Source organism: Lissotriton helveticus, chromosome 8 (assembly GCF_964261635.1).
Source record: "Lissotriton helveticus chromosome 8, aLisHel1.1, whole genome shotgun sequence".
NCBI lineage: Eukaryota > Metazoa > Chordata > Amphibia > Caudata > Salamandridae > Lissotriton > Lissotriton helveticus.
In genome coordinates, this window is record NC_136069.1 from 560395359 (window position 1) to 560539537 (window position 144179).

A 144179-nucleotide genomic window follows, 5' to 3' on the forward strand; every position below is an offset into this window, starting at 1 on the left:
TCGCAACCATCTATGGTTGTTGGCACCCCTGCGGAATATGCACCAGGGAAAATCCACTTCAATGAGGTGCATGAAAGAACACAGCGGCCATTGGGGAGGGCTTTTGTGCTCCTGAAGGCCAGATTCAGATGCCTGGACAAGACTGGGGGAGCCCTCCTCTACTCACCCAGGAAGATATGTCAAATCACCATGGCCTGCTGCATGCTCCATCACATTGCCCTGCGACGGAATATCCCTTATATAGATAAAGACCATTCTGACCCACCGGATGAGGATCCTGAAATGCCAAATGATGATGATTGTGGTAAAAAAGGTAAGGAGCTGACTTGTGTCAAGATCTCATCGACAACTTCATCTCATGGGTGTAAGTATGTTGTGAGATCCCATGACTCTGACTATTAAGCAACTCTTGCTGTAAGGATGTGAGGAGGATGACTATGATAGATACTGGAAATATAAAGCTCTGACAAAATCTGGTGAAGGCTATGACACGTTCACTTTTGTTAGTGTTGCTTTGTTTAGCTTGGAATTTTGTAATGTACTGTGTTCTCTAGAAGTTGACTATGTGAATTGTGTCACATGTATAGCTTCATAGCTAATGTCTGTTTTAGGTACCTTCACCATGGCATCTTCATTTGAACATTTCAGAGTTATGACGTTAGCAGGTATATGATGCTGTTTAGACATATGAATTGGACATGCATTTTTAATGTGAATGTCTGTCACAGACTTTGGATGTACAAAACCTCAACCAAGACAGCTTGCATAGTGATAGGAAGGAAGTTAAGAGTGTTCCATTGGACTTGTCCCTTATGGTGTGGTGGTTCTAATTCTAAATGTGTGTGCTCTAACACAACGTTGTGTTGGGCCCACATAATGCTGTTCTGCCTCAACATTGGCAAAATCTTCATTGTGTATGAACTGCATGTAGCTGTTTATGTGCCCCTCATTGTAGGTCAAAGTACTTGTGGTACATCACTGACATTTATTTGTGACATTCCACCAGATTCAGCAACACTGGATTATAATGACCCTGTGATCAGAAACTGCTGTACTGCCATGTGTCTGTTTATTGGTTTAAATGATGTGGGATTCCTTTTGTGAGGTAGGTGACATGGCTCCAGCTTATGATATAGACCTATTCTGTATGCTGGCTATTCAATAGAAAATTGTTTGATGTGTGCATGTTGTGGAGGTCTGCACCTGAAAATGTTATCACTGATACAGAATATTTGAGCCATGCATGATGTGCTATGTTTCTGACATCATGTCAGCATATGATTGGATCAATGGAATAAACATACTATAATGCTATAAGACCAGGCACTGGTATGTTGGTGTGACTTGGTTGTGATCCAGAGTTATATATTGTGTACATTCAACATATCCATGCTTACACAAGTAGGCATATTGTGGCAGTGTAAAGTTACATCGGAGTATATATACATTGCTGGATGTGAGAGACGCTAGAGGTGGCAATGAGTTTATGACTAGTGTATTTATTACAGTGAACAAGCAGAAAATAAACAATGTGCAAAGCAAAACAGAGAAAACCGAAAGTGAAGAAGTAAGTTATAGTTAATGAAGCCACAGCTGTAAGAGACAAATTCCAAATTACTACTCCCATCAAATATATAAAAGTGTCCAGAAATAGTTAACTAAGTAAGGGCCATATGTATCAACAAACTATTTTGCATTTCCTAAATAGCGAATTTTAAGGAATCGCTCTTTAGGAATTGCAAAATGGTATGTATGAAAAAAATCGCTATTTTTTAGCGATTCCTTAATATTCCTTATTTGCGAATTCACATTTTGTGAATTCGCAATTATGGAATATTTTCCAATGCATTCCTATGGGCCAGGAGGCCCATAGGAATGATTGCGAAATAATTCTCAAATTGCGAATTCGCAATTTGCTAATGGCATTTTGAGAATTATTTCAAGGGTGCAGGGGTGTCTCAAAGACACCCTGCTGCACCCCTGAAATGTACATGTGTGTGCATATGGCGCACATACATGCCCTATGGGGATGTGTGTGCATCACATGCCACCTTAAAAAATGACAAAATATGCATTTTTGGAAGAATTCGCAAGTTACCATCAACTAAAAGTTGGTGGTAATTTGCGAATTCTTAACCATATTTTGCTAGCCAAAAATGCTACATACATAGCAGTAAGGAATCGCAAAATTGCGAATCCCTAAATGCTATGGCAAAATAAGGAATCGCACAACTTTGCAATTCCTTATTTTGGGAATGTTTCATACATCCCAAAACATGCAAAACGGCCGTTTGCGAGTCGCAAAGGCCAAAATTCTGCGAATTTCGGCCTTTGCGAGTCAAAAACGGCTTGATACATATGGCCCTAAATGTGTTAAACGGACTGGAGGAAATTAGGTGTGAGGTTTCTTTCTGGCGGTGGTGTGTGTATTGCTATCGACTCTGCCTGGATTTTTAGGTGGACACCCCCTCTTGCAGCTGGGCTTGCAGCTGCTGAGACAGGGGTGTATGCAGATGTGTCTTCTTGAGACAGGGCTTCATTCCTGCCATAGATGTCGATGTGCCGGATGTAGTTGGACCACAGGAAGGGGTAGATGGTAGTGGAAAAGCCCAGCAGAGGGCAGTGTTGATGTCCTGCAGCACCCCAATGAGGTGGCCCATGTTGGTGTTGTAGGTGGCCAGCTCCTAGTGTATGTCCCTCTGAAGCTGCTTCATCTCCCAGATTTCCGTTAGTACCTGGCCCATCACTCCTTTGGAGTCCTAATAGGCTCCCAAGATGGTGATCTGTGTGTGAGGGGCCCCAGTTGGCTCTCTCAGCGGGCCCACAGTTACCTTCCCATGAACCCTATTTCTAGGGACCTGTGCCCTAGGCCCAGGCTGCACCCTCCCACTGGGTCCTGGTTCCTCAGTGACTGGGTTGGTCATTGTCTCCTTGAGGTACAGGACTGGTTGGCATAAGATGTTAGTGACTGTGATAGGTACACACATTAGGGGGCAGGGGTTGCTAAGTCCTGCAGCTGGGGTGTGAGGTGTTGTTATGGCGACAGTGAGACCCACTGTTTCCGTCGACCCAGGCTGACCAGATGTGCTAGGAAGGTCATCCATGTCCACATCTCCAGGAGTGCTGTCATCACTGAGGGCTTGATCCTGGGGTGAAGTGGGAGTGTGTTTGGTGGCCAAGCTCTGGCCAGGTTCTGTGCTAGATCAACCTGTTGAGAAATAAAGAACATTGTTATTGGTGGAAGTGAGGGATCTACATCCACATCCGTTGTGTCACAGTAATTAGAGACCTAGGAATAAACAAAATTGGTAGATATTACTATTTCTATCTATCTCATGGTATTTAACTTATTTAAAAGACATTTAGAGATATTCAAAGCATGCAATGGAATTGAGCAGCTCTTTAGATGTGCTGATGTTTTGCATTTTGAATTAAGGATTGAACATGACATCTCCCAAACATTTACGCCAACACAGTGTAGAAGTAACATGTGTATTTGACCATTCCAAGGGTTAGTTGTGTACAATACAGGCAAACATACAATTTGTTTGTTTATTTAGCATTAGTCATCCTGTGAGCAAGGCAGAGTCAATGGGTCATCTGCCACTTATATTCAGCTGAGTTACCTTCATGCCTTACATATATCTGATTTGCACACTTGGTATGGTGTCACTCATGCCATCAATAATCTTATTTAGGGAGACCAGGGCAACATCAACTAGGTAGGCATACATGTCTCTGCATAGAGCATTGTATGTGGATTTCTCAGTCAATGAGAAGTGGAAAACAGTCGTATCATAGCTGACAAAGTGAGGGATGGGTAAACACAACATGTTTTCTGTTACAGTAACAGGTTGTCATGGTAGTTGTAGTCATTTATATATCTACTTCTCCACATTTGACAAATGGGTAACTCCATGAGAGGTGAACATCAGTTGTAACATGGCTGACAAGTGAGTATTGGAATACAACACTAATGCATCTTGTTTAGAGTTACAGAATCATGGCCTCATAATAGTTGTAGCCATTTCCATCTCTACTTCCCCGTACTTAACAAATGGTTAGTGTAGGATGCCTGTTGCCAACATGCAGTTGGGCTGGACCATACATTTACATATTAACACATATCATGGGTTGTGGGATTATAATTTAATAGTGATACACTTACAGACAACATTGCAACATGTGGCATGTAATGAAGATTGATACCTGTTATCTTGTATGCAACAGTACACATTGAAACTGGCAATTAAACATCTCTTCTACTTGTTAGGAAAGTAGATAGAGCGCACATTAGCAACATTTGAGATGACAGTATACAGGACATTGAAGAGTTGTGACAGTTAGTGAGGTATGACTTGCCAAGCCCTACTCCCTCAGCTATTCCTGTCAAGATCTCAGAATGCAGGAAGGTGGATGGATCACCACCAATCTTCCGGGCCTCCAGGTGATTCTTAGAGGCCAGAGAATAGACCTTCAACCTCAGGTAATGCCACCTCTTCCTAATTTCCTGCTGAGTGAGCTGGTGGTATCTACTAGGGGTGGGCGGAATTTGCGTAATCGTGTTACGCAAATCTCAGCGAAACGGTAAAAAATCTCCGCGAACATGCAGAAATTCCGCGAACATGCGGAATTTCTTGCTCACAATGCTTTTTTACTGTTTGCAATCGCTGTTTGCATGCTCGCGGGGAAATATCTCGCGAACACGCATTTGAGAGAGCAAACAAGTTGATAGGCAATTTTGCGTTCTCAGCAGAACGCAAAATTACCCACATTCTGCAAATTCCACGAACGGAACGGAATTTACCGCCCTTGCCTAGTATCTACAGCATTCACTTTGTCGACTATCCTGGTCAACATTTCCATTTTCCTACTGAGAGGAGTATGTTGGACTTTGGTTTCAACCAAGTGTAGCTCTACTCTTCTGTTTCAAGTTTATTTATTTATTTGATTTGGTACTCCACTGAGAACCACAAATATTTCATGCATAATAATCCATTATTTACACCATTTTCTTAAAATTGTCATTCTAATGCAAAGTTAAAAATGATTTTGAAAATGTATAAAAATTGTAACAAACAAATTCGTTAGGCGGAGTTTTACATAAAATAATCAGTTCCTTTGCTGAGTTAATTCCACATTTGGTATAAACTGGTTGTAAAAACCTCTTTCTTGCCATTACCACTTTTGCATTTGGGCAAATAAATGTGAAGTGCTCCAAATCCTGCTCCCCTCCTTCACACAAATTACACATAGAGCTTTCTTTTAAGTGCCATTTAGATGTTACGGTTTTTACAGGTAGTATCCCAAATCGAAGCAGAACAATCGATCTCCTGACCCCATGATTTAGATTAAAAGTGATATATTGCTAAGGTTTCTTGAAAACTATAGTTTCAGTAAAATTCTTATATAAAGACAGTTTAGAGCAATACAGAGAGTCAAGGTCGAAACTAAGTCTTGGAGTGAAGTGCTTTAAAAAGAGTTTCAACTGGGCTGGTGTCCAAGCTAATAACAAGTTGATGTTAGTCTCTGATAACTTAAAAGCAGCTAATGCATTTTTTGAGAATACATGTTTGGAGGAGTCGCAGTCAAATGTTTCTTTTTTGAGCAGAGATCGAAGCGTTCCTTCTTCCGCGTGAAGGAGATTATACACCCACCTGATGATATTGGCGATTCCTCGGGAATAGGAACTGGTTAGTGAATACTCAAGGCGGAGAGCTTGTACTGGTACAGCCTGAGACACCTTCGTTAACTTCCGTAGGATTTTTCCTTCTTTTAAATTCAAGAAGCTCCATTGGTTTATTGGAATATATTCCAGAGCATATGACAGTACTTCTGATTTCATCCACCATCACTGAAAACTCAGCCTCTGAAAAGCGTGGATTTGTTGGGGTGTTACATAACTAGAAATTAAATTGGGCGGCAATGACTAACAAAAACACACAGGGATATTCATAAAAAATTCAAATAAAGTTTGTGTAGGTGTTAAATGGGATAGTAAAACAAAAATGGAAGCCTTATATGACGAAATGTGCTGCTCCGTGTTGCTGTGCTGCAGTGTAGAGGCAAAGGATGATGTCCTGGGATGAGGTGTGCTTTATAGTATGATTTGCAGGTGTGTCCAATTGGCCAACGGCCACCAGCTGTGTAGTTTTTCAATCCATCCAATGGGTACTGTTGTGGTGTTTTGCTGCTAGCTTACCTTGATGGTCTGCCATCATGGGGAACCGCCACTAGGGGCCGGCCAGTACAACTTTGCTTTCGTAATCGGTCCGGAGGGAAACCGTGGCCTTGAGTATGCATCGCCAACATTGCCGACCGCTGCGGCCCAGACTGGAACCACTCTGTTGATTCCGTCAGCGGTTTGAGCTGCTTGTTATTAGCCAGCCGAAAGACTGCAACCACAGCGGTACGGCTGTTGGATTATCAAACTCGTAATCAGGCCCTATTTTTAAAACATGACTCTTGTTATAATCATGAGTACTAGTTCCAGATACCTGAATTATAACCAAAGATGTCAAATGGGCAATCTATGAATAATAGTTCAATGCTTTGAGAATTTTGCTATTGATGGTGTTGTCTCTGCTTAATTAACACAATATGGGCCCGTGCATCAAACCAAAAACCGGTCGCAAACGTGCAGATTCGCAGAATTTGCCCCTTTGCGATCGGTATTTTTGCATTTGGGATGCATCAACCCAAATGCAAAAATCGCAACTTAAGGAATCGCAAAAATTGCGATTACTTAAATTGCGATTGCATTTAAGGAATCGCAAATTGCGATTACTTAAATGCAATGCATTAAGCAAAAAATGATTACGATTTCGCTATTAGGAATCACAAATTACCTTCAAACCTAAGTTGAAGGTAATTTGTGATTGCTTTGAAAAATGCAATAAAGTGCATTTTTCAAAGTCACATTTTACACGCACACATGCCCTTGGGCATGTGTGTGCACGACATGTGGAAAAAGGGGAATTTCAGGGGTGCATCAGGGTATCCTTTTTGAAACCTTGCAACCTTCAAATTGCATGTGCACTTTGCAAGTACCTATGGAGTACTCGCAAATTGGGCATGCAATTCCCATTGATTCCTATGGGCGCCTTGGCCCATAGGAATGAATGGGAACCAATTCCTTAATTGCGACTCAAAATTTGCGAGTCCCAATTAAGGAATTTTAAGGAATCACATTTCTTTTATGTGAATCCTACAAGCATTGCATTTTGCAATTTCTAAATAGCGAATCAGTCAAATCCGCTATTTAGAGATCGCAAAATGCGGGATTGATGCATGTGCCCGTATGCTCCATAAATTATCATGCACGTATATTGGTACCAAATTCCAAAACACATCAGGCCTGATTATGAGTTTGGCCGTGCAAGAGCAGACCGCCAGGCTTGTGGCCTGCTCCTGCACCTCCAAACCGTGTGCACACTGCCCGACAGAGTACAAGTTTGGTCGTGTCTGGCAGGCTTTTTTTTTTGGTCCCATGGCAGTGCCTCTGGAAATGAGCACTGCAATGGGAATGCCAAAAACATGTAAAGTCCTTGCTGTGCAGGAATTGAGGGGTATGCACATATGCCCCCCTGCATGCATCCCCATGCAAATAGGCAACAGGGGGACCTGTAGGGTCCCCTTTGTTTCAGTACCGCCAGTCTTTTAATGGAGTAAAGACCTCCATGACTCGCTGGTGGTCCTGAACCTCGTAATATTCATGGCGGTGCTGCAGCGACACTACCAGCATATTGATGAGCCCCTGAGTGCCTCACAACCACCAGGGAACCATTGTGGGGGTGCAATGGTGGTCCGACTACAAAAGTTGTAATTGGGCATTCGGACTGCCAGTGCTATGTTGGCTGAACTTCCATGCCCCTTTCAGTCTGGCAGCCCTTGGCCCACCAGACTCATAATGAGGCCCATTTTCTGTGCAGAGTAACCATGTACAGTGTCATCTTAAAGATTTGGAAATTTCTGGGCAAGAACTATTATGGGGCTCTTAGTGGGAACTACTTTTAATTTTGTTACCCACTTTCTACTAATTCAAGTCAAATTATGCTGCAAAATACTAACTTTAATGTTAAAAGTTGGGACAGAGAAATAAAAAGAAGAAAATTAAAGTTCACTTCCCCAGGGGGTCCCTGTATGGTGGTGGTCTTGAGCCTATGTCATCTTTACGATTTTGTGGACCCCGAGAAAGACATATTTTAGGGCCTCTCTACAGCATACATTTAAACTTTATTACCCACTCCTGCTAATTCAAGCCTACATTATGCCAAATAATGCTTAAATACATGTTACCCATTGAAAGGGTCACAAAACAACTGAAATATGTCTTGCCTGAACACTGGGTAGAGACACAGATTTATAAATAGCAGTAGGTATGGAGGAAGATAGGCTTAGATAGTGAAATAGAATAGACAGAGGTGACATTAAGAGATCGTTATTTCCCAGAAGGACCACTGGAAGGTGAAAGCCCTTAGCAATGCCCCATTGTAACAGTGTATTAAAACCTCACTGCCCATTTAGTGTAGTGTAATACAACTTCTCATTTATGGCAGTCTCCTCAGTGGCTCAGTCATTTGAATTACAGGCGTATTTAGATAAAACATAAAGTAAAATTTTGTAAAGGATTATGGTCTCAAATATTGCTTTCTCCGGACTAACAATCAGGATAAACGTGACAAAGAGTTTCTTTTGCTTTGTTGAGAAATGAAACTATCAATGAAATAACGTAAACTTTCAGATAATACATAAATGCATTACCGTACTTTCCTTTCCTGGTGCTGAAAAGCAATTAATGAAAAGGAATCAAGGGAATAGACAGCTATGAGAGTACAAAGCAGAACAGTATTGAAGCTGCTTTTAGATCCCAGATCAGACACCTTCTAATCTTCATTAGAAAGGCCATAAATTGCATGCTACCAGGTGGAAGGAAGAAAATGCCACTTGGTTGAGTTCTCCATGAGGAGAGTATCAATTGGTATAATCTAGGTGGTCATCACAAACTCCTACTATGCTCTCTTAATGCTGACCATTGTTAGAGAAGCAAGATAAACCTGGCATTGGTAAAGTCCGAACTAAACTCCCCTAAAGGGTCTCAAGGCGATGAGGCCCTCAGGGAGATTAAGTGAGCTATTGCCCAGTGTCACTTGATGCTGAGCTGACCTGCTATCTTCAATGGAACCGTGAGATGCCCGTTCTGGGGTCATCCACCCTGGCAGCTGTGCCACACCTATCCATCAGTAACAAAGTGCACAGAAGTGGTATCGGAAGAAACATCTACCTGTCTAAGAATGTCCTCATGTCAAGCACAAAGCTACATGGCCTTTATGCCCTGCACTGAATCTCCTTCATTGTATAAACTGTACAATAAAGGAAATTCACAAAGTATATTTTGCTATTGATTTAGAACTTTCCTTTAAAGCTCAAAGATATTCCATTACGGTTGAACTTTCAAACATACCTTAGGGCATTCACCCAGTATTTTCTCTGTCATTGCCTGGCCATGTATTTTACAATGTCTTTGGGTGTGTTGCCAAAGTAAAGACATCTCTTAAATTAAAGTTAGTCCAAACAACCTAAGTGGGCATCTTGTAGACACATTTCAGATTGGGGTAGTTGGTCATTTTCTATCAAGTCAGGCATCACTTGACAATCAAACTCCATCCTGGTGTGATGAGCTGTTACTCCATATTTGATACACTTGTCCTTGGAATTTTATTTGAAACTCAACAGAAAGAGTCAAATACCTTTTCTTGTCTCGATGAGTTTTAGAAATGTAGAGCAACTTAGCTCTTCCTTCTGATGTTCAATTCTCAGTATGTTTTAGTGTTAGCATAAAGGAAATGGAAATGAATGATTATTGTTAACCTTTATTTCCAGTCTTATTTTCTATTGCTGATTTCATGTATATTTCTAGCATTTTCGTCAAACTAATGTTGACTGGCAGACTGTATCAGTGCCCCTGTTAACAGAGACATGCACACTAAATTCTAAAATCAAATGCCTTCAGCCATCTAAAAGTTATGATCTGATGCAGAAAATCCTGTGTAGGAATACGGATCTAACTACTATAACGTACTGGTAACACTGGACCATCTACCGCTCTCCCTGACACTTCATGGTGTTACATGGTTCAGGTATAGCCCTTTTCAGCTTACAAATCAAAGACCGGGTGTGGCTTTTGCACCTCCTAAGATGGCTGCCTAGTGGAGAGCCTCTGCCGCACTACGGACCGGTCAATGCATCTTTGTCATTGTTAACGCCACTTGGAAGACATTTTGTACTTGCGGAGGAGGGGGAAAGTAAAGTGATGCTGCAGTGCTCTTTTTATTTTATTTACTTTTGGCTGCTTCCACAGATGCAGCCGCTATTGTGCATGTTGTTTCTCATATGTGATATGGAAATGATCTCTGGGCTGTGCATTGTGGCCAGATAGACACATTTCCTGAAATGTATTCAGACCATGTTTGATGCAGCTTTGTTGCTTTCATTAACATATTGTTTTCTCGTGCCTGTGGAGAGTTGAGGCTATGTTGTCTGGTGGCTGTATAGTTTTGCTGTACATTTATTTTTCCTGATACGATTAGTGAAGCACCTGTGGCAATATAGGCCTTCAACTCTACTTCAATTTGCTACTTCTGACAAGCTGTACTCTTATTTTTATTGGGAAACAATGAAAGCTGCAGTTTATTTTTGCTCCTAAAGGACAATCTTATTCTAGACTGTGGGCTGGTCCTGTTTCAAAGTTATTAACAGTAGACCAACTGAGCTCCCCTTGTGAAATGGCTAATTCCACAACTCCTCGCAATGCCTCTTTACAATCTGCTATCAGCATGGTTTTGTCACCCTCTTCTGCATCCAAAAAGTTAAAGCAAGATCCTCCTTTGCCAGAGAAGTCTGTGTCCTCTATTTCTTTAGAACTTATTTTTGGAAGAAATGCATGCACTGTGTCCTGTTTACGAGGAGACTAATAGCAGGATGCAACATCTGGATGACAAATGGTCATTAATAGAGTGTTGTGTCATCAATAGAGTATTGTGCAACAACAGATTGTGGATTTGCAGGACGAAGCAAACAAAATTCACTCTTGCTCGAGCTCCAAAAACACACAAAGGATTTGGAGAACAGGAATAGGAAGAATAATCTCCACATATATGGCCTTCCTGAATCTTTGGAGAGAGTGAGCCTGTCTTATTTTTTACTTTCTTCCAGTGAAAAATTGGTAGATATGCCTTCGTCAAACTTGCTTAATATTCAGAGAACTCATAGGCTCGGGCCTCGTCCTCCTTTGTCTGTGTCTCCTACCAAATCCAGAAGAGTCATTATACTTGTTTAAAGTTTACTGAGTTATTGACAGTTCTTTCTGTGGCTAAAGCTAAACATCAAGTCACTTGGCTTGGTCAAATAATTTTCCTATCTCAAGTTGTTACCAATGCAACTGCAGCCAGAAGAAAATAATGTCTTAATCCTCAAGGTCTGCTATGTTCTCTCAGTGCCAGATATGGTCTTTTTCATCCCTGCATATTTAAAGTGACATTCAAGAATAATTCTACAATATTTGAAGATTCAGAAGAACATTATACAATGCATACTTTAGTTACCATGGATACTTATGGACCTTCTACGGGTTGACTTTCTTTTCTCTTCCTATTTATGTTCATCATTTTAGGATTTTTAGATGGTTTAAATTGGTGTCTTTGAAGTCTTTCGCATATTTGTTATGTATTTTTTAGAAGTATTTCACTATGTTATAATACTTCTTTTACATTCTCTCTTTATCTTCTTGCAGAATTATCTTATGCATTTGCATTGGTGTGGTCTGTCCTCTTGAGTATTTATGGTTCTGGTATGGCTTGGATTCCCCCCTCTTCTGGGTGTGTCATTGTCTCTTGTGTCGTCATCACCCTGTTTCTTTTCCTTTTTTTACTTATTCAGGCATATTTTTTCAGTCATACATTTTAGATATACACACTCTCTTCTTCTTGCTTTCCATTTCTCTTCTTAACTTTCCTTTTTTGCCTTTCCTAGTTTCCCTTATTTTCAATTTGTTATTCTTCTCCTTTTCCTAGTCCTTCATAATTTCTTTCTTATCTTTCAACTTTTTCTATCATTTCTTTTCCATGTCAACATTCTCAAGCTCTCTACCTGTTACTTACTATCTATAAGTCTGTATAACATCATGGAATATTAAAGGATCTATTAATCCTGTTAAAAGACAAAGGATATTATCCCATTTGGAAAAAAATCCAGTCCTGACCTAGTTCTTCTGCAAGAGACCCACATTACTGAGTTAGACGCTTTACAATTCAAGTGAAGCTTGATGAGGAATATGTTTGTTTCCCCATCATTGAATAAAAAGAATGGTGTTGTTATAGTGTGCAAGAAATCACAAAAACGTACTTTTTCCCACAATAAACAGATGATAGAGGTAAATTGAATTATTGTACTTATCTTATTGATAATGTTCCCCTTTCGGTGTAAATGTGTATGCCTCTACGATCCTTGATCACATTCTTTGGCTTTCTATTGCTAGAACAAGTGCACAATACCATGATTCATATTTTATTTTGGTTGGCGACTGTAACCAAATTATGGATCCTTTTTGTCCCAACTAATGCAGAAACTATTTAATTCGGACATTGCTATAAGGGCCTTGGTAGATTCTTGGAGGCTCTTTAATCCTACTGTACAGGACTACACCTATTACTCATCATCTAATATTACACTTTCATGTTTAGACCACATTTTTCTTTCTAAATCTCTTTTGCAGTATATGCCATTATCATATATTTCCCCAATTAAATGTTTTGATCATGCTATGGTTATTACTAACTTGAATTTGGTTCCTCCTTGCCCCTCTTTGCATAGATGGAGCTTAAATACCTCTCTCTTATGAGATGCTCAATTTTCTAGTTCTCTTGTCTCCTTTACTTCTGAAATCTTTTCATTTAATATTAACACTTCTAATTCTCCTTCCTTCATATCGGATTCGTTTAAAGCATCTGCGCTGGACTTTACTTTAAGTTGTGTTTCGAGGACTAAAATAAGTCATTCTAGGGAACATACTGCCCTGCTCTCTACAATAACATCTTTGGAACAGAAGTACTGGTCTTCTAAGTTGCCATTAGATCTTCATAATTTACTTCAAGCTAAGTTAAAGTCTCCACTCCATTTCTACTAATGAGACAAACTGTATTCTTCTTAGGAAAAATGCATGTTATTATTGTGGGGAAATTAAAGCAGATAATCTCTTAGCAACCTATTTAAAGGTTAGAAAAGAGAGACGAGTTATTGATTCTGTTGCAACCATGCACGGAGGTTCGGTTCCTAATCATAACAAAATTTTAGATTAATTTTTTGAATTCTATAAATCCCTGTATACTCTTGAATCACCGTCTTAGTCCTCCACTATTGTAGATTATTTGGGTCAAATTTCTCATAACATTTTCACAGATTTGGATTGTCAATCCTTAGAAAAGGACTTTACTCCTGAGGACATTTCTCATGTGTTACAAGTGTTACAATTGGGGAAAACTCCGGGGCCTGATGGCTTAATGGTAGAATGTTATCTCTCCTTCCATACTTATTTCGCTTATTCACCCACTTCGTTGATTCGTCTTCTAAGTCCAGTACTTTTCAGGAAGCTATAGTGTGTCTAATTCATAAAGAGGGTAAATATGACTGTAGAAATCATAGACGGATCTCATTGTTAAATGTTGATTATAAGATCTTTGCTAAGCTGCTAGCTCTTCATTTAGAGTCCTTCCTCCCGTATCTTATTGAGAAGAAACAGTCAGGATTTATTAAAGGCAGGCTTATATCTGACAATTCTCATTTACTGCTTAGTATTCTCATTAAAGCCCCTCTGTTTAAATCCTCACTTTTGGCCATAACAATAGATGCTGAGAAGGCCTTTGATAGAATTGGTTTGGAGCTTATGCATCAATCATTAACCTGGCATGGTTTTGGACCTAAATGTATTGCTTTTATTTTATGGCATAGTAAGAAATTGTGGGTAGCGCTCTCATTTTTGCAAAAAAGCTGCTAGAGGAGTTAACACTCCAGACTTTTATTATTACATAGAGCTTTTACTTTGTGACAAGCTGCCCTTTGGATTTCTGAAGCAATTTTCCTCTTTCTCTTTTATGGCTTTATTTTGAAAGAGGTTTCCTTAGGCTCTTCACTTTTAAGGAGGTTGTGTTTATTTTATTCTTCTACAATTCACTCCCTTACTCTCCAGTTTGAAGGATGTATTTCCCTGCTCAAGTTCACCTTTCTTCCAACTCTCTGACTCCTTCCATATTTCTTGGTATAATTCTTTAATTCAGGTTAATAATAGGCCTCTTTTTTAGCATACTTGGATAGACAAGGTTCTTATCTGGGCTCATCAACCCCTTTCTAATAACTCCCCTGTTTCTTTTCCCCAATTTTGTGATACTTATCACTGTCCCAAGTCCTTTTATTTTCATTTTCCATCATTGATAAATGTAGTGCTCGATATATATTTTTCCCTCCACAAAAAGTGATGAACCAGCGGCGCAAAAGTGATGCAAAGGCTCATAAATAAGCCTCAGAGTTTCTTGTAACCAGAGTGCCTTTATTACAAACCAACAATGACTGGTTTCCCCAATGAATACTTTTAAATAAGTCCACAGATTTCTTTTCAGTGGACTTCAATTTCATTTTTTATTCTCTCCTCAGAAGGAAAATCTTTGCATCCAAGTTGCATTACGACTGCACACAGACTAAACTAATGAAATAATGAGTTGTACTGGTGTTGGTTACAAAAGGGTCCTAAAGTCACTGGCACAGTATTTTCTGTTTCCATGGAGAGTTTCAGATTCATTCTCATAAGCTGCAAAGTTGGTTCTCAGAAGGATTGGCAAATATGCAAGCAACTCCTACACTTTTAGGCCTTGTTAACCTTTCTCATGCCTATTTCAATTAAGTCAAAGGGAGTCAACAGCAATGAGTATCATCTAGAGCATAGTATTTTCTAGCTGTAAGTCGTCCCTGTGTAATCACAGATCTAAATCACATGAAGCCGTTCTAATACTATCATCACACTCATAGGAACAGTGAATTCAGTGATGCCTCTAAGTTGTAGAAAACCTACCTTTTGAGCAACGATAATGTAATAGAGAGTGCCTTATATAAGCTGTGGGAACAAGGTGACAACCCAGACCAGGACGATGCTAGCATGCTGGACTAAGCATTTGCAACAAATGCATTTAGAATGTTAAAAACTTGCACAAATATTGTCCCTGGGAATAATAGCACCATTTGCCCAAAGCTCGCAAATGATGTATTTCGTCAATATGGCTTCCGGACATAATGTGATCCAAATCATTTTTAAAGTATTGAATGTTGACTCTGAAAATCATCTTTCTCTGGCTCTATCTTATTAAGACCACAACACCTTTTGTAGACTCCACATTTTCTGTGGGCAATAATTAGAGAACCCAATGCTATTTATGGTGCTCATAGATAGCCTCTATCATTTATTTCAGTTTCGGAAAGTCATAACTCCTTGCTATGATATCACAACAGGTAACAACAGGAATGGTTTCCAACTGTTGTGATGTCATAAGGACTTCTTGGATAGATGGGAGGGCTCTCTGATAGGCTATCAGTGTATCTTTGTGTGTCTGCTTTGACAGAAAGCATAAATCACAGCTGCAGTAAGGTTACGGAAGGCAGGGAAGGTAGTGGTTTTTGGTTAAGACTAGTAGGTAACATATAAATTTTTCACATTTGCGTCAGGGAGGAAAGGACATGTTATGCATAGCACTCCCATTGTCCTCTATCCCTTCACAATAGTTGACGGCAGGGGTAGGAAAGGGAAGGCCATTTTTATTATGCATGATTAGTTAAAACTGTTGCATACATTAAATAATCTTTAAAATCAAAATCCACTATTACAAAAAAATGTGACCTGTTTTTAAAATAATTCACTGTTACAAAAAGATTAACCAGTTTTTAAAATAATCCATGCTGTATCTTACATAAAACTGTACACAAGGCAATTGTCATTTAAACACAGCGCTATTGATCACAACGGCCCCAGCCAGACTCGACAGGATGATCGGGGTAATTACCGATGGGGCACAGTCAATTCTTTGGGCGAGGGGGGTAACCTTTATGGTACTGACCTCATGGTAGCTGGAGATGGAGGCGGATGGTGGGCGGGCCGCCGCCATCTCGGGGCCCTTTTACCTTTGAAGACTGGAGTCTGAATAGCGCTGTGTTGGTGGGGGGGGACGAGGATTCTCTGTCAACAGCAAGGAACAACGAAATCCATTCTGGTGCTTGGTCCTCATAACAGGTCATTCTGGGACCTGTAGTCCAATCAAGTGTTCAAGTCCCTCTCCACTCTGTTATGGTTGCAAAGGAGAAATCTCAGGGTGTTTGTTTGGATCCTGCCTCAGAAACCGTTTGTGATCTAAAGGAATCAGAAGGAACTGAAGGAACTGACAAATGTTATTCTATGTCGGATCATTCTGGGTCACCAGTGGATGAGGGTGCAGAGCTAGAATGGTCGGATTATGACAGTGGATTGAGTGAATGGCATCTGAGTGAGGTGTCAAAGGATGAGGCTTCATTTGGTGGCGCCAGCACAGTTCACAAAGCTACGAAGCTCAAAGTCTAAGGGCCGGTAACAATGAGCAGTGGCCCAGGGTCTTCTACATCAATGCCGTGGGATTACTCTCTATCAGCACAGTTTGGTTCAGTCAATAGGGGCGACTCTATTACTGTCGCAGGAGACAGGATGGGTGCCCCACCAGAGCCTCCAGGGAAAATGACTCTATCCATCATCTATCAAACTATCATGGCCCACCGTGAGGAGACACGACAGGAGAGCGCCCGTACGCAGGGAGCCTGCCGTAGGATGCAAAATTCAATCCGCAGAGTTGCGAATACTTGTTCTAACTTTGCTGCCAGGATTGTTGAAGCTGAGGAGCGAATCTCTAATCTAGAAGATGCAATGGCTGCTCAGAAGGGACTTGCGGATGTAATTAAAGATCAGCGGGAGGATATGGTATGGAAGCTGACCGACCTAGAAAATAGGGCTAGAAGGAACAACTTGAGGATTTTAGGGATTGTTGAAGGCAAGGAAAGTCAAGACGTCAGGCAGTTGGTTGTGGAACTATTTACTGAAGCCTTCTCGGAGGTCACGCAGTGGGACTGGCAGGTGGAAGTTCAACGGGCGCATCGCTTACCGTTTAAGAAGAAGCAGATCTCTGGCTCTTCTGGAGATAAGCCACGAACAATTCTTATTTGCTTAAATAACTTTTTGGCCAGGGAAAACATTTACGATCTTGCCAGACCAGATAGGAAGAGGGCAGGGAAGGTTTGCACATTTTTTGTCAGACCAGACATTTGTCCAGTGACTGTTGAGCGGAGGCAGCAGCTCCGCCAGCTAATTGCTCCATTTCAGGCCAAGGGTGCGCAGGCACTCCTGCTCTTCCCCTCCAAGCTGAAAGTAATCTACCAGGGGCAAACTAAGTATTTTGTTTCCGAGGTCCAGGCGAAGGAGTTCTTGGACTCTATTTAGACAACAATTTGTTTTTGTTGTGAATTAGGGTCGGGGTATCCACTGATGGTGATGTATTATATTGAGGGCAGATCTGATCTCTCTTTCTTTCTTTTACTTTCGGTATCTTCTCGTTTGGTGATCAGTGCGGGCCCTCAGATGTTGTTAGAAGGGGGGGTAGGATCCAGGGGAGAGTGGGGGGTACCAACCTAAACCATCGCAAGGACTTTGGTCCTGTTGCCACATAAGTGGGGTGAGGGGGATGGCTTGGGTTGGGTGGGAGGGTTTCGGGGTGGGCTCAGGGTGAGGGTGTTGGGGGTGGGGGGGTTTGGTGGGTGTGCTGGGTGAGTCTTCTTTTGGTTTTGAGTCCTAGTCGTGGAACTGGTGTTGGCTAGGGTTGTAACAGTTTTTTCTTTCTCATTTTCTGGTTGATGATGATTAAAAATATGTTCTCTATCAGTGGAGAGAAGATATCATTTTTTTAGTGAATGGGGCAGAATAGATTGCAACTTAGTTCATGGAACATCTGTGGGCTGAATGATGGGAAACGCGGGGGCTGCTTTCTAAGATTGTTCAAGCAATGCAGGTTGAAATAATATGTCTGCAAGAGACCCACATACCATGGGGGAAGCTTGAGTCTCTAAAACCTCCTGGTTATGATCTTATAGGTTGTTCCTGCCAGACATCCATGATTGGCTATTCTGCTGAAGAAAGGAGTAGGCTGTTGTAAGAAAGTCAAAGAGGATAAGGATGGCAGGTGGGCGGTTGCTGAAATTGTTATAAACAATAGGTCTTTATATGTGTGCTCGATCTATGGGTCCAATTTAGATGGCCCGGAAGTTATTAGATACCTAAATATCGAATTAGCAGCATGGCCACACCCAATATTTTTTTGTGCGGATGTTAATATTAATTTGCCAAGCCAATTTAATTTAGTAAGTGATCAAAATTACTCTGGCAGGAAATATTGGGTTTTTTAAGGCCCTCCAGACTGTAGTCTTAGAGCATGGTCTGATTGACGCCTGGCACTGTCATAATCAAGACAAAGATGGTTATACATATTATTCTGCCCCTCATAACAAAATGGTCCGCTTAGATTATGTTTTTGTTTCTGATCAGTATGTAGGGGCGGCCACCATTGCTATTCTGCCAAGGATTCTATCAGATCATAATGCATTAGTGTTGGAATGTCCTTGGGAGCGCTCTATTAAACTCCCTAGATCCTGGACATTCGAGAGAAAGCTCCTCTTGGATCAATCATATTGGGAACATATGGATTGTTGGATTACTGAATTCATGAATATCAATAGGGGAACTGCCTCAGACTGTATTGTCTGGGACACATTCAAAGCTGCATTACAGGGCGAGACAAAAATCTTTGCAGCTTATTGTTGGAAGAGCATGCAGGCGCAGATCAAAAGCCGTTTTGAGGAGCTACGGGCGGCAGAATTGGAATTTACACCTAATATTCAGCTCAGTCGGGAGACAGATCAGAGTCAGAGGAAGGTTGCCATATTAAAATATAAAATTTTGGAGTTTTTTGGCCAGGATCTAGCCGCAAAATATTTGAAATTTTGCACGCTAATGTATGAGTTTAGCGAAAATTCTGGCAAAATTCTTGCTAAAAGATTACAACATAAAAGTGTTGCAAATCGTATTGTCCGAGTTTTGGACCAGGAGGGCCGTATTCAGGATACTCCAGTGGGGGTAATGGATGTCTTTAAGAATTTTTATACCTCGCTGTATGCTGAGGACTCTGGTGTTTCTCAAAGTGAGACTTTGGTGGATGACTTTCTCTAGACCTTAGACACTTTGGTGATCACACCAGAGCAGAATGAGGTACTTTCTGCCCCAATTACTTGGGAAGAGGCTGAAGCGGCAATTAAATCTTTGGCCAATGGGAAGGCTGCTGGCCTGGATTCTATTCCTTTAGAATTTTACAAGTCGTTCTCTGCATTGGTCAGCCGGGATATGCTATCAGTGTTTAGGGCCGCACAGGGTGGTGTTATACCTGACTCCTGGCGCCAAACACGGTGGTAATGTTTAAAAAGAAAGGTAAACCTGAGCTAAATCCTTCTTCCTATCGGCCAATTTCACTTATTAATACCAATAGTAAAATATATTCCAGAATCCTATCTACTAGACTTGCTCAGGTCATTGCCCCCCTGGTCTTGCTGCGCTTGCACGGGTTTATCGCGGGGCAGGGATATAGCCGACCATGTCCGTTGAGTCATTGCGCTCCTGGATTGGGCCCAGACCACAGGATCCCCCCTTGGTGTGATCCTGTTGGACACCGAGAAGGCGTTTGACAGGGTCTCCTGGGGGTTCCTGTGGGCTGTGTTGCGCTGGAAGGGCTTTAGCTCCGAGTTCATCCAGGCCCTTCAGTTATTATACATATCTCCAGTCGCTACAATCTGCATTTCAGGGCAAGGGGCAGGGTGCTTTAACATCAGAAGGGGAACCAGACAAGGATCCCCCTGCTCGCCCCTGCTTTTTGCCCTGTATATCGAGCCCTTTCTTAGTGATGGAGTAAGGATTCGCACATAAAGCGACTTGCTTGTATTCAAGAACCTCGAATAACATTATTAATAAGTGACCAACATGTTTGTCCTACTAAACTTACATTTTCGTCTACATACCGGGTGTCAGAGAGAAGCTTGCTTATGTGTTTACTAATACTAATACTCTTGCATCTAAAATGGACGCTGCTATGCGGTAATTTGGACTGCGCATGCGTCGGTCATACCCATGTGATGTGACGTATTCGTTGTCTTGGTGGGAAACTGTTCGCATCTGCGCAATAGAATTAAGATAGCTGCTTTGTGTTCTCACATGCGAGAAGCTTGCACTGCTGCTTTTGCTAAGCTGTCCGTTCTGCTTAATCCTAATGCTATAGTTTATTATAAAGTAATGGGTATAGAGTAGAGATTCATGGTATACAGTGAATTCATTTATTCTGTGTTCTAAAACTGTTTCTTTTCCATTTCATGTTGCACTTCGTAACTTGGCCTGTTGTATTATGCTGTACTCCATCTTGATTGAAACTGCGTCTGCGCGAGATCCGCGAGTCTCCAGAGCAGTGACCTTTGAATCCCGGCCAAGGAGCTGACTGACTGAGAAGATGCTCCTGGGAACCTTACCTAATGAACTTTGGGAAAATACATTGTATTTGTGAATAGAACATCCATTGTTTTGAGAGTTGAAGACTTCATGAGAACCTGAATTTGATGGGCGTGAACATAAATTTGATTAGGAGACGGCAACATTTGAAATATTAGGTGGTGTGATGACCTGTCCTCCTCCTTTGTCCAATCGAAATTGTGGATTCTTACACTTGCAACATTTGGGGGGTGGTACACTGACCTGGAAAATAGTATAACTAGCGTAGGTTTAGCTAGAGAATTTGTCCTACTTGTCCGAATAGCTGACCTGTCACTGACCCAACGCACTCAATAGCTGATCAAGAACAGAGGTGCTGCGAAGCACTCTGTCAGAAGACTCGCCGACCCAATCGGGGATCTGGGACCTGAAGTGATGGCGAAGCACTTTGCTGGGTAATTCAATAACCCAATCGGGGTTTTGACTGATAGCTGCAAAGAGGGAGTAGTGCAGGCATTGCAACTGAACTACGGTGGCTGGTCTCAACTTTCGGTGGTCTGGTTCTGATCCAAATCTGGCTTTCCTGTCCGGATTCTGACCTGCACATGCTGGCCTACTGGTGTTTGCAACTTTCGGGGTTTCTGTCCTTAACTGACCCGTGGCCAGGGTTGGTCTTCACACCGTTCTAGGTAAATATAAATCTGTATGGGACACAAATAGTACATTTGCGTCCTTTTCTTACCCTCCCTGAATGTTGCTAAAGTCATAATTGCATATGTTCCTTTTCTTTCCCCCTCCTTTGTGATAAATAACAAAAGCGTGATTATTGCTATTTAGCATGATCCATTTTCTCCCTCCTTTAGAATTGAAGATAAAGAACTGTTCATGAAATATAGATGTTCCTTTTCTTTACCCTCCCTCTTTAGAAGGTAAAGTGGTTATTCTGAAATATTAGCGTGTTCCATTCCCTTACCTTCCCTATAGCTACATGGTTACTTAATTTTCGTCATTATAATTTGTGTTCCCTCTTTTTACCCACACCTTGAAAACGATTAAACTGTGATTTCTAGCTTGTCCCTTATTTTTCGCATCCTTTAGAAGATATAATTTCAGATCTGATTTCTATAAGTACATTTTAGTATGTTCCTTGTTCTTACCTTCCCTTTAGAATTCTAAATGGTTGGCATAATATATCTTTTGCATAGTTATACACTTTTCATGATTTTGGTTATTGATAGCTTGCTTGCTGTAAACCATTGGCTTATGACTTTTGGTGAAGATTAGATAAAGGTTTTCAAAACTTCACGAGTCTGTTGTTATTATATGAGTGCATATTATTGTATTGCTACCATACCCATTATGCTAAACTCCCTGATCCCATAGGTCCATAGATACCAGTGACAAGGAGTGTAAGTCGCGGGTGTAGGACTTAGGAAGTACAATCTCTGATAGTCAGTGCCCAGGTTACCTGATCTGAGAAATTGTGATTAATGTGTATATGACCCTAGGCAAGTATTGTTGGTAAAATTATAGATGGGTGACCTGCGCGCTCTATCAGTATATTTTCTGGTAGCAGAGGCATGGTCAGGGATTAGTTAAGATAGGTAGGTAGGTAAATTTGCTGCTAAAAAGGAGAATTAAATTGCTGCTAAAGTATTGATCGATCAAATGTAAAATGTTTATTCAAGTATGAAATGTTCTGAAATGTTTAGAAATTTTACTGATTTTATGCTGTGTTGATTATGTATTAACTAAACCCGTTTGTGACTTTTATATGTTTGTCTGGAATCCCCGGGGGCAGAAAAGCGGGTGGTAAAGGGAAGCCACATCGCAGTGAGGTCAGTGGCTCGAGGAAGTTAATGCATGGTTAGGCAGAACCGGAAGCACTATTTAGGGTTTTCTGTATGAATGTATGAATAAAGAATAGCAAAGAGTTCGCTGGCAAAACTTCTATTATGATATCACCTAGTAAGGGTCACACGGAAGGAGTAGCAGGTTCGTCTGAGCTTGATTGTTAGCAAAGGGGTTCGGTAGTGAAACTTTGGCCTTAGTATATATCCCAGAGTGGATGAGTCCGAAGGAGTAGCAGGTTCTCTAATGCTTGTGTGAAGGGTAGGCAGAAGAGATCTATCCGCAGTGTATGAAAAGTGAACGGAAGGGATTTACTTTCAGTGAAATAATTCTTTCCTTTCTAGTCACTCGAGTACAGTGGCGAATGTTTAAAGGTGTAGATTAAACAAAGCACTTGCACTTTAAATTAAATAATTGAATTTTACATTATCTTGTGAAGGAGGGAGTCAGTTGCGGAGCTGCACTGACGTCACTCAGTGCCGCGCTGGTATTGGTCGAGACAGCGGGCGTCTAGCAGAGATAGCATTGTAAAGGAGGGGTGAGTACAGGAGCGTGGGAACTCGTCTCACGAGAAAGGCCGCACACTCATTGGTTGAAAATATTTGAAACCGCATTGTTGGTTGGTTGCAGGAAAATAAAAGACACGCTAGTATTGGAAGTGATTTGTAAACAAAATCAAGTGATCTTGAATTTCGTGAAAATATATGTGGCAATTATATAGTCCAGAAACTCGACCTGATCCGAGATATTTAGGGTTTGCTAGGGAGCAGATGATAAGAGGCAGACCAAGCAATATGTACGGAAGTAAAAGAAAATTGTCACTCGTAGACAGAGTTAAGAATTACTTTAAAAAAGACAAGCCCATTAAAACTAGAGAAGGAGTCATCATTCCACCACCAAACACTCCCGCATCATTTATGATGTTTGATAGAGGCTACCACTCTTGTGTGTGGTTGGAGAATTGGGTGGAATAAACTAAAGATGAAGGAATTTTAGCATTTCCCTTAGAAGGCACATTCAATGGAAGAATTCTGTTCAACCTGAGGACTCGAATGAATGATTTACATCCCAGACCTAGATTAACGCAATATGAGGCTTTAGAGGAATGGGAAATAGAGGCTTTTGAGAGAGACAGGCCCAAAATAGGCAAAGGGTTAAGTACATTTTATCCAAAGGTACAAAAAGAATCCAGAGATCAAAAAATGAAACAGTGGAGACAGAACATGTTAGTGGAAGGGCTATACGCTGTACTAACAATAGGAGAACCCACGGGAGGTAAGAGGACGGAGAAAGCAAAACATTTAATGACAAGTATTGAGTCAGACGATGATTTTTTGGAGGATTTATTAATGGAAGAATCCACCACCTTATAATGAGGAACCCAGAACAGTAAATCCATGAAACCCATTTTTAAAACCTACTTATACTGAAGGACCAAGTATGGTAAATCCAAGTGCCCCATGTTTAAACCCACCCTTGATTCCGCAAATAATACGCGAAACTTCCATTGAAAAAGTACTACAGGACAGAGTACGAGAGGCTTTAATCAAACAAAGAAGTGAGCTGATTCAGAAAATGTCCCAATTAAACACAAGTCCTGAAGCTTTGTCAATCCCAGTAACTATTGGCCCAGTTGTTCCTTTGTACGGGGATAAGCAAGCTAGTCCAAATGCTCCAGTTATAACTACATCAGTAGTGCAGCCGAGAAAAGAGCCCTTGGTAATAGACGACCAGGCAAGCGAATGTGAGTCTGTAATTTCCTTAATGGACTTACCAATAAGGAAACCAGAAGGTAGTTCGATGAGAAAGAACACTCCTTTAAATTAAAGAGAAGTCCAGATAGAGACATCTTCTGGTACCAGAAGTGCCACGGTAGTGACCCCTGAAGAAATAGACAGATGGACCCGAGAAATAGAGAGACCCAAAACCCAGCCAAAGCCATTAGATATATATAAGCTAAGAATCGAATTGGAAGAATTGATGGCTGGGAATGTGGGATTGGACAGACTGAACACTCTTAGTGAAGATGAATTATTATTCAACTGCAAAAGTATTACCCGGAATAGAAGAGTGTACCATGAAAAATTAATGGACACCCCAGCTAGCATGGGAATAGACATTGGTAAATCTAAAGTGTTGCAAAAGCCATATCGAGCAGAATTCTCTGACTAAGATTTAGAAAACATGAACGCGTCAGGAAGAAAGGTGCAGATAAGAGAATTACTAAACCTGTTACAAAAATGGGGAGACTTAGAAAAATGGAAAGCCAGGTGGGCTAAGAAAAAAGAAGAGGCTCGCTCAAAACAAATGACTTCTGAATAGGTCTTAAAAGAAGAAGAAAAGGAGGAAAAATGATATCCTATGCGAGAAGTGCCAGGTGGAGGTTATGTACATGTGCCATGGTCCCGACAGGATATTGTATCCTTTACAAATGACTTCCCAAAATTGTGCGAAAAACCTGTAGACTGGTACAGGCAGGTCAAAATATTTGTGAAAGTTTCAAAATGCCTTCTGAAAGATCTGGGCGGATTTTTTGACATTGTAGGTCCTGTAGATTTGTGGACAGAATGTAAAATTGCGTTGATTGGCCTACTGAGGAATACCCCAGAGACCCAAAGACAGGGGCCCCTTCTGAGGATGTGATGAAGAAATATAATCAGGTGATGCTGTACCTGAAAGGAAAGGTGCCTGCAAAAGAGACTGACTGGACTAGGATAGATAGGACCACTCAGAATCGAGATGAAACTGTTCATTTATACTATGAACGTCTGTTACAGGTGTTCAAGACGTACAGTGCACTAGACAATATCGAAATGAAAGACATGACCCATTTCATTTATCGATTTGTGTTAGGGTTAAGGCCTGAGATCTCACAGTGGATCAAAGACAATAAAATCTGTTGGTAGGCCAAGCCAATTGACGAAGTCCTTAAATATGCTAAGTACTGTGAAGATGAGCTAGAAAATAAACTAAATGAGTTGAAAGAGAAGGGCATGTGGGCACAGGTAAAATTATCAGAGCACCAAGAACAGCAGCTAAGCAAAATGACTAGTAACCAGAATCAGGGCCCTGGAAATGGGGGAAAGCCAAGGGGAAAAATGAGTAGAGAGGAGGCAAAGAAGAAATTCCCCTGCCTCGGGTGCGGAAAGTTGTGACATTGAAAGGACGAGTGTAAGGCTGTGCAGAGTGGTAATGTGCAAATTAATGATTTAAACCCACAGACGCAGAATGAGGTGCCACGGAAGACCCAGCGGCAGGTAAAGCAGAATCAGTTGCCTCATGCACCTATGCCAAATTATAGGAGCAAAGCACAACAGGGTGTAGATACCACAAATTGGGAAGGAAGGGAGAATAGAGATACAGCAACTTCACAATTTCTGTTAAACGACACCTTCCTCTGTGAAGAACCTTACTGTGGGTGCCTGAGGGGGGAAGACGAGGAGTGCGTGCTTGGCGCCTCCTTGCCGGTTGACCACTCAGGGGCATACATTGAAGTAAAGGTTGAAGGAAATGATGTGACCTTTCTGTTGGACACTGGGCTACCCATTCTACTGTGAGAACAGTGGACGTTCCAAACCTACCCCTCTCGGGAGAAGCAATCCAAGTAATGGGTGTTTGTAATAAACAGATTAGTACCCCAGTTACAGAACCCATGGAAGTCAGAATAGGCAATTTTAAAGAAATGCATAGATTTGTTGTCTGTGATTCAAGGCCTGTGAACTTATTAGGATGAGATTTGTTGTGCAAAATGAATTGTACCATCTTTGCACTCCAAATGGTGTTGAAATTCAAACCCCAGATGAAGACGGAATTTACAAATTAATGTTAGCAAGACCAGAGACTGCAATTAAAAAGCTAACAATACAAGATTTACCAGAAGAGCTCCAACAGGCAGTAAAACCGGAGGTATGGGATTTTACTGGAAAAGACGTAGGATTAATGGCAAATGTTGACCCAATTAAAATAGCAATAAAAGAAGATGCAGTTTACCCAAATAGTCGACAGTATAAAATGAGTGCAGAAGTAAATGCAGGGGTTGCTGTCGAAATAAATCGATTGCTGGAAGCAGGTATTTTGCAAGAAGTATTGAGCAGTCCTTGCAATTCTCCCGTAATTGGCATAAAGAAACGGAGTGGTAAGTACAGGGTCGTACAAAACTTGCGCATGGTTAATAAAATTGTTGTTCCTTGCTGTCCAGTTGTGCCAAATCCTCCAGTGATTTTATACCAAATATCGTGGAATGCTGGATGGTTTACTGTCATTGACCTGTGTCATACATTTTTTCGATTCCATTGCATCCAGACAGTAAATTTATTTTCTCATTCAAATTCGACAGTCATGTCTACGTCTGGAATCGTGTTCCTCAGGGGTACACAGAGAGTCCTTCGATTTTTAATCAAATTCTGAAAAAATGCATTGAATCTCTGATATTGCCCGGAAAGTCAGTCCTGGTGCAATACATAGACGAACTCTTGGTAGCGTCTAAAAGCATTACTGAACCAATTAGGTGAAGGAGGACATAAAGTGTCACCATATATATTACAGTTCTGTACTTCATCAGTAAAATATCTCGGCCACCAGATAGAAAGGGGTGTCAGAAAAGTTACCACAGAGAGAATTAGAATAATTCGAAACATGGAGCTGCCCAACACCCAGAAAGAAATCAGAATGTTTCTTGGAGTTGTAGGATACGGCAGGCAGTGGATTGTGGGATTTGCAGTCCTAGCAAGACCATTGATAAAAATGACAAAGAAAGGAGCTAAGGACCCAGTGGAGTGGAATGACGAAAGCATGACTGCTTTTGTAAAATTACGATAATGTCTGTGTACAGCTTCTGCATTAGGAATGCCTGACTGTTCGAAAGAGTTTGCATTGTTTTGTGGCACACGAGACAATTGTGCACTTTCAGTCCTGACCCAAATTCATGGCTTAACAAGACGTCCAGTGGCATATTTTTCTTCCACATTGGACCCAGTGGCAGCTGCATTACCTGGATGCCTGAAAGCAGTAGCTGCAACATGCATGAGTCTTGAGCAGAGCGAATCCATCATTATGGGACATCCTGTAACTGTGTATGTTCCACATGCAGTTGTAATTTTGCTGACAAGAACAAAAACCCAGTATCTCACACCTAGTCGGCTGACTAAGGACAAGAGAATCCTTGTAGGTGCAGGAAACGTAACGATAGCTAGATGTAATATCTTGAATCCAGCTACACTACTTCCAAATTCACTCTCAGCAGAAGTAAAGGGAGAAGTTGAACATGACTGCATTGATCTGACCGAGTATAGTACAAAACCACACCCAGACATAAAAGAAGAGCCCTTAACTAATGCAGAATATGAGCTTTTTGTAGATGGCTCTTGTATGAGACATGAGGAAGGAGGCCTAAGCACTGCTTACTCAGTGTGTACTTTGGGAGGTCCAGTTGAAGCATCCTATTTACCTGGAGTCAAGTCTGCACAAGTAGCTGAATTGGTTGCATTGGCAAGAGCCTGTAAATTTGGAAAGAACTGGAAAGTAACAATATATACTGACAGCCAATATGGTTATGGAGTTGTGCATGACTTTGGCCAATTGTGGATGCAAAGGGAGTTTCTGACTTCTTCGGGTACTCCCATCAGAAATGGAAAATATGTACAAGATTTACTGGAAGCAATCCAGTTACCAAAAGAATTGGCTGTGGTCAAGTGTGCTGCTCACAAATCTGGCAATGACAAAGTGACAGCTGGTAATCGATCTGTTGGCCAGTTAGCCCAACATTGTGCAAGATACAAAATGGCTATTAATAAAAAGGTTGGGATAAACGGAAATAGCTGCCAACTTATGATGTTAGAAGGAATAAACAAGTGGGAAGAAGTGAGAGACTTACAGGACACAGCAGAGCCAAAAGAGAAGGAACATTGGAAGAAATGTAGTTGTCAGAGAAGGGCTGAAGATGGTGTCATTGTTTACCTTGATGGTATGCCTGTGTTACCAGACTGTATGCTTGCTCCTATGGCTAGGTTGATAAATGGAGACACACATTTGGGAAGAGATGCTATGATACGCATATTTAGACAGGCATGGTTCAACTCGAGATTCAGAAACATAGAAGAGGCACTTTGCCAGAGGTGTCTGGTTTGTCAACAATTCAACCCAGGAAAGAAAACAGTAGTGTTGCCAGGGAAAATTGGAAAGGCAGAGGGCCCTTTTATACGATTACAACTTGAAATTCATTCAGTTACCCCCTTGTCGAGGAATGAAATATATACTTGTCATTGTCTGCCTGTTTTCAAAATGGGTGGAAGCCTACCCCACACGCAGGAATGATAGCATCACAGTAGCTAAACTGTTACTTAGGGAGCTTATACCTCGGTACGGTTTTCCAGTTACAATTGAATCAGACAGAGGAAAACATTTCCATAGTGAAAAAATAAATCAAATGTGCGCAGCATTCAAAATTACGCAAAAACTGCACTGTGCATATCGCCCAGAGGCTCCTGGAGTGGTAGAACAATTGAATGGCACAATCAAATCAAGATTGGGAAAAATGTGTGAATCAACCCAAATGGAATGGCCAAATGCTTTGCCCCTTGTTTTGATGGGACTTAGAAGTATTCCAGACCGGAACACAGGCTTGAGTCCCCATGAGATACTGAAGGGAAGAGCAATGCGGCAAGCATGGGTGCTAGGATACAAACTGATAAGCATTTCTGATGATTTGGTGCTAGAATACTGCAAAGAACTGGCTGATCAAGTGCGTTCTATCTCTCACCAGGTTCGGGAAGATGCTGTTGCCAGACCAGCAACTCCAGCACATGACCTGAACCCAGGTGATTGGGTAGTGATAATGAAACATACTCGGAAAACTTGCCTTGCACCACGGTGGGGTAAACCATGACAAGTAATTCTAGTTACCACCACAGCTGTGAAATGTGCAGGAGTGGCACATTGGATCCATGCCAGTCACACGAAGAAAGTGACTGAACCTGAGGAAACTGAGGCTGAAGGTTGTGGAGCTGAAGGGTCTCGAGAACTAGATCCAGAAGTAGCTGTAGAGGAACAACCTAGCTCCAGTCAAGATGATTGGGTCCCAGTAATCGACCTGACTATAGATCCTGTGAGAACAAGAAGACAGACCTATTTAGATAGACAGTGGGAGAGTGAGGACGTGACAGGTGTAGCTGACTGACTGAGAAGATGCTCCTGGGAACCTCACCTAAATTTGAATAGGAGACGTCAACATTTGAAATATTAGGTGGTGTGATGACCTGTCCTCTTCCTTTGTCCAATCGAAATTGGGGATTCTTACACTTGCAACATTTAGGGGGTGGTACACTGACTTGGAAAATAGTATAACTAGCGAAGGTTTAGCTAGAGAATGTGTCCGATTTGTCCGAATAGCTGACCTGTTACTGACCCAACGCACTCAATAGCTGATCGAGAACAGAGGTGCTGCGAAGCACTCTGTCAGAAGACTCGCCGACCCAATCGGGGTTCTGGGACCTGAAGTGCTGGCGAAGCACTTTGCTGGGGAATTCAATACCCCAATCGGGGTTTTGACTGATAGCTGCAGAGAGGGAGTAGCGCAGACGTTGCAACTGAACTGCCGGTGCTGGTCTGAACTTTCGGTGGTCCGGTTCCGATCCAAATCTGGCTTTCCTGTCCTGATTCTGACCTGCACTTGCTGGCCTACTGGCGTTTGCAACTTTTGGGGTTTCTGTCCTTAACTGACCCGTGGCCAGGGTTGGTCTTCACACCGTTCTAGGTAAATATAAATCTGTGTGGTTAACAAATAGTACATTTGCGTCCTTTTCTTACCCTCCCTGAATCTTGCTAAAGTCATAATTGCATATGTTCCTTTTCTTTCCCCCGCCTTTGTGATAAATAACAAAAGCGTGATTATTGCTATTTAGTATGATCCATTTTCTCCCTCCTTTAGAGTTGAAGATAAAGAACTGTTCATGAAATATAGATGTTCCTTTTCTTTACCCTCCCTCTTTAGAAGCTAAAGTTGTTATTCTGAAAAATTAGCGTGTTCCATTTCCTTACCTTCCCTATAGCTACATGGTTACCTCATTTTCGTCATTATAATTTATGTTCCCTCTTTTTAACCCACCCCTTGAAAACGATTAAACTGTGATTTATAGCATGTCCCTAATTTTTTCCATCCTTTGGAAGATGTAATTTCAGATCTGATTTCTATAAGTACATTTTAGTATGTTCCTTGTTCTTACCTTCCCTTTAGAATTCTAAATGGTTGGCATAATATATCCTTTCCATAGTTATACACTTTTCATGATTTTGGTTATTGATTGATAGCTTGCTTGCTGTAAACCTTTGGCTTATGACTTTTGATGAAGATTAGATAATGGTTTTCAAAACTTCACAAGTCTGTGGTTATTTTATGAGTGCATATTATTGTATTGCTACCATACCCATTATGCTAAACTCCCTGATCCCATAGCTCCATAGATACCTGTGACAAGGAGTGTAAGTCGAGGGTGTAGGACTTAGGAAGTACAATATCTGATAGTCAGTGCCCAGGTTACCTGATCTGAGAAATTGTGATTAATGTGTATATGGCCCTAGGTAAGTATTGTTGGTAAAATTATAGATGGGTGAAATGCGCATTAGCATAATTGAAGCGAGCGAAGACATCTGTCCGATTAGGGTTCAGGGGGTAGAGTACAAGACATTGGCTTATGCCTACGACATTGGGATTTTAACTAACGATGTTGGATCTGCCTTCCCTGCTTTAGAGATGCTGGCTGCTCAATTCGGAGCAATTTCCGGATATAAGTTGAATATCACAAAAACCCAGGTCATTCAGTTGGAATCCATGCCCCTTTCTGGTGTGTCTGTTGTAACTGAAGCAACATATCTTGTTTTCAAATTTCTTCTGCAGTTACTGAAATTTCGGATTCAAACTTTCTCTCGGTTGTCGACTCTCCCAACACTAAGTTGGAGAGGCTAGATCATTTGCATCTGTCACTGTATGGTCGTTGCAACGGTTTGAAAATGTTAATCCTTCCAAAGTGTTTATACTTATTTAGGACAATCCCTCTGGTGATTTCACAGACAACGTTGGTTAGGGCTGAGAGGATTTGTCTTCGGTTACTCTGGGGTTATCGCCGGGCACATGGGGGTTGGGCGGTCCCTAATCTTTTATTTTATTATTGGTCTGCCATGCTACAACACTTTGGGTCACCATTGCTGGGTGATAGGGCAGATGTTTCTCTATGTACCAGGCCACCTATATATGAGATAGCCCTGGGGGACGCTGCCAAGGGTGACTTAACGCGGGTTCTCGAGCCGAGTTATTTAAAAAAAACGAGGTTTAAGGTTATCTGGGCCATGTTTTCAGTCTGGCAGAAAATCCGTCTTAGGCTCACTATTTCAAAGGTTAATGTCTATACACCCTTCAACGTTGTTAGTGTGCTGCCATCTATATTTCAGGATTGCGTTATTTTTAAATGGCAGAGTATGGGCTTGAAAGAAATTGGGGATCTGGGTCTTGATGTGCAGCTGGCCTCTTTCTCCTCTCTAAGGGAAAAGTTCCATTTGAATTCCAGCGATTTTTTCAAATATCTTCAGATCAGGAGCTTTTTAGATAAATATTATCATAACACTCCCACTATCTATGATAAGATTGTTCTTATTGAACTTTTTAAAAGGAGGGCCAGAATAGGTGCTATTTATCGATGTCTCTTATCAGACCTTCCTGATGGCTTGGATGTTCAGAATAGTAAGTGGGTGGGGAAACTGGGAATCGCTGGAGTGGATCTGCGACCTGCACTGGAATTAGCTCGCTATGTTCTAGTTTCAGGCAGCTTATGGACTCAAAGCTACATGGCTATGTTTGACTTATATCTCACTCCGGCTAAGATCGCTAAATGGGGGGGGGGGAGAAAGGGTGACTCCTGCTCCAGGTGTAGATTCCAAGCGGCAGACTCAATTCATATGTTCTATTCGTGCCAAAATTTGAGGGACTTTCTAGGGGATATTGAGGTTTTTATCAATGAGGTGCTTAACATCCCGGTGGAGATTTCTCCAGCGTTGGTTATACTGGGGTGTGAATACTCTGGAACTATTGAAAGATCAAGATATATTAGAGCATTTTTGTTTATAGCCATGGCAATGATACAGCTTTGTATAACCTTGCAGTGGCTAGGTTTGGAGGCTTCTACTTTTTTTAATTGAAGAGCTAGGATGCTAGCTTGACATAATCTCGAGTCTTCAGTGTATTTGTTAAGGGGGAATAGAAGGCGTCGGTTGGCCTCTAAGATTTGGGCCCCTTTAGAGCATTGGTCCAAGCTCTGAACAATTTTCTTTTTCTTACTTTTGATATCTAGACCTCTCTCTCAATTATGCTTCTTATTTTTTATAATGGGTATTGATTTAACTTTTTGTATCTTCTCCACTGTCTTTTCTCTTTTTGTTTTTTCTTTTAGATAAATGCTATTGTGTCCTGATTAAGATTTATGTGTTTGTGAATACTGTATTTTGAGAGGTAACGATTCCTAGGCAACTAAGAATCTGTCTGAAGTCAGGTTTAACACAATTGCAATGATAAACAGAAGCTCAGTGTACTGACAGACAAATAAGTTTAAAAAGTTATATCATTTTATTATTGCATGTTTAGAAAAATAAAATCCGAGTAATAAAACATTCACAATGTTAAACACATAGCACAGTGTATCACTAAAATAATTCTTGTATCAAATCAATAATACAAACAAAAGACACAAAAATATCAACATGATGTAATAAAATGCTCCAAGGGTATATAGATCTGAGTAGATAAGATGATAGTCTCTACGCGGGTTTCAGCGTAACCAATGCCTTCTTCAGGAGACCCCACTTGAAATTTCTGTCTGCTAGAAAACATACAAATAACTTGACATTATGCATACAACAAATACAGTACACTGAGTCTGTTAAGAATAAATACATTAGGGTGCATGATACAATTACGTAAGAGTGTTACAAACAAAATTTATACTGAGTTGGCGGCATGTAATAATGAAGCTCAACGATGCAAGTGAGGGACAGAAGATGAAAACCAAAAATGCCAGGAGAAGAAAGGAAGTGACCCAAGAGGGACCCTCGAAATAGTGATGAGGGTTTACAGGACAATTGTGTTGAAGATAAAAAGGTAAAAGAACCAGAAAGTGTCCCGTAATAGAAAACTGGGATCCACGTGACTGAGAAACATGATGCTGAGTTCCACTAATATTAAAGCTAATCAAGGCTTACCTAAAAAATTAGAATGATAAAAGTCACGGGGGCTGGTCCAAGGTCCCTAAATATGGACTGCGGCCGCTGACTGGAATGAACAAATTCCATCACGTGATACACGTTTGGACTCTCCCCCGTGGCTCCATGTTTATAAGCTCCCGCAGCCGTCACTTTCGAGTTTTCATTCTCGGGTAAGGAGTCCATGCAGACATCTACATGCGAGGCCGCCTGTAGGTACATCCCCTGACCCCATTGTCTTATTTGGTTTTATTAGGCTCCATCAGTAGTCTGGTTCATGCTTCAGTTAACATAGCAGCCCATTTGTTGGTTTCCCAATATCTGTAGTCTGATGCCTCTTGATATGTAATTGGGGGCTTAATTTGTGGGGTTAAATGAGTTCCACTTTTGAATTCCTCTTACTGATCGGAAGTTCGACAATGCCATACTTCATTTAGTACCAACTAGTTTCCACAGCTGAGTATGTAACCGTCCAGGAATTCACATACATGGAAAATGATAAGTTAATACAATAGTGAGTTTATACACGGTCACAAATTTATACATATGGAAAGTGACTTTATTTGTTCCTTTTTTATACACATTTTCTTCCTGCATACGCCATTTCTTTTGGCGTTGCCTTATTGTTAGACCTGACATCATTGGCGTGAGTCTACCTTCCATTTTTTAAGAATTGCCTCCTCTGTTTTGATATGTTTTTGCTGGATTTATGGTTTGGGCACTGTGCCACTGCTAATCAGTGCCACAGTGCACGTGCTCCCTTTGTTAATATAATGTACTAATTGGTTATTCCATAATTGGGTTATTCGATTTGTCTGTCAGCCCCTAGGACAGTGCACCATGTGTGCCCAGGGCTTGTAAATCAAATGCTGCTGGTGGGCATACAGCACTGGTTGTGCCACCCACAGAAGCAGCTTGTAAAGTGTGTCTCAGGCCTGCCATTGCAAGGCCTGTGTGCTGTCTAGCACTGCCATGTCGACTTGACCAAGTGCACCCACTTGCCAGTCCCTAAACCTTCCCTTTGCTTCATATTAGACACCCCTATGGTAGGCCCAAGGGCAGGGTGCATTGTAAGTATAAGGTAGAACATGCTCTGATGTGTGTAGCATGTTCTACAAGTGAATTACCGCCATTTTCGTTGGGCAGTTAAGATTATTATATCCTTATAATTCTAACTGACTCAGGGAACATGGTAGAATTGCGAATTTAGTATGCCTGAACTCAGAATAATAAAATACATCTTTTAGTATCGTTTATTTTAATATTCTGTGTTTACAAATACCACTTTTAGAAAGCATGTATTTGCTTGCCTAACCATTTGAGCCTGCCTCTGCTGGGTTGTGTATTCCTTGCCTGGGTTTGTGTTTAACAGGGCTGGGGAATTCCAGGAGACAGGCTGGGGCAGCCCAGTGGTGAATAGAGAGATCTGCATCTAGATGGGAGGCAGGAGTTTTACCTGGGACCTGAATAGGGCTGGGCCTTCCCTCTACAATGCTGGATTCACCCCCTGTGGCTTGTCTGATGTCTCTGCCCTGCACTGTGAAAGGAGAGGAGGAATCATGTCAACAGAGTGCTCCAGAGCTGTATCTTCCCTCCCCTGTGCTAGCTCCACCTCCTGTGGGGCGGCTGTTGGCTCTGCCCTGCACGGTGAAAGTAAGAAGAGAGTCATATAAACAAAGTGCTCAGTAACTGGTTTGGACTAGGCAGAGGGCTCTCTGCCTTCAGAGAACAAAGGATTTTGGGATATAAATATTGGGACCCTGATCCCAAGAAATTAGATCACTTCTGGAACAAGAAACCTTTCTGCCACGGAGAAGAACCAAGGAAGCTGCAGGAGTTTGGACTGCCCCTCTGCCAGTGTGCTGTTTGCTGGGTTGGCCTGCAGTGGTTGCTTCATTGCCAAGGGAAAAGAGAAGAACCTTTGTAAAGGACTTTCATCTACAGAATATTTTCCAAGGGCTTGAACTGTGCTTGTCTCCTGCTGAAGTCTCAGGGACAAAAGACTTCACCTCCAGCTCCCTCCTGAATTTCCTTGCTGGGAATTCTGACTCCAGACACTTGCATGCCGCTGGGAGCTGGAAGCGCGATGCATCGAGTAGAAGTGTGTCGCCGCCGCAGCTGAAATTATTGCAACGCCGGAGAAGCGAGCCTTCGCTGCATCTCCCTGGAAGCGTGTGTGAGTCGTCGCAAGGCTGCCAGGGCGTCATTGCATCGTCATCGCATCGCTGCATCAAGAGCGCCATCTTCTCGCATCGCAACCGGATCTTCTTTTTGCATCAAGGCGCCATCTTGCGCATCGCAACGGGCCCGCAAGCCGAGAATCTACGTATCACCTCCGCACCTGTAAGGCTCACGACGAGTCCACTACTCTGCGCAAGCATTGAGGAAGGACGCAACTGTTCCCCCTGGTCACGGAACCAATGCATTTCCCCTTTTGCGAGCCTTTTGTTCACTTTGCGTTACGCATCCAGGTACTTTGTTGAGAACTTTGTCGCATTTACCAACAACTTGAACTAAGAGACTTTGATCATCTTTTAAGTAATCTTAAGTGTAGTATTGTGGAGTTTTGTTGTTTGTGGTCTTGTGTTTAATTCTATATAAAGAATACTTATTTTTATAAAACCTGTGTTGTGTCCTTCTGTAGTCTTATCACTGTATTACTGTGTATATTCACAAATGCTTAACACATTGCCTCTGAGATAAGCCTGTCTGCTCATGCCAAGCTACCAAGGGGGTGAGCAGGGGTTATTAATGAGTGTAATCCCCTTATCCTGACTTAGAAGAAAGGGTCTCTATTTGGACAAAGGTGAATACCATTGCCAACAAGAGACCCCCAGATCTAACATTGGTGGTCAGCGGTGAGGATTTATACTTTGCATTTGTGTTTCATATACAGTGATTTGTGTACACTACTAGTGAGTGAAGACCAAACGCGACCACATACTTTTTTTTAGAATCCTTTTTCCGTGGACTGTTAGTTTTTCCTGAAAACTCCAAATTCTTACTACCATGAGTAAACCAGCATCTGTTGCATCTATGGATCTTGATTTTGAGGAAGAGAGGTTGGAAACCTACACTGTGAAACAGCTCAAGTATCTCTGCAGGAAATTGAAAGTTGCTACACCAGGCATTTCTAAAAAGGAAGACTACCAAAAGGTGCTGAGGGCCTGGGTAGAAGCCAAAAATGTCCCTGATCTTGTGGTGGAGCCTGTTGGGGATGCCGATGGGCAAATTGATAGGCCAGTGTTTCCAGCCAGGGGAGGGATGCCGTCCCCACCTGGAAGCAGCATCTCTTCCAAAGACCTGTCCACCAGAGAGTTGGAAGACAGGGAGAGAAATAGGGCGCACAAGCTGGAGTTGGCTAAGCTTAAGATAGAGAGTCAGAGGGAAACAGAGAATAACTGGTTGTCTTTGGAAAGGGAGAGAATGAGAATGGAGCATGAGAGAATGTTGAGGGAGTTAGAGGTCAAGGCCAAGGGCTTAGAAATCAATCCCTCTGGTGGCAGCGCACCATCTGTACCTTCAGAAGGCAGGGTACATATTCCCAAGGATGTCATCAAAGATTTTCACAAAGGTGAAGATATTGGTCAGTGGTTTGCAGCCTATGAGATAGCATTGTTGGCCCACCGGGTCCCTGAGAAGGATTGGGGAGAGGGGTCGTGGGGCCGCTTTCTGACTGAGGACAGGGATACTTTGTTAGACCTACCCAGTGAGCATAGGATGTCTTATGACCACATGAAGGAAGCACTGATGACAAGGTATGGGTTAACTCCAGAGCTCTATAGACAGAGGTTCAGGAATTGTAAGAAACTGGAGGGAACCACTTGGGTAGATTATGTGTCTTTCTTTTGCAGAACTATGGATGATTGGGTGACGGGTAGCAATGTTGATAATTTTCAAGCGCTCGTTGACTTGATTGCTAGGGAGCACTTGTCTGCTAATTGTTTTCCAGAGCTACGCCAGCACCTTATTGATTGCAAGTTGACTAACCCTAGAAAACTTGCTGAAGATGCGGACCGCTGGGTCAGTACCAGGGTCCACAAGGGTCTCCGCCAAAGGTGGACAGGGTACCCAGCAGAAGAGTGGGGGGACAAGGGTAAACAGAGGGAGTTCCAAAAAGGTCCTCAAAGTAATTCCCAAGGGAACCAAGAAGAAAAGAAGTCAGGACCCCCAACAGGTAAACCTGTTCACAGGGGGCCTGTTACCTGCTTTCAGTGTAAGCAGGTGTGACACCGTTGGTATGATCCCCAGTGTCCTCAGAAAGGACAGTATGTGCCACCCCGTCAGATGGCCAGTGTAGCCCTGGGTGGGGAGGAGATGGGTGCCCAAGGTGGGTGGGGTCTCGCAGAAATGTCCCTTGTCTCATTAGGAGACTTTGAGATGGTCCCTAAAACCTTGCTGCCTGAGAACACAAAAAGTACAGGTAGTAGGTGACCATCAATGGCAATATGCTCTGAGAGACACAGGAGCAAGTGTGACAGCTGTCAAGTGTCACTTGGTGTCTGAAGAGCAGGTAGCCCCTCATGCATTCATCCCAGTTGTTGCTGCTGACAACACAGAGAGCCTTTGCAAGGTGGCTCACGTTCCCTTTGAGTGAGGGGGTCTCTGGTACTCTTCAAGTAGCTGTGAGGGGGGAACATCCTTTTCAACGCAACTTTTACAACAAAGTACCTTTACGACGCAACCATTACAACACAACTTTTACAACGACTTGAGCTGGGGGGCGCTCTAGGATAGGGAATAGTTTTAATTTACTATCCAACACCTTCCCTACTATCCACGGGGACTGGAGTTTGAATAGTAAATTAAACTATTCACTATCCAGCGCCCCCCAACGCAAGTCGTTTTAACGACTTGCGTTGTAAAACTTGCGTCGTAAAGGCATGCGTTGTAAAAGCATGCGTTGAAATGTCACACATACGCTGTGAGGCCATCCAGGCCTGTGGATTATATGTTAGGCAATGATTTAGAAAGCTCCCTTGGGCTAAGGTGGAGAGGAAGGTGCTTTTAGAGATGTTGGGTCTGACTGAGTGGGCATGTGTGACAACTCGGTCCATGGCAGCTAAGGGTGTTCAAGAGACCCTGGAGCCCGAAAGTCTGGCCCAGGGACCTGCCTTAAAGTGAAGAGGTAGGGGGCGCGGGAAACCAGTCCCCATTGTTCCCACGGTCCAGGAGGAGGCAGACCTTGAGGGGGATGCCCTGGAACCTACCAGGGAGCACGTTTTTGAACTGGGGAACCTACCTGAGCTGGCCCATTGCCAGAAGTGCCCTTCTCTTGTGGGTTTGAGGCAACAGGCCACAAACCAGGCAGCAGGTGATCAGTCTGGATCACATTTGATCTACTGGGAGATTGGTCTCCTGTATAGCGAGCCTAAGGTTGCTGAGCCTGGGTCAGCCCATGTGCTGGTGGTACCCCAGTGCTTTAGAGCTTTCCTAGTGGGTTTGGCTCATGATGTTCCTTTAGCTGGTCATCTGGGGCAGAACAAGACCTTTGAATGCCTTGCCTCCCAATTTTATTGGCCCCAGATGCGGAAAAGTTCAGATACTCTTTGTAGGACCTGCCAACCTTGCCAGGCAAGAGGGAAAAGTGGAAAGAGGCACAAGGCCCCTCTCCAACCTTTCTCTGTAGTCAGTATCCCCTTTGAACAGGTGGGCATTGACATTGTGGGGCCACTGGACCCCAAGACAGCCATGGGCAACAGGTTTATCCTGGTCTTGGTGGACCATGCTACCCGGTACCCGGAAGCCATTCCACTCAGGACGGTAACGGCCCATGGTGGGACGTGCACTGATGGGGATCTTCTCCCATGTGGGGTTCCCCAGAGAGGTTGTGTCTGACCGAGGTACAAACTTCATTTCCAATTATATGAAGTCTCTGTGGAAGGAGTGTGGTGTTACCTACAAGTTCACCACTCCTTACCACCCACAAGGAAATGGGCTGGTTGAAAGATTCAACAGGGACCCTTAAAGGCATGATCATGGGTCTTGAAGAACCAATGAGGCGTAAGTGGGACGTCCTCTTGCCATGCCTCCTGTTTGCCTACCGTGAGGTGCCACAAAAGTCTCTAGGGTTCAGCCCCTTTGAGTTTTTGTATGGTCACCCGGTAAGAGGACCTTTGAGTTTGGTCATGGAAGGCTGGGAGCAATCTCCCAGGAAACCTCCCCAGGATGTATATAGCTACATGCTGGCCTTCAGGAACCAGACTAGGCGTTTCAGGGATATCGCTCAGGCAAATCTGGAAGCCTCACATCTTGTGATCTGGTTTGTTAGTATTATTATTGTGTTCGTACCCTTGTACTATTGATAAGGTGATGACGAACAGAGGATTACGATTGAATCCTTATCTAGACCCCTAAGTTTGTAGTTGTTTGTTGATTCCTATGGGGGATAACACTTAGGCTTGGTCTATAAACATCCCTCTAGCCCTGCAATAGATTGTGTTTTTCAATGTTTAGAGCAGCGTGCAGCTGCGGGCTATTACAGACTGATCCAGAATAATAGCGATCATTTCATTTCTATGAATTAGAAGTGGGTAATATATTAACTTTTGTCTATAGGTTTCTTACACCCTTTTGTCCTCTCCATTGTATAGCTATAATGGCTGAACGCCATGGTTTGGCTTATGATGACGCAATGTATCATTCCATCTTAGACAACATGCCAAGTATTTTAGAAACACTGCCTACACCTACAGTGAATGCAACAGATGACTGGACCAAAGTGTTAGCCTTAAAAAAATCGCACTCTCGGACTCAGACTCATGGGATCATCATGGCAGAGTACATGAGAGCCAGTTGCGCACCTCCCGGGCTTATAGTAACCAATGCTCCACGCTTATTTCTAAGTGACAAACCATTCCTGAAGGACTGGTCAATGATCGCTTGGCGCTGTACCCGAGACTGGCTAATTCTCATTATCAGTACAGCCAAACGGGTATCAGACGCCATTTTAGTAGAGATACAGGTGCTGGAGGGTAAAATTAAGGCCACTATTAGTGCAACTTTTAAAAAAAACAAAGACGAATCAGATAAAGCCAACAAAGAATTTGCTGATTCGATACTTCAGACTAAACTTGAGAAGTTTAAGAAAGACCTGGCCAAGTTTAATTTGGAAACTGTTTATCCCTACACCAGCGATAATTACAAAGCTCCTGATTTCAATAAGAAAGGGAGAGCGTATGGATCCAACTACTCAGGATCAAGTTCAGAGACAGGAAGTGATTCAGAGGGCAGCAATCAACCTTCCAATGCCGGTAACAACCGTGGCAGAGGAGGTAGATCACGGAACTTCAGGGGCCAGTACAACATGCCCGGCCAATCGTGGTGGCCTCCAGGACCCTGGGGCTATCCAGGGAATTTTGCGCCACCGATGGGCCCTTTTCCAGGTTTCCAAAACTTTAATAGCCAGCCTTTTTTAGAGCGTGGCCCCAGACGGTCACGGGGCAAAAGAAGACCGGCACAGGGACAACCTCAGGTCCAATGGGAGGATACAACAGGCCCCCATGCAGGAACTCGGAGCCATACGAGAAGGAATGCTCAAGAACAATAATTGAACCTAAACAGAGCTTGGTGGTCAATCTCAGTTCTAAAACTTTAACAGTCATAGAGGAAGCTGTGCTGAATAAGGGCTTAGGCTTTGTGACTACTGATGAGGGCGATCCATTTGTCCTACAAATGGAATTAGCACAGTTTTTCCGCAAACTGAGGCTCCATTATTTCTTCAAAAACAAGAACTCTGAGGAATCAGAGGAAGAGAAGGTTACTAATACAGGCTTGAGGAACAAATCTACTTTTTCACCTCCCTCACATGCCATACCGACTCAAGTCCTCACTTTCAAACTAGCTGTGAAGAATGATTTAGATCTCATACAGTACAGTTCGAGATCACGGTATAATAATCTCACCACTGCAGAGAGACAGGGTCTGAAAACATTGACTCAAGACGGCACCATAATTGTGAAGCCCGCCGATAAAGGGGGCTCCATTGTGGTCCAAAATGTAGACACCTATAGGGCAGAGTGTCTCCGTCAGTTGAGCAACAGCGATGCCTACCGTCCATTGACTACTGACCCGACTCCTAGACTGACAAGTGAGATTAAAATCCTGGTTGAAGAAGCCTTAGCAGAAGGCTGGATCACCCCCGCAGAGGCATTATTCCTGCAGGCTAAGCATCCCATCATGCCTTATTTTTACACCTTACCTAAGGTGCACAAGCCACAGAGACCGCCTCCAGGGAGGCCCATAATTTCAGGCCAGGGCTCGTTACTTGAACCGCTCTCAGCGTTTGCTGACTACTTTCTCAAACCTCTGGTCAGCAAGATGCCTACTTTTCTTAAGGACACTGCGGATGTCCTAAGAGTGATCCCCGAGATTGTATTTGATCGAGAGGCAGACTATCTTGTCTCTCTGGACGTTGAGTCCCTGTATACCTCCATTCCCCAGGATGCGACCCTGGATACTATCAGGTCCATCCTGGGTGAATCGGAACTGGACTCGATCACTCCAGTACCGTTTATTATGGCTTTGGCTACCATAGCCATGAAAGAAAACTTCTTTATGTTTGAGGACCAGATTTACCACCAAGTCTCTGGGACCAGCATGGGCAGTATTTTTGCCCCTTCGCTGGCGAATTTATATGTCCATCAATTTGAGCAGACCACTGTTCTGCATCCCACCAACCCGTTTTTTTCCATCCATTATTTGGTGGAAAAGATATATTGATGACATTCTGATGGTGTGGAGAGGGACGAGTGAATCAGTCATACAGTTTCATCAATGGCTTAATAGCAAGAACAACTACCTCCGGTTCACGATAGAAATGAGCAAAGACAGACTCCCCTTCTTGGATCTCTCGATCTACAGCACCTCGAGGGGGTTGGAGAGTGAATTGTACAAAAAGCCAATGGCAAGGAATTCATTGCTCCTATATGAAAGTCAACACCCCAAGTCTCTGAGGGATAATCTGCCCTTCGGACAGTTTCTTCGAGTCCATCGGAACTGCTCTACCCCAGAAACTTTTAAACGTCATGCAGAGGAGCTTACTAAACAGTTGAGAGAGAGACACTACCCAAAGAAATTGGTCCAACGTTCGTACAAACGAGCAGCCAACAATCATCGTGATGCGCTGTTGGAACCACGTACAGACAAACCACCACTGGATCGTCTGACTTTAGTGAGCACGTTCAACACTAAATCGAACTATGTTCAAAAAGTGATTAGAAAGCACTGGAGAATTTTGAACAGTGGTAAAGAAAAGATTCCCTTTCCGCTTTTTGCCTTCAAACGCTCAACTAACCTGAGGGATCGTTTGGTACACACACGACCCAAAGCCACACCCAGGAGAGAGCTAGGCACACTATGGGATCTCCCGCCGGTGGTAGGGCACCATCCCTGCGGGGGCTGTTCCATTTGCCCTTTAACAACCAAAATCACGAGCGTGGACATTGGTACGGATAAGCCTTGGGAGTTGCGGCAGTTTACAAACTGCAACAGCACCAACTTGATCTACCTGATCACTTGCACGTGCAATGAAAGATACGTGGGCATGACCACGAGAAAGGTGCGTGTGAGGATGCAGGAACACAAAAGTACTTTCCGCTGCAAGAAAGATATCTCTAAACTTACCAAGCACTTTATCACATGTAATCATGCCGAGACAGACTTTAAATGGCATGTTCTTGAGAAACCACACATTCCACCACATGTGAGTGATGTGTCCAGATATCTTTTCATTCGGGAACAAAAATGGGTGTTCAAATTGGGGACAGACAGACAAGGGCTGAACGATGACATTCCGTGGTTCGCCTTGTCCTGAGCCCTTGATAACTCTACCCATGTATTTATTCAGGATTATGCGTTGGGCATACCCTTGACCAAGCACATTAGGATCTGTCGGTGTACATAACATGATTCATCTTTTGAGCATAGCCCACTACTTATTGATCCTCTCACAAGTACTTCGCTTGGGGTTTAATGCTCTCTACCGGTTATATCCATTTCCAGCGTTTCACGCATGGTAGGGTAGTTTGGTGGTTTATTCAGCATTTTCGGGCACTTGTGACGGCGATCCCCGTTCTCAGGGTAGCTGTTTATAGCGATCGTACCCCTAAAGAATCCTTAAAGGATAGGGGTCCGCTATTTTACGAATACTCTCTGTCCATGCCCGGCATAATCTCGCATGCTGATTTGAGAAACCTCTTTGGAGCTTGGCTTTATGCTCCTATACGCGTCAATACTAATGTTTGACCCAGCAATATACCATCTGACAGTGAGTGCGTTCTGCCACGCTTAAATGGCACTTGATATTCTGTTACATCAAAAGACATATGTGACGATAGTTGGTAGTAATTGCGTCCTGCTGTGGACTTATCATCTCTGCGTGAGTCTGTTTGACCATATAATACATATAAAACTTAAAAAACTACATTTACTAACGACATGACGTCATCCTGTAGTTTTATACCGCCAATACCGAAGGACGGGCGTTGCGAGTGGCCATGGAGGAGTGTGAGAGTTGGCACTTCCGTAAACGGCCGATTTGCAAGTCCCTACACCTCGAGGGAGCAGTATTGTGATTAGGCATGTTTGTTAGGAGTATGGTTCGTGGTATGAGACATTCTGTGAGACACCGCGCCTTGCCTCGCTCCATCAGCAATGCGGAAGTACTCTCCGTAGATAGAACTACAATTATGAATGACGTGACGTCATTCTGTAGTTCAAGACCGGCAATGCACGCGAGAATACGCGCGCGCGGCTGTGATTGTTTGGGTGACAGGGCACTGCCAAAGACTGGTGCATTACCAGCTCCTGAGACCACCAGCGGGCATTACCGAGTAGGTAAGCGGCAGTTGGATATAAATGTTAGATATGTTAGTGATCTTTGGGGTGGCGGCGATCGGGCTAGCCCCGCCCATACCGATATCGATTGGCTGTGTGATGCTAAGATTAACAGTCAAGTAGCTAGAACTCACAGGGGACTGCGCCTCCCCCTGACTCAGTCACGGCCGGAGATACCGACGGACAGGTATGATTACCTGTGTTGCTAGCCTGATTTTAGAGGTTTGCCATTGTGCCAGACATATGTGGTATATAAGAAGCTGTGCAAAGCAGGTTCAGTTTAGCCTGTAGTTGACAGGGAGGTGGATAGAGGGTGGGTGTGAACCTGTTGATGGGTGTTAATCAACTCCATGTACAGAACACCGTGGACTACGTAGATATATACATCGCCAGAGCAGTATCTTGTCTGGGCTTCTGGTCTTTGTATTTTACGCAGTTGGTTTTTGTTATTGTAGAGCGGGGTCTCATATATCCTGAGCCAGGTCCAGGAAGAGGTGAGGTCCACTCCCCGGATACTCTGGGTGAGTAAGCAAGCAGTTACATTTTTTGTGAAACAATTTAATATGTTTTCTACAGACCAGTTTAGCGGATTGTGATTTTCCTGTATGTTTGTCCTCCCTAAACAGTACATACTCAACCAGGTTCCGAAGAGAGGAGGTGACACAGTCGAAGGAACATTATATCCTTTACTGGTTTTCACTTGTGTGTTTTTTCCTAATTTTTCACACGTTATTCACAATCAATGCAGTAGTATTATTATAGAACAGAGACCCTGACGAAAGCCGAAGGAGTTATCCCTTAGTGGCTGAAACATGTTGGTCTCCTCGCAGCTATTTGTTTGGACTGCGATGACGATATTATACTGTTCTGGTTTTTATTAAGGAAGGGGCCAACAATTATTAAATCTTTCTGGGTTGAGTTCCCTATCCTTTTTTAAGATCACCACTTACTTTTTCTGTTTACACTGCACTTCCCATCACATCAACACTATGTGGTAGTACCGAGTGATTGTGGGTCGCTACCCCGCATCTGGTTATCGGGGTATGCCGGTCTCAATGATCTAGAGACACAATACCCGATAAGGACTTCCAAATGATAATATTGATCATTACAAGACTGTTGATGGGAATCCTACACCAGGGGTGACTCACGTTACTGGTTCTTCACATCTTGTGATCTGGTTTGTTAGTATTATTATTGTGTTCGTACCCTTGTACTATTGATAAGGTGATGACGAACAGAGGATTACGATTGAATCCTTATCTAGACCCCTAAGTTTGTAGTTGTTTGTTGATTCCTATGGGGGATAACACTTAGGCTCGGTCTATAAACATCCCTCTAGCCCTGCAATAGATTGTGTTTTTCAAATCTGGAAGCCAGCCAGGAGGAAATGAAGCGGTGGTACAATCAGAATGCCACTCTGATTGAGCTACAACCTGGACAGAAAGTTTGGGTCATGGCCCCTGTGGAGCCTTGAGCGCTCCAGGACAGGTGGACCAGTCCATATGAGGTGGTGGAGCGCAAAAGTGATGTCACTTATCTGGTGAACTTGCGGTCTCCCAGGTACCCCTTGCGGGTCCTGCATGTTAACCGCCTAAAGCCCCACTTAAGAACGTCCGAAGTGGGCATGCTCCTAGCGACAGATGATGGAATGGAGGAGGAGACCGAGCCACTTCCTGACCTCCTGTCTGCAACACAGCAAGATGGGTCAGAGGATGGTGTCAGCCTTTCTGCCACACTGCCCCCTGATCAGTAGCAAGATTGTCGCCAACTGTTGGGGCAATTCTCTGATCTATTTTCCTTGGTTCATGGTGTCTCAGAGTGGTGCGTCCTTGATGTGCACACTGGCGACAGTCCTCCTGTGAAGCACAAGGCTTACAGAGTGACTGACAAGGTTAGGGCTTACATTAAGGAGGAAATCTCCAAGATGTTTGCTTTAGGGGTCATTGAGTCCTCAAACAGTCCTTGGGCCAGCCCAGTGGTCTTGGTCCCAAAGGCTGCCTGGCGGGTGCCACACCTGAACTCCAGTTCTGTGTGGACTACAGAGGACTCAATTCAGTCACCAGGACTGATGCACACCCCATCCCCAGAGCTGATGAGCTCATTGATCGGTTAGGGGCTGCACGGTACCTTAGTAAATTTGATTTGACATCTGGGTACTGGCAGATCGCCTTGACTGATGGGCTAAGGAGAGATCAGCATTCTCCACACCAGATGGGCACTACCAATTCCGGGTTATGCCATTTGGGATGAAGAATGCACCTGCCACCTTTCAGAGGTTGGTCAACCAGGTGTTGGCTGGGCTGGAGGATTTCAATGCCGCCTACCTGGATAACATTGCAGTGTTCAGCGCTGTTAGAACTGGGGGTCTCCAGTTGGCAGAGGTAGGTACCACTGTCCAAATAGGGACCCTTGCTTCTAGTCAGGGTAAGGAGGAAACACTCTTTAGATAACCTCTGCTCACCCCCTTGGTAGCTTGGCACAAGCAGTCAGGCTTATTCAAAGGCAATGTGTAAAGTATTTGTACCAACACTCACAGTAACACAGTGAAAACACCTCAAACTGACTCCACAACAGTTTGGAAAAATAAAGATATTTAATATGAACTACACAAGACTAAAACGACAAAAATCCAACATACACAGTTCAAGAATATGGTTGCAAAAGAGGTCTTAAGGTTCTTAAGGTTAGCGATAAAATTATCCACAGTTGCATCACGTTTTAGCCACAGTACCTTTGTTAGCGATAAAAAGTTCCAAGCACAGAAGCTGTAGCGGTGAAAAACAAGTGATGTGTTGCTCCTGGTACCCTGGGGAGGCGTTAGCGACAGACCCGCTGCAGCAGCGGGCATGTTGCGACGAATCCTGTCTGTATGGGGAGGAAGGCCACTTGTATGGATTCCGGTGCGTAGGTTCTGTAGGAAGTTTTCTCCTGCAAAGGCACGGTGCGATGATTCTCGGGTGTTGCGACGATCTCCGGGGTGACGATGGGCGGTCCAGCAGCGATCTTTCTCTCGCAGCTCCTCAATGCAATGGCTCTGCGACGATTCTCGCAGCGACGTGATGCGATGATTTCACCGAGCGATGACAGGCTCTGCGACGATGTTCGCAGCGGCGGAAATCTTCCCGCTAACGAAAGGTGCGACGTCTTCAGGCAGCGGTGACAGGCGCTTCGGCGATCTCGGTCTTCGTAGCAGCAGGAATTTTCTCGATCGGCCGGGATTGCGATAGATTTTCTGTAGCAAAGTCTTTAAAAGCTTGATTTCCAGCTCCCTAACACAGGTACAACTTCCAGACGGACCACACATGGGTCACACACTCCAGAAAGGACAGAACTCTCTCAGTAGAGTTCAGGGAAGCTAGGGGTGAAGTCCTTTTGTTCCTGGGACTTCATAACAGGGAGCCAACTGACTCTCAGGCCCTTGGAGATTACTTCAACCAATGGGATACAGCACAAAGCAAAGTCCTTCCCCTCACTTTGGCAGCAAAGCAAGAGCAGGTCAGTCCAGCAGAGCAACAGAAGGACAGTCTTCCTTCTTCAGTTTCAGCTTTCTCCTTGGCAGAGGTTCCTTCTTGATTCCAAGATGATCTAATTTTCTGTAGTCAAGGGTCCTGTACTTATACCCCTAAAAGTCTTTGTTCTCTTTGTGCAGGAGGGCTCTGAGCCCGGTCTGAACCAGTTCTGGGTGTTCCTTGAGCACTTTATTTTCCTGGCCTCTCCCTTCCTTTCAGAGAGGGGGGCAGGGTCGTCAGCCGCCCAGCAGGAGGTGGAGCCAGCATTGTGGAGGGAAAGCACAGCGCTGGAGCACTTTGTTGACATGATTCCTTCTCTCCTTTCATAGTGCAGGGCAGAGACATCAGACGTACCACAGGGGGTGGAGCCAGCATTGTGGGGGGCGGGCACAGTCCTATTCAGGTCCCAGGTGCAACTCCTCCCTCCCATCTAGATGCAAATCTCTCTATTCACCGCTGGGTGGACTCATTCTGTCTCCTGGAATCTCCCAGCCCTGTCACTCACAAACCAGACAGTCAATTCACAAACGAGATAAGGCACACAGAAAGGTAAGACAAGAGAACAGCTAATTTCTAAAAGTGCTGTTCTCAAACACAGGATTTAAAAACCACCTTTCCTAAAAGATGTGTTATTTGAATTTGAATTTTGAATCGGATTTCTAAAGCGCGTAGCTACCCGTGGGAGTCCCAGCGATATTACTCATCATGCTAGATCAAGGGGAGGAGGGATGTTCAAGGGAAGAGCCAGGTTTTCAGTAGCCTGCGGAAGACTAATAGGTTTGTTTCCCTTCGGATGTTGAGGGGAAGGGCATTCCATAGCTTTGGGGTGTTGTATAAGAAGAGGCGTCCCCCTGACCGTGCTCTTCTTATTCTCGGAACGCTGACCAGGGAGAGGGTACTTGATCTCAGCTGTCTGTTGGCTTTGAGAGGTTTGATGAGCGGTCTCAGAATGGGGGGGCCTTTGCCGTGAAGGATTTTATGCGAGAGAGTTTTAAAGATAATTCTTTCTTGAATTGGGAGCCAATGTAGTGATGAGAGAGCAGGTTTAACGGAGCATCTGGGCTTTGTCCCAGTGAGGATCCTGGCTGCTGCGTTCTGGACGTGTTGCAGTTTGTTGAGGACCAACTTTGGGGCCCCTAGGTACAGAGCATTTCCATAGTCCAGCCTTGAGATGATTAGGCCCTGAATAAAGAGTTTTCTGGACTGGAGAGGGATTAGAGGGAGGATTTTCCATGCTGTCCGCATGAGACCAAAGCATGTTCCAGCCGTCTTCCTTGCTTGGGCTTTGAAGTTAAGATCTTGGTCAATCCAGATGCCAAGGCTCTTGATTTCTTTTTTAGGGGTGGGGGATATTCCCATGCAGGGTGGCCATGAGAGTGTGGTGGGGAGTTTGCATGGGTCACCAAGTAGTAAGATCTCTGTTTTCTCCCCATTAAGTTTAAGGCGAGAGTCGCTCATCCATTTTGAGATGTTCTGAAGGCAGGTGCCTAAGTTGTCCAAACATTGGGTCGACTGATTTAGAGAGACGACGAGTTGGGTGTCGTCGGCATACATGACTACCTTTATACCAAAAGGTGTCATGATATCTTCCAAAGGGGACATGTACACATTAAAAAGTGTGGGGCTCAGGGAGGAGCCCTGAGGAACACCACATTGCAGGGGTAGTTCTCTGGAATGAGTATGCCCATCAGCCACCTCGAAAGTTCTATGCTCCAAAAAGGATTTGAACCAGGTCAGGTCAGTGGCAGAAACTCCTGCTCTGTTAAGCCGGTGGATGAGGATGGCATAGTCCACCCTGTCGAATGCAGCGCTCAAGTCCAGGAGGAACACTGCCACTGATCCTCCTGCATCCAAGATGGTTCTGGCTTCTTCGATCATGGCTATGAGGGCGGTATCTGTGCCCTGCCCTGGTCTAAACCCTGTCTGGGAGAGACGCAGGAGGTCATTGGACTCCAGAAAGGTGGAAAGTTGTTGGTTAACAATCTTTTCAGCCACCTTGCTGATACCGGGGAGAAGTGAGATCAGTCTATAATTGGCCAGATCTAATGGGTCAAGATGGGTTTTTTTCAGCAGCGCTTTGATTGTGGCCCTTTTCCAATTAGGGGGGACCGTGCCTTGGTTGAGGGAGGAATTGATTAGATAAGTGAAGAGGGGAGTCACAGTGGGGGCTACTAGTTTTAGTTTGTTCATAGGGGCAGGGTCTGTCGGTGCTCCGCTCTTAACTGAGTTTAGAGTGGCTAGGAACACTTCCGTAGTTACCTGGGACAAAGAGTCAAGGCAGGGGGCATCGGATGCGATAGGGGAAGATGACAGGTCAGGGAGGATATTGAGGGTGGGGAGGGTTTTTAAGATGTTGTTAATTTTAGCGGAGAAGAACTCAGCTAACTGATTACATCTGGAGCCTGAGGGATCATCAATAGGCTGTGGTTCAGGAACTTTCAATAGTAAGCGGATGATACGGTAAGTTTCTTTAGAGGAGTAGGCTGCAGCTTGTATTTTTTCTTCGAAAAAAGCAGCTTGGGTGTTTTTTATGCTGGCTTTGTAGCGCTTTATGGCTGCTTTGTATTCTCCTTTACTCTTTGCGGCTCAGTCTTTTCTCCATAGGCGTTCAAGCTTTTTACAGTTTTTCCTTAGTTGGCGCAGCTCGGGAGTGAACCAGGGAGATTTAAATGTTACTTTCTTACTGGGGAGGGGCTTATTATGCAGGACTGAATCAAGAGATTCTTCGATCCAAGTGCGGAGTTGTTGATCCGCTGAGGCCTGGTCTGACTCAAGGATTGGAGCAGTGGCTGAAAGTTTGCAAGTCCAAGCTACTGTGTTAAGTTTAAGCATGGACGGGATGGAGCTTGGGGGGGTGGGTCTATCCGGGGTTTCGATGGAAATTTGATACTTGAAGGAAATTATATAGTGGTCCAACCAGGGGATGGGAAGGGACTCTTCTGCAATCAATTCGGGAACATTCGAAAAGATAGGATCCAGAAGGTGGCCCTTAATGTGAGTGGGCTGATGATTTTTCAAGTGAAGGTTATAGGAAGATAGGTCTGCCTTAAGGTCTTCCGCTGCTTTGTCTGACAGGTCGTCAAAGTGGATATTTAAGTCTCACAGTATGGTGAAATTGGGAGCTGAGCAGACGTAGGAGGTGGTAGCATCCACTAGTGAATTGCAGAACTGTCCTTGTGGTCCTGGAGGACGATAAACCAGGATACCTGAGAATGTTTTTAATGGGGAAACACGGATAGAAAAATGTATATTTTCACAGTCCTGAATCGGGCTGTCCAGAAAACGGCAGGACAGATGATTTTTGTAAATGATTGCGACTCTGCCTCCTATCCCAGAGAGTCTATCGTGGCGTTTGATTAAATAATCTGGAGGCAGTGTTTGGACTATGTCAGGGTCGGATGCTGGGGTAAGCTACGTTTCTGTGAGGAACAACACCTCTAGTTTTGCCTCCTGTAGGAGCAGATTGATTTCTGTGCTATGTTTGGGTAAGGACCTGCAGTTGAGTAATGCCATCTTGGTCCAGTGCTTCTTTGGTGAGGTGGAAGCTTTTAGGCTATATGGACAGTGAAGGCATCTCGTTTGTCGTTCTTCTAAGGAGATCGTGTGAGGACAGCGTGTGGAAATGGTATTCCTAAGCTGAAGAAGAGTTTCTTGTGTATAGGTGATGGGGGGCGGGATTGATGGTATATGGGGCATAGGCCCATAGCCCTGACTGGCTATTAAATTCGGAGTTCAGGGATACCAGACTTGTATGTCCTATCTTGCTCCTATGGGAAGATATGCTGGTAGCCACTGTAGCCAGCATTCCCCATGATAGCCTATGGGCAAGATAGCCTTACAATAGTGAAAAACGAAAATGGCTGTAGTTCACTACCAGAGCATATCAACTGCACCAGTACATGCTCTACCTTTCACATACACTGCACCCTGCCCAAGGGGGTATCTTGGGCCTTCCATAGGGGTGACCAATGTGCACAGAAAGGGAAGGGTTATGCCTGGTCAGTGGGGACACTGACCAGGAGGACATGGCAGTTCACAGACTACACACAGGCACTGCGGTGGCAGGCCTGAGAGACCATTTTAGGGCTACTCATGTGGGTGGCACAACCAGTGCTGCAAACCCACTGGTAGCATTTGTATCACCAGCCCTGGCACACTCAGTGCACTTTACTAGGGACTTCTGGGGGATACAAATATGCCAATCATGGATAACCAATTACTATAACAATTTACACAGAGAGCATATGCACTTTAGCACTGATCAGCAGTGGTAAAGCACGCAGTGTCCTATTACCAACAGCAAAATGTCAGGAAAAATAAGGGAGGAAGAAGCAAAAAGTTTGGGGATAACCCTGCAAAAAGGGCCAGTTCCAACAAGCGCCAGTTGGGAAGAACACTTGCAGCACCTCTAGGAAGTGTTGATAGCACTGCGAAAGGCAGGCCTCACGATCAAAGCAAGTAAGTGCCATATCGGGCAGGGCTCCATTGTGTACTTGGGTTGTAGGGGCGCCAGATGGCGCCCCTACAACCCAAGATTGATACAATTCTGGCATGGGAACCCCCAAGGACTCAGACACCAGATGGGAGCCTTTTTAGGATGCACGAGGTACTACAGGAGGTTTGTCAACGGGTATTGCTACATTGTTGCACCCTTGACTGAGCTGACTTCCAGGAAGCAGCCCAAGAAAGTGAACTGGACTGACACCTGTCAGAAGGCTTTTGACGCCCTGAAAACTGCCATGTGCACAGCATCAGTGCTTCAGGCACCCAACTTCTCAAAAGAATTCATTGTTCAGACAGACGCTTCAGAGCATTGTGTGGGGGCTGTTCTATCACAGATTATTGAAGAGGGCCTAGACCAACCTGTAGCCTTCATCAGTAGGACGTTACTTCCACGGGAACAGAGGTGGAGTGCAATTGAGCATGAGGCATTTGCTGTGGTCTGGGCACAGAAGAAGTTGAGACCATACTTGTTTTTGGATTCACTTCCGAGTTCAGACCGACCACAGGCCCCTCAGATGGCTGATGCAGATGAGGGGTGAAAACCCAAAGTTGTTGAGGTGGTCCATTTTCCTACAGGGCATGGACTTTACGGTGGAACACCACCCTGGTACAGAACACGCCAACGCTGATGGTCTGTCAAGATGTTTCTGCCTTAGTGAAGAGAACTCCCAAGGGGAAGGGTAGTTCTCCCCACATATTAGACCTGACATCATTGGCGTGAGTCTCCCTTCCATATTTGATGGATTGCCTCCTCTGTTTTGATATGTTTTTGCTGAATTTATGCTTTGGGCACTGTGCCACTGCTAATCAGTGCCACAGTGCACGTGCTCCCTATGTTAAATTAATGTACTATTTGGTTATTCCATAATTGGGTTTTTTGATTTGATGCACCCCGCACTGAAAGCCCCAACAGTCTTTCTTCGGCCTGTGGGTACTAGAGGATACCTACCCCATGGCAAGCAATGGTAACTTTGGATTCTTTTGGGTGTACTTTGAACATATGGGGTCACAGGGGTAAATATCAAATTCCTCTCACTTGCCATGTTGGGATAGAATGTGGCCTAACGGCTAGGGCGGTCGACCTCAGAGGTGGGTAACCAGGTTCAAGTCTCGGCAGGGATTCTCTACATTCTGTGATTCTGGGCCAATCACTTAATATCCCCGTGCCTAACATTAATGAATGTGTCCATCTGTAACATAACTGGTGCTCATGTAAAGCACTCTGATACCTTTGGGTCTAGTTTGTGCTACATACAACTCCACACAAAAAAAAGTTGTGAATGTCTACACAGTTTGGGCTCTGGGTCAGATAGCAAGCAGGGAATCCTACTAAACCCCACTGAACCCTGAGGCATTTATGAAAACTAGACTACCTGGTGAGTCCAGGGTGGCATGACATGCAAGGACCCTGCTACGTTTTCCTACCCAGAATGCCCTGCAAACTCAAATGTTCGCCAAAACACATTTGTCCCTCACATTTTGTGAGAGAAATGTCCTGAATCTGTGGGGATACACATAATTCCTAAAACCTAGTGTTGCCCCACTTTTTTCCTATAAATAGGCTTAACTGTGATGTGCCGCAAATATTAAAAATGGGTTCAGCACTGAGGCAGAAAAAGCCTCAGCAGCTAAGAGGTTAAAGTGACAAAAAGATTGGGAGAGCAAACAAGTGTCATTTGAATAGAGGCAGCTGTCCTCAACTTACGCTTTGTAATTGATACTAAATAGTTTCAGCAGTTTGTATTATTTTCATGGATTTATTTTTAAGCACATCATACAGTAGTAAGCCCCTATTACCTCTGGCTCTTTCCTGCTAGTTTGCAATGAATCAGATTTGTGGCTTTTCACAAAGCCATTTGCAACTTATAATGTCCATTTTGGATTTATTTTGCTCAGTCTGTACACTCCCAACCTTTTTGCCTTACTCTTCCATTTTTCGGACCTTGGTTTTGCTGACATTACTACTCTGTGCACTTTACCACTGCTCACCAGTGCTAAAGTGCATGTGCTCACTCCTTTGTACATGGTAGTTTAGGCTTATCCCCAATTGGAAAGTTTGATTTACATATAAGCCACTAGTAAAGTGGTATTACCTGTACCTAGCAACTGAAAAATTAAATGCTACTGGTGGGCCTGCAGCACTGATTCTCCCACTCCTTAAGTAGTCCTTTAAACATGACTCAGGACTGCCATTGCAAAGCTTGCATGTGCACTTTAAAGTGCCACTTCAATCTTACAAAATAAAGTTATTGCCAGGCCCAAACCTTCCTCTTTAAAACATATATGTTACTCCTAGGGTAAGCCCTGGACAGCCTAGGGGACAGAGTGCAATGCACAACAAACAGCAGGACATGTACTTTACTGTCCTGGTAGTTAAAAACTCTCAAATTCGTTTTTCACTTCTGCAAAGCCTATCCCTCTTGTAGGATAACATTGGGTTTGCATTATCAACTTTTATAAGTGAGTACAACTTCCAAATGGGAAGGGATAACCAGTTAATTTTTGTTGCCTCTGAAATCTCATTTTAAAATCCTAACGTCTTGGCATTTTCTTGCCTTTGCCATTTAGTGCATGCAGCCTGTATCTGGTCACATGACCGTTGTTGTTGGGAGTTAGACTTTGTGTATTCATCCTGGACAGCCACACACAATGGGGCTTAGGTGTGACTGAATGGGGCATCATTTGGCCTGATGGCATAAACTGGGCACAACATCACTTACAAGTGAGTAGGATGTGCCCTGTCTCCACACAGAGGGCTTAATGACCCTGCATTGTCACTTCAGCCAGCTTGAAGCCAGGGCAGGTGAGGCAGAGCAATCCATTCACATTAAAGCCGCTGCCTAAAAACTTCTCCCACCTTCCAGAATTAGGGCACGAGTGTAAAAACGAAGGACCTCAGACACCACCACTTCAGTAAACTTCTGGACCTGTGGATACTCAGCCAGGAAGAAGGACGGTTGTGCTGCTACAAGGTTGGCAGTCTGCTGGACTGCTGTTCTAAAATGAACTGCTATCATGCTGTGCTGACCTGTTCCCTGCTGCCCTCTTGCCTGGGGCAGAAGAACTGGACCTGCAATCCAGGACCCCAGAGTGACTCAAATGGCTAGTCTGCTGGACTCCTGATTTAAGTATCAGGTACTTAAAAGGCTCCCCGACAGCTTCTGGACTTATCTTCAGCAAGTGCCTGACACCCAAGGGGTGCCCTTCAGGTCCTGGATCTTTGGTATGGCTGTTGAACTCTTACATTTAACCTTTTTGGGCCCTTCACATCCGCAAACATACCTATGTACACCAAAATACAGCATGGGTCACTGCAAGTCCATCTGTTCGGACCACTACATCGTCAACCCAATGGGGATCACTGACGCGGAGCGCCAGCCTGCCCGTCCCCAGTGCCGGGCCTGCTCTTCATGCCATGTTGACTGCAGACACAGAAGCTCTCCTTGCTCCCTGCAACCCTCTCCAATGCAAACGGGCTCTTGGCACAAAACGTGAGAAGGTAACCCTTAAGCAGGACTAATTTGGGATTGTATCTACATTGCGATCACCTCCATTTTTTGGTTTGACCCAGTACAGCGCGACAAGATACCCGCAGATGGCACTTTATGCTTTTTGGCATTATTTTTCAGTTTGTTCTTTAAACATTCATAACTCTGTTTTTACTGAATGAATTGTTGTCATTTTGGTCCAGTTTTATTCACTAAATGTTGCTCTACTTTATGTGTGGTCCTTTCACTGTTTCACTGTATGTAGTTTTGCACAAATACTTTACACTTTGTCTCTAAATTAAACCTGGCTGCTCCGTGTTAAGTTTCAAGGGGGTTGAGCACAGGGTAATTTGGGGGTTGCGTGTGCCATACCCTGACTAGGATTGTGATTGCTTCTTGACTAGAGCTCACACCCCGGTCAACCAATAACCCCATATCTAACACTATTGCTTTGCAATTACAAAATCCTTTCCACATGTAGGCCATTGTCGCCAAAAATCGTATTCTCTTACTTCTAACAAGCCCTCTTGTTGCAATCTAGTTTGAAATTGTTATTTTCATTACTGGCACAAATGCTTACAAATTGCATAGATATTTGAAATTGGTGTAAACGTATTATAAGTGGTGGGATAGCTAAAGAGAACATTTCGAAATTCTTCTGTGATTTAATTTATTTTTATTTTAGATAATGAAAATATATCTCCATAAACTGAACTGCCTACAATCTTGCAAATAGTCACTATCATTCTGTCCCATACATTCAACACAATGCAGACATGGCTACCGACTCGGGTTACTGACGGACCCCCATTTTCAAACCTCTCTTGTTATAGAAAATGTCACCATTTATCAAGCAAGTTTCGTAGGTTGTATTTTTGACACAGAGCAGCAAGAATCTGGCTCTACCTTCATCACCATACAAATAACTTGACTGATTGATTGAACCCAATTTAGGCTGCCTGTGAAAAAGAAGGACAAGTAAAGCTCTACTAGCAGGCCTGCCTGGTCTCACTCTGTGCGTCAGAATCGACCTGTCTGGTATTTTTTCAGGCTTGCAAATCCATGTGTGAAGGATTAGAATTGAAAACTTCATAGAGATTGATGGATTGCTAACACTACAGAAAACGGTAAAACAAAGAGTAATTTTGCCAATACAGCAGAATGTACTGGGTGCTAAGAAAGGCCATATTATTTAACCCCATAATTGGACAGCGCATGTCTCCCACCTCTTTTATCGAAACAGTTTATGAGTATTTTTTCAAGTCAATTCTACGAAAAACTCTACTGAGAGACAAATATACCTGAAAAAAAATGTTGTTTCAAACTTTTAAATGTTTTCTATTACTCTTTCTGCTTTCTCATTCTGCACATTTATGCTCACGATTGCGAGTGCAACTATGGGGCAGATTTACAAGGAACTGACGCATCTGCATAGATGCGTCTGTTTCCTTGTGCCAGGGCCAAATGTCCCTGTGCTACCATGGATGCGCTGTATTTACAATACAGTGCTCCATGGCACAAGCCTTAACAGATGCGTCAGAAATACTGACGCATCTGTTGGCACAAAAGTGTTGCATCGCTGGAGTTGCTCATGAAAGTGACGTAACAACCAGCAATGTGCCGCAACAGATAGATGAGTCCCATACAAAAAGCCCTGCGTCATTCATTCCTTTTGCCTGGTCTACGCAGGTGTAGGAATTTTGATGCAGTAAAGGCGTAGAGTGACGCAGTGACATGTAAATTTCACTGCACCAGTTCTACATGGCTTTTTCCATGGGAACGCCTAACTTGCATACATTTTACCTGGTGCAGGTATAATGTGAAGCAGGGCTTTACAACGTGACACATCTCCCTAGACTCGTCACATTGTGAATTAGCCACATTATTTGCGCCGCCGTTGCTTAAAAAAAAGTGATACAATGGCGGTGCAAGGAGGCACAAGGGGCTTGTTAATCTGCCCCTCTGTCCGATCCCCTACCAACCTAGAATTTAGTTTGTGCCTGACCCTCTCTACTGTGCTCTGAAAAATCTACATTTTTGTGCATACGCTGTTTATACATCCTGGCTTTGCAGGACAGTACTTGTCCCTGAAACACTGATTACATGCTTCCCACATCATAAATATTGGGGAAGTGTTTTCATTGGTTTAAAAAAAGGCCCAAATAAGATGTCCTATTTCTTTAAACCATGTTTGGTCCGCCCGGAGATGCTTATCAAACTATCATTTGGATATGTTTTCCCGAGGTGCTCCTAGCACTGCTAGAAGAGAGACTACAGAGTGATCTGAGAAGGAATTAGGTAGTATCTCTGTCCTTCCTCTCTCTAATAATTTATTAACAAGATAGACATTTGAAGTGAGAGGAAGAATAACAAGTAAACTGGGAAAAACCTGGATGATCTAAAAATCATGGATCTATTAAGGTGAAGTCCTCCTTTATTAAATGTATTCATTTTGTAGTTTGGGGTTTTAATTGCTGCTTGGTTTTAGTGGAAGTTTCCAACACTAGAACTTGTATATAAATAAAATCGCTCCATATGATTAGCGATCCTTCCAAGTTTATAAATTGATCATAAATTTGCTCAAACGCCTCAGTCTCAACAAAAATGGGGCTATAATAACTAAAATAATTGATAATCACCTCTGCAACCTTAACCTTAATCCATATAGATCTACTGTGCCTATCCCGGGTTACTTCCTTAACTTCTTAATCTACCGTATTTGAGAATAAAATTCCCATTCCCCTCACTGCCATATTTGCTGAGGCACAATAAGCCTGTGAGTACTTCTTCAGTCGAAATAATTTGGGGGTGATAGACCTAAACTGGGTTTCCTGCAAAAAGATTGCCTGGGGGAAAAGGAGACAAGCCATTACAAGAGCGTCAATTTCCTTCTCCCACCTAAGAGAGTGATCCTCCAAAATCAAGCCTATCTTCTCGCTCTCCTTGATTTGCTCTGGAATTTGGTTTGATGCACAATTCCCTCAATCTTATCCAGCCTTCGATGGACTGTGGCAATTTCCTGCACCTGGGAGGTTTTACATCCTCTGATTTCAGCTAAGATGGTTTAAAAATATTGCTGAAACTGATATCTTGAGGGCAGACTAGGATTGACCAGAAAGGATCTTTGTAGCACCTAATGCATTACTGATGTGATTAGATAGCTTTCATCCCGGAGATGCGTCCACACTTGTAGACATTTCCTGGCAAGTCTTATAAGGAGTTGAATTTCCAGTCACTTGAGGTAATGAATCCAGAGTTTTCAACTACTCTTCTAATCACGGGCAATGCAATATGCAATAATGGGAAGTGGTCCTTTGTAACTTATACTGCACCAGCCTCTGCTTCTATAGATGCTGTTACTTGTTCTGAATCTTATGACAATGCAGTCATATTCTCCAAGCCTACTTTTTTTTTATATAAATAGCGGGTAGTCCCTATGCTCTTTGCCAACCTCTTTCATACATTTCCTTCCCCCCACCTTTTCTGGGTGTATCAGTTTGACAGGATATTTCCCCAATTCACTACTATCCTGTTAGGGAGTTAAAACCATGTTCTCCATGCCAGAAGCAACAGTGCCTGAAGGAGGTGTGGTCATCACAGGGGAGGTTAATGTAGCTGAGCACTGGATATACCAGCTCCATAGAACTGCCTGGTCAGTTGCCTTTATTTAAAAGATTATTTTCCCTTCTGTCTGCAAGATTGCACATTTGCGCTGATTCCTTTTTGCTTTTTAATTTATTGCTGTGGTATTTGTAACTGTATCACCTGTTCTCTGCAAGTTCATCTGTCACATACTCCTTGTATTAAAAGTTAGAGGGTTAAAAGTGGGTTAAAAGTGCCCCTTTACCTCAGAGAGGCACGGGTCAGCCCCACACCTTGTCCCTCACTCCGACACATGCCACCATTAAAGGGTCTTCTCAAGCACACCGGGTTGCTTTGTCTCTGCTGCACCCTTCTGAACTGAGGCATCATACTGGTCTCAGTGAACCAAAATTTCTTTTGGTGCAGGACTATGGGAAGACTACTGCTGTATCTCAAGCCTCCCCACATCTGTTTCAGCGTCCCTGACCCGTAAGCCGTATTGAATGCTCTGGACATCTAGAGAGGGGGGTGTAGCCGAAGAGCGCTCAACAGTGAGTCATGCGGACTGCTTCCTCACAGCTGTCCTCAAGTAATCAAAGGCCTGAGCCCAGCTCATCAACCCATTGAAGAGGACCCTGGTAGACACGCCCCAGTGCAGTTGTATGTGTATATTATCACAATGACAACCCTGTCTATGCCCACGGGGAACAGGGTCACTGGAATTTTATGTAAACAGAGTATTCATGGATTGACACTGGAAAGGGGTAAGCAATATTGGGCTTGCATGAAATGCACCCGGACAGACAGGGGCATGGTGGCATGACGGTCACCTGACATCATGCGTGGATCTTATGTTATAATTGGAAGAGGCACTTAGGAATATATATAGTGATATATGCATTGCATTTTTCAGAACCACACACAAGCTGACTGACGCATGCCATGTGGAATTGGTGGCTTTATTGACATTCCCAAAATCTAGTGGTTAAATACCACAGTGGATTTTTGAGACACTTCCCTGGATTGTATCACAGACTGGTCTCAGTGAACCAAAATTTCTTTTGGTGCAGGACTATGGGAAGACTACTGCTGTATGATACCATTGTATGACAAGTTATGGCAACTTGTTGACATAAATCTAATATATAAACTTTGTACATTGAGTGGACATAGATTGACAGTTGGTCTGGGCTCTGTATCCCCTTTCCTTGCAGGTATTAAGGCCGACAACTATTGTCCTGAGGAAACCCCGGGATTCATTATGGGTCGAAACGTTGACATTGTTTCACTTGGTTACTTCTCAAATAATAGGGCTACAAGTTACAATGCCATATGCACATGTGTGGTCTTTGTAAATATCCGTAACCGAGGTTATTTTTGCATTGCGTCTCATTTGTGTATACTTTGTATTTGTTCACACACTGGATCACAGCGTCTTCTGCACTTTTGTTAGTAATTGTATCAGTATCTGCACATTTATCGAAAAATAATACAAGAAATAATCGGAGAAACACTTTGTCAATAATTTGTGACCAATTATTTTATTATTCTTTTGTAGGAAGTACTACCAAAGTGAGTATGTACCACTTGGTCCTTTTGGGGAAACATATTGAATGGTGGCATCACCAAAGAGTAGGGGGTTTATTTCTGGGAAAGAGACCCCAATGAGTTTTTAAACATGGCCCTGGCTCTCTAACAGCAGTTTGTTTTGAGTGAAGAAAACCCCAGCCCTTGTCAGTGCATGCTTGAAACAGGGTGGGAAATCAATGGACCTTATAGTTGGAGTTTGGATTTACAGGCAGAAACAGGGAATACATGTGGTCTGTAGTACACAACTGGCTTTTGCTTAGATCTGAGCAACAGAGACCTGGATTAGCAGATCCAAATGGAGCCAGCATGGCTCCTTTCCACACACACCCATGTATGAAAGAACTTGGAACCTAGTTTCCCTTACACGCTTATTACAAGAGGTCCACTGGATTGAACAGAGAAAGGGTCAAATATCGGGAGAAGTCTTGGCATGACACAGTGACTACAGTTTGTTTACCCTCATGGAAATCAGGGTTTGAGTGACTGTTCAAAATTATATGTCACTAAGGGCCAGATGAGGTAAAATAGAAATATTGAATTCTTAATACCGAATTTTACCGAATCAGTATTAAGAAATTGGTATTTCCGATGTAGATAAAAAATCGGAAACAAATACCGAACCGGTAATAATTGGTAAAATTTACCGATTCCTTAATACCGATCAGTATTACCGATTCCTAAATACCATATCGCTAAATACCGAATCGGTAATTAAAAAAACAGCAATTGAAGATTCAGCCAATCCTGTGCATCCACATCACCTCCCAACCAGGAAGTGGCCACACCCATGCAGCTGCACTGAATCAGAATCTGCTGGAGAGGCAGGGAGTGCAGAGGAGAACAGAGGAGCAACTGAAAGAACATTTCCTGATACAAACTGCAGAATGGCCAAAAAGGAGTGTGAAAATGATGGTGCAGAAAGGAAAAGAAAAATCTAATTTAGTGAAAGGGAGCTGGAGGTCCTGATTGACGAGCTGGCAAGAGAACACACAAAGCTGTTTGGGAAACAGTCACTGCAAGTGCCAGAAACCCAGAAGAGAAAAAGATGGATTGGAACATGTAAATGCCATTGGAGTGACCCACTGTGAAATAGACATACTCAAGAAAAGGTGGTACGACGTCAGGAGCCTGGCAAAGAAGAAGATGGCCAAAAGGAAAAAACGAGCCAGCCTGACAGGTGGCGGAAGAAATAGAGCAGTTGCAGTGACTGCATTGGAACTGCTGAGTGTCAGCTGGATCGGGGATGCAGACAGCTCAGCCAGAGCTGGCAACAAACAAGGTAAGATGCATGCACACCAAGCTGCGCCCCCCCACTCCTTGACCCCATTCCCCAATGAAGCAGTGTGAATCCCACTACAGTACATGTTTTAGTAAACTCCAGCAATGCATTATGGGAGATGTAGTCAGTGTAACACTTATCATAACAGTCATCCCACTGAACACAAAGGCATGTGCCACACATCAGTGATAAGCAAGCAGAGGACAGTCAGATAGATTGGCAGATATGAAAATCTATTTTTTCAAAATGCTGCCAGACAAGTGAGCTAATGTACAATTTGTCTCCACATTCTAGACATTGCGCAGGTCTGCACATGTCAAGGCAGGAAAGGCACCCCGGAGGGAGAAAACAGAGGAGGCCATTTCAACTGCAGGTCACACCACACCAACACCAACGGCATCAAAACCACCACCGGCATCAACACCACCACTGGCATCAACACCACCACCTGCAACAACACCACCACCAGCTTCAACACCACCACCTGCAACAACAATACCACCACCTGCATCACCAGCAGCATCACCATCGCCATTACCAAGACCCAGGAGGCATGCAGTTGCCAGACTCCAAGAGATGGAGTTGTGCATGGAAGACTGCAGGGGTAGAGAACAGTCAACGGTGCCAGTGGATGGCAATAATGCAGGATCACAGTCCCCCACAGAGTAATCACACACAGGTGCCAGACGCCGCAGGGCTAGGGAACCCAGTCCAACTTTGCAGGGCGAGGAGCATGGTGTGTTTGCAGGCCTGGAGGTGAACATGTTAAAGGTCCAGCGCCTGCAAGGGAAAGCAATCCAATCAGTTCAGCGGCAGATGAGACACGTGACAGCAAACATGCAGAATATAGAGAAGGGCATCTGCTCAATGAACACAACACTGGCTGAGGGCATGAGGGACATGGCTGAGGGCATGAGGGACATGTCCCAGTCAGTTAAGCTTGGTGAGGACAGGATGGCGCGGTGCAGGGAGAGGCAGAAAATGGAGAATTATACCAAGGCGGGGAACCGCCTCTCCACTGCCACTTCTCTGCTCTGCAGGCACTCCATGGCCATGCAGGAAGGGATGGCACACTGCAGCCATGATGTGTAGAGTGGGATTGTGACAGTGACCACTGCACTGGAAGTGCTCCTAAATAATCAGGCTGCCAATACGGGTGCAGGTGATGTGGGGGACAGTGAGGAGAGAACAAGTCACAGCAGTGTAATGCCCCCTCCCCCCGTTACTGAGTCCAGGAGGAGCAGCAGACGTCAAGGTGCTGGCACTGGATTGATTGCCAGTGATGACATTCTGCAAAGGGAATGCAGCAATGTTGTGCGTGACCGCAGGAGGTAATGCACGCCACACTTAGTCTAGTTAACTGGGTGACTTAACCCACATTCATCACAGTGGAGGGGAGAGGGTCAATACCTTAGTTCCACCACCCCAAACCCCCTAGTAAAGTATACACAGACCTTGGGAGGTGGGGAACAACAAACACTCAGACGCTTAGACAAGGCTTAAAGAAAAATAAAATTATTTAGAAATACTGCCCTCACTCACACACAATGTGTGTGACATGCTTCATCATCGGGTCTGCTTACAATACGCCCCCGCGTAGCCATGCAGGGCGCGGAGCATAGGGAGTGGAAACAGAAAAACACTACTACTCAAAAAAATAATAATAAACAAACATTAACAGACAACATATAAGTGACATACAGTGATCACAAATAAGGTTTGTCCGTCCGGACTGGGTGAGTGATAGACTAACGGTGCAGTTAGATAGTGCTCATTAAAACTGGCTCATGGGTACCCATAAGTGCTTTATTCAAGGGTCCCAAGGTCAGGGTTAAAATTAGTGTGAAGGATGTATACGTGTTTCGGCAGACAGTCAAGACCCAGAAAACACAAATCCTTATACTGCTGTGGTCAACATGTTTCGACCGTTACTCAGTGCCCCAGATTTATGGGTCAGGCCGGTCTTCGTCAGGACAGTCTAACTGTCCCAGTCCTTATATCCCTCTTACCTTAATCTGACAAAGGATGGAGGAGCCCACGTGGAGGGTATTTCCACACCCGTGGATCGTTTTTAGGATTCTATTGTTTCTTAAGGCTCGAAACGGCGCCGGCAGGTGGAGCTCCAAAGAACACAACTGTTCCGAAGGATCGCTCCCGCACCAGTCGTGCCCGCAAAGCAGAAACGCCGGGACATCTTTGTAGGGTGTTTACAAATAGGACTGCCATGTTGGGCCCTTAATGTGGTGGCGTAGTGCCAATATATTAAACTATGTCATTCAAATACAACAACTGGCTGTGTCTCATTACTTACTCAAAAATAGTTGCTTGTGATCTCAGCCTGTTTTTGTCTCTCATCTGGTGCTGGCACCACTCCTGCTGCGTTGGGCTCTGGCTATGCAAATTCATCATCATCATCATCCTCAGAGTCAGTTAATTCAACTGCTGTACATTTCTTAGTGGCAAGATTATGCTGTATAGCACAAGTTGCGATGATCTTGCAGCAGATGATGGGTATGTACTGACTTGCGCCTCCGCTTTTGTGGAAGCAAGTATTGAGCCTACTTTTCAGTGCTCCACAATGTTGCGTGTTGATTTGTGCGCCACATTGTATCGTCTCTCACTTGGGGTTGATGGGTTTAGGTAAGGAGTGAGGATGAATGACCACACAGCAGATACGCTATCACCTAGGTGGGGAAGACAGTGCCATTAATAACAGTTACCAACACATTAATCTGCAGTATACATCAGGGTGTGTCGCAGTGATTTACCTAGCAGGTATCCTTCTCTAAATTCTCCAGCAGCCAGGCGTGTGTAGATCCCACTGTTCTGGAAAATGTATGAGTCGTGGCTGATCCCTGGAAATTTGGCCACGATTTCGGTGATTACGTTGACTGCATCGCAGATTACCTGCACATTAATGGAGTGGGTGGATTTTCTGTTTCGGTAGATGTACTCAATAGCTGCAGGTGGGCATATTGGTATGTGTGTCCCATCAATGCACCCTATAACATGCGAGAACTGTACCTTTTGGTAAAAGTCTGTCTTGGTTTTCTGGAGTTCCACCTGTGTTGTTGGGAAGCTTATGTAGTGATACATTCTCTGCATCATGGCATCCAGGAACTTGTTAAAGAAACGGGACAGGCAACTCTGTGACACACCACCTACCGCAGCTATCACCCCCTGGTAACTACCAGATGCAAGTAGGTGTAGGCTACAGAGCACCTGCACATGTGGTGGTATAGCATGCACCCTTGCTGTTGGATGCTCCAGGAGTAGGTGCAGGTCCCTTATCAGGCCCAGGATGGTTTGGGGGTGTAGCCTGTAACTTTCATGGATCTCTGCTTAGTCAGTTGAATGAGTGTGATGCGCTGCTTCCATCTCCAGATCCTAATTCCTGCTGCCTGTAGCCGTGGCCGTCTTGCATAGAGGGCCGCCATAGTGATCACACTGTTGTATTTTGGGGCTGTTTAAATACAGTGCACCTGATTAACTCCTGCTTTGAATCAGTAGTAATTACCGACTCTTAAATACCGAATTTGTGGAAATTCGGTATTCCCGAATTTTTCTACAGCTCTTTTCTCGTTTTTACTGTTTCTTATTTACCGATTCTGTATTTGGGGGTTTGGTAACTCTGAATCGGTAAATTAGGAATCAGTAATAAGAATCGATAATTACGGATTCCTTATTACCGATTCCTTTTCTACATTGGGGATTGCTAAATACTAGTCAGTAACGCTGAAGTCTACAGATTTTTGGTAGTACTGAGCGGTATTTAGCTACCTACATCTGGCCCCAAATAAGGCTCACGTAGCTCTGGAATCGATCAAGCAGGTGCTCACTACAATAATGCTGTCTGTAGGAGTCATGCAGCCAAATATTGCGGATACCCATGCTGAAATAAAGTCAACATGGGCTGATATCATAAGGATCTCAGGAGACCCTGAGAAAGATGGAGGAGATCATATTCATCAAGCTGGCACATTTCTCTGAAGACACTAAACTGAGAAGTAGAAAGCTCTTGGTTCTTAGCCCTCAACTTTGAACGTTTTTCATTCGTTATGACTTACTGGAACTGGCAACTATGCTAATCACAGTTTTTAAAAAAAAACATGGAGTGCTTTGAACCAGAGGACATGAAGAGGCTCCTACATGGTTTTGAGTCTTGCTGCTGTAAAATCTACACAGTCTTCTGCCCGTCCAATTCCTGACAGCCAATAGACCAGTTGTCTCACCTTTTTGACTCAATGGGGGAATGGGACAGTTTATAATTTTTTACACACAGTTTAGCAGCAACACATTTAGTTGATGGTACAAAGGACAAAGACAGGGATTACTCTAGGTTTCCTCACAAATGTTTAATGCCAGGTAAATAGCAGAGGCCCTAAAATAACATGTCTAGAAGGGGGCATTCATGGTCCCCGTGTGATGAGAGTATCAGAAGAACACACTTGGTTTCAGAAGAACACTCTTGGTTCCCGGAGAGAGATAGAGAAGGTTAACATACTTTCCAATTCGACAGCGTGTACTCACAAGGAAATACGAAGTGGACACTACAGGCGGGTTTGATTCCCCAGAGGTACCTTTGGTTGGAGTACCCTTAAGAATTTCCAGTCCCTGTTGTCCGGGGCATCTGTATGTGCAGTTGCACCCTGTAATCCTGCCCTTTGTCCTGAGGAAGCCCATAGAAGCGAGTGGCTGAAATGCGACCGCGACTGCGTCAAAATTATTTGGGGAAGGAGTTCGTTTGAAATTTCAAATTGGTTCATATTCCAACATAAGCGCCTTTATAAATAATTTCTGAGGGTGATTCACCTCTGGCGCGATTTAGGACTACCTAGAAGTGTAGCACTTTGACTTAAGAGTGCACATGTTGTCATTGTATAGTATTTTGTGTTTTTTGTAGGGCTTAATTGTTGTGTACTAGTTTTTGTAGATATTGTATATGTGATGTATATATTGCATATTGTATTATATGTAGAGATGAATATAATTGAAGGCATTTTCATTTGTTTGTATAATCTTTTTTTGATATTATGCAGTTTATGCCCCACCTTATCTTGAGATACATGCATATGTGATTGTAATTTGTGAATTCATTTTTCTAAAAATTTATTTTGATACATCAGGGTTTTTAGTTTATCCCTGTATGCAAATAAATATTTGAATTGATCCCTCTGTACTGCTTTGTATTTTTCACATCTTTTTGATGTTTGTGCTCATGTATATGAAGGTAATTTAGGCATGCCCCCTATTTTTTCCTAGTAGAACTATGTTTGAAGCGCTTACTTTCTGGGATCCTTTTCTCTTTCTCCTCCCAGACCTAGTGCCTACTCCAGAAGAACATAGAAGTATGCACTAAAGAAACTGGTACAACCACCATCTCTTTCTATTTTGGGGCTTCCATATATTTCTAAAGGCCCTGCAGCTTATTGTTGCCACATGTATGGTACAGATTGCAGCCAGCTGCCCAGGGGGTCCTGGGATCCACCTGTTCTTTGCATACTCCCTGATGGGCTGTGTATGTAAAAGTTATCCTGTCCACCTAAGGATGCTGAGGTTGTTATTAAATTATTTTCAGTACAAGAGCTGGATCCAGTAGAAAGGTACTTGAGCATTGTACTTGCTGTTTAATGTTAAGACGGATTTGCTCTTTCTTGTAGATTCTTTGCAATTCTGATTCATTATACTTTGGACTAATCTTATTGTTGGTTATCCATATTCAAATTAGACCAGCTCTTCTCTTTCCCCTCAGTTACCCTTTCTCTACTTTCAACAGTGGACCTGACGAAAGCCATGCCACCGTTCTGGGTCTTTTTTGGCTGAAACATGTGGACTAGAGTGTGTCTACCATATGCAGTTATTTTTTCAAACTGCAATATGCTTTGTTTTTAATTCTGGCACCAGTAGCGAAGTAATGAAGGTTTTGTTGCTCCTGATAGCTAGTTTTAATTCCCTTCACATAATCACTATTGTTGTTTTTTGCGCTGTGCCCATCACTCCGATAGAAAGTTATCTTCAGGATTTAGTATATCCCCTTTAGGATTAAAACATCCCTGAGCTCCTCCCTCATAGTGAGGGGTTGTAGCCCTTGAAGGGGCTAGGGGTCCCCGTCAAGAGGAGAATCCCAGATGATGAAGATGCCACCTTGGTGGGTGTAGGGAATACATCCTTAATATAGGACTCCTACTTCAGTCTTAATATGCCCCCTAATGTGCTCCAGGTGGCTAAATGGCCTCCAGGAGCAAAACGAGATGAAGGGCATTGAGATCGGCCTACCGAGGCCTGAAAGACAGAGCCCGGAAGATAGTCAACCTATGAACTTTAAAGAGACCGACGAAGAAGCGTGTGGTGCTCCGCCACTGGTCTCCGATGTCTTCCGGCTCGGCCAGGTCCCAGGGACTGTGCCCAGTTGAAGCAAAGTCGGGATGCATATCAAGTCACCTGTGAAGGTGCCTCGAAGGTGAGGTTGGGAACCGTTGTCTTGCCACCCTCCCATGAAGGTGCCCCAGCAGCCCAAGTTCCCATCCTTTGGCACTGACAAAGATGGAGTTGCGAAGCACCATTGCACCCGCCATGAAGGTTCCCCAGGGACCCAGGGTCCTATCACTGGGGCCAGAGAAGATGAAGGAGAGCACCATCGCACCCCCTGTGAAGGTACCCCAGGGGCCCAGGGGCCCAGGATCCCATCCCTGGGCCCAGTTGGCCGGAGCGAAGAGAGAAGTGCCATCTTACTCCCCCGCGACTGGAGCGAGGAGGAGGGAGTACCATCGCACTCCTCGCACCACAGGAAGCCTGCCTGCAGCACCAGCATCTGCGTGCAGCAGTGGGCCAACCAGATTGAAGGTCTGGCACCCACCTCAGCACATGAAGGTGCTGGCCAGGCAGGTAACCAGCGGAAGCGGCCAGGGCTGGGCTCCTCAAGCTGCCCTTAAGATGCCAGAGGCCATGGGGTGCCCTGGGTGGTACCAGGCACTCTGAGAAAAACTGAAATGCCTCAAAAGACAGGCAGGAAAATCACTACGGCTCTCCCCAGAGTAGTAAGGAGCCACTGCTCAAGTACGCTCGCTCCAGACAGAGTGCCCCATAATGCCCTGCTGGGCCGGGCCTGTTTCCAGAAGAAAACTGCTCAAGTGTAGCATGTGGTGACTCCAGGAGGAAAGAATCACTGCCAAAGTGAAGCAACTGTGCGGGGTGGCTGCCAGAGCAGTGCTGACTTCCTCCAAAAGAATCAGAAAGTCCCCACCACAAGTTTCTGGGGACCAGAAAAGAATAACCCCTCAAGGGTTTCGCGGATTTATCAAACTCCCCTGGTGATGAAATGTTTTTTCTACAGCGTGGAGGATCTCTTTTTCCAGGGACAATGATTATGATTGCACTGCCTGAGGCCACATATCGTCTATTGAGAGATCTCATGCGGTGAGTCACCTTTAAAGGGTGGAAGGTGGTAAATGCATAGGTGTGAAATTACAAAAGTGATGCATAGGCGACAGGCTTTAGAATGTAATTTCCTAATGCAGCTCATATTCCTCATGTTTTAATGTAGTTTCTCTATGTGGTAAGCACCTTTTTGGAGTGCAGGGGTTATAAATGCACAGCATTGCCATGATCCCTTTGGGGCACTTTAGGGACTGTGATTGAATTGCATTACTCATGTTATCAGTTATGATTAAAATACCATGCCCTAAAGTCATGCTTAGATATTTATTCTTGCTTTAGTTGCGCGACTGGTATGCCACTGAGATTGGAGTTTGTATACTTCATGGTCAGAGTTTGATGCTCCTGGTAAGGGTAATTTGTAATTATTGCATGTGTTCCCATTATGAAATGCTTGTTAAAATAATGCGGTGGGCAGCCACTCGCTAGTGCCAGTGGTAAGGGCCCTCACGCCAAGTTATGATCAACCCTTGGCCTTTAGGGGCAAGATAATGTTAACACATGTGAGTGGTGGTACTAGACCCCTTCCTGTTGGAGGGTAGGCATGTTTACGCAAGGCCATCAAGAAGTGTTTCCATCAGTTTATGGATAGTTGTTAATATTTGCCTAGTATTGAGTAGTCTGTGTAATAAATGTACCTTTCCTTTGGCTAAGGAAAAGCACAGACTGGACAGTCATTTCTTGAGTTCTGTTATTGCCTATCTATAAATGGTGATTGCTAGCCCACACCACCTCCCTTGAGTAGGTCTTGTGACTGCTCTGCAGCGCTACCCTATGAGAGTCAAAAACTACAATGGGGTGTTTGGTTCACAGTGGAGAACAAGTGTAGTCCCATTACTTCTGCATGCCACACAATTAATCCCTTGTTTTCCAACAAGTAGGATTATTTTTTATGTAAAATACCTAGGGCATCCCCATATATGTTTAGGGTGGTATATTGCAACAAACCGCATTTTTGCATTTTGTTTCGTGGAAATTGGTGAAGTATGGTAGTTCTATGCACTTTGGTAATAATATTGCTGCAATGTAGAAACTAAGACTGCACTTCAGAAGCAGCCGGTGGAAGGAGTTCCGTGGAGCGGGGGAGGGACAGGGTGTGGGCTAGTAAACACCGGAATATGGATGAACGGAGGTAAGTAAATATTTAAATAAATAAAACGAATTTCGTTGGGCGCGCTTCATCACAAAATGTGATGTATGACGTGCAATGAAATGTATTTTATTCATTTAAATGTTTACTTACCTCCGCTCATCCATATTCCATATTCCATACCCCTCACTCTGCCACGCCCCCGCCACGCCTCACCGCCACACAGAACTCCCTCCACGGGTCGCTACTGCTGCACTTAAGGTAATCTTATTATCAATGATTAGTACTGTATATTCCTGCTTAATTGTATTAATGCACTTTCATAATTTTAATAATATTGTAGTTAAAACAGTTGGATTATATAATGGGATAAACTGCTCTCTGATCAACATTATGCTATATGTTTTATAATTGCACTTTAACCATTGATATGGTTTAGATGCTGCTATTTCGAAAACTAAGCTTCTATTTACTGTGATGGTATAGTTTTGCTCTCTTTGCCACTGGATTCAAGCTCGTCTGGCTGATGAGGGTTGTTTCCCCGAAAACAGTCCCAGAATGCTTGTTTCTGGTCCAGGCAGGACCTGGCTTGGCTGTTCGGGCTGGACTGTTCCCATGAGACACTGGGCCAAAACTTGTATATGGCTGGGTTCACGAAGTGAACTAAAGCATGATGATGGATTTAACTCAGATCTGTGACAGGAGATGAGTGTCTGAAAAGTGTCAGCGCTCTGTCCATCATCTCCTCGTGTTTATTTTTTTGTAATGTCAAAAGTTTGACGAATTCAGTTTGAGATTGTTGTACGTGACATGAATTTGATTCATTCATCAGGTATGAATAATACTTTTTGTATCATCATTCTAAAATAAAAAATAGCTGACCTCTGGTCTCTAGCCACTGCCAGTGACCGAGGTGAGCATTCAGCTGGATAGTGAAGAGGTTTCCCAAGCGAAGGTCATCTTCCACACAGACTTTCAGGTGGAAGTCAAGAAATTGAGGCTTACACCCTGCTCATCCCTGGATTTCAGGAGCACAGGAGCAGTCACTGCAAAATCTATGTGAATCAGGCCCTTTATATTTAAAGAGCCTAAGAGAGAGCGACCCATCATTCCGTGATCCTGATGCAGCCAAAGCAACGACTGGGCTTGTGAGAATTATTTAATTTCTCTGTCAAAATCTTGTTGCCTTCATCCTCCACAGCTAGTTCGCAGACATCTCTGATAAGAAGGCCAACAATATTTTCAAGCACATTTCTGCATGCATCTCAGTAAACACTTCCAAATGTTGCGGCAGTTTACATCTCTAAATAACTTTTTCCCAAAACTCATGGTATAGAATTTCATTTAGGCAGTTATGAACAACTGTCAGCATTAATCTGGTTAAACTCTCCTTCTGAGCCACTTCCTCACGCTGATGGACTGTTTGCACAGTTGACAAGATACACAATATTTGCTGTAATCAACTTGCAAGGAAAGTCGCTCATTAAATGTAATAAGTATTCAAATGGAAAAAGGGATGATGAATGCATAATGAATCTAAGATGGGCTTAATGCATAATTAACTACACATGCTTCACACCCTTCAAAATCTAAGGCACTGCTCAACATGATGTACTTACAAACTATCTGCATCTTTTATTTACGAATACAGTCCATCAGGTGAGGCAGTTTTTGACGGGAGAAATTCTAACTTTTCTTGTTTGCAAGCAATCTGGAGAAGCAATTTTTCAATAAAATCGAATCAGGCATGCTTATTGCTAACCATATGCCGCTAAAGTTTGTAACACGTTTATAAAACTGCCTATTTACATGGTTGATATTTTAAGATGTCCTGTGCGAACATTCAAATGTCAGGATATTCGGGAAGAAAATGACGGTGCATTAATTACTATACTATTTCTGGGTATTCGTTTTTTTATCGCTGTTACCCTATTTTCACAACAAACAGACAACTTAATTACATACATTACTAAATAAATCGCATATGATTTAAACAGAGCAGTTGCAACAAGAATGCCTCAGTCATCTTCCGTAAGAATAAATTAATCAGAGAATTATAACGTGAATCAATGAAAAAGGCTTCAATAATGCATGCTAATTTTGCATGCACATAAATGGAATAATTGCCTCTGAATAATCAATTTACCATCAGTCCTTCTGTGTTGCCAGTTAGTCAGTTTCATATGTTTGGCCTGCCTTAAAGAAGACTAGACAGCAATAAGATTCCTTATGCATTTCGGACAAGGCACGGTTCAGAGAGACCATAAGTATAGATGAATGCATGTGTCTCATTCACCATTCCTTATCCATGACATAAGACAATATCATTATGCACATTGCACCTGCACAGGACATTTATGAAAGCTTGCAAACTTAAAAAGCATAGTTGCAAATAGTGGCAGTTGCCTTGCTGGGACTAGAGGCCGAGACCCAACACTAACCTAGCTTTCACTCTTAAGCATTCAATCTAATTGTTGTAGGTATATTCGAACTGTGACCTTGGTTACAGGTTTTGTGATGCGGTGGAACACGAGTGGGGACTGAGGCTTTATTACTATATTTACATTTTCTTAAATAATGTTTTATGTATTGGTGTCTGAAATGTCTACATTTAAATGGTTATTTATACATAAAATTTTCTATTTATCGATTTTTTTAACATTTTTAGCATATTATTTATATAAATGTGGGTGCAGTGGTTTCAATTATAGAATCGTGTGCCTCTCCCTTCTGACCGAATGTTTTTGGAGGAGTACGGAAGTGCTAGAGGGAAGCCCCCAGTTTGGCAGTCGGGATGAGGAACGAAGATGACTGCAGAGGGAGACTAGGGTCCAGCAGCGGGGCGGTTTTCGCGACTGCCAGCGCGTGATCCATGTTTCCCCAGCAAGAAATGCCTTGCACAGGAGACTGGAGCTATCTGGTGACTTGGCATCGTGGACGCCTATGCAGATTAAGGGTGGGCGGCCAGCTATGCTCCGTGCACGGAGTGCACGGAGTGCCGTCTCCTACGCATTTTGCGTAGCGGACGTAGCCAGGCGGCACTACGCGCGCTCCGCAGACGGTGCGTAGCCGGCCGCCACGCGCCTCCCTCCCGCCCTCCCTAAATACATAAATAAATGAATAAAAAGCTTTTAAAAACACTTACCTTGTCTGCCGCGTCCCCGGGGCTCCCTCTCGCCGTCCCGCGATGCGCGCCACCATTTCGGATCCTAATGCGCATGCGCGGGCGGCCGCGCATGCGCATTTCTCGTGAGGAATGCGCATGCGCGGCCGCCCGCGCATGCGAATTAGGATCCGATTCGGTGGCGGCGCGAATCGCGGGACGGCGAGAGGGAGCCCCGGGGACGCGGCAGACAAGGTAAGTGTTTTTAAAAGCTTTTTATTCATTTATTTATGTATTTAGTGAGGGCGGGAGGGAGGCGGGCGGCGCGGAGTGGGGCTACGCGGAGTGCGTGGGTGGGCGTAGTTGTGCGCCCACTTCACGTAGCTCCGCGGAGCCCCACTCCGCCCACTACGCCCAGGGTTAATGCAGATGCAGTGAGGTCAGTCTGGCGTAATCATTGGCTCATGGGTCCCCTGCAACCCCGAGATTGTGCTTCATGAACATTTCATGTAATGCTGTTTGTTTAATATGACATTGAGACATGTGGCTTGGATCTGGTTACCAGCACCGTGACTCTGATCTGCACCGAACATTTATTTTTGAGCTTTTGCAAATATATAAAGACCATCCAGAGGCATTATGGGATTGGTAGTTTCATGTGGTTCCAAGCATATGTTTGGGAATCGGTAATCAAGTCGAGAATTCACACTTTCTTTGCGCAATTTGACCCTGGGGTACAGCTACTATAATATTGTCCCCGTGCCTCTTGGTATTTGGTTCTGTGTGGGATCGTGATATCCACATCACAGCGAAAACCTGCTCTGATGTTGCAGCATTGGCAGGCGCGGTGCGTCCATTGGGGCGTGGGGGCGTAGCCCCCCCGCCCGCAGCTGCCCGCAGGGGACGCCGAGGGAGAACTGACAATGCATGCCAGTCAGCATGACGTCAGACCGCCCACCCCGTACAGAGTCTGAAGGGGGTGGGCGGTCTGGCGTCATGTTGACTGACATGACATGGGGCAGGAGGCAGCGAGTGCGCATGAGTGGGGCCGGAGGGCAAATTTTCGCACTGTGCCCACTCATGCGCACTTGTGTTTCTACTTGTTAGCGCATGCCCATTAGGAGTCCCTTGGTCTCCGAATGGGCAGGCAGCGGGCGAGGAGTAACCGTGCCCTCAGAGCCAGGATTGGCTTAGGGGTTGCCACTCCAGTGCTGCTGTTTCTGTTTGAAGACGAGGCGCCAACGGGACCAGGAGCAGAGGCGGTCAGGTAAGTTTTGTAAATTTTATTCTCCCTCGGCACCTCCCCCCGCGCCCGAGTACTGCGAGGCGTGACTGCCTGTCACAAAACGTTCACCTGTATTGTTAATGTTTCCCTATACCGCCGTAGTTAGATGTAGTTCGATATCCCCCATTCGACAGCCAAAAGCGCTACACGCTGCAACAGGCGCATTGACCCACGGTTCTATTCTGGCTGCTGCTGCTGCATCTAAACCCACTTTCCTTGGCAAGAGAGCAGTTTTACAAATTCGCAAATAGATCATTCTGCCACCATTTGCCGCGCATTTCAGTTGAATTACTTTTGAGCGTATCCCCCCCTCCCCCCCTCCCCCCGTGAGCCAGGACTTGTAGGTGCGATTGTGGGTGTGTGCAAACTAAGCTGTAGCGCCTCCAGGCACTAACTATCAGACTCAAGCACTTTTGACGTGCCTGCTGCTGTCTACGTGCCAGTCAGGAGGCATTTAAACCGCTGCACAACATTAGGCGAGCAACATGTTGCAGAGCTGTGTGCAAGCAGTGGCACAGAAGTATAGAGGGCATCATTTTGTTATAAGTGTGCGTTGTGATTGGTTTAATGCGTCTCCGGTGCATGCATAACAATCATTCATTCGTGTCGGAGGGGCACAGAAGACAGTGAGCCCTGAAAGCGAATCAGAATTGAATATAAACTCTGAGAGAAACTGGGAGCATCAGGGAACAAATATTAATCATTCACCACTACAACGAAGGTTATCATTTTTAATTATTAAGGAATACGCCTATGGAGCATAGATTGTTGGAAGGGGTGTGATATGCGCAGTTTTTAGAAACACATCTTTTAAACTACATGTCGTTTTGAGAGTTACCCTGGGTAATTTATATAGATGAATATTGATCTTCTTGAAGCAAATCTAATTTCAGCTGATCGCTTTTAAATTTTAAAAATGTAATTCGGTCTGTTTGTTTTGGTTTTCTTGTCTTGGCTCTAAAAGACGTTGGTTGACTGATGTCAGTCCTTGGGGGCGCACACACGGCCAGGGGCAATTGCTGAACGTCTTTGCATGCAGTGACGAACAGCCTACAATAACACCAGAGTCTGTGGGGAGGTTGCTTGCATTCTCGGGTCTGTGCTGAGCACCCCCAGCTGCTCAGAGGCCCTAGCAGACGTGGTGCTATCGACTGTAGTCTGTCAGCAGGCAATGTCAGGCCTAGACAGGCTGTAACAAATGAAAAATATTGAGTGCAATGCAGTGAAGGGTGAGTGATGTCTGTGTGAGTGCAGGGTAAGCAGTGTGCCTGTGTGAGTCCAGGGTGAGTGATGTCTGTGTGAGTCCTGGGTGAGTGATGTCTGTGTGAGTGCAGGGTGAGCAGTGTGCCTGTGTGAGTCCTGGGTGAGTGATGTCTGTGTGAGTGCAGGTTGAGCAGTGTGCCTGTGTGAGTCCAGAGTGAGTGATGTAGATGGGTGAATGCTGGCTTAGTGATGTGTCAGGGAAGGGTGAGTAATGGGTCTATGAGTGCAGGGTGACTGTGCCTATGTGAATGCAGGGAGCGAGATGTATCTGTGCAAGTACAAAGAGACTTGTCTGGCTACTCCCAGAGATGTATTGGCCAAGCCACCTCTTTGAATGCACCATTTGCCCGCTCTTTTTTCAAAATCTTCTCGTGCGAGAACCCCCCGAACCCACCATAGGTGGTTGGGCCTTGCTCGCTCGCCACAGTGTAGTATTTACGCCACACCACTTTCAAATGTCACCAGCCGCCCCAGAGCATTGGTCAGAGGTTACAATGGCAGCAGTTCGGGTGATCATTCGGGGACAAAATCTACATTTTACTTAGCGATTCCTGTGACATTGAGCAGCAGTTTCTTTTTAATATCATCAACTTCATTGACTTTTTAAGGCATTATACCATGATATGTTTGGTGCCAATATACATTCCCACGATGGCGGATCATTTATATACAGTTTGAATGCTATATCATTTGCTCGTGGAATGTTTAATACTGGCAGATTGTGTCAGTAAGCATATGCAGTGTGCATTTTATCAATTATTATAACATGGTTTCCCTGATACATTGCTGACTTTCAGCTCTAGTGAGCATTTTTGAAGCAGCATAAGGCTCAAATGATAGTTACACATTTTTTAGTATGTTTTCTATGTCCACCGAGTGACCGTGTGGGAAGGGCTATATATTATGTCAGCATAATGGCGCCAACCAGATTGACGAAGGCTTCTAGTAAGCCGAAATGTGTCTCTTTTACCTCTGGCATTGTAGGAGACCTGATTTAATAAACAGATGGTGTAGCTTGACTGCCTCGAGTACGTGCCTTCTTCCATGGATGCCTCTGTGGGAGCTGGTTACCCACACACACACATATATATATAGCATTTTTTGTAACGTAACATTGTTTACTTGAAATGTTATGTTATCATTTACTATATATCTTTTCTTTTAAACCAAACATTTGGGAAAATGCATTAACTAAGATACTCTTCGAGTTTCTGTTTCTGCTGAGATAAAATGCATTGCTTTTAAAGGGATCTCCGTGTGATGTTTGTAAACATGGAGATCTTTCTTCCCTTTCCATGATAATACAACAGTATATATACATGAGTGAAAAAATACTGGTCATGTGACCAAGAGCCCGTGAGCTCGAAACGCGTCGTTTATGCCCAAATAAACAACCTTCTGAAGTACCTGATGGTGTGGCTTGTCATCCTTGATCGAAAACGAGAGGATTCTTTGGATGTTCGTGAGCGGTGGCGCCCGCTCGAGTGACCAGCCCCTACCCGCTTGGAAGGGTGAGGAATAGCGCAAAATCTTCATTTTTGACGTGGAGTCAATATCCTCGCCCGCCGGCTGCACTGAGAACTGAAACCCGCTGGGAGAAGACACAACGCGAGTATTTGCACTTAAGACGCCGGGGAGCCGCCGTGGTAACGTGGAGCCGCAGAACCGTGGTGTCAATCACGGAGCGGATTGCACTGACCGCGGGGAAAGCGGTACGAGGCAAAGTGCAGTAGACACAGCGGAGACGGCAGCCAGGGTACGCGAGACAACAATTGTCAGACGCGCATTCAGGCACTGGAACGGTCGGAGGACCGAATTGCATTGTGGGCGATGGAGTACCTTAAGGGGCGGGAAGCCTCTGCAGGAAATGTGTTTAAAAAACAAAAGGGACCCGATGGAAACACAACAGCCGGGTCAGCAGAAACCACTCCCCCTGGCGTGGTTACATTGAAACAAAAAGGATTCACCCTGGAACGTCTAAGAAAGAAAGAACTGAGCCGATGGTGGGAAGCCACATCCCTACAAAACTACATAGAAGTGGATCGTGTCCCCCGTGGCTTGCGTATCTTCATTGTTCCTACCCTGAACAAACCAAAACCGGAAGTATTAAAAGCATGGCGAGAGAACACTAATGCCTGCTCCAAAACGATGATGCAGATCTTGGTTAAAAATGCCTGGGAGGAACATGAGGACCTAGTGAAAGAAATACAAACACTCTTAGATGAGCTAGCCACTGAGAAGGAACAAACAGAGGTATCAAAGATGTTAAAGAATGTGGATGAAAAAATAAACAAATTTGAGAAGGATCTTATTGCAAGGAAGCAACGCAAATTTGAACGCGATGAGAGAGACTACAAGCTTGGAAGAATTTTAACATTCGCAAAGAAATTTGACAAAGCACGTTCAACCCTATTAAGGGACAAGTCATTGGGAATGGCGGATAAAGATCGGTGGCAATCTAGGACCAGCCTGAGCTCCGAAGCAAGCTTAACCGATGCCAATACAGCAGAAAATTTAGGGGTAACGGTTTTTTCCGACGAACTGCTCCTGGTAACAGAGGCCAACGAACAATCTATACGGGGAAGAACCCGTTATCAAGGCCGAGGAGGCAAAGTAAAAGCAAAAAGCGGCGGCAGCGACGCAACAACCTCAGGAACTACTGGTGTGGGAAACAAAGGCCAGACACAGAAGGGCAAATAATGGATGAACAGACTCCAGAACTTACGGTAATGAACCTGTCTAATAGACCCTTAACTGAAGATGAAGAAAAAGTTCTTAAACTTGGTTTAACATTTTGTCCTGATCTGAATTTTGATTATACTCAAACACGTATTGATATGTATATGTTTGTGAGAAAGCTCAAATTGCATAAAATACACACTCACAAAAAGATTAACACGGAACTACCCAACGTTGCCACTGATTCCCCTGACAATATCAGAAATCTGCATGATGCTTTAGTCTCCTTGCATGAAGAAGGTATGGTTGATCTAACTCAATCTCAGGTCCCTACCACACAAGAGGTTGTAGATAATATCCCCGTACTTATTGATACATCTAGTGATATTGAACCTAATTCTTACACTGTGACCACGCCCTTCAAACCCAAATCCAGATACAGACCCCAGCTACCTAGAGACAATATAGATGTATTCCATGATCTTGTAAATAATGACATGTTGAAACTATTGAATAGACCTCAGGAAAGACAGAACCTAACAGCGGGGATGAGGTTGGCACTTAATCAGCTTAAGGATGACGACTCGATCATCATAAAACCCTCCGACAAGGGAGGAAATGTAGTTTTGTGGGACAAGAAACTGTATATCAGTGAAGCGATGAGACAACTGTCTGACACCACATGCTACACAAAGGTAGATCACTCCTATCTGGGCAAACTACTAAATAGGGTTCACCAAAACATTCGAGAGTGGGAAAAAATGAAATTACTCAGTTGGGATGAGACTAAATTCCTCATCAATGAGAATCCCACCACCCCCACATTCTACCTACTCCCTAAAGTGCACAAGAATCAGACCCAACCCCCAGGAAGGCCTATTGTATCTTCTATAAACAGCCTTTTAGAGAACATCTCACACTATGTCGATCATTTTTTAAAATGTTATGTCAAAGACCTAACTTCACATCTAGAAGATACTAAAGACTTTTTGCAAAAAGTTGAGAATTTAAATTGGGAGGCACATTTTTGGCTAGTATGTCTAGATGTTGAAAGTTTATACACCTCTATTCGACACAGAGATGGTCTGAAGGCCTGTGAATACTTTCTGAAGACAAGGAGCAGACATTTGGAAGCACATTCTAAAATGCTGCTTCAAATGATTGAACTGTGCCTAGATGAAAATGTCTTCCTCTTCAATGGGTCTCTATACAAACAAATCCAGGGGACTTCTATGGGCACCTGCTTTGCCCCCAGCTACGCCAATCTCTTGGTGGGCTGGTGGGAGGAGCAGGTGCTCAGGAACGACGAACTGGAACATTGGACCAAATGCGTAAATGTCTGGCTCCGCTACATAGATGATGTCTTTTTTGTGTGGGAGGGGAGCGAGAGAGACTTAATTGATTTTGTAGGAGCACTTAATACGAACAACCTGAATCTAAGATTTACTATGCAGCATAGTCAACAGACGATCGATTTCCTAGATATCAGACTAGTGATTAAGAACAAAACGATCGAAACAGAAATCTTTAGAAAAACAACAGCAGGGAACTCAATGCTCCATTCGAATAGCTGCCACCCTCCTAGCTTTAGGTGGGCAATCCCCTTTGGCGAGTTTTTACGCGCCAGGAGGAACTGCAGCACCGAAGAGAAGTACCAGGAACACAAGAAAATAATGCATGACAGGTTCAAAGTGAGAGGTTACCACGCCAATATGTTGAAAAAAGGCGAAGATAGAGTAGCCCTCATCCAGAGAAACGAGGCATTATTTAAAGACTCCAGAGCCAGTCCCCACAACGCAAAAGCCCCTATAAGACTGATAACCACCTACAATACCCAGTCCTCAGCTTTCAGCCAGATCATAAGGAAAAGATGGGACATCCTCTTACAAGACACGGTACTAAAAGAAAGGCTAGATCCACATCCCTCTATCACCTATAGGAGAGGAAAGTCTATCAAAGATTTAATAGTACAGAGTCACCTAGAAAGAAAGAAGACCTGGCTGTCAGCAAAAGGTGGGTTCTTCAAGTGTGGGAAGTGCAAGGCCTGCAGCCACAGCTCTAACGTAAGGGAGGTCGAGCTCAAAAGAATAAAAAGGAAATGGAAAATAACTAAAAACATCCAGTGTACCACTGACCATGTCATTTATGTTGTGACCTGCCCTTGCGGCAAATGGTACATAGACTCAACCACTTTCCCCGTGAAAAAGCGAATTTTGGAGCACTGGCGTGCAATCACCAACAAGGACTTTGCATACAGTACGGCCAAACACTTCCACCAATACCATGATGGAGATTGGACCAAGGCGAAATTTTTCGCACTGGATTCTATCCCCAAACATATCAGAGGAGGGGATCGTCTGACAGCGTTACGCAGAGCAGAGTCCAAATTCATTTTACAGGCAGGGTGTATCTTTCCTTTTGGGATGAATATTGACGAAGAAATGTATGTACATTTATAAACTACTGTTCGGCAGGCTTCCCAGCCTCCCTCTTAAGGTACTCTGATTTCATGACATATCTCTTTAATTATGTCTTTTTAACCGATATTGTTTGTTTTTCAGTATTTGTTTGGTTCCTTGCTGAATATAGGTTTTATTATCTTTAAAAATTCTAAACAGGTTGTAAGTTTGGAAAGTTATGACTTCGTGAAGATCGCTATGCTGTCTCTTAAATGTAAATGTACAGTTGATTTCAATGTACTAATATGTTCTGTTTTCACTTTTTCCTCTCCCTAGAGTATAAGACCTCGTCTTGATATGAAGCGACAAACCACTGATAGAAAGTATTGCTATGAGCACCACTGCTTCACTTGGATATAGATACAACTATGAGCACGAGGTCCTTCTCCCATTTCTCCTTCTAGGGAAGGGTAGAGTTAAATCACCTTTGTTTTCACTATATGACATTGTTGACTAGACATAGAACATAGCTCCTTTTTTCACTTACTTTAACATGAATGAAATGAGATTGGAATACACCAGATTTTGTCACAGAGGGTACTATACCCAAATGATCTTAGTCTTTTTAGATATATTTACATCCTCTCTCTAACTATAATTTTTTCATCCCTCCCTGTTTAATTTCTCCTAGCTTTATAACCTGTTCTTTTTTGTAAACATACCATGGGTACTACACCCTTAATGAGCATTTTTTGTAACGTAACATTGTTTACTTGAAATGTTATGTTATCATTTACTATATATCTTTTCTTTTAAACCAAACATTTGGGAAAATGCATTAACTAAGATACTCTTCGAGTTTCTGTTTCTGCTGAGATAAAATGCATTGCTTTTAAAGGGATCTCCGTGTGATGTTTGTAAACATGGAGATCTTTCTTCCCTTTCCATGATAATACAACAGTATATATACATGAGTGAAAAAATACTGGTCATGTGACCAAGAGCCCGTGAGCTCGAAACGCGTCGTTTATGCCCAAATAAACAACCTTCTGAAGTACCTGATGGTGTGGCTTGTCATCCTTGATCGAAAACGAGAGGATTCTTTGGATATATATATATATATATATATTCACTGAAAAAACCATAGGTTATAGACCATATATAGTTAGGAATTAGCATTTAAAAAACCTTATTTTACTCACACAAAACCATTGAAATTCCAGTGATGTCATCAGTGATGTCACTGACCATGTCATGAATGATGTAATATGTGACATCATCAGCAGTGGATTGCAAGTGCGCGATATATAGTTAGTGCAACTAACTATATATGGAATTTCAATGGTTTTGTGTGAGTAAAATAAGGTTTTTTAAATGCTAATTCCTAACTATATATGGTCTATAACCTATGGTTTTTTCAGTGAATTTTCAAGGTTTTGTAAATGCTAATTCCTAACTATATATGGTCTATAACCTATGGTTTTTTCAGTGAATTTCATTGGTTTTTTAACAGCTAATATCTGTAGCTGTAAAATGTATTCTTCTTTAAATCCAAAAATATATTTTATATGTTTATTAATAATTTTTTTTTTTTATATATTTTTTTCTTCGTTCCCGCTTTGCGAATCGGGAAGCTTCCCGTTAGCTGACCTTGATGCCGCGAAATAGACTGCGAGCCGGTAAACGTTCCTTTACCGCAACTGCCGAGTTAGAAAACAACATCGTGACGCCTCCCGTCCGCATGACGTTTCGCGTTGTCGCGTGATACGTTAGCGAACTGGTACGCTTACCGAGGCGCAAAGCGCAGGTTTCTGGAAGCAAACCGGGAGGCCCTGCAAAGCGCGTAACGTAAACACAGCAGGTCATGTGACTTGGTAATAACACTTTTCATTGGTTCATTTCACTTTTGGTTTCCTAATGATGTAAGACTAGGTCATATAATCTAAAAAGAACACTTTTCATTGGTTGAGAACTATTGTTTTTCCCAAATGATGAAAACCCCTCCTTCTTTCCTCACTCTGACTTTCATCTTTGTGAGAGAAAGACCCTTTGTTACCAGTGAGCAATGGCTTCATTAGTAGCTTCAGCTGGTGCTTCCCCACCACCTCCACCACATCCAAGGAAGAGAGGACCACCTGCTGAAGTTATAATTCAGCAAGAAGAGGAAGAAGAGGAACAGGAGGAAGAGCACGAAGAGAGGCACTTTTTGCCTGAGGAGCTCAGGACGTCTCACCGGAAAGAAAACTTCATTTGGCAATTTTTTTAAATTCCCAAAGGTCAGAAAAAAGTAAATGCAAGATACGTAACTTGCCTTATATGTCAAGATAGACTGTCCAGAGGGACCGACAAAAAATACAGTTTCGGAAACTACACAATGCATCGCCATATGACTAGGTGGCATCCTAACAACTACAGTGCTGCACAGTTTCGTAACGACCTAGATAATCTCCCTATTATGGCCTGAAGATCTGTTGTACCGGAAGTAACGGGACCAGAGGGCAGGGAGATGGTGCCAAATATACAAACGAGATTTCGTGAAGTAAAACAAGTCTGCGTACATTGCAGTGGATTCATTTGCTACGGAGAAAGTAGCATCACTCTGATCAACAGAGCTATTGACTATCATATGCAAGTTTGTACAAAACGCCCCAAATAATAAATTCTTTTTTTTTTTTTTGTTGCTCCTGTTGAGCCCTTTACAATGAATCGTTTTCGTTGCCCCCTCCGAAAAAAAAACCCAAAAAATATAAAACTGTTCAGAAAAATTCAAAAAAAGTAAAAAAATGTTCAGAAAAATAATAAAAAAAATATAAAACAACAAAAACAATAAAAAAAAAAGTTCTTTTCAGAACTACCTCCCCGTTATTAAAAAATTGGTACAATATTTGGAACTGTGCCAACCTCTATTTCTCTTAGTTCGCTTCCCAGTTTGCTCGCCGGTACGCGAACCGGAAGCGAACCAAAAATTTTTTTTTTTAAAAAGAACAGTAAGTATAAGGGAAGGAAACAGACAGTTATGTTAAAAGAAAGACAGCTATAGGGGAGTAAACTAGAGATACTATTACCCGTAATCCACTGCTGATGATGTCACATATTACATCATTCATGACATGCTCAGTGACATCATCAGCAGAGGATTGCGGGTAACAGTATCCCTAGTTTATTCCCTATAGCTGTCTTTCTTTTAACATAACTGTCTGTTTCCTTCCCTTATACTTACTGTTCTTTTAAAAAAAAAAAATTTAGATCAGTCAGAAACAGTGAAAGTAATGAAATATAAAAGACTACGTAGAATATGAGCACTGTATGCAACAACTTTGACACTTACAGAAGCCTCACCTTCTCCATGCCTCCTACACAGTTCTACATGTACATCATAAATGCAAACAGAACAGAATTAATTATACATGTTAAATGGTTTATTTTTGCTGTTCTCAGAATGTATCAAATTTCACTAAAACAGTGACTTGAAGGTATTCATCATATAACAGCGGGGGGAAAAAACACAATCAAAATGATTGTGTTTAAAAAACCCATACAACATAACAAATCAGAATTCAGAACTCCTTAAAGTTAACTTACTTTCCATGATGGCCAAGGATGTCCTATGAACAGCTTACACTCTGTTGTGCTGTTATTACTTTCAACCCGCCACTTTCTGAAAGAAAACCTCCATCGTTTTCAAAAACATGTTACATACAATAAATGACTTCTCGCTCTCTACCACACGTTTCCACAAGGCCAAATCGTGTCTGAGCCATTTATAACTCTTAGAATTCTTTTAAGCCAATCCCGTCATGTTGTATTTCCGCAACTTTCACAATTAAAATGTTGAAGATCATTTTCACAATCCTGGACTACTAATATCTTCCCCTTCTTGCTCAATCATGTTCTACATTTCCTATCACACTGATACTGCTTACTATGAAGCAGACTTACACTACCTTTATGACTAGTACAATTATTTAATTCTCTACATCACTTTTAATCACAAAGCAATGTAAAACAGTAGACAGCATTGCAGACTTACATTCCCTCTACTCCATGTTTTGATTGGCTGCTTCAATTAGCTTATAAAAAGAAACAGTTTTTCTGAACTCATTCAAAGTGCACGTATTTCTCCATGATGTCCAGTGTTATGGTAAGAAGTTATGTCTCTGTACTACACTTATCCTCAAGGCCAAATCGTGTAGGAGCCATTAGAACTTCTTGAAATTCCTCAGAGCACATCCCGAGATTCTTTCCCTAAAATTTTGGTTTTAAAAACACCAGGTAAGAGTTTTTAAGGTCATACGGCAATTTTTTTTTGAAAATTAAAACAGAATCATTGCAGAATGACCAGCCATTTCTACACTTTAAATAAGCTGTATAATGTCCTGATGTTATTGAAGGACCATCATGATATATAATTGCTACAGTTACAAAAGTCCTTCCTGATATTGACAACTGTGAAGCCACAAAATTTTTAATTAAAGTTGTCAATTTTGTTCCATCAGGCCTACATCGTTGGAACATTAAAATGACATACTGGCCATATGTTCGTATAAATAATGTGGACATCATTTCAGATTTACATTGGCTACACTCCATGTTGTGATCAGCTGCTTTTACTAGCTTATTAAAAGAGACTGATTTACTGTCTGGCAAAGTTAAATATATAAATCTTTCTGAGTCTACACTAGTAGTACTTGATACCCTATAGTTCTCGCAGTCATGCTGCCATTGATAAGAAAGCCCAAACAGGTGATCTACATCTACACCTTCATCATGCAATACATCAAGCATATACATTAAAAACTCCTGACAATCTTGCTGACTATTTTGAGAGAATTGTGTTTGGCCTGAACATCTGTCTAACAGATTTCGAATTTCAGACACACTTTCTATGTTTGTTCTATCAGTGCTACATTTCTCTAACACAGAATTTAACAAACTGCAAAATCTTTGATCAGAATTGACCACAATCTCTTCTTTTACATTTTCTAGAGAAAACAAAACATTAACCACTACATTAGCATAGCAGTTGACACCAGAACTGTTTTCAAATTGAAAACCAACAACATCTTCAACAGAATCCTTTTTGTTTCTGCTTATAATTTCAGGTTCATCGACTTTTCGTCTTTTTGCTACAACCTCCCCAGTATTGGTCACATTTCTTCGTTTCCGGCCTACCACACGTTTCTCAAACAAAGGATACTGAGGCAAATGTGGCGCATACTCTCTTCTTAACCTATTGTATTCCTTAACACAATCTAGATCCGCACAAATGTTTGTGACATCACACTCAATCAAGTACAATCCCGATAAAGTTCTAACTCGTGACAATGCCACATATGCCATACCCTCCTTGAACACAGAACTGCCAATATTCACCAATGCACAGTCTACACTTAAACCTTGCGATTTATGGATTGTCACCGCATATGCCAAGCAAACAGGAAACTGCTTACGACGAACATATAAGTCTTTTACAAGCAAAAATCTAGCAGAACAACGACCAATTAGCTGTACTTCCTCAATGCCATCAAATTTAATTTTTAAAAATGTAATTCCATCTCTATTTCTGTATTTCACAAAATCAACAACATTACCCATTGATCCATTTACCAGACCTCTTTCAACATGTAAATTCCTTCTTAAAATTATACGGCAGTTCAAGCACACATTCAGAGTCTTTTCAAAACCCGCAGTTTTAGATATACTCTTCTCTAATGAATCCAATTTTGTTTTCAGATTCTCAGACAAAATAATTGTTGATCCCATATGCTCTACTCTGTCAATAGCTTCCAGTTTCACAATCTCTTGCTTTTCTAAATGCAACATTTTATTGTTGAATTTGGCACATTCTGCAAGAGTTGGCATCAAACATATTCCAGATTTTTTCTCAGTAATTTTCTGAAAAATATTCTCAGGCACAACATCTTCGTCTGGATATAAATTTGTCAGTAATCGTGCATGTAAAGCTTCTTTCCCATGCTCGGTCACTTTTCCAATTCTAACATCTTGTAGAATAGTCTTGTAAACTTCATCCTTTGCCTGACGCATATTTTCATGCAGTTCAGCATAATTGAAGTTTAACCATATATTGACGTTGCCAATGCTCCCTAAGCACTTCCTGGTATCTTCATGCGTGAGCATTTTGAACACAGGTTGCCCTTTCACTGGTGTCAGCTGCAGAAGATCTCCGAAAACAATGATGTGTTTGCCACCAAATAACACATCATACTCTGTTTTGAGAACTTCTTGCATTCTCAAATGCACAAAGGCAAGCATGACATTGGAAACCATGCTTACTTCGTCAATGATAAGAAGTTTCATTTTCCTCAAGACTCTTGAAACTTCAAAGCAAGCATCTCCAGATAGCTTGTGATATTCTAATTTGTTGTCATGCTCCACTGGCAGCATCAGTAAACGATGTAAAGTAATCCCTTTAATGTTATGTGCTGCCAGTCCAGTTGGAGCGGTGACAACACAAGACAGCGATGACTCTGTCCTTTCCTGCAAATAACATGAAATTGCTTTAATAAGGAAACTTTTTCCAGTTCCCGCTTCTCCACTCACGTACAGTCGGACAGGCTTCAACGACGTACATGAGCACTCTTTCTTGTCATGACTTAATCCATGATCAATTTGCATGGTAAGTTCGTCATATATTTTCCTCTGCTCAACGTTGAGTTGTCTTTCCAACTCTTCTAAGTTAACCGCATCCTCCTGAGCATGTGCCATGGCTCTTTCCACTTCATTCATAGCAGTGGCAGCTTCATTTTCGATAAGAGGTCCTCCTAGTGGATCCTGACTCAATGAAGCAGAACTCTGACTGTCCTGAGAACTGTCTCTGGCAATCTCGGCTGCAATCGTTGCTTCCTGCTCAATTTCCACATTCAACATTTCTACATATTTGGGAAAAGCAGGACATTCTATGGTCTCCTTGGCAGCATTGAATGAGTCTTCGTAACAAAGGAAATCTCCAAGCAGTTCCTCTTCTGCACGCCAAGGCTTAAAAAGTTGCAAAAGTGCTAAATAGAAAAACTCCTTTTTTTCAGGAGATTCGCCACTCAATTTTCGATGGTTTATCAAGTGGCATTTTCTTTGCTTGACCAGACATCCCTCACTTCCTATTACAGCATACACTCCTTTCTCAGTATCTTCTTTGATGTTCCTCTTGAATATGTAATTTTGCAGAACCTCATACAGACAAACATTCTCGAGGTGACTGCTTCGATTTGGATAATATGTATCCAACATGTTGCTCTTCAAAATGTCGGTACTGTTTGGCTCCTTTTCCGCCAAATACTCAATTTCCCGCACAGGTTTGAGAACTCGATTACGCGTTGCAGCAAGACCAACACTCGCCCAAACGATACTCCTGGACTTGGCATAGAGACTTGCTGAAGACAACCGGTCAGAACATTCGTAAGCTCCAATTTCTCGATGCGACAACATCTTCAGACTGAAACTGTACAACTTCTTGCTGAGGCTCTTTTCATGGGAAATATCCTCCCACATATCCTTCAATTCTGTCTTCTCTTTTTTGGTGATGTAAGATGTCACATACCGAGCCACAGCCATACAGTTATCAGCCACAAACTGTATATCCATGTTAGCATTCCACATGGACAAAATCACCGGGTTGTAGTCGTTGATGTACTTAGACTCTTCGTTCCTCTTCAAATTGTATGTGTTTTTAGGTGATTTCTTCATCACATTATGTCGCAGCGAAGACATCAAACTGTTCACTCTTCCGTTAGAAATCACCGGTCGTGGAAAGCCGAAACGACATTTGGTGTAGAACTTGTCTTTGTTCCGGAATTTACGACGACAGTACTTTCCACATCGATGGCTTTGGAAACGTAGAACTTTTTCTCTTAGGCTTTTTTTCTCCTTTGCGTTTGGAACAGCACACGTAGAATACTGTTCTATGAAACTCATCACTGAGTCTTCTGCATCCGTTCCAAATTTAGGTGCATCCTTGATCCACAGCAACATATGTATATGAGGAGCACCTCTTGCTTGGTACTCCTTCCTCCAGAAGAAATCCAACACCTCTCCAAGAGGTGGATTCTTCTTATTCATGATAAAAGACATCATACCTTCAAATCTATGATTGAAGTACCTACATACATTGACTGGATCCAAAGAGCACAGTTCTCCGGGTGTCTTGAATTCGATGTTTTCTACGTTAGCATTTGCCTCTCGTAGAAATTCAAGTAAGTCTTCCCAGCCATACTCAGCACAGCTCAAAGTGAGGAACCATGTGGGAGTTCCTAAGTTCCTCAGCATACATTTTAAATCACCATGACGACGGTACCAGTACTCATTAGTACCACGCTGACACGCCATGAGATTAATTAGGTGAGAATCCAAAATACTGTCTTGGACATTGACTTTATCCATAAAGTCACTTGCCGAGATGTTTTGCATGTGTATACCACTTTTCAAGATGTGGTTCACTGCATATGACAGTGCAGACAGATCGCTTTCAAACAGGAGATGAAACAAATAAGGAATGCATTGTCGAAACCTAGGATCTCCTGCATACAATCGCAAAGTCCGGTATTCAGAAGCAGGAATTTGATGAGGTCGCTCATCATATCTTCCTCCCTGACCTGTTGGAAAAAGCTGTGGGAAACACCGAGCTTCCAAACTTTCCTCCCAAACACTAATGGGACTCCCTTTCGCTTGTTTCATTTGAAACAACTCAATAGCATTCCCCATGACTTCCTTGGAATGCAAAGGATGAACACTATAATGTTCATATATTTCTTCACTAGTACAGGGTTCTACTTTCTCAATTTGACCAGCACACAAATCGCTATCCTCTTCCTCACTTACTTCCTCTTCTGCAACATATACATTTTTATAGTATTTATTATATTTTTTCAAATACAATGTTGCCCTTTTGACTTTCCTAACATCTACTAAATCTTGCCATATTTTCTTATTCTTTGTCGGAACCCCATTAACTAAGATAACAAGAGGTTCCTCTTCCACTTTTTCTACTCCAATTGTGTTAATGTTTTTCTTCAAATCTAGAGGCAAATAAACAACTCTTCCCTTTAATCCTCTCTGTAAATCTGATGGAGGCAATTTCCCTGTCTTTGGCTCCATTCTTACAATAGCCTGAAAGGGATGGATACTTTGAATCAAAATAGATTCATAAGTATTTAAATCCTTCAATTCAGAAGGAATCTCAACCAATTCCAGATTATTATGAACTGCTCTAGCAGGCATCTGGTTTTGATTTAATTTGTTACAACAATAAGTACACACACGTTGATCCAATCCCAAATCAAAACAATTTTCTACCATCAAGTATGTTGTAAAATCCTTCCATTCACTATTATTTTCCCTTTCACTTTTTCCATATAAATCCACTAACTTAGTCTGATTCTTATAATAAGTGCGTCGACAACACACACAAGTGAAATTTGGCCTCTCACTTGATTTCACCTCAAACGTCGCAATTTCCCTCTGGAAATTATCTGTACTGGAAACCTGTACACTATCTTCCACATTACTCTCTTCTTCTTGGTCAATTTCAACATTCTCCTCTTTACTTCCAAAGTAACGAAACTCAATTTCTTCACATATATTCTTCACATCTATTTCAGAACCATGCAAAAGAGCAGCGCATAATTGTTTAAGCATAATTGCTGGACTCTTAGCATAATACAACATTCTAACTAATTTCCTCACTTTATTATGATGCACTGCTAGCATCCTGAAATGATGAAAAACACTCTGGCATACTCTCCTGGAAAGACAAGCCAGTGAATGACCATGCAAACCTATCACTTCTCTCACTCTGCAAGGATCTAATTCTTGCAACAACTTCATTTTCTGCTTCAAACTTTTCTTATTAAATGACCGTATAAAATCACAAAGCAAATTGATGGAATCCTGTCGTACACTGCAAATACTACTACACTTCCAGGTGTACACAGGACCCTTAGGACGTCTCCCTAAAACCTCATTACCTAACACCTCTTCTATCTCTGTTGTCACAAGTTTTTCTTTTTCAACTGGACAACCATCTTTCACTTCATAAGCTCGACCACTGGTGTCAACTGCATGCACCAAATCATTATCCTGGAAATAACTCTGCTCATTAAAAAATGCCTCAGAGCTTGAACTATGCATCCATTCTCCAGAAAAAACTTCACAAAAATTACTACGATTAACTATTCTCTTCCATCTACTATTTCTTTTGAAATCATAAATTGCCTTGTTTAGCTTCCTAATTCTATTTATTGTCAAAATAAATAACTTACGTTTAATTTCAAATGCCTGATCAATAACTTTCTCAACTATTTTTTTTCGTCTTATAAAAAACCACTTTCTGTTGACCTTTCTTAATATTTTTTAACAAATTGCCAATTATCCTGTTGCGGAACATTCGTTTACGAATGTCCCTAAACTGTTGTTTCCTTCTACTTTCATGCATAGAGTTATCTCTTACTCTAGCAGTAACATTTTTCATTGGCCTTTCCTTACCGTTTGAATTGCTTCTCCTTTTCTGGACCGAAACATTTTCTGTAGTAATATTTTTTTTACTACAGATATTTCTTATGAATGTTTTTGTACTCTTACCCGGTGCTTTCTTGGTGACTTGACAAATCTTTTTGTTAGAGGACTGCTGCTTTTTTTCATTCACCTGCTGTCTTTGACGTTTTGCAGCCTTTCTCACTCTTTCTTTGCTTGGCATCCTAAAATCTTGAAATAATCTGCAGTTGAATCTGTGGTAAAATATAATAAAAAATGTTATTAACCACTATTACCCAACAGTAAATTAATAACAGTCATCAAAAACTTAACACATTACTTAACATTTTTACATAGAACATTTTTTTGTACATGGCAAATTTAGAATACAGAAATAGCAGAAAAGAAATGGAATTTATATTCATTTTACCTGTGCTGTTTTATATATGAATCTGATCTAATTTTATGACCATATTTTAATATTTTATTGAAGACACTACACATAACCTGTTTTTGAAGGTGTCTTTATTTTTAAATTAAACGGTTTAAATATTTACTTTTTATTTATTATAAATTTATAAAATAAATGTTTATAGTTCCATAGGCTCAAGCACGTCAGCTTCCCATCCTATGTCATACAATTCTGACAAATTTGCATCCTCATCACGTTCTTCTTCATCCTCAGGATTGAAATCATCCAAGGGATCAACATACACTGATGTTTCAATTACGAGTTCAATGATGAGGTCGAAATCAACTGATTGCTGATTGTCGCTCATGTTGATGTTGTCTTTATCTTTAAAGAAAGATAACAACAATGAGATGTTGCAGAGTAAGAGACAAATCTCAGAGATTATAATAGTAAAATTGTTTAACAAGAGTAACATTTTGCAGCTATTATTTGACCATGTCCAACGATGCTGAGAGGAGGTGAAGCCTATCTCCAATTTTTCACTGAACAGGACTCATCTCTTCTTAACCTTGGATAAACCTCACCGACTCTGTGTCCCCTGCACATAATTAAATGTAAAGGGGCAGATTTATATTAACTAGCACATCCCCAGGGATGTACCAGTTAACGTGCACCGCTGCTCTGCCACCCACGGTGTGCCGCATTTACAATCAGATAGGACAAAGCTGCATCAAAACCCTGCGCCTGCTTGAAGCAGGCATAGATCTTGACGCAGGTAGGCTGAAAGCTAAAGCAACAACTAAGTGTCGTGTGCAGAAGTTGCAAAAAAGGAAAAATGGCGTTTAAACCAGTAATGAGCCCATGCTAACTTAACACAGTGTAAAGATATCCAGGATCTACATCAGTTTGGGGTTCACGAACCTGGCAGGTACAAGGCACTGAGGCTTTGCACCGTGCATGTCTCATCCCAAATCATATGTTGTTTGTGAATGAAACAATTTCCCAGACCAAATGCTTTGGATTGGCTACTTCTAAAAAATTAAACACCCCTACTATCCCGGAGTTAGAGGAATATGATGGTTGGAGTAATTTTACTCGGTTGTCCATTAAAGATTTACAGGCCCTACTCCGTAATTCTTCCTTTAACATTTCCAGTATAAATCCAAAAGGTTGGCTGCTTTGGCAACGTGCCTTATCCACGGTTTAATAACGCTGCCTTTTGCTTTATATAAGTTTTCAAATTGTATGAAATATATACCAATAGGTCATTATGAACCTTTAGGTAGTGGTTTTCTTCATGAGGTCTGGTCGCTTCCATACACATACAGATGTTTCAAAGATGATCAAGAAGTTTATCTGAATGGAGAGGAATGCACTAAGACGCCAGATCATTCACTAATGTGTAGGCACATACAGTTACACGGTTCATGCAACAAACACCGACCAAATATGGCTTGCGTGTTGCAAGGCACGCCAGTTCCTGCTATCATCCCCACATTCAAGTTGTTGGAAAATGGTAGTTATTTGATGCTCAATAATGAAGATTGTTCTGGGTTAATTAAAAGTATTCCTTTTATCGTAACAGTAAGTGAACGGGTTATTTGCTGCAGAAATGTTCTATTTCCTCCCACACATGAACATAGGGAGTTTTCAATCTGGCCACAAATACCAACCTTGGGAGCAGATTTCAACGGCATGACAAGAATAAGAGCTCTTTTGTCTCAGAGAGAGGTGGCCTTGAGTTCGGCCCGTGAAACTTTCGTGCTTCACATAGCGAACACCCGTACAGAGGTGCAGACCCTTTTAAATACTGATTCGCCTTTGCATTTCAGCGACATGGTTCGGACTATCTTTAACGCGTCCTCCACAAAGGGCCTGGCGCACTTTTTTAAAGTTGTTACCAGTGGTCTCGTGACTTCATTTGAGAAAATATTTGGAGTCATCCCTGCTTTCTTTCATTCTATTTTTTCCACTGTGCTTGGTGGATTCCCATTTTTACTTGCATTACCAGCGGACGCTCCTGTGCTTTTTTACATTTTTAAATATGGATGTCCCTCCTGTGCAAGCTCCCGCCCTGCAGCTGCTGACGCTGTTCCGCAATCGCATGCTTGAATATTATGGCACAATGCCGTTGGCGATATTAAGCACGGCATATGGATTATCTTTTCGATTCTCCTACTTCACCTGGGTCCAGCCTGTATTTCACTGCCTGACCTGTGATTTCGATTGGGCCATTGATTTGTGTCTCTGCGGACCGGTTTCTCCTGACGTCGACTTTAATCAGCTGATGAGTCCTATCATTACTCACGAGTTGGTTTGTCCTGGCGAAAGGATTATGGCTGTGGCATTGATGCATGGACTAATTGGTCCCTGGAATTTACTGGCGGCAACACAGTCTTTCTTGGAACAGAGCTTTCTTGAAAACCCACCGAGCTGTCCTCTGATGGTGATAGAGGATCCGGTGCTGGGAGAGCACGTATGTTCTTTTCCGCTTTTAAATTGGATGGCTGAACTCTTTTCGGATGAAGACGGTGACTTCCTATTAGAGGCTGTTGCAGCTTATTTTGCATACACAGTTATGTCATAGACCTTTTTCATGTTTGATATGCTGAGTACTAGCATTTCATTGACAATTCATTGACTTATTTGTCCAGTTTTTATTATTTAGCTTGCCTATTGGCTTAAGCCTCGATAAAGTAGTTGGCTGTTTTATTTTTCTTTAGCATTACATTTTCCTAGTTTTTAATGTTTTACCTTGCGGACCGTCCACATATAAAGTTGCAATCTGCTCTCATGAGATGGCACTTCTATTATCTTATTCAGTTCGTTTCCGGATCATGGGGAGGTGTCATCTAGATCCTGGATATCTTTACACCGTGTTAAGTTAGCATGGGCTCATTACCGGTTTAAACGCCATTTTTCCTTTTTTGCAACTTCTGCACACGACACTTAGTTGTTGCTTTAGCTTTCAACCTAATAGTTCATCGTGATTTACATGAGAATAATATGTTATTGCTCTACTATCTGCTTTACTTGTTAAACTATATCTGTACAGCGAGTGCTGAAGTTTCAAGAACAACACGATACAGAATTGTTATGAGGTCTGATCTCCACAACTTCATACTCATAACATAAGTGCAGCTTCTGCCAATTCTGGGCATGAGGCGGGTTTTATATTGCTTTGACGAACACACATACACAACACTTGATGCGGTTCACATGAAGAGAGAGCTGGTGTATGCTGATGTGATTCCTTCAAATCTAAGACACTAAAGTATGGGCACGCCCTAAACCAACACAAAGAGACCTTCTTAGCAAATAATATAATATGTGTATTAGGGAGGGTGAGATATAAGCAGCCGCGGGCCGTGGAGGGAGTTACGGTGGGGCAGGGAGGCGGGGAGGGAGAGGGTCAGGGTGGAGCCCTCTCCACCCTGCCCCTCCCCCTCCCCGCCTCCCTGCCCCACCGTAACTCCCTCCACGGCCCGCGGCTGCTTATAAGTGTTGCTAACTCTTATTCATTTACAGCATGTTAACATACTGTCACCATTCGCTTTTTATGTACTAGTAACTATGCTGGTAATTTTGCTACTGATAATATGTGTACTTGTATTATCTAAGATACTACGCCTGAGAAGACGGCATTAGTAAATAAACATTTCAAATACACATGTGTTCTTCTTAACTCCATGTTCTGGTTTCTAAGAAATATATAATGACCGAGTGTTCATGAGTTCCACGTATCCTGAGGTACTATAAGTTCATATTCTGGATTGTCTAAACATTGAGAGTTTGTTATATCCAATGTGACACTGTACCTAGCTTGCTAAGGGGTTTTTGATTACTAAGGTGAGTTTTGGGACACCCTAATTCGCCGAGGTTCCAATCCTCTGTCCACAGTTCTGTGTGAGAACAGAAACCCTGCGACAGGGGCACCCCTGAGCCTTGCTGGAGCTTCATCACACTTGCGATACAACTCCAGCAATGCGCCACCTTTACGGCACAGATACGTCACGCATCTGTGCTGTTTTTGCCCCATGATGCGCCGCATTGTAAATGCAGCACACCATAGGTGGCGGAACAGCGGCACAGAATGACTAACACATCCCTGGTGATGCGCCAGTCATCATAAATCTATCCCTATGCTTCTTATCTTGTTAGAGATGAACCGCCATATGTATCATCAAAGTTTTTTGCATTTCCTAAATAGCGAACTTTAAGGAATAAATAGCGATTATTTACCATTCCTAGTTTGCGATGAGCTATTTGCTAATTACAAATTACCCATTCATTTCCATGCAGCAGGAGGCCCATAGGAATGAAGGTGCAATTTGCGATTAGCAATTACCTCATCGCAAATTATGAATTTTTCCGAGGGTGCAGGGGTGTCTCAAGAACACCCTGCTGCACCCCTGAAAAAGAAATTTGGGGGCATATGGCGCACATAAATTTTGAAAACATTCCTTTACCTCAAAAACGATTTTCAACTCATAATTTGAAAACACTGCACATGGGGAAATGACTTAAAATGTCCTTAAGACACATAAAAGCGTTTTTTGATTGCCTTGGCAGCATGTTTCAGTCACCTTTAACATGCCTATGTAACGCAAACATTCAAAATCTAAATTTGCCATGCACAGGTGGGAGCATATTTACAAGCAATTTGCTCCACAGACAAACTTCTTACATTGAAATGGGAAAAATAACATCAGAGACTCTCAATTACCTTATAAAGAAGCAGACACCATTATGTCCTTGTCATCAATATTAAAACCATTGCTTTTCCTCAAAAACGATTTACAAGTCATAATTTGAAAACACTCCACAGCTCCTATGCACATAAAAACCCTGTCAGTACTAATACTTCACATTTTCTCCAATTACAATTTCTCAAAGAAACAAAATCTATTTGTAAAACACTTGAGACAAACCAACATTTGAAAAACACAACTTTCTTCATAATTTTCTCCTTAAAGCACACTATTTTCTATCTAAATTAAAGAAATCTTTTCTCACCTTAGCAAATACTTTGAGTTTCAAAACAGTCTCAGAAACACACCAATTTGTCTTCAGCAGAGCAAAAGGTATGCACTCCAGAGTCTGCAGCTATCAAAAGCACAGAAATTCTGTAATTCTTCACACATATCTCTCATGTCACCCAATCAAAACTCTTCCCTCACTTTTTTTCAAATCAAAACCCTTCCCCCCTCTGCCCCCTCTCTGCTTTTTCTGCATAGCAACCACCTCTTGCAAGACCTCTGGTGTTTCCAAGTTCACACAACAATGTTGCAATTGAACTCTGAACTCTCAGTGCACCTGCATATCCAGTGCAATCTTTCATTTAATGATTTTTTCTTCGCCACTCAAAATACATCTTTCAACGAACTCATCCATGCACCCTAACTTTCTGTTTTCAGCAATCAAAATCCACCAATCACTCTTACTGCTTCATTAACACAGAAACTCCTCAGTTTTTTTCATTTTACACTCTCATTTTTTCAACTGCCATTTCATTGCCACACTTCATCTCACTGCAGGAGAACCTTCTCTCGCCATGTTTTCTGTCTGGATTGTTGGACATAGTTACATCTATTGGGCTCAGAGGTACGCTGAAAACAGGAATTTACCTAACCTCAATTTACAAGATGTGGAAATTAAGTGGTTTGGCCACAGAGGATTAAAATGTCACCAATTGATACCATTGGTGAAAACCTTTATGCATTTGCCAAAACCTGACCTGTTAATTGTGCACTGTGGAGGTAATGATTTGGGCACTTTGACTGGGGTAGGTCTGGAAATGCTTTTAAAGGACACCTTTGAGCAATTGATGGCACTTTTTCCTCAGACTGCCTTGGTATATTCAAATATATGCCAAAGACAAAAATGGAGGTGGTCGAACCAATTTTGTCCACAAATTGAGAAATCGAGGAAGCATGTAAACAAATCTGTTTCAGCTTACATGAGAGACCATGGAATGGGCTCCCTGTACAACAATAACTTGCGTTACTACATGCAAGATATCTACAGAGGAGATGGAGTTCACTTCTCAGATGAGGGCAACAGAATTTTCACTCTGAATTTAAGACTGTGCATTGGTACCTACTTATAAGTACCTAAATGTACCATAAACCCAAAAGCTCTTCTCAGAGCTACCCTACATCTGATCACTCACAATTATTATTTTACTCTAACTTTTTTCACTAATTTTCAAGAAAGTACGCTCCCCAGAACGCTTCCCGGTTCGCGAACCGGGCGCACTCCACGCAAAAAACAAAAAAAACGATATATATTTTTTTTTGCCCTGCGAGACCCTTTTAAAGCCTCCACATCAAACCTAGAGGGTCAGGGAGGATCTACTATGCCCCCTTATGGTCATTTGCCCCTTCGGTTTGGCCTCCGCTTGTCTCTCGATCCTACCGAGAGACAAGATGGCGGCCGCTACGGACTGTTTGGAATGTTTACAGACGCCGGAGAACCAATCAGCTTCGCTTCACAAAGCTCCGTACCGCGTAAAGTCCGCGAACCGGAGCGCTGCCCGGTCCGCTGTTACAGATATATATCTTTTTTTGAACGTTAATTTCTCAAAATCCACTGAAGCACATATATTGAGACCTACAAAAGGCACATCGGGCTACCAGTCCCTACAATTTTGCCAAGTTTCGTGCAAATCCATTCAGCCGTTCGGGCTAAAAGTGAGGCCAACCGCCCTATGGAAAACTCAATGTTAAAAACACGTTTTGGGACCCCCCTTTTTTCTCGGCCCCCCCTTGACGAACCCCCCCCACATTTTCAGGGGCTGCTCAGAGACAAAATGTGCCATTTTCCTGAAAATTTCAGCCAATTCCGTCCACAAACGCCAAAGTTATTAGACATAGAATTTTCAAAAATCCCATAGAGAAAAAATCCTAACTATATATACCTACTGGCGACCGCCAGTAGGTAATATATATATATATATTCACAGAAAAAACCATAGGTTATAGACCATATATAGTTAGGAATTAGCATTTACAAAACCTTGAAAATTCACTGAAAAAACCATAGGTTATAGACCATATATAGTTAGGAATTAGCATTTAGAAAACCTTATTTTACTCACACAAAACCATTGAAATTCCATATATAGTTAGTTGCACTAACTATATATCGCGCACCCGCAATCCACTGCTGATGATGTCACATATTACATCATTCATGACATGGTCAGTGACATCACTGATGACATCACTGATGACATCTCAAATGACATCACTGATGATATCTCATTTGACATCAATGGTCACATCAATGATGATATCATTAATGTGACAATACAATGCATCTCCTCACACTTTAATATAACCTCTGTTACACCCAGTGTTAAATACAGAGTATAATTTTTGAAACCATTGACACACCAATACTAGTTACTACATACGCACTCACTGATTCCTACGTCTACACACACATTCACTCATTCACCCATACAATCATTCATACATACAATCACTCATCTTTACAACACTATCATATGCACTCATACACCTATACAGACACTCACACTCTGCCACTCATCCATGGAGTTACTCACACACCTAGTCAGTCCTGTAAAGAATCAATCACACTTCCATTTTCTAATCTATACAGTTAAACATAGAGCACCTTACGTTTTCAACCATATACTAACACATACTTAGTCTCTTATACAATCATTGATACAAGTACACATTGATCTGCACAGAGTCACACACCTCCCAGCCAGCCACACACACACTCAGTCTCCCATGCAAATACTTGGGCAATCAATCAATAACCCATATAGTTACTCATATAGCTACTGATCAACACATGCTGCAGTTTACAGAACAACAGACATAATGATGCACAAATTAAGACAGTTTAGTCACTAACCCATGCACTCAGTGAGACACATTTAATCACTCACTCATACATTCAGTCATGCACCTACTAAATCCTTCGTCCAGACACTTATACTTCCACTCATTCTTCAATATGTAAGACATATTTTAACTTTACAGAAACACACAGTCACTGGATGTTGTCATCAGTGATGTCATCCGTGATGTAATTTGAGATGTCATCAGTGATGTCATCAGTGATGTCACTGACCATGTCATGAATGATGTAATATGTGACATCATCAGCAGTGGATTGCGGGTGCGCGATATATAGTTAGTGCAACTAACTATATATGGAATTTCAATGGTTTTGTGTGAGTAAAATAAGGTTTTCTAAATGCTAATTCCTAACTATATATGGTCTATAACCTATGGTTTTTTCAGTGAATTTTCAAGGTTTTGTAAATGCTAATTCCTAACTATATATGGTCTATAACCTATGGTTTTTTCTGTGAATTTCATTGGTTTTTTAACAGCTAATATCTGTAGCTGTAAAATGTATTCTTCTTTAAATCCCAAAATATATTTTATATGTTTATGAATAATTTTTTTTTTAAATATTTTTTTTTCTTCGTTCTCGCTTCGCGAATCGGGAAGCTTCCCGTTAGCTGACCTTGATGCCGCGAAATAGACCGCTAGCCGGTAAACGTTTCTTTACCGCAAGTGCCGCGTTAGAAAACAACATCGTGACGCCTCCCGTCCGCATGACGTTTCACGTTGTCGCGTGATACGTCATATGACGTGCTACGTTAGCGAACTGGTACGCGAAGCGAGTCGCAAAGCGCAGGTTTCTGGAAGCAAACCGGGAGGCCCTGCAAAGCGCTTAACGTAAACACAGCAAGTCATGTGACTTGGTAATAACACTTTTCATTGGTTCATTTCACTTTTGGTTTCCTAATGATGTAAGACTAGGTCATATAATCTAAAATGAACACTTTTGATTGGTTGAGAACTCTTGTTTTTCCCAAATGATGAAAATCCCTCCTTCTTTCCTCACTCTGACTTTCATCATTGTGAGAGAAAGACCCTTTGTGATCACTGAGCAATGGCTTCTTTAGTAGCTTCAGCTGGTGCTTCCCACCACCTCCACCACATCCAAGGAAGAGTGGACCACCTGCTCAAGTTGTAATTCAACAAGAAGAAGAAGAAGAGGAACAGGAGGACGAGCACGAAGAGAGGCAGTTTTTGCCTGAGCAGCCCAAGACGTCTCACCGGAAAGAAAACTTCATTTGGCAATTTTTTAAAATTCCCAAAGGTCAGAAAAAAGTAAATGCAAGATACGTAACTTGCCTTATATGTCAAGATAGACTGTCCAGAGGGACCGACAAAAAATACAGTTTCGGAAACTACACAATGCATCGCCATATGACTAGGTGGCATCCTAACAACTACAGTGCTGCACAGTTTCGGAACGACCTAGATAATCTCCCTATTATGGCCAGAAGATCTGTTGTACCGGAAGTAACGGGACCAGAGGGCAGGGAGATGGTGCCAAATATACAAATGAGATTTGGTGATGTAAAACACATCTGCGCATTTTGCGATGGATTCATTTCCTACGGAGAAAAAAGCATCACTCTAATCAACAGAGCTATTGACTATCATATGCAAGTTTGTCCGAAACACCCAAAATAATAAATACTTCTTTTTTTTGTTTTGTTGCTCCTGTTGAGCCCTTTACAATGAATCGTTTTCATTGCCCCCTCCAAGAAAAACCCAAAAAAATATAAAACTGTTCCGAAAAATTCAAAAACAGTAAAAAAATGTTCAGAAAAATAAAAAAAAAAGTTCTTTTCAGAACTACCTCCCCGTTATTAAAAAATTGGTACAATATTTGGAACTGTGCCAACCTCTATTTCTCTTAGTTCGCTTCCTAGTTCGCTCGCCGGTACGCGAACCGGAAGCGAACCAAAAACAGTAAGTATAAGGGAAGGAAACAGACACTTATGTTAAAAGAAACACAGCTATAAGGGAGTAAACTAGAGATACCATTACCCGTAATCCACTGCTGATGATGTCACATATTACATCATTCATGACATGCTCAGTGACATCATCAGCAGAGGATTGCGGGTTTTTTGGCAACATGCCTTATCCACGGTTTAATAACGCTGCCTTTTGCTTTATATAAGTTTTCAAATTGTATGAAATATATACCAATAGGTCGTTATGAACCTTTAGGTAGTGCATTTCTTCATGAGGTCTGGTCGCTTCCATACACATACAGATGTTTCAAAGATGATCAAGAAGTTTATCTGAATGGAGAGGAATGCACTGAGACGCCAGATCATTCACTAATGTGTAGGCACATACAGTTACACGGTTCATGCAACAAACACCGACCAAATATGGCTTGCGTGTTGCAAGGCACGCCAGTTCCTGCTATCATCCCCACGTTCAAGTTGTTGGAAAATGGTAGTTATTTGATGCTCAATAATGAAGATTGTTCTGAGTTAATTAAAAGTATTCCTTTTATCGTAACAGTAAGTGAACGGGTTATTTGCTGCAGAAATGTTCTATTTCCTCCCACACATGAACATAGGGAGTTTTCAATCTGGCCACAAATACCAACCTTGGGACACGTTTCAACGGCATGGCAAGAATAAGAGCTCTTTTGTCTCAGAGAGAGGTGGCCTTGAGTTCGGCCCGTGAAACTTTCGTACTTCACATAGCGAACACCCATACAGAGGTGCACACCCTTTTCAATTAAGATTTGCCTTTCAATTTCAGCAACATGTTTCCGACTATCTTTAACGCATCCTCCACAAAGTCCCTGGCACACTTTTTTAAAGTTGTTACCAGTGGTCTCGTGACTTCATTTGAGAAAATCTTTGGAGTCATCCCTGCTTCCTTTCATTGTATTTTCTGCACTCTGGTTCGTAGATTGGCATTTTTACTTGCATTACCAGCGGACGCTCTTGTGCTTTTTTACATTTTTAAATATGGATGTCCCTCCTATGCAACCTCCGACCCTGCAGCTGCTGACACTGTTCCGCAATCGCATGCTAGAATATTATGGCACAATGCCGTTGGCGATATTAAGCACGGCATATGGATTATCTTTTCGGTTCTCCTACTTCACCTGTGTCCAGCCTGTATTTCACTGCCTGACCTGTGATTTCGATTGGGCCATTGATTTGTGTCTCTGCGGACCGGTTTCTCCTGACGTCGACTTTAATCAGCTGATGACTCCTATCATTACTCACGAGTTGGTTTGTCCTGGCGAAAGGATTATGGCTGTGGCATTGATGCATGGACTACTTGGTCCCTGGAATTTACTGGCGGCAGCACAGTCTTTCTTGGAACAGAGCTTTCTTGAAAACCCACCGAGCTGTCCTCTAATGGTGATAGAGGATCCGGTGCTGGGAGAGCACGTATGTTCTTTTCCGCTTTTAAATTGGATGGCTGAACTGTTTTCGGATGAAGACGGTGACTTCCTATTGGAGGCTGTTGCAGCTTATTTTGCATACACAGTTATGTCATAGACCTTTTTCATGTTTGATATGCTGAGTACTAGCATTTCATTGACAATTCATTGACTTATTTGTCAAGTTTTTATTATTTACCTTGCCTATTGGCTTAAGACTCGATAAAGTACTTGGCTGTTTTATTTTTCTTTAGCATTAAATTTTCCTAGTTTTTAATGCTTTACCTTGCGGACCGTCCACATATAAACTTGCAATCTGCTCTCATGAGATGGCACTTCTATTATCTTATTCAGTTCGTTTCCGGATCATGAGGAGGTGTCATCTAGGTCCTGGATATCTTTACACCGTGTTAAGTTAGCATGGGCTCATTACCGGTTTAAACGCCATTTTTCCTTTTTTGCAACTTCTGCACACGACACTTAGTTGTTGCTTTAGCTTTCCACCTAGTAGTTCATCGTGGTTTACATGAGAATAATATGTTATTGGTCTACTATCTGCTTTACTTGTTAAACTATATCTGTACAGCGAGTGCTAAAGTTTCAAGAACAACACGATACAGAATTGTTATGAGGTCTGATCTCCACGACTTCATACTCATAACATAAGTGCAACTTCTGCCAATTCTGGGCATGAGGCGGGTTTTATATTGCTTTGCCGAACACACATACACAACAGTTGATGCGGTTCACATGAAGAGAGAGCTGGTGTATGCTGATGTGATTCCTTCAAATCTAAGACACTAAAGTATGGGCACGCCCTAAACCAACACAAAGAGACCTTCTTAGCAAATAATATAATATGTGTATTAGGGAGGGTGAGATATAAGCAGCCGCGGGCCGTGGAGGGAGTTACGATGGGGCAGGGAGGCGGGGAGGGGGAGAAGCAGGGTGGAGCCCTCTCTACCTTGCCCCTCCCCCTCCCCGCCTCCCTGCCCCACCGTAACTCCCTCCACGGCCCGCGGCTGCTTATAAGTGTTGCTAACTCTTATTCATTTACAGCATGTTAACATACTGTCACCATTCGCTTTTTATGTACTAGTAACTATGCTGGTAATTTTGCTACTGATAATATGTGTACTTGTATTCTCCACCCTGCTTCTCCCCCTCCCCGCCTCCCTGCCTCACCGTAACTCCCTCCACGGCCCGCGGCTGCTTATAAGTGTTGCTAACTCTTATTCATTTACAGCATGTTAACATACTATCACCATTCACTTTTTATGTACTAGTAACTATGCTGGTAATTTTGCTACTGATAATATGTGTACTTTTATTATCTAAGGTACTACGCCTGAGAAGACGGCATTAGTAAATAAACATTTCAAATACACATCTGTTCTTCTTAACTCCATGTTCTGGTTTCTAAGAAATCTATAACGACCGACTGTTCATGAGTTCCACGTATCCTGAGGTACTATAAGTTCATATTCTGGATTGTCTAAACATTGAGAGTTTGTTATATCCAATGTGACACTGTACCTAGCTTGCTAAGGAGTTTTTGATTACTAACGTGAGTTTTGGGACACCCTAATTCGCCGAGGTTCCAATCCTCTGTCCACAGTTCTGTGGGAGAACAGAAACCCTGCGACAGGGGCACCCCCGACCCTTGCTGGAGCTTCATCACACTTGCGATACAACTCCAGCAATGCGCCACCTTTACGGCACAGATACATCACGCATCTGTGCTGTTTTTGCCCCATGATGCGCCGCATTGTAAATGCAGCACACCATAGGTGACGGAACAGCGGCACAGAATGACTAACACATCCCTGGTGATGCGCCAGTCATCATAAATGTATCCCTATGCTTCTTATCTTGTTAGAGATGAACCGCCATATGTATCATCAAAGTTATTTGCATTTCCTAAATAGCGAACTTTAAGGAATAAATAGCGATTCTTTACCATTCCTAGTTTGCGATGAGCTATTTGCTAATTAGCCGAATGTAGCCCAATGAAGCCCAATGTAGCCCAATGTAGCCCAAAGATGGCCGCCAGACACACAAAAAAACAAATGTAGCCCAAATATCAGCCAGATGTAGCCCAACTATAGCCCAGTGACAGAATGACCAATCAGCTTCGCAAACCTCCGTTACGCGAAGCGGAGCGCTGTTACAGATATATATCTTTTTTTGAACGTTAATTTCTCAAAATCCACTGGAGCACATATATTGAGACCTAGCAAAGGCACATCGGGCTACCAGTCCCTAATATTTTGCCAAGTTTCGTGCAAATCCATTCAGCCGTTCAATTATTATTATTATTATTTTTTTTTGCCCCGCGGGGCCCTTTTAAAACCTCCACATCAAACCTAGGGGGTCAGCGAGGATCTACTATGCCCCCTTATAGTTATTTCCCCCTTTGTTTTGACCTCCTCTTGTCTCTCGATCCTACCGAGAGACAAGATGGCGGCCGCTACGGACTGTTTGGAATGTTGACAGACGCCGGAGAACCAATCAGCTTCGCTTCACAAAGCTCCGTTGCGCGAAAAGTCCGCGAACCAGTGCGCTGCCCGGTCCGCTGTTACAGATATATATCTTTTTTTAAACGTTAATTTCTCAAAATCCACTGGAGCACATATATTGAGACCTACAAAAGGCACATCGGGCTACCAGTCCCTACAATTTTGCCAAGTTTCGTGCAAATCCATTCAGCCGTTCGGGCTAAAAGTGAGGCCAACCGCCCTATGGAAAACTCAATGTTAAAAACACGTTTTGGGACCCCCCTTTTTTCTCGGCCCCCACTGGACGAACCCCCCCCCCAAATTTTCAAGGGCTGCTCAGAAACAAAATGTGCCATTTTCCTGAAAATTTCAGCCAATTCCGTCCACAAACGCCAAAGTTATTAGACATAGAATTTTCAAAAAACCCATAGAGAAAAAATCCTAACTATATATACCTACTGGCGACCGCCAGTAGGTAATATATATAAATATATATATATATATATATATATATATATATATATATATATATATATATATATATATATATATATATGTGTATATATATATATATATATATATATATATATATATATATATATATATATATATATATATATATATATATATATATATATATATATATATATATATATATATATATATATATTACCTACAGGCGGTCGCCAGTAGGTAGTTATAGTTAGGATTGGCTACCATAGGAAATCTGCAACATTCTATTGGTAATAACTCTGGCGCCGGTTGAGGAATTTGCGTGTAATTTTCCAAAATTTTGGCCAGCTCCGCTCCGCTCTTTCCCTGGAAGTTTTGGGGGGATTCGTGGAGTGGGGGCTGAGAAAATAGGGGGGTCCCAAAACGTGTTTCCCCCATGTTAATTTCCATAGGACGGTCTGACAAGTCTACAGCCCGAACCGCTGAACGGAATTAAGCCAAACTTGGCAACATTGTATGGACTGGTACGCAGATGTGCCTTTGCTATATTTGGTGAAAATTGCTCCAGTGTTTTTTTTGAAAATTAACTTAAAAAACACATATATATCTATAGGCGCGCTCCGAGCGCTCACAGGTGCGCGTACCGGGGAGCGCACCCGGCACGCTACGGGAGTGCGCGAGCGGAAAGCTGATTGGCTGTCGGGTGTCTGTCAACATTCTAAACAGTCCGGAGAGTCCGCCATCTTGTGTCTCAGTAGAATCGAGACACAAGAGGTGAAAACAAAAGGGGGAAATAATTAAAACGGGGAAGAGTAGACACCCCCTGACCCTCTAGGTTTTCTGAGGGGGGCCTAGAAGGACCCTGAAGGGCAAAAAAACGTTTTTTATTTTTTATTTTCGTGGGGTAAGCGCTGGGTGCGTTCCCAGGAGCGGGCTCCAGTACGCGCACCCTGAGCGCACCACAGGGAAAAACAGTGTAAACAATTATAGTACAAAAATAATTTAGAGTGCTTAGAGGTAGGGTAGCTCTGAAAAGAGCTGTTGTGTTATGTGGGTGTTTTTTGTACCTACTAGTAGGTACCAATGCAGAGTCTTATATTTAAGAGGAAAACTCTATGCCCCTCATCTGTAAAATGCACACCATCTCTCCTATAGATGCCTTGCATGTTGTAATTCAAGTTGTTGTGGTATATACTACCCATTCCATAGTCTCTCATGTAAGCGGAAACAGATTTATTTACATGTTTCCTTGCTGTCTCAATCTGTGGACAAAATTGGTTGGACCAGTTCCATTTTTGCCTTTGGCATATATTAGAAAATACCAAGGCAGTTTTTGGAAAAAGTGACATCAATTGCCCAAAGATGTCCTTCAAAAGCATTTCCAGACCTACCCCAGTCAAAGTGCCCAAGTCATTGCCACCACAGTGCACAATTATAAGGTCAGGGCATGGTAAATGCATAAAGGATTTTACCAATGGTATCAATTGGTGACTTCTCAGTCCTCTCTGTCCAATCCATACAATGTCTACATTTAGTAAATCAAGGATGTAATTACCTCTGTTAGCTGCGTATTTTTGACTCCCGTGGACATAGCTATGACCCACAAACCAGATTTTTGGCATCTTAAAGGTAGATGTGCTTCTAGTCAGATGAGGTGTGGAAATGAAATGGCAGTTTGATTATGAAAAAAAGTGTTTTAGAATCAGTGCAGTTGAATAACCAGAAATGATTGGAGCTTTCTTAAAAATCTCCACTGAAAATTAGGGTGCATGCTTTTTTTTTTGTAAGAAGTCATTTCAATGGTTGAGAAAAAGTCATTTAAACAAACATTGCATTTCATTAGCTAGTAGATTGAGAGGTCAAACAGCCTTGATGGATTTTTTTGCAACATAGTATGATGAACTTGTGAACTGTGTGCTGGTTTAAGAGGGAGTTACCATGGTTACTTGGTGAATGAGCACTGGGGGGATGGGTGAATGTTATGTGAGTTTCAAAGTCTTGAAATGTACAACCAATTCAAATGTGCAGTTTGGTTTTGAATTTGTGTGGGAACATTTTTCATTGGTTAGGTACAAGAATATGGCTCTGAAATGAGAAAGAATCTATGCCATTATTCTCTGGCTCAAGTGAAGAAAGCATTATTCAGAGATTCTCCTTAAAAATATATGTTGACTGTGACTGACACTGTTTTACATCTTCCAAAGCATTTTTAAAGGTGAGTAATGATTGTTTTAGGAAAGATAGAGAGCATAAAGATTTTTGACAAGTATCACAGTGAGTGTCTGTGTGAATTAAGGAATTATATTTTTACCCTTTTCCATAATGTTAGCTGTGTGTTTATAAGGTAGACTTCTTTTTAAATTGTTTTTTATGCTTGGATTCAATGCTGGTTTAGAAATTGTGTAATGGTTTCATTGGACTTGTAAATATGCTCCTTTTTTTGAAGTGCCTTGTGCAACCTTTAACATGGGTGGAAGCAGTGAATGTATGGAGAGGGATAGGAATAGTAGATAGAAAACCATATGAAATGGTGTGGGAGATGCATAAAGTATTTCAGTAATGGTATCAATTGAGATGGAATATAAGATAAAGAGGGGCATATTTACAAGACTTTTGCGCAATGTTTGACATTAAAGCTGATACAGAGATAGTGTATTGGTTTGATTGGCATATTTACAAGCCGCGTGCGCAATGTTTAACATTAAAACTGATACAGAGATAGTGTATTGGTTTGATTGGCATATTTACAAGCCGCGTGCGCAATGTTTGACATTAAAGCTGATACAGAGATAGTGTATTGGTTTCATTGGCATATTTACAAGCCGCGTGCGCAATGTTTGACATTAAAGCTGATACAGAGATAGTGTATTGGTTTCATTGGCATATTTACAAGCCGCGTGCGCAATGTTTGACATTAAAGCTGATACAGAGATAGTGTATTGGTTTCATTGGCATATTTACAAGCCGCGTGCGCAATGTTTGACATTAAAGCTGATACAAAGATAGTGTATTGGTTTCATTGGCATATTTACAAGCCGCGTGCGCAATGTTTGACATTAAAGCTGATACAGAGATAGTGTATTGGTTTCATTGGCATATTTACAAGCCGCGTGCGCAATGTTTGACATTAAAGCTGATACAGAGATAGTGTATTGGTTTCATTGGCATATTTACAAGCCGCGTGCGCAATGTTTGACATTAAAGCTGATACAGAGATAGTGTATTGGTTTCATTGGCATATTTACAAGCCGCGTGCGCAATGTTTCACAATAAAGCTGATACAGAGATAGTGTATTCGTTTCATTGGCATATTTACAAGCCGCGTGCGCAATGTTTGACATTAAAGCTGATACAAAGATAGTGTAAAGGTTTCATTGGCTACCTGTATATAAACAAGAGATAACATGAATTAGTAAATTATATCTAACATTGCGCAAGCGGCTTGTAAATATGCCAATGAAACCTTTACACTATCTCTGGACCAGCATTAATGTCAAACATTCAGAATTTATGGCAAATGTGTGACACATCTGAATGCCTTCTTGATGGAACCAAAGTAAACAAGCATTGAAAATGCAATAGATCTCGCCCTCGGTGTCACACATACTGTTGGCAGTGACAGACATGGTACATTATATCTAAAATCCAATTAATCTGCCTAAGATCACACTGTGAGTGAAGCTTGATATAATGAGCAACTAGAGTGCTAACATTCTAAATGTATGGCCAATGTGTGACACATCTGACTGCTTTCTTGATGGAACCAAGGTAAACAAGCATTGAAAATGCAATAGATTTGGTGTGATCTTAGGCACATGTCCACGATATTACATGTAATCTACCATCTCTGTCTCTGCAAGCAGTATGTGTGTCTCTGCACTAATTATTTCTCTGTATCTACAGGCCAAAAACAGGCCACCTATATATAAACAAGATATAACATTAATTAGTAAATTGTTTTTGACACAAAGCAAAGCCTTTTGTTGTATACTAGTGTTTATATTGTTTACTTATTGTAATTGTTATGTAATATGTTTGTAATGGTCTATACTATGTTATTTTTTGTTTACCACAGATTATAATCATCTATACAAACAAACAAAAAGATGCCTTCTAAAACAAGAAGAGAAAAAATTTATAAAAGAAAATTAAGGTCTAAGGAAAAAGAAAATCAAGAACCAACCAAAATAAAATCTTCAGAGAAAAAGAAAAATGCTCCTGGTAAGCAAAGTAAAAATTTTCTCAGGAAGTTATTGAAATGTCAAGAATTATTTTATTTTTTTTAACAAAGAAAAATGAAACACCTGTAATTTCAAAAAAGACAGGATGTCCTTCTAAAAATGTTAGACGTGTAAGACGATATCTTGCAAAGCAATAGAAGAAGCAAACAACTTACTGAAATTCGTAGACGAATTTTTTACAACAGAATTGTATTAAATTTATTAAAAAATGTAAAGAGGTATAAAAAAGACCGCTTTTTACAAGAAAAAAAAACATAGTTAAGATTGTGGATGAAGCATTTAAAGTGAAAAATAAATTGTTTAATTTAGTAATGAATAGAATTCGTACACTTGATAAGGTAATCAATGTGTTCAAAACAAAATGTAAGTGGAGGAGAGTAATTAATCTAACTAATTTCTGTGATGTTTTTTCTGGAGAATGGAAGCATAGTTCAAGTTCTGAGCCATTTTTTAATGAAGAAAGTTACTTTCAGGATAATGATTTGATGCATGCAGTTGACACCAGTGGTCGAGCATATGAGGTGAAGGACGGTTGTCCGGTTGAAAAAGAAGAGATTGTGCCTAGAAATACAGAAAAGGTGTTACCTGATGAAGTTTTAGGGAGATGTCCTAAGGCTCCAGTGTATACATGGAATTGTAGTAGTATTTGTAGTATCCGACAGGAATCAATTGATTTGTTTCACACTTTCTTATGGACATATATTAAGAAAAGTAAGAAACAAAAAATGAAAATTTTACAGGAGTTAGATCCTTGTAGAGTGAGAGAAAAAACAGGTTTGCAAGGGCATTCACTGGCTTGTCTTTCAAGAAAAGTATGTCAAAGTGTTTTTCACCATTTTAGGATGTTAGCAGTGCATCATAATAAAGTGAGAAAATTAGTGGGAAGGTTGTATTATGCAAAAAGTCCAGCACTTAAACTAAAACAGTTAAACAGTGCTCTTTTGCATGGAACAGAATTAGATGTCAAAAACATTTGTGATGAAATTGAGTTTTGTTACTTTGGTGAAAAAGAGGTCAGTGCAGAAATTGATACAGTAATAGAATGTAATGTAGAAGAGAATGTAGAGATTTTAAGTACAGAAATATTTGAAACTGAAATTATAAAGTTTAAGGTCAATTCAAGTGAAAGGCCTAATTTTTCTTGTGTTTGTTGTCGACTAACTCATTATAAGCATGAGACTAGAGTAGTTGGTTTATATGTAAAAAGCGAAAAGATAAATAATAATGAGTGGAAGGATTTGCAACTTTTTGTTGGTTGAAAATTGTTTTGATTTGGGCTCTGATCAACGTATTTGTACATATTGCTAATAATAAATTAAATGAAAACAGAATGCTTGCTAGAGCTTTTCATAATAATATGGAGTTGGTAGACATTCCTTCTGAATTGATGTACTTAAATACCTATGAGTTTATTCTGATTCAATGTGTACATCCTTTACAGGCTATTGTTCGCATGGAGCCTAATACAGGGAGGATTAAAGGGAAGAGTTGGTTATTTGCCTCTAGATTTTAAGAAAAATATTGATACAATTGGTGTCGAAAAAGTAGAAGAGGAACCTCTGGTTATTCTAGTTAATGGTGTGCCAACAAAAAGTAAGATAATCTGGCAAGAATTAGTAGATGTTAGGAAAGTCTAAAAGGCAACGTTGTATTTGGTAAAAAATAATCAGTACTATAAAAATGTGTATGTGGGAGAAGAGGAAACAACTGTACAAGACAACACTGATGTCTCTGCTGGGCAAATAGAAAAAGTTGATGTCTCTAGAAGTGCAGAAATTTATGAACATTATAGTGTTCATCCATTGCATTCCAAAGAAGTAATGGGGAATGCTATTGACTTGTTTCAGATTAAAAAAGCCGAAGGAAGTCCCATTAGTGTATGGGAAGAAAGTTTGGAAGCTCGTTGTTTTCTACAGTTATTTCCAACAGGTGAAGGTGGACGATATGACGACCGACCTGTTCAAATTCCTGCATCTGAATACCGGACTTCAAGATTATATGCAGAAGATCCAAGGTTTCATCAATGCATTTCATATTTGTTCCATCTACTGTTTGAGAGTGACTTGTCTGGACTTTCTTATGCAGTGAACCATATATTGAAAAATGGAACACATCTACAAAATGTTTCGGCAAGGGATTCTATGGATAAAGTGAAACTGATAGACAGTGTTTTAGAATCTCAGCTAATTAATCTCGTGGCATGTCAGCATGGTACTAACGAGTATTGGTACCGTCGTCATGGGGAATTGAAATGTATGCTAAGAAACTTAGAAACTCCTACATGGTTCCTCACTCTTAGCTGTGCTGAGTATGCATGGGAAGATTTACTTGAATTTCTACGAGAGGCAAATAAAAATATTGAATAGAAGACACCTGGAGAACTGTGCTCTTTGGATCCAGTTAATGTATGCAGGTATTTCAATCATAGGTTTGAAGCTATGATGTCTTTTATTACAAACAATAAAAATCCTCCGCTCGGAGAGGTGTTGGATTTCTTTTGGAAAAAGGAGTATCAAGCAAGAGGTGCTTCTCATATACATATGCTGCTATGGATTAAAGATGCACCTAAATTTGGAACAGATTCAGATGAGAAAGTGATGAGTTTTATTGAGCAGTATTCTACATGTGCTATTCCGAAAAATACAGAAGAAAACAATTTAAGACAGCAAGTTTTACGCTTTCAAAGCCATCGTTGTGGGAAATACTGTCGTCGAAAATACAAATCCAAGGACAAGTTCTACACGAAATGTCGTTTTGCATTTCCACGTCCAGTAACATTGAAAGGAAGAGTCAACAATTTTATGTCTTCTCTGGGACATACTGTGACAAGGAAATCACCCAAAAATACATACAACCTAAGAAGAAATGAGGAATTCAAATTCATAAATGACTACAACCCAGTCATTTTGTCCATGTGGAATGCTACCATGGATATTCAATATGTGGCTGACAACTCTATTGCTGTGGCTCGATATGTGACGTCTTACATCACAAAATCAGAAAAGACGGAACTGAAGGAAATGTGGGAGGAAATTTCACATGAAAAGAGTCTAAGCAAGAAATTATACAGTTACAGTCTGAAGATGTTGTCACATTGAGGAATTGGAGCATATGAATGTTCTGATCGGTTGTCATCAGCAAGTCTATATGCCAAATCTAGAACAATCATTTGGGTGAGTCTAGGTCTTGCTGCAACACAAAACCGAGTTTTGAAATCTGTACAAGAAATAGAGTATTTGGCGGAGAAAGAACCGGACAGTACAGATATTTTTAAAACAAACATGTTGGATACATACTATCCAAATAGAAGTACTCACCTTGAGAACGCTTGTCTCTATGAAGTTCTGCAAACGTATATTTTTAAAAAGAACGTCACAGAAGACATCATTAAAGGTGTATATGCTGTAATTGGTTGTGAAGGCTGTCTAGTGAAACAAAGAAAAGGCCATTTGATTAATCATCGAAAATTGAGTTGTGATTCTCCAGACAAAAGAGAATTTTATTACTTAGATCTTTTGCAACTCTTTAAGCCTTGGCGTAGAGAAGAGGAACTACTTGGAGATTTTCTTACTTATGAAGATTTGTTCAATGCAACCAAGGATACGATAGAATGTCCTGTTTTTTCAAATTATCTGCAAATGTTGAACGAGGAAATTCAGCAAGAAGCTACAATTGCAGCAGAGATTGCTAGAGATAGTTCTCAAGATAAGTCAGAGTTCTGCTTCATTGAGTCAGGATCCACTAGGAGGACCAATTATACAAAATGAAGCTGCCACTGCCATAGATGAAGTTGAAAGAGCCATGGAACAAGCTCAGGATGATGGAGTTGACTTAGAAGATTTAGAAAAAGAACTAAACGTTTAGCAGAGACAAATATATGACAAAGTCACAGAACACATTGAGCATGGTTTATCTCATGAGAAAAAAGAGTGCTCATGTACATCATTTGTACCTGTCCGACTATATGTGAGTGGAGAAGCAGGAACTGGGAAAAGTTTCTTGATTAAAGTGATTGCAACATATTTGTAGAAAACAACGGAGTCATCGCTCTCTTGTGTTGTGACTGCTCCAACTGGGTTGGCAGCGCACAACATTAAAGGGATTACTTTACATCGCTTATTGATGCTGCCAGTGGAGCATGATAACAAATTACAATACCACAAGCTATCTGGAGAAGCTTGTTGTGAAGTTTCAAGAGTCCTTAAGAAAATGAAACTTCTTATCATTGATGAAGTAAGCATGGTATTAAATGTAATGCTTGCTTTTGTGCATTTAAGAATGCAAGACATTCTTAAAACAGACTATGATGTGTTATTTGGAGGCAAACACATCATTGTTTTTGGAGATCTACTGCAACTAACTCCAGTAAAAGGACAGCCAGTGTTTAAAATGCTTATGCATGAAGATACAAGGAAGTGCTTAGGAAGCATTGGAAATGTTAAAATATGGTTAAATTTCAAATATGCAGAACTGCTTCAAAATATGCGACAGGCAAAGGATGAAGATTATAAAAATATTCTACAAGATGTAAGAATTGGAAAACTAACTGAGCATGGCAAAGAAGCTTTACATGGACGATTAATTTCAAATTTGTTTCCAAATGAAAATATTCTCCCAGAGAATATTTTTAAGAAAATTCCTGAAAACAAATCTGTCATATGTTTGATGCCAACTCTGCAAGAATGTTCAACCTTCAACAGCAAAATGAAGAGATTGTGAAACTGGAAGCTATTGATAAAATAGAACATGAAGGAGCAACTATTGTTTTGTCTGATAAGTTGAAATCAAAATTGGATTCTTTAGAGAAGACAATATCTAAAACTGCTGGTATGGAAAAGACTCTGTATGCATCTTTAAATTGTAGTATCATTTTACAACGTAATTTACATGTGGAAAGAGGTTTAGTAAATGGAGCAATGGGTCATGTTGTGGATTGTGTGAATTACCGAAATAGAGATGGAATTGAATTTATAAAAATTTAATTTGATGGTATTGAAGAAGTACAACAAATCAGTCGTTGTTGTGCCCGATTTTTGCTTGTGAAAGATTTATATGTCCGCAGAAAACAGTTTCCTGTTTCTTTGGCATATGCAGTGACTATTCATAAATCTCAAGGTTTAAGTGTAGATACTGCGTTGGTGAATATTGGAAGTTCTGTGTTCAAGGAGGGTATGGCATATGTTGCTTTATCTCGAGTCAGAACTTTATCAGGATTATACTTGATTGATTTTGATGAGACAAAGATTAATGCAGATCTAAATTGTGTAAAAGAATATAATAGGATAAGAAGAGAGTATGCTCCAAATTTACCTCAATATCCTCTGTTTGAAAAGCGCGTGGTAGACCGAAAAAGAAGAAATGTGAAAAATTGGAGTGAAGTTGTAGCAAAAAGAAAAAAGGTAGATGAACCAGTAATTGTAAGCAAAAACGAAAAGGATTCAGTTAAAGATGCTGTTGGATTTCAGTTAGAAAATAGTTCTGGTGTCAACTCCTATGCTAATGTTGTGGTTAGTGTTGTTTTCTTTCTCCAAACTGTACAAGAACAGATTTCTGAAAATCGTGATCAAACACTTTGTTGTGTATTAAATTCTGTATTTGAGAAATGTAGCAGTGATAGAACAAAAATACAAAGTGTTTCTGAAATTCAAAAGGTTTTAGACATATGTTCTGGTCTAAATCAATTTACACAGACTATTCAGCAAGATTGTCAGGAATTTCTAATGTATATGCTTGTTGTTTTGCAAGATGAAGGTGTAGATGTAGAAAATCTTTTTGGCCTTTCTTATAAATGGCAACATGAGTGCGACAATTGCTCCTTTTAAAGTAGTCCTACAGTAGAAACTGAAAGATTTATATATTTGACTTTACCAGACTGCAAATCAGTGTCTTTTAATAATCTAGTTAGAGAAGCAAATCAAAACATGGTCTGTACTCAATGTAAATCTGAAATGCTATCAACTTTATTTTTACGAACATATTGGCAGTATGTTATTTTAATGTTCCAACGATGTAGAACTGATGGAACTAAATTGACAACATTAATAAACAAAATTGTGGCTTCTCAGTTATCAATTTCAGGAAGAACCTTTACAACTGCGGCAATTATTTACCATGATGGTCCTTCAACAACATCAGGACATTACACATGTTATTTAAAATGTCAAAAAGGCTGGAAGCTGTGTAATGATACTCAATTGACTTTGAAACAACGTTTGCCTTCTGACTTACAAAATTCTTACCTAGTGTTCTTACAACCGAAATTTTAGGGAAGGTAATTGGCCTATGAAGATTGCAGCAGTTAATATAACTTAGTTTACTCTTCAAAATTACTTTCTGAATGAGAGTGATGAACATAATAATAAACATGTCGTTCTCATAGAGATAGAATATGTATATCATATAGTGTGTGCTGTGAGTATTATAGAAATTATTTATAAAAAGTAAGCTAGAGGTGGAAATTAAATTCTTGTTTCATAATGGAAAAGATGTTGGAGCTTTTCTTTCAGAAAGTCGGGTAAATTAGAAATTACGAATACTCTGGACTAATTTCCAAAGAAAAGTACTTTCCATATACTATTTGGCCTCGTGGAAAAGTGGATGGATCAAAAGTGAGATAAAATGTTTTTTCAAAATTTTGCAATATTTAAAAATAGTATTTATGGGTTTTGTAAACACAATCGTTTTGATTGTGTTTTTTTTGCCCGCTGTTATATGATGAGTTCTATTGAAGTCACTGTTTTATGTGAAATTCAATATATTCTGAGAACAGCAAAAATAAACCATATAACATGTTGTTGAAATTATTTTGTATTTGCTATTAATAAATATATATTATTTTCCCATTCTCTCATGCTCACTTACCTATTTCCACCCTCTAATACTCCTCTTAACTCACCCTCACTGGCCTTTTTTCACTCTCCCTCACCTCCCTTCCCTTATTGCACTTTGCTCACTTATTCTCATTAACCACTACTTCACTGCCCTTTACCTCTCTCCCATTCATTACTTTTTAGCTGTCAGTCACTCTACTTCACTCCCTTCCCCTTGTTTTCTTTCTTTGTTTCCTCAATAATTCCCCTTCTCTCACTCACCTTATTATACTTCACTCACTCCTTCTCTCACTTCCGCTGTCCTTTCACATCCTCAATTCCTTTCCCTCACTCCCTGTGTCTTAGCTTCAGTCTCTCGATCCTCTTACTCTCTCACTCCTCTGCCGTCATCCTTACTCCCTAAAACTCACCCACACTCCCTTACTTATCTTTGTTTGCTCTGTTACTCAGTTTCTTTCTGCCAGTGTTTCCTTCACTACCTCTATGTTCTCACTCTTTCACTTCCTTTGTCTCAAGCTCATTTGCTTTTATCCTCTTTTTATTTTCCTTTTTTATCAACCTCGCTCTCCTGTACTCACCCTCCCTCATTCTTGTTCCCTTACTTCAGTTCGTTCAGTTATCCTCAATCATCATCTTTAACTACCCTTCTTCTTTCTTTCATCATGTACTCACCTTTTCCTAGTCCCTTTGCTTCACTTTTCTTCCCTTTCTTCCCTTCCTTTGCTCTCTCAGTCATTCTCCTTCCCTTACTCACCTTACTGCCCTTTACTCACTGTTTGTCTTACTCCCTCTATCATATTTTTACTTGTGTTCCCTCACTCCCTCTCTGTTGCCTTCACTCACATTGTATACTCACTGTCTTACAAGTCTACATTCACCTTCACTGAAATTCCATGCCTCATTGTCATTAATTCACTGTTATTCACTCCTGCTTCTCTGTTACTCACTCCCCTTTCTTTTCTCCCCTTTCTGCCTTTATTTTTCGTAATGCATATTTATTTAGGATGTTACTCATCTTCAGTTTATTTCTCTCTCCTGCTCTTGTTCACTGTCACTGAATGTATCTATGTCATTATCCTTTTAGTAATTAGCTGCCTCTCTATTTCTTTTTAACTCTCTCTGACCTTCACCATTCCTTTGTTTTTCGTTCTGACTACTTCACTTCTACTTTTTCTCTTACAAACCTTTTATGACTTTTAACCTTTTATGACTTTTAATGTCTTACTTTGTCTCTTGTAATGTAAAATATATATTATAAATATTCTAACTTGTTTTTCTCTTTCACAGATATAAATTTTAATGGAATTATGAAATTAAGTTTACATTAGATATAAGGTAAGTTTGATGTACAAAATTTATTTTCTCTATATTCTTTTCCTTAACCTCACTACTCTTCTTTGATGCTCCCACACCTCTGTTCCCTTATTGCGCTTGCCTCACTTACTCTGAATCCCCACGTTTACTCCCCTTTTTCACACACTTCTCTTACACTCACCTTCTTTCAGACCTTCTCCTTTACTTTCTTTCATCTCTCTTCTCTTACTTCATTGTTTTACTCTTTTCCTTTTCTTTACTCTCCTTACTCCACTTCACTTACTGCTTCTCTTTCTCTCTTTGTCCTCTAACTTCCTAACTCCCCTTCCCTCAATCTCTTTCTGTTAGCCTTATTCTCTCCATCCCCTTAGTCTCTCACTCCTCTTCTGTCACGCTCACTGCCTATAACTCAGCCATACTCCCACATTCACCTTCTTTCAGACCTTCTCCTTTACTTTCCTTCCTCTCACTTCCCTTCCTTTACTCCTTCACTCTTTTCCCTTCCCTTACTCTCCTTACTCCACTTCACTAATTCCTTCTCTTACTCCCTCTGTCGTCTTACTTCTACACTCCCTTTCCCTCACTCTCTCTCTGTTACCCACATTCTCTCTGTCCTCTTAGTCTCTCACTCCTCTTCTGTCACGCTCACTCCCTATAACTCAGCCATACTCCCACACTCACCTTCTTTCAGACCTTCTCCTTCACTTTCCTTCCTCTCACTTCTCTTTCTTTACACCTTCACTGTTTCTCTTCCCTTACTCTCCTTACTCCACTTCACTATTTCCTTCTCTTACTCCCTCTGTCCTCTTACTTCTACACTCCTCTTACCTCATTTTGTCTCTGTTAGCCTCATTCTCTCTGACCCCTTAGTCTGTCACTCCTCTTCTGTCACACTCACTCCCTATTACACAGCCACACTCCCTCACTTATGTTTCTTTCCTCTCTCAGTCAGGGCCTTATTTATGAGAAATGACGCATCACTGCGTGAAAGCAGCGATGCATCACTTCTCAGTGCGCTCTCCTTGCGACATTCCTGATTCGTTATATTTAATGTATGACGCATTATGTCGCAAGGAGTTACAGATACGTCAGTATTTCTGACGAATCTGTAAGCGCAAAAGTGATGCATTGCTGGAGTGTGTCACAAAAGTGACGCAACTCCAGCAATGCATCCTTTCACATGGGGCCAGCCCCATGAGAAAGGGCCTGCATCAGTCTTACGCCTGCTGTGAGGCAGGCGCAAGATTTTGAAGCAACGGTGTCCTGAAAGTGACGCAGGAAATCTCATAGATTTCTCTGCGTCACTTCTACGACCCTTTCTTGCGTCAATACGCCCCCTTTGCATACATTACACCTGGCGCAGGTATAATGTGGCACAGGGGTTTACAAAGTGATGCATCTACCTAGATGCGTCACTTTGTAAATATGACTCAACAAGATAAATTTTTTACAGCACTGGTGCGTCACAAAAAGTGACGCACCGGCGGCGTAAATGTGACGCATGGCCTCATAAATGAGGCCTTCAGTCTTCTACTCATGCGTCATATTTAATGTATTACGCATTATGTCGCAAGGAGTTACAGATACGTTAGTATTTCTGACGTATCTGTAAGCGCAAAAGTGATGCATTGCTGGAGTGTGTCTCAAAAGTGATGCAACTCCAGCAATGCATCCTTTCACATGGGGCCAGCCCCATGTGAATGGGCCTACGTCACTCGTACGCCTGCTGTGAGGCAGGCGCAAGATTTTGACACAACGGTGTCCTAAAAGTGACGCAGTGAAATCTCATAGATTTCACTGCGTCACTTCTACAACCCTTTCTTGCGTCAATATGCCCCCTTTGCATACATTGCACCTGGCGCAGGTATAATGTGGCACAGGGGTTTACAAAGTGACGCATCTACCTAGATGCGTCACTTTGTAAATATGACTTATCAAGGTGCATTTTTTACAGCACTGGTGCGTCACAAAAAGTGACGCACCGGCGGCGTAAAAGTGATGCATGGCCTCATAAATGAGGCCTTCAGTCTTCTACTCATGCGTCATATTTAATGTATGACGTATTATGTCGCAAGGAGTTACAGATACGTCAGTATTTCTGACGTATCTGTAAGCGCAAAAGTGATGCATTGCTGGAGTGTGTCACAAAAGTGACGCAACTCCAGCAATGCATCCTTTCACATTGGGCCAGCCCCATGTGAAAGGGCCTGCGTCAGTCTTACGCCGCTGTGAGGCAGGCGCAATATTTTGACGCAACGGTGTCCTAAAAGTGACGCAGTGAAATCTCATAGATTTCACTGCGTCACTTCTACGACCCTTCCTTGCGTCAATACGCCCCCTTTGCATACATTACTCCTGGCGCAGGTATAATGTGGCGCAGGGGTTTAAAAAGTGACGCATCTACCTAGATGCGTCACTTTGTAAATATGACTCAACAAGGTGCATTTTTTACATCACTCGTGCGTCACAAAAAGTGACGCACCGGCGTCGTAAAAGTGACACATGGCCTCATAAATGAGGTCTTCAGTCTTCTACTTTTACTTTTTCTTTCACTTTCACTTTCTCTGTCTCTTCACTGCCTTACTCACCTTGTCTCACACTCACTTGTCTTTATCCAGTCTGTATCTCCACTCTTTCCTAAACGTCACTGCTCTTTTCTTACCCTTCCACACCCCCGTTCCTTTACTACATTTTCTTCACTTATCCTCATTCCCCATGTTCACTCTCCTTCTCCTCACTCTCCTTCCCCACACACACCTTCTTTCAGTCCCCCTAATTCACTTCCCTTCCCCTCTCGTCCCTTTCTTTGCTTTCTCACTCATTTTCCTCTCCTCTCTCACTGCACCCCACTTCAGTTACTTTTTTTCATTTTTTTAAGAATACAGCTCTTTGATGAGAATTGGAGGTAGTTCTGAAAATAACTTTTTTTTCTTCTTTTTTCCTTTTTTTTTAACAAAAACAAAAACAGGGAATGGGAAACTGCTCAACAGGAGCAAAAAAAAATAATCAAAATTAGGGCTGGTGACGGCACCGGTGGTTCTCTAATGCTCGAACCATGAGCATAACACTTTGTTCCCCATAACAATGTAGCTGATCACATTGTCTGCATTTAATTGTGGCTTCATTAAAAGCAGGCTGAATATTAGGGATCAGCTTTTCTGGTCGCCCCCTCACCGATGCAGTTGCTCCTCCACTTCCTTGTTGGGTCTCCTCGGGAAAGTACAGTATGGCAGATCTTACACTCCACCTTTGGAGCATTTACTTTCTTACGTTCCTCAGGTATATCAAGGAATTTCCAGATAAAATGCTCCTTAACTCTAGGCTGAGGAACCTCTTCACCTATAAATCCATCTGTGCCATCACTGCTGCTGGATGCTCTGGCAGCCATGATAATCCAACAAAGATTAAGCAGCAAAAAGACAGGTCTTGCAGTCACAAAAGTGTAAGAAGAAGTGAAGGAAATGGGTGGGGATTTCATTCTTTGTAAAAAAAACTGTTAGAAACCAATGAAAAGTGTTATTTTAAGGTCACATGACTTGACACGCCTACGCTGAGCGCACCGGAGCGCTTACGCGGCACGCCTGAGTGACGTTTTGGTAGCTTTACGGAAATGCAAAATCATTTTCATTTCGTAAATCAAAAATACTGCTTTTATAAGTATGGTACTGAATGTCTTGCATTATTATTTACTTTTCATACATATTTTTTTTACGAATGCAGAAATAGCGCTCTCGCTGCGCTCTCGGGAGAGCTTACCGGTGCGCGCACCCTGAGCGCTCCAAGACAAAATGGTACGGGTAAGCTTACCAGTGCGCGCACCCTGAGCGCACCAGGAAAAAATGATTAAAAAAAATATACATTGAACAAATATTTTTTTTTTTACAAAAAATATAATTAATACTTATAAAATACAGCTAATAAAAAAAAATCGTAGGTTACAAAGTCGATATACAAAGGAATTAGCTTTTTAAAAAACAATGAAATTCACTGAAAAAACCATAGGTTTCACAATCGTTATAGTTAGGAATTAGCTTTTAAAAAACCTTTGAAATTCACAAAAAAAAACATTGGTTTCACAATCGTTATAGTTAGGAATTAGCATTTAAAAAACCTTTGAAATTCACTGAAAAACCATAGGTTTCACACTCATTATAGTTAGGAATTAGCATTTAAAAAACCTTTCAAATTCACTTAAAAAACCATAGGTTTCACACCAGTTATAGTTAGCTAAACATTTTACTCTTACAAAACCATTGAAATTCCCACGTTATAGTTAGTTGGACTCACTATAACTCGCGCGCCCGCCCGTGAAACCTATGGTTTTTTCAGTGAATGTATATATATATATATATATATATATATATATATATATATATATATATATATATATATATATATATATATATATATATATATATATATATATTACCTACTGGCGGTCGCCAGTAGGTATATATAGTTAGGATTTTTTCTCTATGGGATTTTTGAAAATTCTATGTCTAATAACTTTGGCGTTTGTGGACGGAATTGGCTGAAATTTTCAGGAAAATTGCACATTTTGTTTCTGAGCAGCCCCTGAAAATTTTGGGGGGGTTCGTCAAGGGGGGGCTGAGAAAAAAGGGGGGTCCCAAAACGCGTTTTTCCCATGTTAATTTCCATAGGGCGGTTGGTCTCACTTTTAGCCCGAACGGCTCAATGGATTTGCACGAAACTTGGCAAAATTGTAGGGACTGGTAGCCCGATGTGCCTTTTGTAGGTCTCAATATATGTGCTCCAGTGGATTTTGAGAAATTAACGTTTAAAAAAAGATATATATCTGTAACAGCGGACCGGGCAGCGCTCCAGGACGCGTACTTTTCGCGCAACGGAGCTTTGTGAAGCGAAGCTGATTGGTTCTCCGGCATCTGTCAACATTCCAAACAGTCCGTAGCGGCCGCCATCTTGTCTCTCGGTAGGATCGAGAGACAAGAGGAGGCCAAAGCGAAGGGGAAAATGACCATAAGGGGGCATAGTACATTGTCGCTGACCCCCTAGGTTTGATGTGGAGGTTTTAAAAGGGCCCCGCGGGGCAAAAAAAAATAAAATAATAATAATCGAACGGCTGAATGGATTTGCACGAAACTTGGCAAAATTGTAGGGACTGGTAGCCCGATGTGCCTTTGCTAGGTCTCAATATATGTGCTCCAGTGGATTTTGAGAAATTAACGTTCAAAAAAAGATATATATCTGTAACAGCGCTCCGCTTCGCGTACTTTTCGCGTTACGGAGGTTTGCGAAGCTGATTGGTTTTTCGGTGTCTGTAAACATTCCAAACAGTCCGTAGCGGCCGCCATCTTGTCTCTCGGTAGGATCGAGAGACAAGAGGAGGCCAAAGCGAAGGGGCAAATGACCATAAGGCGGCATAGTAGATCGTCCGTGACCCCCTAGGTTTGATGTGGAGGCTTTGAAAGGGTCTCGCAGGGCAAAAAAAAAATATACCGTTTTTTTAGTTTTTTTGCGTGGAGTGCGCCCGGTTCCCGAACCGGGAAGCGTTCTGGGGAGCGTACTTTCTTGAAAATTAGTGAAAAAAGTTAGAGTAAAATAATAATTGTGAGTGATCAGATGTAGGGTAGCTCTGAGAAGAGCTTTTGGGTTTATGGTACATTTAGGTACTTATAAGTAGGTACCAATGCACAGTCTTAAATTCAGAGTGAAAACTCTGTTGCCCTCATCTGAGAAGTGAACTCCATCTCCTCTGTAGATATCTTGCATGTAGTAACGCAAGTTATTGTTGTACAGGGAGCCCATTCCATGGTCTCTCATGTAAGCTGAAACAGATTTGTTTACATGCTTCCTCGATTTCTCAATTTGTGGACAAAATTGGTTCGACCACCTCCATTTCTGTCTTTGGCATATATTTGAATATACCAAGGCAGTCTGAGGAAAAAGTGCCATCAATTGCTCAAAGGTGTCCTTTAAAAGCATTTCCAGACCTACCCCAGTCAAAGTGCCCAAATCATTACCTCCACAGTGCACAATTAACAGGTCAGGTTTTGGCAAATGCATAAAGGTTTTCACCAATGGTATCAATTGGTGACATTTTAATCCTCTGTGGCCAAACCACTTAATTTCCACATCTTGTAAATTGAGGTTAGGTAAATTCCTGTTTTCAGCGTACCTTTGAGCCCAATAGATGTAACTATGTCCAACAATCCAGACAGAAAACATGGTGAGAGAAGGTTCTGCTGCAGTCAGATGAAGTGTGGCAATGAAATGGCAGTTGAAAAAATGAGAGTGTAAAATGAAAAAAACTGAGGAGTTTCTGTGTTAATGAAGCAGTAAGAGTGATTGGTGGATTTTGATTGCTGAAAACAGAAAGTTAGTGTGCATGGATGAGTTAGTTGAAAGATGTATTTTGAGTGGCGAAGAAAAAATCATTAAATGAAAGAATGCTCTGGATATGCAGGTGCACTGAGAGTTCAGAGTTCAATTGCAACATTGTTGTGTGAGAGGTCTTGCAAGAGGTGGTTGCTATGCAGAAAAAGCAGAGAGGGGGCAGAGGGGGGAAGGGTTTTGCTTTGAAAAAAAGTGAGGGAAGAGTTTTGATTGGGTGACATGAGAGATATGTGTGAGGAATTACAGCATTTCTGTGCTTTTGATAGCTGCAGACTCTGGAGTGCATACCTTTTGCTCTGCTGAAGACAAATTGGTGTGTTTCTGAGACTGTTTTGAAACTCAAAGTATTTGCTAAGGTGAGAAAAGATTTCTTTAATTTAGATAGAAAATAGTGTGCTTTAAGGAGAAAATTATGAAGAAAGTTGTGTTTTTCAAATGTTGCTTTGTCTCAAGTGTTTCACAAATAGATTTTGTTTCTTTGAGAAATTGTAATTGGAGAAAATGTGAAGTATTAGTACTGACAGGGCTTTTATGTGCATAGGAGCTGTGGAGTGTTTTCAAATTATGACTTGTAAATCGTTTTTGAGAAAAAGCAATGGTTTTAATATTGATGAGAAGGACATAATGGTGTCTGCTTCTTTATAAGGTAATTGAGAGTCTCTGATGTTATTTTTCCCATTTCAATGTAAGAAGTTTGTCTGTGGAGCAAATTGCTTGTAAATATGCTCCCACCTGTGCATGGCAAATTTAGATTTTGAATCTTTCCGTTACATAGGCATGTTAAAGGTGACTGAAACATGCTGCAAAGGCAATCAAAAAATGCTTTTATGTGTCTTATGGACATTTTAAGTCATTTCCCCATGTGCAGTGTTTTCAAATTATGAGTTGAAAATCGTTTTTGAGGTAAAGGAATGTTTTCAAAATTTATGTGCGCCATATGACCCCAAATTTCTTTTTCAGGGGTGCAGCAGGGTGTTCTTGAGACACCCCTGCACCGTCGGAAAAATTCGTAATTTGCGATGAGGTAATTGCTAATCGCAAATTGCACCTTCATTACTATGGGCCTCCTGCTGCATGGAAATGAATGGGTAATTTGTAATTAGCAAATAGGTCATCGCAAACTAGGAATGGTAAAGAATCGCTATTTATTCCTTAAAGTTCGCTATTTAGGAAATGCAAAAAACTTTGATGATACATATGGCGGTTCATCTCTAACAAGATAAGAAGCATAGGGATAGATTTATGATGACTGGCGCATCACCAGGGATGTGTTAGTCATTCTGTGCCGCTGTTCCGTCACCTATGGTGTGCTGCATTTACAATGCGGCGCATCATGGGGCAAAAACAGCACAGATGCGTGACGTATTTGTGCCGTAAAGTTGGCGCATTGCTGGAGTTGTATCGCAAGTGTGATGAAGCTCCAGTAAGGCTGAGGGGTGCCCCTGTCGCAGGGTTTCTGTTCTCACACAGAACTGTGGACAGAGGATTGGAACCTCGGCGAATTAGGGTGTCCCAAAACTCACCTTAGTAATCAAAACCCCTTAGCAAGCTAGGTACAGTGTCACATTGGATATAACAAACGCTCAATGTTTAGACAATCCAGAATATGAACTTATAGTACCTCAGGATACGTGGAACTCATGAACAGTCGGCCGTTATATATTTCTTAGAAACCAGAACATGGAGTTAAGAAGAACACATGTGTATTTGAAATGTTTATTTACTAATGCCGTCTTCTCAGGCGTAGTATCTTAGATTATACAAGTACACATATTATCAGTAGCAAAATTACCAGCATAGTCAGTAGTACATAAAAAGCGAATGGTGACAGTATGTTAACATGCTGTAAATGAATAAGAGTTAGCAACACTTATAAGCAGCCGCGGGCCGTGGAGGGAGTTACGGTGGGGCAGGGAGGCGGGGAGGGGGAGGGGCAGGGTGGAGAGGGCTCCACCCTGCCCCTCCCCCTCCCCGCCTCCCTGCCCCACCGTAACTCCCTCCACGGCCCGCGGCTGCTTATATCTCACCCTCCCTAATACACATAATATATTATTTGCTAAGAAGGTCTCTTTGTGTTGGTTTAGGGCGTGCCGATACTTTAGTGTCTTAGATTTGAAGGAATCACATCAGCATACACCAGCTCTCTCTTCATGTGAACCGCATCAAGTGTTGTGTATGTGTGTTCGGCAAAGCAATATAAAACCCGCCTCATGCCCAGAATTGGGAGAAGCTGCACTTATGTTATGAGTATGAAGTCGTGGAGATCAGACCTCATAACAATTCTGTATCGTGTTGTTCTTGAAACTTCAGCACTCGCTGTACAGATATAGTTTAAGAAGTAAAGCAGATAGTAGAGCAATAACATATTATTCTCATGTAAATCACGATGAACTATTAGGTTGAAAGCTAAAGCAACAACTAAGTGTCGTGTGCAGAAGTTGCAAAAAAGGAAAACATGGCGTTTAAACCGGTAATGAGTCCATGCTAACTTAACACGGTGTAAAGATATCCAGGACCTAGATGACACCTCCCCATGATCCGGAAACGAACTGAATAAGATAATAGAAGTGCCATCTCATGAGAGCAGATTGCAACTTTATATGTGGACGGTCCGCAAGGTAAAACATTAAAAACTAGGAAAATTTAATGCTAAAGAAAAATAAAACAGCCAAGTACTTTATCAAGTCTTAAGCCAATAGGCAAGCTAAATAATAAAAACTTGACAAATAAGTCAATGAATTGTCAATGAAATGCTAGTACTCAGCATATCAAACATGAAAAAGGTCTATGACATAACTGTGTATGCAAAATAAGCTGCAACAGCCTCCAATAGGAAGTCACCGTCTTCATCCGAAAAGAGTTCAGCCATCCAATTTAAAAGCGGAAAAGAACATAAGTGCTCTCCCAGCACCGGATCCTCTATCAACATCAGAGGACAGCTCGGTGGGTTTTCAAGAAAGCTCTGTTCCAAGAAAGACTGTGTTGCCGCCAGTAAATTCCAGGGACCAATTAGTCCATGCATCAATGCCACAGCCATAATCCTTTCGCCAGGACAAACCAACTTGTGAGTAATGATAGGAGTCATCAGCTGATTAAAGTCGACGTTAGGAGAAACCGGTCCGCAGAGACACAAATCAATGGCCCAATCGAAATCACAGGTCAGGCAGTGAAATACAGGCTGGACACAGGTGAAGTAGGAGAATCGAAAAGATAATCCATATGCCGTGCTTAATATCGCCAACGGCATTGTGCCATAATATTCTAGCATGCGATTGCGGAACAGTGTCAGCAGCTGCAGGGCGGGAGCTTGCACAGGAGGGACATCCATATTTAAAAATGTAAAAAAGCACAAGAGCGTCCGCTGGTAATGCAAGTAAAAATGGGAATCCACGAAGCAGAGTGGAAAAAATAGAATGAAAGAAAGCAGGGATGACTCCAAAGATTTTCTCAAATGAAGTCACGAGACCAGAACAACTTTAAAAAAGTGCGCCAGGCCCTTTGTGGAGGACGCGTTAGAGATAGTCCGAACCATCTTGCTGAAATGGAAAGGCGAATCTGTATTTAAAAGGGTCTGCACCTCTGTACGGGTGTTCGCTATGTGAAGCACGAAAGTTTCACGGGCCAAACTCAAGGCCACCTCTCTCTGAGACAAAAGAGCTCTTATTCTTGCCATGCCGTTGAAATGTGCTCCCAAGGTTGGTATTTGTGGCCAGATTGAAAACTCCCTATGTTCATGTGTGGGAGGAAATAGAACATTTCTGCAGCAAATAACCCGTTCATTTACTGTTACGATAAAATGAATACTTTTAATTAACCCAGAACAATCTTCATTATTGAGCATCAAATAACTACCATTTTCCAAGAACTTGAACGTGGGGATGATAGCAGGAACTGGTGTGCCTTGCAACACGCAAGCCATATTTGGTCGGTGTTTGTTGCATGAACCGTGTAACTGTATGTGCCTACACATTAGTGAATGATCTGGCGTCTCAGTGCATTCCTCTCCATTCAGATAAAGTTCTTGATCATCTTTGAAAATCTGTATGTGTATGGAAGCGACCAGACCTCATGAAGAAAACCACTACCTAAAGGTTAATAACGACCTATTGGTATATATTTCATACAATTTGAAAACTTATATAAAGCAAAAGGCAGCATTATTAAACCGTGGATAAGGCACGTTGCCAAAGCAGTCAACCTTTTGGATTTATACTGGAAATGTTAAAGGAAGAATTACGGAGTAGGGCCTGTAAATCTTTAATGGACAACGAGTAAAATTACTCCAACCATCATATTCCTCTAACTCCGGGATAGTAGGGGTGTTTAATTTTTTAGAAGTAGCCAATCCAAAGCATTTGGTCTGGGAAATTGTTTCATTCACAAACAACATATGATTTGGGATGAGACATGCACGGTGGAAAGCCTCAGTGCCTTGTACCTGCCAGGTTCGTGAACCCCAAACTGATGTAGATCCTGGATATTTTTACTCTGTGTTACGTTAGCATGGTCTCATTACTGGTTTAAACGCCATTTTTCCTTTTTTGTAACTTCTGCACACGACACTTAGTTGTTGCTTTAGCTTTCAGCCTACCTGCGTCAAGATCTATGCCTGCTTCAAGCAGGCGCAGGGTTTTGATGCAGCTTTGTCCTATCTGATTGTAAATGCGGCACACCGTGGGTGGCAGAGCAGCGGTGCACGTTAACTGGTGCATCCCTGGGGATGTGCTAGTTAATATAAATCTGCCCCTTTACATTTAATTATGTGCAGGGGACACAGAGTAGGTGAGGTTTATCCAAGGTTAAGAAGAGATGAGTCCTGTTCAGTGAAAAATTGGAGATAGGCTTCAGTATATTATATACTTAAGTAGTGTGTTAAGTTTTTGATGACTGTTATTAATTTACTGTTGGGTAATAGTGGTTAATAACATTTATTATTATATTTTACCACAGATTCAACTGCAGATTATTTCAAGATTTTAGGATGCCTAGCAAAGAAAGAGTGAGAAAGGCTGCAAAACGTCAAAGACAGCAGGACCATGGAATAATGCAGCAGTCCTCTAACAAAAAGATTTGTCAAGTCACCAAGAAAGCAACGGGTAAGAGTCCAAAAACAGTCATAAGAAATATGTGTAGTAAAAAAAATATTACTACAGAAAATGTTTCAGTCCAGAAAAAGAGAAACAATTCAAATGGTAAGGAAAGGCCAATGAGAAATGTTACTGCTAGAGTAAGAGATAACTCTATGCATGAAAGTAGAAGGAAACAACAGTTTAGGGATATTCGTAAACGAATGTTCCGCAACAGGATAATTGGGAATTTGTTAAAAAATATTAAGAAAGGTCAACAGAAAGTGGTTTTTTATAAGAGAAAAAAAATAGTTGAGAAAGTTATTGATCAGGCATTTGAAATTAAACGTAAGTTATTTATTTTGACAATCAATAGAATTAGGAAGCTAAACAAGGTAATTTATGATTTCAAAAGAAATAGTAGATGGAAGAGAATAGTTAATCGTAGTAATTTTTGTGAAGTTTTTTCTGGAGAATGGATGCATAGTTCAAGCTCTGAGGCATTTTTTAATGAGGAGAGTTATTTCCAGGATAATGATTTGGTGCATGCAGTTGACACCAGTGGTCGAGCTTATGAAGTGAAAGATGGTTGTCCAGTTGAAAAAGAAAAAGTTGTGAGAACAGAGATAGAAGAGGTGTTAGGTAATGAGGTTTTAGGGAGACGTCCTAAGGGTCCTGTGTACACCTGGAAGTGTAGTAGTATTTGCAGTGTACGACAGGATTCCATCAATTTGCTTTGTGATTTTATACGGTCATTTAATAAGAAAAGTTTGAAGCAGAAAATGAAGTTGTTGCAAGAATTAGATCCTTGCAGAGTGAGAGAAGTGATAGGTTTGCATGGTCATTCACTGGCTTGTCTTTCCAGGAGAGTATGCCAGAGTGTTTTTCATCATTTCAGGATGCTAGCAGTGCATCATAATAAACTGAGGAAATTAGTTAGAATGTTGTATTATGCTAAGAGTCCAGCAATTATGCTTAAACAATTATGCGCTGCTCTTTTGCATGGTTCTGAAATAGATGTGAAGAATATATGTGAAGAAATTGAGTTTTGTTACTTTGGAAGTAAAGAGGAGAATGTTGAAATTGACCAAGAAGAAGAGAGTAATGTGGAAGATAGTGTACAGGTTTCCAGTACAGATAATTTCCAGAGGGAAATTGCGACGTTTGAGGTGAAATCAAGTGAGAGGCCAAATTTCACTTGTGTGTGTTGTCGACGCACTTATTATAAGAATCAGACTAAGTTAGTGGATTTATATGGAAAAAGTGAAAGGGAAAATAATAGTGAATGGAAGGATTTTACAACATACTTGATGGTAGAAAATTGTTTTGATTTGGGATTGGATCAACGTGTGTGTACTTATTGTTGTAACAAATTAAATCAAAACCAGATGCCTGCTAGAGCAGTTCATAATAATCTGGAATTGGTTGAGATTCCTTCTGAATTGAAGGAGTTAAATACTTATGAATCTATTTTGATTCAAAGTATCCATCCCTTTCAGGCTATTGTAAGAATGGAGCCAAAGACAGGGAAATTGCCTCCATCAGATTTACAGAGAGGATTAAAGGGAAGAGTTGTTTATTTGCCTCTAGATTTGAAGAAAAACATTAACATAATTGGAGTAGAAAAAGTGGAAGAGGAACCTCTTGTTATCTTAGTTAATGGGGTTCCGACAAAGAATAAGAAAATATGGCAAGATTTAGTAGATGTTAGGAAAGTCAAAATGGCAACATTGTATTTGAAAAAAAATAATAAATACTATAAAAATGTATATGTTGCAGAAGAGGAAGTAAGTGAGGAAGAGGATAGCGATTTGTGTGCTGGTCAAATTGAGAAAGTAGAACCCTGTACTAGTGAAGAAATATATGAACATTATAGTGTTCATCCTTTGCATTCCAAGGAAGTCATGGGGAATGCTATTGAGTTGTTTCAAATGAAACAAGCGAAAGGGAGTCCCATTAGTGTTTGGGAGGAAAGTTTGGAAGCTCGGTGTTTCCCACAGCTTTTTCCAACAGGTCAGGGAGGAAGATATGATGAGCGACCTCATCAAATTCCTGCTTCTGAATACCGGACTTTGCGATTGTATGCAGGAGATCCTAGGTTTCGACAATGCATTACTTATTTGTTTCATCTCCTGTTTGAAAGCGATCTGTCTGGACTGTCATATGCAGTGAACCACATCTTGAAAAGTGGTATACACATGCAAAACATCTCGGCAAGTGACTTTATGGATAAAGTCAATGTCCAAGACAGTATTTTGGATTCTCACCTGATTAATCTCATGGCGTGTCAGCGTGGTACTAATGAGTACTGGTACCGTCGTCATGGTGATTTAAAATGTATGCTGAGGAACTTAGGAACTCCCACATGGTTCCTCACTTTGAGCTGTGCTGAGTATGGCTGGGAAGACTTACTTGAATTTCTACGAGAGGCAAATGCTAACGTAGAAAACATCGAATTCAAGACACCCGGAGAACTGTGCTCTTTGGATCCAGTCAATGTATGTAGGTACTTCAATCATAGATTTGAAGGTATGATGTCTTTCATCATGAATAAGAAGAATCCACCTCTTGGAGAGGTGTTGGATTTCTTCTGGAGGAAGGAGTACCAAGCAAGAGGTGCTCCTCATATACATATGTTGCTGTGGATCAAGGATGCACCTAAATTTGGAACGGATGCAGACGACTCAGTGATGAGTTTCATAGAACAGTATTCTACGTGTGCTGTTCCAAACGCAAAGGAGAAAAAAAGCCTAAGAGAAAAAGTTCTACGTTTCCAAAGCCATCGATGTGGAAAGTACTGTCGTCGTAAATTCCGGAACAAAGACAAGTTCTACACCAAATGTCGTTTCGGCTTTCCACGATCGGTGATTTCTAAAGGAAGAGTGAACAGTTTGATGTCTTCGCTGCGATGTGATGAAGAAATCACCTAAAAACACATACAATTTGAAGAGGAACGAAGAGTCTAAGTACATCAATGACTATAACCCGGTGATTTTGTCCATGTGGAATGCTAACATGGATATACAGTTTGTGGCTGATAACTGTATGGCTGTGGCTCGGTATGTGACATCTTACATCACCAAAAAAGAGAAGACAGAATTGAAGGATATGTGGGAGGACATTTCCCATGAAAAGAGCCTCAGCAAGATGTTGTCGCATCGAGAAATCGGAGCTTACGAATGTTCTGACCGGTTGTCTTCAGCAAGTCTCTATGCCAAGTCCAGGAGTATCGTTTGGGCGAGTGTTGGTCTTGCTGCAACGCGTAATCGAGTTCTGAAACCTGTGCGGGAAATTGAGTATTTGGCAGAAAAGGAGCCAAACAGTACCGACATTTTGAAGAGCAACATGTTGGATACATATTATCCAAATCGAAGCAGTCACCTCGAGAATGTTTGTCTGTATGAGGTTCTGCAAAATTACATATTCAAGAGGAACATCAAAGAAGATACTGAGAAAGGAGTGTATGCTGTAATAGGAAGTGAGGGATGTCTGGTCAAGCAAAGAAAATGCCACTTGATAAACCATCGAAAATTGAGTGGCGAATCTCCTGAAAAAAAGGAGTTTTTCTATTTAGCACTTTTGCAACTTTTTAAGCCTTGGCGTGCAGAAGAGGAACTGCTTGGAGATTTCCTTTGTTACGAAGACTCATTCAATGCTGCCAAGGAGACCATAGAATGTCCTGCTTTTCCCAAATATGTAGAAATGTTGAATGTGGAAATTGAGCAGGAAGCAACGATTGCAGCCGAGATTGCCAGAGACAGTTCTCAGGACAGTCAGAGTTCTGCTTCATTGAGTCAGGATCCACTAGGAGGACCTCTTATCGAAAATGAAGCTGCCACTGCTATGAATGAAGTGGAAAGAGCCATGGCACATGCTCAGGAGGATGCGGTTAACTTAGAAGAGTTGGAAAGACAACTCAACGTTGAGCAGAGGAAAATATATGACGAACTTACCATGCAAATTGATCATGGATTAAGTCATGACAAGAAAGAGTGCTCATGTACGTCGTTGAAGCCTGTCCGACTGTACGTGAGTGGAGAAGCGGGAACTGGAAAAAGTTTCCTTATTAAAGCAATTTCATGTTATTTGCAGGAAAGGACAGAGTCATCGCTGTCTTGTGTTGTCACCGCTCCAACTGGACTGGCAGCACATAACATTAAAGGGATTACTTTACATCGTTTACTGATGCTGCCAGTGGAGCATGACAACAAATTAGAATATCACAAGCTATCTGTGCCAAATTCAACAACAAAATGTTGCATTTAGAAAAGCGAGAGATTGTGAAATTGGAAGCTATTGACAGAGTAGAGCATATGGGATCAACAATTATTTTGTCTGAGAATCTGAAAACAAAATTGGATTCATTAGAGAAGAGTATATCTAAAACTGCGGGTTTTGAAAAGACTCTGAATGTGTGCTTGAACTGCCGTATAATTTTAAGAAGGAATTTACATGTTGAAAGAGGTCTGGTAAATGGATCAATGGGTAATGTTGTTGATTTTGTGAAATACAGAAATAGAGATGGAATTGAATTTTTAAAAATTTAATTTGATGGCATTGAGGAAGTACAGCTAATTGCTCGTTGTTCTGCTAGATTTTTGCTTGTAAAAGACTTATATGTTCGTCGTAAGCAGTTTCCTGTTTGCTTGGCATATGCGGTGACAATCCATAAATCGCAAGGTTTAAGTGTAGACTGTGCATTGGTGAATATTGGCAGTTCTGTGTTGAAGGAGGGTATGGCATATGTGGCATTGTCACGAGTTAGGACTTTATCGGGATTGTACTTGATTGAGTGTGATGTCACAAACATTTGTGCGAATCTAGATTGTGTTAAGGAATACAATAGGTTGAGAAGAGAGTATGCGCCACATTTGCCTCAGTATCCTTTGTTTGAGAAACGTGTGGTAGGCCGGAAACGAAGAAATGTGACCAATACTGGGGAGGTTGTAGCAAAAAGACGAAAAGTCGATGAACCTGAAATTATAAGCAGAAACAAAAAGGATTCTGTTGAAGATGTTGTTGGTTTTCAATTTGAAAACAGTTCTGGTGTCAACTGCTATGCTAATGTAGTGGTTAATGTTTTGTTTTCTCTAGAAAATGTAAAAGAAGAGATTGTGGTCAATTCTGATCAAAGATTTTGCAGTTTGTTAAATTCTGTGTTAGAGAAATGTAGCACTGATAGAACAAACATAGAAAGTGTGTCTGAAATTCGAAATCTGTTAGACAGATGTTCAGGCCAAACACAATTCTCTCAAAATAGTCAGCAAGATTGTCAGGAGTTTTTAATGTATATGCTTGATGTATTGCATGATGAAGGTGTAGATGTAGATCACCTGTTTGGGCTTTCTTATCAATGGCAGCATGACTGCGAGAACTGTAGGGTATCAAGTACTACTAGTGTAGACTCAGAAAGATTTATATATTTAACTTTGCCAGACAGTAAATCAGTCTCTTTTAATAAGCTAGTAAAAGCAGCTGATCACAATATGGAGTGTAGGCAATGTAAATCTGAAATGATGTCCACATTATTTATACGAACATATGGCCAGTATGTCATTTTAATGTTCCAACGATGTAGGCCTGATGGAACAAAATTGACAACTTTAATTAAAAATGTTGTGGCTTCACAGTTGTCAATATCAGGAAGGACTTTTGTAACTGTAGCAATTATATATCATGATGGTCCTTCAATAACATCAGGACATTATACAGCTTATTTAAAGTGTAGAAATGGCTGGTCATTCTGCAATTATTCTGTTTTCATTTTCAAAAAAAAATTGCCATATGACCTTAAAAACTCTTACCTGGTGTTTTTAAAACCAAAATTTTAGGGAAAGAATCTCGGGATGTGCTCTGAGGAATTTCAAGAAGTTCTCATGGCTCCTACACTATTTGGCCTTGAGGATAAGTGTAGTACAGAGACATAACTTTTTACCATAACACTGGACGTCATTGAGAAATACGTGCACTTTGAATGAGTTCAGAAAAACTATTTCTTTTTATAAGCTAATTGAAGCAGCCAATCAAAACATGGAGTAGAGGGAATGTAAGTCTGCAATGCTGTCTACTGTTTTACATTGCTTTGTGATTAAAAGTGATGTAGAGAATTAAATAATTGTACTAGTCATAAAGGTAGTGTACGTCTGCTTCATAGTAAGCAGTATCAGTGTGATAGGAAATGTAGAACATGATTGAGCAAGAAGGGGAAGATATTACTAGTCCAGGATTGTGTAAATGATCTTCAACATTTTAATTCTGAAAGTTGCGGAAATGCGAAAAGACGGGATTGGCTTACAAGAAATCCAAGAGTTATAAATGGCTTTGACAAGATTTGGCCTTGTGGAAACTTGTGGTAGAGAGCAAGAAGTCATTTATTGTATGTAACATGTTTTTGAAAACGATGGAGGTTTTCTTTCAGAAAGTGGCGGGTTGAAAGTAATAACAGCACAACAGAGTGTAAGCTGTTCATAGGACATCCTTGGCCGTCATGGAAAGTAAGTTAACTTTAAGGAGTTCTGAATTCTGATTTGTTATGTTGTATGGGTTTTTTAAACACAATCATTTTGATTGTGTTTTTTTTCCCCGCTGTTATATGATGAATACCTTCAAGTCACTGTTTTTAGTGAAATTTGATACATTCTGAGAACAGCAAAAATAAACCATTTAACATGTATAATTAATTCTGTTCTGTTTGCATTTATGATGTACATGTAGAACTCTGTAGGAGGCATGGAGAAGGTGAGGCTTCTGTAAGTGTCAAAGTTGTTGCATACAGTGAACACATTCACACATCGGTCCACTCTTCCTTGGATGTGGTGGAGGTGGTGGGGAAGCACCAGCTGAAGCTACTAAAGAAGCCATTGCTCACTGGTAACAAAGGGTCTTTCTCTCACAATGATGAAAGTCAGAGTGAGGAAAGAAAGAGGGATTTTCATCATTTGGGAAAAACAATAGTTCTCAACCAATGAAAAGTGTTCATTTTAGATTATATGACCTAGTCTTACATCATTAGGAAACCAAAAGTGAAATGAACCAATGAAAAGTGTTATTACCAAGTCACATGACCTGCTGTGTTTATGTTACACGCTTTGCAGGGCCTTCCGGTTTGCTTCCAGAAACCTTTGCTTTGCGACTCGGTAAGCGTACCAGTTCGCTAACGTAGTACGTCATATGACGTATCACGCGACAACGCGAAACGTCATGCGGACGGGAGGCGTCACGATGTTGTTTTCTAACGCGGCAGTTGCGGTAAAGAAACGTTTACTGGCTCGCGGTCTATTTCGCGGCATCAAGGTCAGCTAACGGGAAGCTTCCCGATTCGCGAAGTGGGAACGAAGAAAAATTTTTTTTTAAAAAAAAAGTTATTAATAAACATATAAAATATATTTTGGGATTTAAAGAAGAATACATTTTACAGCTACAGATATTTGCTATTAAAAAACCATTGAAATTGTCATCATTGATGTCATCAGTGATGTCACTGACCATGTCATGAATGATGTAATATGTGACATCATCAGCAGTGGATTGCGGGTGCGCGATATATAGTTAGTGCAACTAACTATATATGGAATTTCAATGGTTTTGTGTGAGTAAAATAAGGTTTTTTAAATGCTAATTCCTAACTATATATGGTCTATAACCTATGGTTTTTTCAGTGAATTTTCAAGGTTTTGTAAATGCTAATTCCTAACTATATATAATCTATAACCTATGGTTTTTTCAGTGAATATATATATATATATATATGAACGCTCCCTTTACACCACAAGACGAGTCACTCTAAAAGCGGGTGCTTTTAAGCCGCGGTGGTGTCCGCGGTCAATATGCAAGCTCCGAATTCCCAAAGTTGCCCAGCTGGGTTTCAGGAAAGCAGCACTCTCAAGCACGGCAGTAGGTTTTAGCAGGGGGTTTATTAATTCAGAATAGACGCGTTTCGGGAGAACACTCCGTTAGTCGGTGTTCACATCAGAGAAACTGAATACAGCGCCATTATCTATGTTTGTCACAACATTCAACATAGACAACGGACTAGCCCATAAGCGTCTCATCATGCGCCATCTTTGAATGTGCAAATACAAGGGCAGCATAACATTGCAAACAAATTGATTACACCATAAATCTTGCCGTGTATCGGCATAATCGTCATCTAGATAATCACCCACATATTAAACATATTTGGAAACAATTTACATCCAAACGTTGTGGCTAAAATGACAGAACACAACTCCCGCCCCTTAGTCAAATCACATATTATGCACAAAAACATAGGGCAAATCTTGCCGTGGATCGGCAATAGCAGCCCCTTAGGACTACTAAAATGAAGGTGTAACAACTTTTAATGCATCAAAACTCAGAGCGATTGTCGCTAAATTTGTCATCTCCAGATCTAAACCCAAAGTCTCCAAAAATTCATTTAATCTCAAACACATATTTTCACTTTGTTTCATTGTCAAAGTACCATGATCTATCTCATCAACCCAAGTGTGAGGCCAGTTCATCTCCCATATTCAAACCTTTGGGGGCCCTAGTCTCTAAATCTATAATATATCGGGACTCAAGTCTCCTTAGTGCGAGCAATCTACTGCCCCCTCTCGGATTTTCTTCGACTTGATCCAGACAGAAGTACCTCAGACGGTTCCTGTCGCTATTGTGTCTGATGGAAAAATGACGGGCCACCGGATAGGAAAAGTCCTTATTGGTGATGGCCCGCATATGTTCCAGCACCCTCAACTTAACAGGATTGATGGTACTGCCTACATACCTTAACATGCAAGGGCATAATAGGCAGTAGACTGCGTGGTCAGTATGGCAGGACATAAATTTACTGATCTTCCTTCCTTCTTTACAACCCGGGACCTCATACTGCGGTGGATTCAATTGACATCTTCTCTGATGCGGTCATCAGGGATCTGATGGCCATGAGAACTACACATAGCAAACAGAGAACAGAATTCAATACCACCAAGGAACAAAAACTAGCCATCAAGACCTTAATGAAAGACAAGACCATTGTGTGTAAACCCTCGGACAAGGGAGGCAACATCGTCATCATGTCCAGGCCAAAATATGTAGCAGAGGCGATGCGTCAATTACAGGACGTTTCATGCTATGCCCAAATAAAGAAACAAGATTATCTTGCAAGTATCAATGATCTTCATGTTTTGCTTAAGAAATGGCTTGACAAGAAGATGCTAGATCTGGATGAATATCTTTTTCTAAAGACCACCAATCCTACCCTACCTTGTTTCTATCATTTACCCAAGGTGCATAAAGACATCATTGACCCCCCGGGGAGACCTATCATCTCCTCTGTGGGAGGATTGACGGAGAATCTCTCTAAATTTTTAGACCACCATCTGTTCAGTTTTGTATTGTCTCTAAGTTCGTATATCAGAGACACTACAGACTTTATAGAGAAGGTGGAACTATTGGACTGGCTACCATCCTATGTATTGATTACCCTGGATATAACAAGTTTATATACCTGTATAGATCATGACCAGGGCCTACACGCGGTGGAGTATTTCCTTAATAAGAGAGAACTTAAGTATGCAATGCACAACAAGATGCTTTTAGAATTAATTGCATTTTGCTTACATAATAATATCTTTCTCTTTCAAGATACTATGTATCGTCAATTGTCTGGTACGGCCATGGGCTCCTGCTTCGCTCCCAGCTACGCAAATTTATTCGTGGGCTGGTGGGAGGAGCAGGTAGCCTGGGCCCCCAGGCTTTCCACCTGGAACACCAAGGTGGTGTTATGGAGCAGGTACATTGATGACCTGTTCCTGGTGTGGAACGGATCCATTGAAAAAGCTAACCAATACATACAAATTCTCAATGACAATGACCATCATCTGAGATTCACAGGTGAAATTAGTAAGGTAAAGGTCCATTATTTGGACGTGGAAGTGAGTATCAGTAATGGACACATTTGCACGCAACTGTACCGCAAACCTACTGCTATAACAGCGTGTTACACGCTTTTAGCAGCCATCCCCGCAAACTTATTAATAACATTCCGTACGGGGAATTTTTGCGGCTCAAACGCAATTGCAGTCAGAATGAACATTTTGAGAAGGCAGCCAAGGAATGTACAGAGAGATTCGTGATGAGGGGATACAATCCCCAGCTTCTGAGAGAGACTCTGAATAAAGTCAGAGATGTACCTCGCACTAGTCTTTTTGTTAAGAAACATAGCCGGACCACTGAAGGAAAATTCCGCATGATAACACCTTATGCTGCGGATTCCCACAAATTATGATCAATCCTGTCCAAACATTGGCACATTTTAAAATCAGACCAAATTATTGGGTCTGATATGCCTGACACCCCTCTTATAACATACAGAAAGGCGAGATCACTGCGTGACCAGGTAGTCCATAGTTTTTTACAACCAACTGTAAAACAAAGGGGCACATTGAAGGATGCGAAAGGCTTTTTTCCCTGCGGGAAATGCAAGGCCTGTTCAGCAAGTAAAAGAACATTGAGTTATGAGGTCCCGGGTTGTAAAGAAGGAAGGAAGATCAGTAAATTGATGTCCTGCCATACTGACCACGCAGTCTACTGCCTATTATGCCCTTGCATGTTAAGGTATGTAGGCAGTACCATCAATCCTGTTAAGTTGAGGGTGCTGGAACATATGCGGGCCATCACCAATAAGGACTCTTCCTATCCGGTGGCCCGTCATTTTTCCATCAGACTCAATAGCGACAGGAACCTTCTGAGGTACTTCTGTCTGGATCAAGTCGAAGAAAATCCGAGAGGGGGCAATAGATTGCTCGCACTAAGGAGACTTGAGTCCCGATATATTATAGATTTAGAGACTAGGGCCCCCAAAGGTTTGAATATGGGAGAAGAACTGGCCTCACACTTGGGTTGATGAGATAGATCATGGTACTTTGACAATGAAACAAAGTGAAAATATGTGTTTGAGATTAAATTAATTTTTGGAGACTTTGGGTTTAGATCTGGAGATGACAAATTTAGCGACAATCGCTCTGAGTTTTGATGCATTAAAAGTTGTTACACCTTCATTTTAGCAGTCCTAAGGGGCTGCTATTGCCGATCCACGGCAAGATTTGCCCTATGTTTTCGTGCATAATATGTGATTTGACTAAGGGACGGGAGTTGTGTTCTGTCATTCTAGCCACAACGTTTGGATGTAAATTGTTTCCAAATATGTTTAATATGTGGGTGATTATCTAGATGACGATTATGCCGATACACGGCGAGATTTATGGTGTAATCAATTTGTTTGCAATGTTATGCTGCCCTTGTATTTGCACATTCAAAGATGGCGCATGATGAGACGCTTATGGGCTAGTCCGTTGTCTATGTTGAATGTTGTGACAAACATAGATAATGGCGCTGTATTCAGTTTCTCTGATGTGAATACCGACGAAGGGAGTGTTCTCCCGAAACGCGTCTATTCTGAATTAATAAACCGCCTGCTAAAACCTACTGCCGTGCTTGAGAGTGCTGCTTTCCTGAAACCCGGCTGGGCAACTTTGGGAATTCGGAGCTTGCATATATATATATATATATATATATGTGTGAGCAAAAACAATAAATTACGCTGCACTCTTCCTGAACGATTTCAAAGCAGGTTTATTGACCCATTTTCTTCTCCCACTCCTATGCGTTTCGAACTTTACAGTTCCTGTTCACGGTAGCATTACAAGTCCTTCATTGATTTCTCAACATTTATACTGAGACTCCACTGTTGCCATTAGGAGGCATTGTGGGCTTTGTAGTTTTCAGTTTGTTTCACAAATTATCTATGGCGCTGCCTGTCAGTTTAACGCTTTTCCTGCCACTGATCATTGCTGAAAATGAATACCTAAGTGGTATATCGGCTAGTGCTACGGTGATTGCAACAGGGTGTTTAAGTTGCACAAGCCACTAGCTGTGTTGAGCAGGTAGATAGCCTGCCAATATAAGGCTGAGTGCCTGAACCCGCATTTATGTGGATTAAGTTAAATTTGTGTGAGCTAAGTGCTCATTGCAATGATTCTGGGTGTGTACTTGACATGTTCACTTCAAGGCATAGTCCATAGATGCAAAAATAACTACTAATAAACATATGAGATATGATCATACCTCCCATTCCTTATAATAAATTCAATATTTTGCATTTCAATTGAAGTATTTACAATATATTGAAAAGTCTCTACGAGTCAAAGTCTCAGAGTTTACGGCAAAGTCAAGGATTGTTACATATTTACATTGTAGTAGATGGAAGTTGATATTTTTTCTATATATGTTTATGTATATAGAGAGTCTCATAAGTGCACATGCATTTCCTCGTCCCCATTCAAACCTCTTGGAACATTTGTTTTGAAGCGGATAATTAGTTTTGATTCGAGGCGTCTCAATTTTTGGAGCCTGTTACCTCCTCTTTCATGTTCCATCACCATGGCAATGCCCGAGTATTTGAAGTTTTGCCATGTTTTGTTTTTGTGGCTGATTATGTGTTTGGCTATAGCATATATCTTTATTTTGGATCGTTCTAATATGTTTCAGTATTCTTTTTTTTAGAGCACAGATGGTTGATCCAATATAGCGTTTACCACATTCACATTCAATTAAGTACACTACAAAGTGTGATTCACATGTAATTTTGGTTGTTACTTCAAAGGTATTTCTATTAGTGTCTTTTAGGGATTTCAAATTTCGTCCTACCTTGCACGCCTTGTATGACATGCAATTTGTAAATCCTCGTTGGCGTTTTTGCAGCCAGGTCTCAGCTTTTTTCATGGTGAAATGACTGTTCACCAGGGTGTCCTGGATCGATGGTGCTTTTCTGTAAGAGATCAGTGGTTGATCACCAATCCGGTTTCCAATATCAGGGTCCTTTTTAAGCACATTCCAGTATTTTGTGAGTGTCTTTTTAATTTGAAAGCTTTCTTTCGAATATGTTAAGATCAGACGGGGTATGTCCTCCTCATTTTGTTGGTCTGTTTTTTTCTTAACTATAAGTGTTTCCGCTCTTGTTTTAGTTCTCGCTCTTTCTTCTCCATGAATGATGTCACTGTGTTTGTAACCTCTTCTGGAGAACCGTGTTCTGGTTTCTTTGAATTTGCTCTCCATTTCGGTCTTTTCTGAACAGTTTCTTTTCATTCAGAGAAATTCTCCGTAGGGAATACTTAGTTTCAATGATACTGGGTGAGACCCATGCAGGATGCTGTTAGTTGATGTTTTTTTACGAAATAGTGTGGTTTGGAGTTTGCTGTTTTTTATGTACACTTTTGTGTCCAAGAAATCTATTTCTCTTTCTTGAATATTGAATGTGAATTTGAGACCCACATCATTGTCGTTGAGGATTTTAATGTATTCCAGAAGTTTCGCTTTCGTGCCTTTCCATGGAAGAAACAGGTCGTCGATGAACCTTAACCACAATACCAGGTGAGTGGTGTATGGGTCGTTTTCCTCTCTCCAAGCTACGCATCTCTCCCACCATCCCATGGT